General features: G+C 45.3%; 6 protein-coding genes, 1 long non-coding RNA gene and 2 pseudogenes across 14 annotated transcripts; 7 read left to right on the forward strand and 2 right to left on the reverse strand.

The window, feature by feature from the left end:
* The first annotated feature begins 9010 nt into the window (after window positions 1-9010).
* LOC136508592 (probable galacturonosyltransferase 7) lies at window positions 9011-15230 on the forward strand. 2 transcript variants are annotated; one of them, XM_066503302.1, is made up of 9 exons: window positions 9011-9499; window positions 9611-9654; window positions 9782-9856; window positions 10745-10898; window positions 10970-11022; window positions 12708-13003; window positions 13280-13637; window positions 13720-14271; window positions 14425-15230. In XM_066503302.1, the coding sequence occupies exons 1-9, from the start codon at window positions 9346-9348 to the stop codon at window positions 14701-14703; spliced, it is 1965 nt and encodes a 654-aa protein (XP_066359399.1). In that variant the 5' UTR covers window positions 9011-9345; the 3' UTR covers window positions 14704-15230. The 2 variants fall into 2 exon arrangements, with proteins under 2 accessions (XP_066359399.1, XP_066359400.1); XM_066503303.1 differs by having other exon boundaries at window positions 9614-9654.
* Window positions 15231-15479: 249 nt separating this feature from the next.
* Window positions 15480-17626, reverse strand: LOC136509168 (calcium uniporter protein 6, mitochondrial-like). The gene is made up of 2 exons (XM_066503999.1): window positions 17191-17626; window positions 15480-16243 (listed from the first exon to the last, which is right to left on the reverse strand). Exons 1-2 carry the CDS (start codon window positions 17566-17568, stop codon window positions 15788-15790), a joined length of 834 nt encoding a protein of 277 aa, XP_066360096.1. The 5' UTR covers window positions 17569-17626; the 3' UTR covers window positions 15480-15787.
* Window positions 17627-18984: 1358 nt separating this feature from the next.
* Window positions 18985-25218, forward strand: LOC136508437 (bifunctional dihydrofolate reductase-thymidylate synthase-like). 4 transcript variants are annotated; one of them, XM_066503109.1, is made up of 12 exons: window positions 18985-19096; window positions 20202-20728; window positions 20837-21236; window positions 21309-21353; window positions 22090-22155; window positions 22866-22927; window positions 23004-23078; window positions 23175-23340; window positions 23594-23717; window positions 24146-24252; window positions 24387-24499; window positions 24843-25218. In XM_066503109.1, the coding sequence occupies exons 2-11, from the start codon at window positions 20313-20315 to the stop codon at window positions 24495-24497; spliced, it is 1572 nt and encodes a 523-aa protein (XP_066359206.1). In that variant the 5' UTR covers window positions 18985-19096; window positions 20202-20312; the 3' UTR covers window positions 24498-24499; window positions 24843-25218. The 4 variants fall into 4 exon arrangements, with proteins under 4 accessions (XP_066359206.1, XP_066359208.1, XP_066359205.1 ...); XM_066503108.1 differs by lacking the exon at window positions 18985-19096 and adding an exon at window positions 19716-19793; XM_066503110.1 differs by lacking the exon at window positions 18985-19096 and adding an exon at window positions 19742-19771.
* Window positions 25219-39276: 14058 nt separating this feature from the next.
* LOC136506435 (putative pentatricopeptide repeat-containing protein At2g02150) lies at window positions 39277-41383 on the forward strand (annotated as a pseudogene).
* A 2291-nt stretch (window positions 41384-43674) lies between these two features.
* LOC136508579 (probable galacturonosyltransferase 7) lies at window positions 43675-45614 on the forward strand (annotated as a pseudogene).
* A 5290-nt stretch (window positions 45615-50904) lies between these two features.
* On the forward strand, window positions 50905-52759 carry LOC136506958 (probable pectate lyase 22). Its single transcript, XM_066501833.1, has 4 exons — window positions 50905-51026; window positions 51202-51963; window positions 52019-52123; window positions 52519-52759. Exons 1-4 carry the CDS (start codon window positions 50905-50907, stop codon window positions 52757-52759), a joined length of 1230 nt encoding a protein of 409 aa, XP_066357930.1.
* Window positions 52760-57620: 4861 nt separating this feature from the next.
* On the reverse strand, window positions 57621-59465 carry LOC136508866 (uncharacterized). 3 transcript variants are annotated; one of them, XR_010772135.1, is made up of 4 exons: window positions 58881-59465; window positions 58555-58781; window positions 57978-58087; window positions 57621-57876 (listed from the first exon to the last, which is right to left on the reverse strand). It is a non-coding gene; the product is annotated as an uncharacterized lncRNA (long non-coding RNA). The 3 variants fall into 3 exon arrangements; XR_010772133.1 differs by lacking the exon at window positions 58881-59465 and having other exon boundaries at window positions 58555-58874; XR_010772134.1 differs by lacking the exon at window positions 58881-59465 and having other exon boundaries at window positions 57978-58104; window positions 58555-58874.
* A 59727-nt stretch (window positions 59466-119192) lies between these two features.
* Window positions 119193-119927, forward strand: LOC136506828 (disease resistance protein PIK6-NP-like). The gene is given in 3 exon segments (XM_066501738.1): window positions 119193-119337; window positions 119340-119360; window positions 119363-119927. Coding segments are annotated over 3 exon segments (582 nt in total). The 3' UTR covers window positions 119779-119927.
* A 769-nt stretch (window positions 119928-120696) lies between these two features.
* On the forward strand, window positions 120697-132394 carry LOC136506822 (putative disease resistance protein At1g50180). 2 transcript variants are annotated; one of them, XM_066501733.1, is made up of 5 exons: window positions 120697-121872; window positions 122270-124289; window positions 124384-124650; window positions 124756-124835; window positions 131998-132394. In XM_066501733.1, exons 1-4 carry the CDS (start codon window positions 121019-121021, stop codon window positions 124798-124800), a joined length of 3186 nt encoding a protein of 1061 aa, XP_066357830.1. In that variant the 5' UTR covers window positions 120697-121018; the 3' UTR covers window positions 124801-124835; window positions 131998-132394. The 2 variants fall into 2 exon arrangements, with proteins under 2 accessions (XP_066357830.1, XP_066357829.1); XM_066501732.1 differs by lacking the exon at window positions 124756-124835.
* Window positions 132395-143068: the final 10674 nt, after the last annotated feature.

A 143068-nucleotide genomic window follows, 5' to 3' on the forward strand; every position in this document is an offset into this window, starting at 1 on the left:
GTCGATTCCAGCATATTCGTGAGAATAAATCGGTTAAAGCTCATTGGGTTGTATAAGAAGAATCGGTTATCATTCAGGATAAATATCGTTATTTGAACAAATATTAATCAATGGCAATAAGATGTCAACAATGATTGGTTTATGCTAAGCCAATGATTACAAGTAACCAAACCCCTTTCTATATAAAGAAATAATTTAACACCATTTAACCGTTTAATAAAGATAAATCTAATGAACATGTTGGATCTCATCTATCGCTATGACTAGTAAGGCATGAGGCAGAATCATGTAGGACATAGAAATAACAATAGACTCGATGACCCTAACTCATTACTAATATCAGTGGGGCATGAGGCAGAATTATGCAGGCCATAATACAATAATAAGATCATGGGGCTAACACATCTTTCAACCTATCTTTACTTCAACGGTCTTGTGATGCGAAATGTTTGTGGAAGTACTCGATATTAGCTAAAACAGTCGATTCAGGCATAGCGCATGGTTAAAGTCATGCCTTATCAGGAATAGATCTACCAAATAATGATCCCCACTCCACAGTGCTAACAGTGGGGTATGAGGCAGAATCACACAGGCTGTGATAACGGGCCATGGAACGGTTTTCACTAGCCAATAAATCTACTCAAGACGCAATATGCTTTAACCGCACGCTATGCACGATCAAGATTGATGTAAAATAGCCGATAAAACATAACTCATCGTTTAATATATAGATTAGATCAATTTTAGATTAACAAACGATGTGCTAAATAAGATATAAGGCCGATCTAGATCAATCCTAATCGGGTAGAGTGATATTGCTGTAATTAGATAAATAATGAAAGTAATAAGCAACATCAGTAACTTAATGAATTTACTAAAAGACTGCCATTCTAAGGTAGAGCCGATAACTTGACCTTGATCTAGTTCATGCAGTGGGGGTCGATCGGATCGATGTAGTCATACTTGAACTAGGTAAGAATTGATAACTAACTTATACTAGAGTCATAGTGGAGGTCGACCGGATCGATGCAGCCGTACTTGTTGAAGAACTTGCCGAGATCTACTCTACTCCTACTCCTAAGGGATGGCCGGAGCCAAAAAAAGTAAATGACTTGTATATTGGATTGATTATGTGTTTTTACAATAGTCGGGCTCTGATATTTATAACCAGGACCTACGTCTGTCTCCTATCTAGGCACGACTCATCACAATCTTTGGCCCTAAGAGAAAACATTCCTAATTTAAGATAACTTAGACTATAATCTTTCCCCTTTTGTAGAGTTCATCATATCTCGTCCTGGCACCGATCGTAGCATTTATCATTATTTGCCGACGCTGCCTAAAGAAAGCTGATTCTAGTGTTGCATTCGAATCAACTGATTCCAATCTACACGCAATTGATTCCTTGGTGACATGATCTTAGGAGCTTTCGAGTCTCTGTGACTCTCCTTCCAAATTATGGTGTAAACAATCAGCAAGCTTAAGGACCTTAGTGGAGCCCTATGGGATGAGGAAGTGAGGGCAATCATGCTAGATCCTAAGCATTACATTGGCCAGATCAAGGTACTTGGTACTTAGTAAACTTTGTCTCTTCTCCTTTGTCTTCATCTCTACCTCAACTAACTGCCTAGGTGAAAGGTCCTAATATGGCTAGAGGGGGGTGAATAGCCTATTTAAAAATCTACAAATCAACTAGAGCAATTTGATTAGTATAACAAATAGTGAAATGCAAACTTGCTCTAGCTCTACAAGGGTTGCAAGCCACCTATCCAATAATTCTAGTTGCTATGATCTCTGGACACACAATTTGCTATGTCACTACTCACTAAGAGCTCTCACACTTGCTACACTAAAGAGCTCCACTAGATGAACTTAAAACAATAAAGCAAGCTCTTAATTCTAATTACACTAAAGAGCTTGCTACAACTAGTTTGCAAGAATATAAATGAGTGAGTAGGGTGATTAGCCATGTAGAGGAGTGAACCAATCACAAGATGAATACTAAATCAATCACTGGGAGAATACCAAAGGTCAAGAGACAACCAATTTTCTCCCAAGGTTCACATGCTTGTCGGCACGCTAGTCCCCGTTGTGTCGACCAACACTTGATGGTTCAGCGGCTAAGAGGTGTTGCACAAACCTCGTCCACACAATAGGACACTGCAAGAACCTACCCACAAGTGAGGTAACTCAATGACACAAGCAATCCACTAGAGTTACCTTTCAGCGCTCCGCCGGAGAAGGCATAAGACCCCTCACAATCACCACTATCGGAGCCACTATCACCAACCTCCGCTCAACGATCCTCACTGCTCCAAGCCATCTAGGTGGTAGCAACCACCAAGAGAAACAAGTGAATCCCGCAGCGAAATACGAATACCAAGTGCCTCTAGATGCAATCACTCAAGCAATGCACTTGGATTCTCTCCCAATCTCACAATGATGATGGATCAATGATGGAGATGAGTGGGAGGGCTTTGGCTAAGCTCACAAGGTTGCTATGTCAATGCAAATGGCAAGAGAGTGAGCTTGAGCCGGCCATGGGGCTTAAATAGAAGACCCCACGAAATAGAGCTGTTGGCTCCTTAGTCCACTAAAAAAAACGGGACGACCGGACGCGCAGGTCAAATCGATTAGACGCTGGACCTCAGCGTCCGGTCCCGCGATGTGTGTCACGTGTCCCCTACTTCAAACGCTGATCGCCCGATCTCAACGGTCATTAGTAAATTTAAGTTGTGACCGGACGCGCTGCTCCGAAGTGACTAGACATAGGACCTCAGCGTCCGGTTATTTCCAGTAAGCATCCAGAAGCGAAAATTCATGATCGGACGCTTTCGGTCATGCCCGACCGGACTCACCTAGCATCTAGTCACTCAATGTCTCCTCTGTGCGCCGCCACATCAGCAGGACCAGACGCACCCCTCTAGCATCCAGTCACTAAGTGACCCAGCATCCAGTCGAAGACTAACGCCAGCGTCTTTCACGCTTCCACTGACCGGATGTGCCGGTCCTACCGAGACCAGTGTCCGGTCACTTACAGTGACCTCCGTCTTTTCTATATAGAGCGCCGGTGGCACCATCGGACTGTCCACACTCTACGGGTGGACACTCCACCGGTGAAGTTTCTAACCCTTGCTCAAATGTGCCAACCACCAAGTGTATCATCTTGTGCACATGTGTTAGCATATTTTTACAAACATTTTCAAGGGTGTTAGCACTCCACTAGATCGTAAATGCATATGCAATGAATTGGAGCATCTAGTGGCACTTTGATAACCGCATTTCAATACGAATTTTACCCCTTTTAATAGTACGCCTATCGATCCTAAATGTGATCACACTCACTAAGTGTCTCGATCACTAAAACAAAATAGCTTCTACTATTTATACCTTTGCCTTGAGCCTTTTGTTTTTCTCTTTCTTCTTTTCTAAGTTCAAGCATTTGATCATCACCATGCCATCACCATCATTATGATCTTCACCATTGCTTCATTACTTGGAGTAGTGCTACCAATCTCATAATCACTTTGATAAACTAGGTTAGCACTTGGAGTTTCATCAATTAACCAAAACCAAACTAGAGCTTTCACTAGGAAATACTAAATGCAGGACCATCCCAAAGATGCTGAGCTTCTAAACACCCCTCTGAGGTTCTATGATGAGATGCAAGCCATCTTTGGTAGTGGCATGGCCACTGGTAGGTATGCTATTGGGTCAAATGAGGCCTTAGGTGTGAACTCTTACCAAGCTGACAATGGTCTAGGAAAGGTGGAAGGCCCACTAGGTAACCACAAGGGTGTGGAGAAGAATGAGCAGGGGGAAGGCAGCAAGGCAGCCAAGCTGCTTACCTCTAATGGTGGTAGGAAGAGGAAGAGGGCCTGCTTTAGTGAGGAGGAGGTCCTCATCATGACCAACATGACAGATATAGTGAACAATGTAGCCAAAGACCTTAGAGAGACTAGCCCTACTCATGTGAATGTTGACTTGTATCATGCTGTGATGGACATGCCTGGTTTTAGTGAGGAAGCCCTCATTGTTGCCTTCTCCCACCTGCTGGATAACAAGGCCCAGGCCACTGCCTATGTCAACATGGTTGACAGTCATAGGGTTCTATGGCTAAGGACCTTCTTGGCCAAGCACTACCACATATAGAAGCTCTAGGGCCTGCCCTGGACTTGGAGGGAAGCAGTTGATGATTATATATGCACTCCTACACCCTCCACCACTCTCCTTGACTAACTTTTTGAGACTTTTGCTCCTGTGTTCTAGCTGTGCAGCACTCACGGCCTAACATACTACTTTTGGGTTTGTGGTTCATTTATGATTAAGGAGGTGGGTAACTATAGCTGGCATGTAATGGGAACTTATTTGGGGATGCTCCATGGACCCCTGGCATTTGAACATTTGAACAATTCGATGGCTATATGCCATGTAATTTGTAATATAAGTAGTTGAACCTAATATTGTTGCTGTTTTTCTTGCTGGTATCTTCATGCATGTCATCAAACCGTGTGACATGTCCATTTCGAAGCAACTGCTCTGTCAAAGATGCACTGAAGGCTTGGGATGGACGTATCTCACGCTTCCATGGTTGTCATGAGCTTGGTTCTTTTTGACTTTGATGGGTTTCTTGCTGCTGTCTTGATTCTGTTCTTTAAGGCCGATGATGACACAATCTTGTATATAGGTGGCACTGCTTATGCTCAGTTGTATGTGTTTCTCATAACTGTCATTAAACCATGAGATACGTCCATACCCAAGCAACAGCCCCTACTATTCTTTGCTGATGGCTCGGGTTGGACGTGTCTCATGATTCCATGGCTGTTATGAACTTGGTGCTGGCTTCTTGGTTCTCATGTCTGTCATCAAAACATGTGAGACGTCCATACCCAGGCAACTGCTCTCATTGATGCTCTGATGGCTCGGGTTGCACGTCTCTCATGCTTCCATGGTTGTCATGGACTTGGTTTTCTACTGTATACATTTGGCTTCTCTAGGCAAACAAACACGTCCTCCTCTGTTTTGTTCGATTTGATATTTTTGCAGTGCCACCAGTGACCGTTATCAGAATGTATTGAATTATGATCAAGTCTGAGGCTACATACTTTTTTATGCCTATGATGCAATAGATGAATAGCTGAGGCATTTCAACAACTGCCTGTGATGTCTATTGCACCTTTACCATGTGTATTCCAACGGTTTGTTTCTTGAGTTTATCTACAACTACCTTCACTGCACCTAGACAGCCTCATTAAACAAACTGATGACTTGCACCTGAACCAATTTTGACTGAGGCCTTGCTACTTGTTAACTGCAGAACAATGTGTGCTTGGTATGTTGTTTTCAAGGGAGAACAACCTGGTGTCTACACCAGTTGGGCTAAGTGCAGTAAGCATGTATTGGGATATCGTGGAGCTGTGCATAAGAAATACAGCTCTTATGAGGAAGCAATGGCTGCTTTCAACTCAACAATCAACTCAATCTCTACTTCTAACCCTACATCAACACCCACTGCTATCAGTTACAAAACTGTGGTGATTCTTTTCCTTTGTGCTCTGCTGTGTGCCATGTGGATCAAGCTGAAAAAGTGCAATGGCTGCAACTTTTAGTTAGTGATTGTAATCTCTAATTTATGGTGTTGTAATGATACTGCTAATTGTGCTCCGATCTAGTAAACTATGTTCTATTTAGCTTCATTGTCCATTCATAATTGTGCTCTTGTACCTGCTCTTCTCATGTGTGCTTGCGGTTGTTGTCTGGTGCTGACGGTTGCTGTCCAGGCAAACAAACACCGTCCTAACTAGGCAGTTGGGAGATAGTTGGGATTCCTGACACCCAGTCTAGGCAAACAAACATAATCTCCCAGTAGCAAAGTCTAGTTGGGGAGAGACATCAAACAAGCTGCATTGCAGCAGTTGGAACTGCATCCCTGGAACCTAGCTCCCCACGTCCAGGCAAACAAACACGTCCTGGGACCAACCTCCAACCATGCCGATCTCGATAGTACGAACACTAGAGGCCGGGCGGGGCGAACACGAGTTGCTGCATTGCGTGCCCACATGAAACATGGTCCCAGGCCCAGCTTTCCACTGGAGCATGCAATACTTGCTAGTGCGATCTTTGGACACTGTATTTGCGGCCAATACAGTGCTAAGTGGGCGACACTAGCTACCTACCTCACCCTCACTCTGACGATGCAAACTAGTATCAGGTTGCATCGCCGCAAGGCTACTTACTCACTGCAGCGTACATTAATTAATTTGCTTCCAGAATCTAATATTCCAAGTACAGCAAACAAATGGCGCCTCCAAATGAATATGAATGAATGACTACATAAATTTTCAGTCAGAACAGTATTTTTCTCTCGTACTAAATCAGTTAGCAATAATAATCAACGATCGTATATGATCGTTTCAGGCTCAGCCGAACAGGCTGTAGTATAAATACGCAAGTGCTTGAAGCGCAAATGCAGGCCGGATGTTGGTTCCATTGGCATCGCATGCCACGTATCGAATAGCGCCCGTATCACCGACCATTATACAATGCAATACAACTACCTACTAACTGACACTGTCATGCAATGCATTCAGCAGCAGAAAATTACTACTACTAAATTAGATTGCTGATGATGGTTCCAGACATGGTACTAATTAACTAGTAGTATAGTATTAGTGTATTTAGACACGACAGACTGACAGATCGATCGATCGACACGACAGACTGACAGACACTGGCCTTGAACGAATCAAGCGTGTCGGCAAGCTGATGAATCTTCGTTCACGATGATATGCGTGCAGAGCTTCTACTGGCGGTACTGGTTTCTGCATATTATATAAACTGGATTTTTAACCATATTTATTTCAAAGGCAAAGTGCATTTTTCAATAATTGGTCTGATTCTCTGTTTTAAACTACAAAACCGGGTAATGGACGCCCCAACTATCAAAGCTAGACAAAATCGGTTCCCTTGCTGCTTTCAAAGGTGATTTTTCTATTCTCTTAAAATAAAAAAATCCTGTTTGCTATCTAAAAATTCACTGATAAATTATTTTAAATCAGAAAAAACTGAAACTAGCACTAGTTTTTTTTCTTCTAAAATTGTTATCTACGTGTTTATGATCACACAGAGTTATTCAAGACTATATATTACTTTCTTTGCTATGCTTTATTGCTTGTAGACATGCTCATTATTTATCTAAAACAAATAAGATCTAAATAACTTTAAATGGAGCACCAATGCATAGACAATGTTTTTAGAAGATCAGTAATAGTTTCGTATTTTCCTGATTTAAAATAAATGAATCGTGATTTTTTAGAGATCAAGCTATTTTTTAATTATGTCTAGGGAATAGAAAACGATATTTGAAACTAGTCAGGTGACTAAATTTGTTTGGTTTGGATAGTTAGGGTATGTCTGTTACACAGTATTTTCGGTAGTTTAGAGGTGAAAATCAGGTTGGCGTACAATTTTAACGCGGAAAAATGAACTTTGCCCTCACTTAAAGATACGTCCAATACAACGTCTGTACTTGTTGGGTGAGATATAGAGATGCGTGTAAGGACCACGTGCTGTTGGGGACGCCCGTGCACGTGCTGTGAGTAGGTGCAGTAGAGAAAGGAGCCCACGGACCACGGTCGTCGACGGTTGGTAGACGGGGAAATGCGTATGCGTGCATGGGTGTGATGTGATGGCTAAAACCGTGAAACTGGCAAATGCATGGGAGAGAGTTTGAGAGAGACGGCTACACCTACACTGGCATGTGCACGTGAACAAGGACCATCCAATGGCAAATCAGGTCAAGTAGATCCACAAATGCTGCCAAAAAAAAAAGATCGCAGTATCGAACAGACGCAGTAAAACCATACGTAGGAGGGTAGCTAGTTGGACGGAGATGTTTAAAGGTGTCCTCTTATGGATTTTTTTAGACTTTTGGGCACATTGGCTCTCTTCGTTTGTCTTGTAATTCATATTTTTCAGTTTGTCTTTTCAGCCCGAACGATGTTTTTCTCTCACAACAAATCAACCGGAAACGTATTTTAGCTTATTTTTTTCAGTGAAGCGAACGGGATCATTGAAATGTATGGATTTTCGACAAAGAATATATAAAAAAAATTCCACAAGAATCAATCTATATATGTATATAGAACAAACATATAAGAAATAATAAGTAGGAAACTAAATGCCACGTTTCTTAGGGGGTGTTTGGATCCGGCTACTAAAATTTAGGAGGTGTGTCGGGAGGATGTTGCATAGCGTGTTCGGATACTAATAAAAAACAAATTACATAAGCCGTTAGTACTCCACGAGACGAATTTTTTAAGCCTAATTAATCCGGCATTAGCATATGTTTACTGTAGCAAACATTGTCAAGTCATAGACTAATTGGGCTTAAAAGATTCGTCTTACAAATTAGTCGCAAACTATGTAATTGATTTCATAATTAATCTATATTTAATACTCCATGCATATGTCCAATATTCGATAGGACATCGACTAAAATTATTTAGAAGTGGCAAGCAAACACCCCTCTGGTCGTCGAACCGAAAGAAAACCAATGTTGGAGAGACGAAGCACATTCCCGCCCAAAAGAAGAGCAAGCAACCCTTAAACTCGGGCTGCTCACGAGTCACGACTCAATACAACTAGTCGCTTCTCCCTTTTCTTTTATAGCACCAAATGAAAATATATATTGTATAGTATATCTAATCTAATGGTGCTAATTTGATGCTATAGATTTTAATGTTTTTCTATAAATTTAATTAACTTTAAAAATGTTTAATTTCTGATAACTCCAAAAATTGATTATACAGAGAAGAGGGAGCAATAAATAAACAAAACAAAAGGAGAAGAGAGTTTAAACGAGGAGTTTGACGAGCTGTCCCTGTAATTTTTTTTCCCGTCGGTACGAAACAAAGGATGGAAAAGGACGGCAGAGATTGGGGGTAACGCGTCCAAAGCAAAACTGCAAAGGCAGAGGCGGGCCCGGGACGGTCGGCCGGCGGGCTCCACTCAGGCCGCTCCTCTCCGGCTCTCCCTCCCTCACCCTCGTCTCCCTTCCCAGTTCCCACCAGTCTCCCACTCTACAGTCCAGTCTCCACTCCACTGATGCCTGGTGTGTAGCGGCGCGTGGCGGCTGGCTGGCTGGTTCCAGAAACGCGCGAGGCCCGAGGAAGCTTTAGCTTGTTTCTTGCAGCTTTTAATGCGGGAAGCAACTGCATTGCCACCTCACCAGACCCACCACTGACCTCCCGGCTCCGGCTGGCGGCAGCGCTCCGTTGAGGAGCACTGGAGCGGAGCAGAGCAGAGCAGGTGCCACTGCCCAGTGCCCACTACCACTACCACGGCATGAAGGGGCACCAGCACCAGCAGTCCTCTCCGCTGCTGCCGCCGCCGCCCAGCAAGCGCCGCTGCAGCGGGCTGGCGGCCGCCGTGCCGGCGCTCGTCGTCTGCTCCACGCTGCTCCCGCTCGTCTACCTCCTCGTCCTCCACCGCCCTGCCGGTGCGTGCGTCCGTCCGAGACTCGGATCTGTCGTCTCCCCCTCCCTTTTTCTTGCTGATCCTCTAACCAACCGTGCGCGCCGCGTCGCGTGCTCCGTGTTGTTGCTTGCAGCAGGATATGGATCGGACGACCGCGCCGCCGTGGTCATCAGCACCGTAAGCTTCGCCACTCTCCCCGTGCAGAAATTTCTTTCGAGTAATTACATCCTCCTCTCAGAGGATTAGTAGAGTCTTCCCAGCTTCTGAAATACTGACGCCTTGGTTGTGCTTGGGGTTGCTCTAGGAGCTGGCCGGCGTCGGGGCGCGTGGCAAGCGGCATCTGGAGAATGGGGGCGCCATGGAGCACAAGCTGCTCAAGGTTACAATCCCTGCCTGCTACACTGCTCACTGCTCAAGAGGCAGTGCAGTGGTGGAGCATTTTGTTTGTGTGTTTTATATGTCAGAGACAGTGATCAAGTTGAATTCTTTTTTTTGCCGGCCCGCATTCGGGGAGAAATTAATTAAGCTACTCGCCACCTCTGCTGATTTTAGTGCGTTCATGCGCCTCGCGTGTGCGCGCGCGCGTGTCGTGGGGACATCCGCCGCTGCGGCCGTGCTGTGACGCTTAACAACCTACCACCTCTGTCTCCATTCTCAAGTTGCTTTCTTAGAATAGGTGGAGGTGGCAACCCGAAATTGTTTCTCTCGTCACGCCTTGACATGCCCATCCCTCAGTTTGCTATTCTTGGAGTAGGTGGGTGGCAACCCAGAATTGTTTCTTTCATCATGCCTTGACATGTCATGCCTCTGATAAACTATGTACACAAAACTGCTGTTGCTGGCAAGATGCCCTCTTGCTGTACCTTCTTATCATCTTCTTCTTTGAAACAATTTGGTTTGCCTTGTTATCTATTTTCTGTACCACCTTTGTGTCAATCCATAACTGAATTTGAAGAGTGGACACCAAATATTATTCTCACATATCCTCTGAGTTAACAGTATTGCACTGACTATATTGTTTCAGTAGTTACTACTCATATCAAAATAGATCAATTGGTTGTGTGCAGTGTAGCCCAATGCTGGTGATGAAACTCTGCTCAAATCTGCAAACTAGTGCACAACTATCTAGCTAGATGGATCGCTTTGCCACATTGTTGTTTCCTGGCTCACCTAAAACCATCATCAGGAGCCTGCTGTACTGAAATGTCTGATGTTTTCTTTTCAGTCTTGACTGATGACCTCCTCTCTTTTCTGACTGTGTATCCAGGATGTTTCCAAAAAGGTGTCTGGATCTAATGGGATTCCGGCTGAGAGATCTACTAGATCGAAGTCTAACAAGGATCATGCTATCAAATCAAAAGCAAAGCTCAAGGGCGCTTTCTCTTTAATTGGACTAAATAATGACACCTTCAAAAGTAAAGGTAAGCGTTCGGAGAGTACAAACAGCAAGACATTGATAGTATCCATCTTACTGTATTCAGTCATGTTTCAGGACCTCGTGCGTCCAAAAGGTATCAATTGAAGGACTTGTCCTGGAGATCAAAGGTAAATGCAACCTCTTATTTCCCTAGATTTTACGATTCAGTAGTCTGCATCTCTTCATTTTTCATATTTGAATATTAGTCGAGTAGCCTCAAGGGCTTACTGTGCCCAAAATGGTGAGCTCAGTTTGTTGCGCTTCTGTTGACATGACCATTTAATCACTGGAGCTTCAGTCAACAATTTTCATGAATATATACAGTAAACACAAATGCGATGATAGGAACATTTTGGCATCAGTAATAATCTTGTACATTGTTTCTCTGGGTTGAACTTTCAGTAAGATTTTACAAATAAAGTTGATAGGCCACATTTTGCACATTCACATCTGCTAGTAAGAATGTAAGATGGTTTTCTTTCTAAGCAGTAAGTACTTTATTTTTTTTGAAAGAGCATCAAAATCATTGCCGCATTTATTATTAGAAGAAAAAAGAATAGACCCAGTTTTTAAGGCGAAACCGGGCCCGAAAACCAAACAACCACTCGGCTAAAAATGCCGAAAAAGACCCACTACTAGTGGAGCACTCCATACTACTAAGAAAAACAACTAACCGCTTTGGAAACAGTGGAAGAAAACTGACCAAAAGAGAGAAGCAACCACGATAAACCACTAACAAAAGAGGACAGCCACACCTACGATGAACTGCTGAGAACTACGGACAGCTGATCACATGCACCAAAGACAACTTAGAACAAATACCACCTCTGGAAGGACGCAACCCAGGCTGAACTACCAAGAAACCAAAGACCGAGAGCACCTATTAGCAACAAAGAAGTAGGCTGAAAAGCAACCAGTTGTACAAGAAAGACAAGTTAAAAGGACCTATCCGTAGCCTTCTCTTCCCTACCCCACTCTCAAGCGTGCTGCTGTTGCTGCATTCTTCTTCTATTTGGGGCATCCGTACTCAATCAGGGCCATCAAGGCCTCGATCGTCTGTTTGGTTTGCGGACGATCAAAATGCTGCGCAAATGGTCAAACTCATTAAATTTTGATATCTTGTTGTGCGAGTTGAACTGAGTTTTTGCCTGGATTTTTCCTTGCCTTTTCTGCTAGCTTACTATTCTTGTGTTGGCTATTTTGGTTTTTCTGTGATGAAAACATAGTTCCTGCGGCTTCTAGTGTCTCCACTTCTTTGGTGAGAACAGGCTTGGTCCCAAGCACCGAGGTTGCCAAGGGAATTTATTTTTTAATTTTTTTTAATTTTTAGGAAACAGGAGGGACCGGAGGCCGATCCCTAAATTATAACTCTAAGGGAGTAGTAATATAGCTCAGAAACTGATCTAAGCCAAATAGCTTTGTGCTATGGGGTGAAGTGTTGTTGATCAGTTTGGCATCAGTAATCTTGTATGTTGTTTCTGTGGGTTGAACTTTCAGTGAAATTTCACAAATAAAGTTGATAGGCCACATTTTGCACATTCACATCTGCTAGTAAGAATGTAAGACGTTTTTTTTTCTAAGCAGTAAGTACATTAGGTCAGGTAATAATATATATTGTGGTGCAATGCAATGCACAATTGTGTTCCCTTAAACATACGGTACGGTTTTCGAGCTGTTGGTACAGGATATGGCTCATGTGCTCTTGTGAGGATCTGTGCTTTAAGAACAGGGTCGTTAATTTTCTTTTTACTAGTGAATCCTTCAGAATCTTTTTACTTTTCTACCGTAGGAAACTTAATTTGTTCTGTGACAGGATACGACTGTTAATGGGAAAGAGAACTATGGTCAAGAGACAGTGCATGAGGAGAATACCAAGTCCTGTGAACATGAATATGGGAGTTACTGCCTCTGGTCTACTGAACATAGGGAAGTAATGAAGGATGCCATTGTCAAGAGGCTTAAAGATCAACTTTTTTTAGTAAGAGCTCATTATCCTAGCATTGCAAAATTGAAGCAACAGGAAGGATTTACACGTGAACTGAAGCAAAACATCCAAGAGCATGAACGCATGCTGAGTGACACCATCACAGATGCCGATCTTCCACCATTGTTAGTCTCGCCTTAGCTTTAAAGTCATATGTGTTTGTTTATTTTTCATATAAACTTTTGCACTATATAAATGAATTATATGTGACTAGTGCAATCCATTAACATGGCTTTGCTTCTTGTCTTAGTTATGTGTCTGCATTTCTTCAAGAAATAAAGGATGAGCATACACAATTATGATGCTTGTGACCTAATTTTGATAAAATAATGCACTGCAATGTCTTTTTTTATTCTATTCTTAAAATATTTCTGGTGGCAATGACTGGTTACTCTTTTCAGTTTTGCAAAGAAGCTGGAGAAGATGGAGCACACAATTGAGAGAGCCAAGTCTTGTGAAGTAGGATGCTCAAATGTTGAACGGAAACTTAGGCAGCTACTTGATATAACTGAAGATGAAGCTTATTTCCATACAAGGCAGAGTGCATTTCTATATCATCTTGGGGTCCAGACTATGCCGAAAACTCACCATTGCTTGAACATGAGATTGACAGTAGAATATTTCAAATCCAGATCAAGTCATATGGATCAGTTAAATGAGCAGGAGCTTGAAAGTCCTACCTTCCATCACTATGTAATATTTTCCAGGAACGTACTTGCAGCTTCCACCACTATCAATTCAGCAGTTATGAACTCCCAGGTATACCATTATTTTCAAATAATCTAAACTATTGTGTGGAATTCATCTTGCTCACTAACTTATGCCCAATAACACATTTCAGAACTCGGACCACATTGTTTTCCATTTGTTCACTGATGCGCAGAACTTTTATGCGATGAAGCATTGGTTTGATAGAAATTCATACTTGGAGGCAACTGTTCATGTAACTAACATTGAGGACAACCAGAAGCTCTCTAAGGATATACATTCCCTTGAGATGCAACAGTTATGGCCCGCAGAGGAATTTCGTGTCACAATTCGTAATCATTCTGAACCTTCCCAGAGGCAGATGAAAACCGAGTACATATCTATTTTTGGCCATTCACATTTCCTCTTGCCCGACCTTCTTCCTAGCTTGAATAGAGTAGTTGTTCTGGATGATGATTTGATTGTCCAGAAAGACTTATCATCTCTGTGGAACCTCAATATGGGTGGTAAAGTGATCGGTGCTGTCCAGTTCTGTGAAGTGAGATTAGGCCAGTTGAAACCTTATATGGCAGACCATAATGTCAATGCTAATTCATGTGTGTGGTTGTCTGGCTTGAATGTCATTGAATTGGATAAATGGAGGGACATGGGCATTACCAGTTTGCATGATCAATCGTTCCAAAAGGTCAGTAGAACTCAGCATTCACATTAAATTATCAATTGTTATCTCATGAAAATTTGTGGTTTACATGTGGTATCTCTAGTCCTATCCTTTTGCCATTCTCTTATATCTAGAAGGCAGCTGCCATATCATATATTAACTTTGCTTTTTTTGCAGTTGCGAAAGGACAGCCTGAAATCACAGCGACTGCAAGCACTCCCTGCAAGTTTACTTGCCTTTCAAGATCTGGTATATCCTTTGGAAGATTCATGGGTTCAATCAGGCCTTGGACATGATTATGGAATTAGCCACGTCGATATAGAAAAGGCTGCTACTCTGCACTATAATGGTGTGATGAAACCTTGGCTTGACTTGGGGATACATGATTATAAGAGCTACTGGAGGAAGTACATGACTAATGGAGAGAAGTTCATGACTGAATGCAATATTCACTGATTAATATATAGGACATGAAATGCACCAACACTCATTTTTGAGCATTTGAACCACAGACTTCAAGGGCTTTGCTTAAATGATGAGGTTATCATGAAAATAAACAGAATCGCTCCTGGCCTGCAGTGTCTATGATGACTCAAATACACCCCTGACGAGGCGGTGCTCAATCAAATACCAAAAGGAGAATAGGATGAAATGCTTTCTGCATAAAACTGCCAATGTTGCCGTAACAGCATCTACAATGTCTGAAGGACTGCAGCATGAAGCCCGAGTTATATTGCAGAATACCAAGATATAATGTAGATTATTTCACACTGTTCGTTACGGTTTGATGAGTTTTTTTCATAGGCAGCTGGGCATTGCAAAAGTGCAGTTCCATGCTGCTCATTTTTAGTATAAAATCTTTGGTGTTATTCTTTTTTCTCACTATGCAAGAGCAATACTGAGGGAGTCCAATGTTAACTGCAGCACAGCATGTACAGGGAACAACAAATGATGCCTGAATTAGCAAGTATTTTTTCTTGTGATTCTTTGCAGCAAGGCTTGCATTTGTTATTGTTAGATGTTGGTATCCCATTGACGACATAACAAATGATTGTTCTGCTCAATGGCATTCTTTAGCTTTATAGGATCTTTTCGTAGTGCAAATCTCAGAAGGAATGAGAATTCAGATAATTGTCTAATTTGGATGTCGGTCCAGCGACCAAGCACAGCAAATGAAAAAAAGAGAGAGAAGGAACTGTATTTTTTTATAGTTTGGCACATGTCATCTCGTATTTGAGGCTATGCATAATGCATGGAACATATTCCGGCATGGTTCAGCATGTCAGGGTCCTCAAAACAATCTGTCAAAACACACATAGGTTATATTAGCAAGGTTCGAACATTCAGTTCGCCTTTTGATATGCAGCCAAAAGGTAACTCCTATATGATCCGTGTCTGTCAGGACCACATTTCTGTCTCGAACGTCTCAGTCTCAGATGAAGGGCGTGTAAATAAGTAGTGGCTATCCTAGTATCCTGCAACCTAGAGTGTGCACTGTAATGCAGCAGGTAACGGAGGAGAAAGTTTAGCTCCTGCGGTGTTACAAGTCATGAAGCTTAGGACCATGAGGGCGATGGCCTTCCAGGGGACACCTACAGTGCTTCTGCAACTCCAGGTACCTCTCCATATCAAAATTCTGCGCTGCACAAAGCTTTTTCTGCCTTGACAAGAACAGCCTCTCCATGAAGTCCTGATACGTCGGATCTCTTGAGGTGATGAGGAAATAGGCGTAGCCGACGAGCAGGCCAGATGCGGTGGTGAAGAAGGCGATCGGCTCCATCACGTCCCACGAGAACTCCCAGAATGTGAGGCGGAAGAAGAGCCCGACTTGGCACATGAAGAACCCTAAGCCAGACCACAGGATGCGCCGCACTTGCTTGTGCGCCAGCTTGTCAATCTCTTCCTTCTTTTCCTGGAGCTGCTCGAACTCTTGTTTCCTCGGGTCATTCTCTGGTGCTAGCGCAAGTGGCACAGCCCTTCTAACCAGGTCCACCACCTGAAAATGGTCAATAATGAATCAATGTAAGATTCAGTCAGAGAGATTACATCATGACTCCTTTTGCTCATCTAGCACGTAACTGAGAAAAAAAAAAGTTTGACTGCAAGCAAATTGGCTAGATATTCATTATCTTCTCTGTCAATAACAGTGAAATTGAGACCTTCCTACAGGCAACAGCTGAAAGCAATGGGAAAGAAAAAATATCACCCTGATGAGGCAATCCTTTTCAGATAAATATTTTAGCCTTTGTCAATGTGCTGTCCACACTTCAAAGAATAAAGTAGTACCTTAATTCCAGGTGGATGCTTAGATGCTTAGGTGGAAAGAAAAAATTAACAAGATTCCACATTTTGCACGGCGCATACTATGGTCTTTGTTCCGATCAGGGTAGGTGAAGAACAGACAGTAGTTGTGGAGGACCGGAAGGTACCAAATCAAAGAACATGTGATCTAGCAGTAATGTGAATCTGTACATTGCTCCAATTCCATGTACATCTTGATGCTCTTCAGCTAACTGCATCCTCACGTTACTTAGGATTGCATCCTCACGTTACTAAGGATTCCATTTCCATGTGTGCATCTTGACTATTTTCCCAATGTTACTGTTTTCCTCAGCCATCTGGTAACTGAACTTAAAAAATGAGGATTTTTGTCAGTCTCCAATAATATAGGAAGACTGAAACAGGGCATTACTCTGGGAATTTGATGGGGTTTTGTTTTTTTACGAAAGAGCAATTTCTATTAAATGAGTTCCGATTTTAACTGATTAGCAAGGATGTAGACCCAATTTGAAACAAGATAGCAAAAGGGGTTCACCCGAATCGGAATCCGGAATAAACCGTTACGAGAGCAGCAAGCAGTTTCGAATTCGATACGAGGTAACTGGAGACGAAGAACCTATGACGATGCAGTGACAAAGTGATGTAACGCTCAAGAAATGCGACCTTCTCGGGGTGGAGGTAGGCCTTGTCGCGGAAGAGCAGGACGACGCCGGCGTGGTCCAGGGCCCGCGCGAGCGCCTCGGCCTCGGCGTGCGTGCGCGCGGCGCCGGCCTCGACGCAGGCGTCGAGGAGCTGGCCGTACCCGACCACCTCGTCCCGGCCGTCCCGCAGGCGCCGCTTCAGAGCCTCGACGCCGACGAGGCGCACCAGGCGCCGCGCCTCGGCCGGCGTGACCTCAGGCTCCGGCTCCGCCTGCGCTGGGCGCGGCGGCGGCGAGAAGGGGCGCGCGTGGAGGAGGAGAGCTGCAGTGGTGGCGGACGGAGGGGACGGCGAGCGGGGGGTGAGGAGGAGGCGGGAGGCGGCCGCGCGCCACATGGACATGGTGGCGGTGGAGGAGGACCGGCAGTGGGGATGGCGGTGAGGCCTTGCTTTGCTTAGCAGTTTCTCCCGGGTTTTGCTCAAGATCTACTCGGCTGTCAAGTCTCAACTTTTCATCCTTATAAGGCCAATCTTAAAAAAATTGTTATTTCCTCCGTCACAAAAATATATTACACTAGATTTCAATTTTTTTGCATATTGGAGAAAAAAGATATTACACTAGATTTGTTTTAAATTTGATTCAAACTTATAGAGAATAGCTACATCATGAAACAACCCTCTAGTGAATAGTTTCATTTTGATGTTTATATAGTGGCCATAGCATTTAATTGTGATGCATGAATTAGGGCCATTTTGATGAAATGAGCCTCATATTTCAAAGTCTTTAGAAGAACAATGTATACCCATATTTTATTTGGTTGAAACCCCTTATCTATTGATAATAAAGCTAGCATTGGGGGTACGTCTAAATGACATTTATGCGAAGTGGTTTTGACATATCAGCTAGCGACCTCAGCTGAGTAGGATATAAGAGTTGTAAAATTATCTTCTATACCTATTGAAATCACATGTCAATCAATAAAAGTATAAGACTTGCTAAAATTCAGGTGCCTGAATTTTAGCTTTCTTTAAGCGATGGTTATTGTATATATTTTATATGAAAATTACAGTTTTAGTTCGGCGCAATTTATGTACCCATAATCAGCAATTTTCAATTCTGAGAATGAAAACCCATTAGACAAAACCATAAATCCGACAGAATCTAATTCAGACAAGGACAAAAATTTGATATGTTATGATATAAAGACAAATAACAAATCACAAAAGTAACAATTTACTTATACCAGTTGTTATAGAGGAGTGTTGCATGAGATCCTTAAAGTTTAGACACCTGAAGTATTGGTTGCTTCTAAGAAAGACCTGTATGTATATTCGGTGAGGAAGTTGTGATTGACCAAAAGATCAAGCTTAAATTGGTTTTTACTTTTCTCGTTTCACTATTGAACTTCTTCCCTTGTGGAGACGGAGTCCAGGCTTTCATAATTTTTCAAGTGCTTCACCGTAAGCATGGGTTTTTACCGCACAACGCATAGACATTTAGTTTGGAACGGATGAGTAATAAAGAGCCGTCATACTCATGTTGCTTTTTTTTAAAGCGTGTTATGCAGTTGCAAGCATGTTTCCATCGGTGACTCCACCAGTAATAACAGACCGTTTGAGAATCTAGGCGATTTTTGCAGTTGCCCAAGAAAAAAGTTACACGAGACGAACTTTCCACCGGATTTTCACAGCTTGGCAAGGACTTTTCCGCAGCAGCGGCCAGTACACGGCCCACGGGCTCGCATTCCAAGTGGGCTGGGTTATCAATGTAGGAATCAGGCCTGCTACAGGCCCAGGCAAACAGCCCAAACTGGGCTCTCTCTCTCTCTCACGTTCGCTCTCCCATTCTCGCTGCGACGACTGGGCGCCCCGCCGCCGCCGCCCTACGCCAGCGTCTCCCAAGTATTCGCCGGCGACGAGCACCCACCAGGTACCCCATCCACCCCTTCTGTTCCCTTCCTGTTGTGCGAAACCGAGCGCCCAATCGCTAACTTAAGCTATTTTTGGTACTTGTATTCGCATCTGATTCTAGTCACAAGTGTAGGTCGTTCCCTCGCACAGCAGTAGATACTCCTGCATTTTAGAAATCCACAAGTTTCTATGGGTCCTTTTTTTTCTTCCTGCCCTTCTGATTGTTCAAGCAGCTGCACCAACAGTTCTAACCGTTTTTGTTGTTATTAGTCCACACCAACCAATGTAGTTTCTGCTTCTGCGATTGATACTTCACTGTCCATTTGTAAAGGTGTTGGGTGAAGCGTCATGCATATGGTGCTTTTATGATAACCAGAGTTGTGTACTGCAATGCGATATATTGTATACATTTGGTTGTAACTTGGCCTTTTTGAAATCCGACTCCTTCCCCCAATGCTTGCAATCTTGTGCACTAATTTGAACTCATTTTACCACATGTTAATAATAGTCTCAGCATTTGCGTTGGAAACCATAAATCGTGCTGTGCTTCTGTCTCCTGTTTCTGTAAACAGTTCTTTTTTATATGCTTCTGTTTGCTTTGATACCGCAATGAACCATGGTAATTTTTTTATTTGTAGTTCATGGTCCAGATGTTAGTCGCAGAGGTGCTCAGAGTTGGAGCTTACATCTCTAGGTTTTCTCGACATGCATGCAAAGTATATAATCCTAGCGTTTTACATGTGACATGCTTTTGTGTTGTATAGCAGAATACATATTCTTGCCTTAACTGTGGTTGTGGACTGTACTTTGTAGTTTGTTGAACAAGCTGTGGCCTGTGGTACAAACTTACTGCATACTTGTTCTGTTGATACTTCTGTACCTTTGTTTTTCTAAAAATAGTTAGTAGAGCTTTAGAAAACGCTTATGCATACAGTTGCCTCTATTAAATCTGGGAAAATACTGGGGCCTTTGTAGGTTAATTTATCTGCATAGAGTTGCTTGTACTATTGAACAATGAGAAATCTTGGGTCCTTCGCCGTTTCGATTCTGATTACATTTCTGTGCAATTTGTTTTTTGATGTTTAATCAAATTGCTAGCTTATATAATGCTCCCTCAAATTCAGGCTGTAAGATTTTCCAGCATTGGTTATTCACGCACTTCTCGATTTAGAAAACCTCAAGTTCTGGACCTGATCAGCAAAACAAGTTCTTACCGCTTTAGTCAGTCCAGATTCATGGCAATGGCTGCAGGTCCAGCCAATGGTGATTCAGAGAGTGGTCCTCAGAGGAACTATCAGGTTGTTGTGGCTGCCACTCAGGACATGGGCATCGGGAAGGATGGGGTTTTGCCATGGAAACTTGCTGGCGATCTTAAATTCTTCAAACAGCTTACACTAACTACATCTGACCCTGCCAAGAAGAATGCAGTTATAATGGGAAGGAAAACATGGGAGAGCATTCCAGTTAAGTCAAGGCCGTTGCCCGGTCGTTTGAACGTCATACTTACTCGGTCTGGTAGTTTTGATTTTGCAACAGCAGAGAATGTTGTTATCTGTGGAAGTATGAAGTCTGCCTTAGAACTGCTAGCATCAACTCCATATTGCTTATCGATTGAGAAAGTTTTTGTCATAGGAGGTGGGCAGGTACTGAGGTGAGTTCTTATCTTTTGAAACAAAAGACTGTACTTGCACTCTGTTGTCGTGGTAATTGTGTTGCAATTCCATTCACCCTTCTGCAATGTATTTATCATTTTATGTAGGGAAAATCTTAATGGACCTGCATGTGAGGCCATCCATCTAACTGAAATTCAGTCGAGCATCGAGTGTGACACTTTCATCCCTCCAGTTGACTTCTCGGTGTTTCAGCCATGGTATTCATCTTTCCCTGTGGTAGAGAACGACATCAGGCATTCTTTTGTGACTTTTGTTCGTGTTAGAAAATCGGTGGTAGAAACCCATGACTCAAATGGCAAGGAATCAACTGAGGTTAATACCAAGAATGACAAGTTTGAAACAGAGAATTTCTTTTTTCTCCCCAAGATGATATTTGACTGCCATGAGGAGTATCATTATCTCAATCTTGTTGAAGACATTATAAGGTATGGTGCTCAGAAAAATGACAGGACAGGAACTGGAACATTGTCAAAATTTGGGTGTCAGGTATTTCTCCTTAACTTTGAATATTCATTTTTATCAACCAGTAAATAATTTTTTTTTTCATTTTCTTATTAGATGCGGTTCAACTTAAGGAAAAATTTCCCATTGCTGACAACAAAGGTATGCAAATATATTCTTGTATTTTCAGATCTAGTCCTGAGTCAGCATTTGCAAATAGAAAAATGTGCAAAAACTTCTTTAGTTTTTTATGATTTGTGAGAAGAAACACAGGCAAATCAGTGTGTAACTGTGTATAAAATTGTGTTTCTTTAATGCTTTGTGCTTGTTACTTTTGGAATGTATGTTTATCATGTTGGACTGTGCCTTTTTTATATTGTTTATATTTATAATTATTGGCGATCAAGTTGATGCTGGTTTAGTTTTCTTCTTTTATGATCCCCACATACGTTTCAAGATTTTAATTGAGGTTCTGAATTGTCATTTTTATTGAATCATCTGCTATAGTTTTATTAATATTTATATGAGATATGAGAGTGCTATAGCCCTTACTTATCTTATTAAGATGGGTGACTATGAGTTTCTAAATTCAATCCTGCAGTGTGTAGTGTTAATGGAGCTCTTGTGCACGTTATTTATTGTTATCTACAAGTCACATATGACAATATAAGTGGATTCAGTGCAACATTCTGTTCAATCATTCTATCATTTTATAACTCCTTTTTATCATACCTGACTACCTGTAAACATTCCCCTCAACATGTGATAGAGAGCCTTAAGGCCAGCACCAGTTGTTAAACATCAAGAGTCTAAGGTCCCAAAGAAAGAGTTTGAGTAACTATGTTACCATATTTAGGTACTATTGATGACTAATGCAATAACATGTGCTCTTTAACAGAGGGTATTTTGGCGTGGTGTTGTCGAAGAACTCCTGTGGTTCATCAGTGGCTCAACGAATTCAAAGGTGCACATGATTAAATCATTTTAGCGGATCTAGTGCTATCTTTAGCCAAATTTATCCAATATTTTGATTTAATGTAGGTATTTATGCCTTAATGTATACCTGCAGCCTACATGCCATGATGCTTATGACACTTTGTTGGATTTTACGAAATGTACTTATCCTTTTGTGCAACTTATGTCTAGGTACAACCGTACAAACAAATACAATGCTATATTGATACCTGCACCTTTATTTATAGAGTTTTGTTTCATTTGTTTTTACTTTCAATTACAAACACAAAGATTGTTTAGTTTTTCTAACTTTGCAGGAAATAATTCTGGGTACTTTCATCTCTTCTTCCTTTTGCACCCTTCATGAATACTAATTTGATCACCATTTATCTTTTTTTACATCATATTACTGCAGCCTAACCCATTAATAGTGTAAGACAAGCTGTTCATGTTTTGTGTACTATGCTTCTTATTGTATTAATTTGATATGATAAGAGTAGACGTGGAAGAGAGCCCATTCATTGATTAAACTACCATTTATGCAATGTTGCAGTAGGAAGAAATTTTGTCTCAAAATTGGACGACTTCATGCAACAAAATTGAAGAGGCTGAAATGACCTACATTTGTGGGGTATTCAGCCTAACCTCTTCAATTTTGTTGCAGCAGGACACTTGTTTCTTGAAAGTTCTTGTTTTCTGACCTTGCCTTTCAATTCATAGGTTTTGCAGGAGAAAGGTATTCATATCTGGGATGGCAATGCTTCAAGAGAGTATCTTGACAGGTACATCTTGGATATAGGCTGCAAATAATTTATATTTCGGTTTTTGCTGCCTAATCCACCTGGCCATCTTTTCTAGTGTTGGCTTGGCACACAGGGAGGAAGGCGATCTAGGTCCAGTTTATGGATTTCAATGGCGACACTTTGGTGCCGAGTAATCTTACATTCCACTCCCTCCCTCCTCTCCTTCTCTTGCTCTCTGCTCTTTCATTCTCTGTCATCTTTCTGATAAAAAATAGTTATTTGACAGATACACGGACATGCATGCTAACTATACTGGAAAAGGTTTTGATCAGCTAATGGATGTGATTGACAAGATCAAGAACAATCCTGATGATCGCCGAATAATTTTGTCGGCGTGGAATCCTTCAGATCTTAAGAAAATGGCTCTTCCTCCTTGCCACATGTTTGCACAAGTTAGTGTAATTTGTCTGCTTGATTTAAGTTTTTTTTTATTGGCTCTGTTTTGACTTGTCCATGATGTGCACACTTGTAATAGTCCATTGTAAGTTGAAAATTAGTTCTACTTTTAAATTATAGTAGATTGGCGAACATAAACTGTGTCTTGATATACATTTGTAAGAGTCAGAGCATATTACTTGCATATTTATTTGTGATAGCTTTGCCAACTAACAACATTTGCATTTAACCTCTTACTACATCATCCAGTTTTATGTGGACAATGGGGAGCTATCCTGCCAGATGTATCAACGCTCTGCAGACATGGGGCTTGGTGTTCCATTCAACATTGCATCATATTCTCTTCTCACATGCATGATTGCTCAAGTTTGTGGTACGTTCTTGTATGCCTTAGTCGTAATATTTCAACTAAGCTTGTTGTCCGCCTTAATACATTGCTTCTTGGTTGTCTTCTGTACTGTATAACAATATTCTAGTTTAGATTAGTTTAATTTGGATGCATTTATTATGCACTTTGATTTTCCCTTTTACTTGTAGCAACAACACTCTTGTCAGGTCTATATTCTAGATGTTTTTGTAACAAGTTCTGAATAATTTATATGATGCAAGGATTTGTGATGCCATCTTGTATGTTTTCCTGTTCTTTCTTTTGGTGTTTGTATCTAACTGATAGAAGCTAGAGTAGGCTGTGATGCCGCCTTGTATGTTGTCCCTTTGTTTCTTTTTTATGTCTTTTGTATCACTGACAGAAGCTAGAGTAGGCTGTTTTGCAACTCTAACCAGTCATCTTAATGTTGCAAGATCTTTCTCCTGGAGATTTTGTCCATGTCATAGGGGATGCTCATGTCTATAGAACTCATGTTCGAGCTCTAGAGGAGCAAATTCAGAAGATGCCTAAACCATTTCCAGTGAGCCATCCCTAACAGAACTGTTTTATTGAAAAGATGAAATCTGCTTGATCAAACTAGATGGTTTGATGTTTCTTTTTGTGTATATTCTGTGCATATGTATCTGCTAAGCTTTATATGGGTGTTATGTGCAGATTTTAAAGATGAATCCTTCAAAGAAGGATATAGATTCTTTCATGGCATCAGACGTCAAGCTAGTTGGCTATGATCCTCACCAGAAGATAGAGATGAAAATGGCAGTATAATGGTAATATTCTATCATTTCTACTGATGGATTATCGTTTTCTTTTGTTATTACAAGTTTGCTTGGTCGCTGGCACAACACAAAATTCTAGTGTTTCTCGCTGCTAGTATTGCATTTTGCCAGGATGATCCTTTTTTGTTTCCTTGACATTGTTTTACTGCTCCTTTTGTCCCTGATGACCCTGAATATTATGGACTTTGGCCTGGAACCATGCACTGGTCTTTTCACCCATTCGCCACTGCAGAGTTCTGGAACTAAATGCATACAGATACAGGCTCTAGTAAAAGTTTTGTTATAGCTGCATCGCTTTACCATGATTCATGTTTTGCTCTTTCAACTTTTGCAGGTGGCTCAGCTCAGCTGGAGCCCCAGCCTACGACGTTGGCGAAATCATTCAGACTGGTACTCTATATATACTCCTACAAATTAACCGGGCATGGCACTTTTCGGTGATGGTGCTGAATGTCCATTGGGATTTGGGAGACGTTTCTGCCCTTGTTTTCAGTTGTGTACTCTGGTCGGTTAAATGAACTCTACCAAATCGGTTCTCCCCTGCCCTTTTATCTGGAGCCATTTGGTGAGTCAATTGCGAGTGAGAGATGCTTTGGGGTTTGGGCACACCCTGTTGCAAGGGCTCACTGGTGTGTGCACCCGTGAGGCTGAGGCTGCACACTTTGTAACTGAAAATGTTGTGTACTTGATAAAACTTCGTACGGTTTCTATCTGGTTGCCTTCATGCGTAGGTCTGATTTTCGAGTTGCACATCAGCCAGATGACGACTTGTGAGTTGGGACGGTAGGTTTTTAAGAATGCATTCTGCTCCATTTTTCCTGTGCTGTGTTGGTTGGGTGAAGGTGAGTGCCTGACATATAGCATCGGCCTTGCTAACAGTTTTTATTTTACATAAGCTTTATTAGTTACCGTATTCATAAATATAACACGTAGTGGTAAAATTTGCATATAGGAGATCGTTTTTCATGTCCAAAACGTTGTACTTGTACATTTACAAATGAACCCCTACAAAATTTGCTTTGACAAATGAAAGCCTCCAACGTCCAAGCCTAGATTGCGACAATATGTAAAGAAATGGAGCCTTCCCTAGTTTCGAATATAAGCCCATTATATTAGTCTTACTAATCCTATTGTCTTCGCACTAGTTTTAACCAGGCACGCTATAAAATTATAGAAATCCTAGAAATGTCCATAGAAAAGGTAAACATCTTGCTTCTAAATTACTCACTTATATATACCATAATAATAATAAAAATAATAGAGTAGACCCTTAAATATACATATAAATTACCCATTTGCTAATCTGTCAACCGTGGTGATGCATCGCTACCAATTTTTTAAGAGACATAAGTATTAGAAAAGTTCATGGATAAATTCTCCCCCCCCCCCCCCCCCCAACTAATCAAAATTTTAAGAGGGGAAACCAATGCAAGCAATTTAATTAGTTATGTGGGTCTCAAATTTATCCATAGACTTTGAATATATTGTGTCCTTGTAATTTCTTGCTTGATGACAAGTAACATGTATATACTATCTTCAAAAAGAACAAGTTATACTTCATGATGAAAGTATTTTATTGTTGAATAAAATAAATAACCAAAAGTAACCCCTAATCTTCATCCAAACTACTCACATATGTCATTATGAAAAATAAAATAAAATATCGCCCTGACTATAAATCTAAATTACACACCTCCACTACCTCCATTATTATTACAAGTATAAGATTCATGAACCTAAATCATATTACCTAACATATATCATTATAAAAAGAATCCAAAAATAGTTCTATATACACTTTTGCGGTAGAAAAACTAACTTAGGTATAATAAATGTTATAAAAAAAACTTACGTATAATAAATAATCCCTAAATTTGAATCTAAATTATGCGTCTTTATTCAGGCAGCGGAGCCATGCGGTATTGTTTGCTCCATTGAATGCAGGATCAGGATTACAGTCACTTTCTTTTAGGCCCCGTTCGTCTGGCAGAATTCTGGATGAAACTGGCTGAAAAACACTGTTCTAGCTGAATTGTTGTGAGAGAAAACACTGTTCCGACTGAAAAAAGAAGCCGAACAAGCCGAATATGGGGTAAGCCGAACGGGGCCATATAAACTCTAAATCGTGTATGGATATTGTAGTTGGAGCTATGACAAACAATCCATAAGATGATATGCTATACTCCCTCCGTACCAGAAAGAAGGTCGTTATGGAATGTGTGTAGGTCAAACATTCTCAACTTTAACTATGTTTGTAGAAAATACGTGCAACATTTAAATCCCCTAATAAGTTTATTATGGAAGTATATTCAACGATCTATCTAATCACACTAATTATGTATTATAAATATTAATATTCTTTTTTATATATAATTGGTCAAAGTTAAAAAAAATTGACTTCTCAGAAAGCGAGTGAAAGCTTTAGTTTAGTTTTGGTTAATTGATGAAACCCTAAGTGCTAACCTAGTTTATCAAGATGATCATGAGATAGGTAGCACTACTCCAAGTGATGAAGCAATGACGAAGATCATGACATGGTGATGATCAAATGCTTGAACTTAGAAAAGAAGAAAGAGAAAAACAAAAGGCTCAAGGCAAAGGCATAAAATGTAGGAGCCATTTTGTTTTAGTGATCAAAACACTTAGTGAGTGTGATCACATTTAGGATAGATAGCTATACTATTAAGAGGAGTGAAACTCGTATCAAAATGCAGTTATCAAAGTACCACTAGATGCTCTAACTCATTGCATATGCATTTAGGATCTAGTGGAGTGCTAACACCCTTGAAAATATTTGTGAAAATATGCTAACACATGTGCACAAGGTGATACACTTGGTGGTTGGCATATTTGAGCAAGGGTAAGATACTTTACTGGCGGAGTGTCCGCCCGTAGAGTGCGGATAGTCCAACGATGCCACCGGCGCCCTAGATAGAAAAGTTGGAGGTCACTGTAGGTGACCGGACGCTAGATCTAAATTGACCGGACGCTGGAAGTCTGGGTCCAGTCGAACTGACGGGTCAGCACAGTATCCAGGGTTTTGCACCGGACGCTGAGGTGTGTCCGGTCGAGATAGACCGGACGCGTCCGATCGAAGAAAATCTAGTTTGGAACCTTACTGTAAACGACCGGACGCTGGGGGTCTAGCATCCGGTCATTTGTGCCGGAGCGTCCGGTCGCTACTTAGCCGTTGCGATCGGGTGGTTCCTGATGAATGGACAATGACACGTGGCTTACTTCGGTTGACCGGACGCTGGGTCTAGAGTCCGGTCAGTCTGACCGGAGCGTCTGGTCAGCCCGCATTGTGCCCAGTGAAGGGGTACAATGGCTCTATTTGACGGGGGCTTCTATTTAAAGCCCCATGGCCAGCTCAAGCTCTAATGCTTGCACATTTTCATTGACATAGCAACCTTGTGAGCTTAGCCAAAGCACTCCCACTTATCTCCATCATTGATCCATCATCTTTGTGAGATTGGAAGAGAATCCAAGTGCATTGCTTGAGTGATTGCATCTAGAGGCACTTGGTATTCGTGTTGCGCTGTGGATTTCGCTTGTTACTCTTGGTGGTTGCCACCACCTAGACAGCTCGATGCAGCGGTGGAGGATCGGCACGAGTTGGTGATTGTTCATGGCCGCCTTCGGTGATTGTGAGGGGAGTTGTACGTTCCCCGGTGGAGTGCTGAAAGGTAACTCTAGTAAATTGCTCGTGTCATTGAGTTACCTCACTTGTGGGTAGGTTCTTGCGGTGTCCAATCATGTGGACGAGGCTTGTGAAACACCTCTTAGCCGTCGAACCACCAAGTGTTGGTCGACACAACGAGGACTAGCGTGTTGGCAAGCACGTGAACCTCGGGAGAAAAATCGGTTGTCTCTTGTCATTTGCATTCTCCTGGTGATTGGCTTAATCTTCATCTTATGATTGGTTCATCCCCTACACAGCGGTATAATCACCCTACTCACTTATTTATATTCTTACAAACTAGTTGATACAAGCTCTTTAGTGTAATTAGAATTGAGAGCTTGCTTTATTATTTACATTCATCTAGTTGAGCTCTTTAGAGTAGCAAGATTGAGAGCTCTTAGTGAGTAGTTATATAGCAAGTTTGGATGCCTAAGTAATCATTGTAACTAGAATTGTTGGATAGGTGGCTTGCAACCCTTGTAGAGCTAGAGCAAGTTTGCATTACGCTATTTGTCATACTAATCAAATTGCTCTAGTTGATTTGTAGATTTTTAAATAGGCTATTCATCCCCCTCTAGCCATATTAGGACCTTTCAAGTGGTATCGGAGCCGTGGTCACCGTTTGATTGAAGGCTTAACAACCTCGGTGTCAAATTATGGCTCAAATTATGTTCAACCATATGGGGGGCAAACCACCGTTCTTTGATGGCACATGCTATGGTTATTAGAAGAGAAAGATGATGATATATCTTGGTTCAATCAATGATCAAGTATGGGAAGTGACCGAGAATGACTATGCTATCATTGATCCCGATGATCCAACCAATCAAGATAAGATCAACAAGCAATGCAATACAATGGCTCTCAACACCATATACAATGCCATTGATTCCAAGGTGTTTGAGCAAATCAAGGATTATGAAAGAGCAAATGAGGTGTGGAAGAGATTGGAGGAAATATATGAGGGCACACCGGTGGTGAAGAGTGCCAAGTTGTATATCCTCAAGGATAAATTGACAAGCTTCAAGATGAAGGAAGATGAGAGCATTCCGGAGATGTTCCATCGATTGCAAGTCATTATCAATGACTTGAAGGTATTGGGAGAGAAGATTAAGGATAATGATGTCTCCCATCGATTCTTGATGTGCTTACCTCCAAGATTTGAGATGTTAAGATTGCTCATCATAAGAGGAGGATTGAAGGACATTACCCCTAACTAAGTACTAGGTGATGTCATGACACAAGAGACATACCGTGTGGAAAGGGAGGGGGATGACAAGAAGGAAGAAGAGGACAAGAAGAAGAAGAAGAGTATAGCATTCAAGGCTAGCTCATCATCATCCAAGAACAAGGGCAAGTCCAAGAAAGAATCAAGTGACGATGATGATCTTAGTGACATTGATGATGAAGCCATGGCTTTATTTGTGCGCAAGATGGGAAAATTCATGAAGAAGAAGGGCTATGGTACAAGAAAAAGAAGAGATCACACCAAGAGCAAAGAATATGCGAGAAGATGCTACAATTGTAAGAGCCCTGATCATGTTGTAGCAAATTATCCCTACAATAGTGATAATGATGAAGATGAGAAGAAGAAGCACAAAAAAGATAAGAATGAAAAGAAGGAAAAGAAGGAGAAGAGAATGACCTTCCAAAAGAAGAAGAAAGGATGGAGGTTATGTGGTCATATGGGATAGTGATGGCTCTTCAGATAATGATAGCTCTAGTGATGATGACAAGAAATCTATCAAGAGAGCACTAGTAAGCATCGCCATCAACAAGAAGCTCTCCATCTTCGACACTCCATCGACATGTCTCATGGCAAAGCCTACCAAGGTAAAATATGATGAGAGTGATGATAATGAATGTGAAAGTGACTCTTGTAGGAATGATAATGATGGTGATGATGATGATGAGGAGTACTCCAAGGAGGAGCTCTTAGACATGTGTGAGCAAGTGCACGCTTGCAATGAGATGAAGAGAAAGGAGTGCAAAGAATTGCGCAAGAAAGTAAAATTTTTTGAGCAATCCTTTGATGAGCTCAATGCCACTCATGAGGGGCTAATGGATGCCCATGAGAAGCTTGGCAAAGCTCACTCTAAGCTTGAGAAGGCTCACTCCTCTCTTATTGAGCAAGTCAAGAAGGAGGAAGCCAAGAAGGAGCTAGCGATAGTATCATGTGATGTGGGACTAACATGTGATCTTATTGATGAATCTATTTTTGTTGCTCCCACTAACACTTCTTGTAGCAATATCACTTCTACTTCACCTTTGAGTGATGGTCTCACTTGTGAAACCTCACTAATGATGGAAAATAAGACCCTCAAGAAGGAGGTGAATGAGCTCACTCGTGCCTTAGGCAATGCCTATGGTGGAGACGCCCGCTTGCTAAAGTGCTTGGGTAGCCAAAGATTTTCTCTCAACAAAGAGGGATTAGGCTATACCCCCAAGAAATGCAAGGTGGCCTTTGTTACTCCCAAAGCTAGCTTTGTGAAAGGCAATGATCGGTTTTACAATAGATGCAAGCAAGTTGGGCATATAGAGCAAAATTGCAAGACTAACAAGAACAAGCTACATAATGTATCCTCAATCAAATTTGATTCTTGTTACATGCTTTATAAGGGTGCCAATGGTGTGAAGGCTAAGTTCATTGGTACACTAATTGTGGGCCTAAAGAAGAAGGCCATTTGGGTACCAAAGTCCTTGGTAACTAACCTACAAGGACCCAAGCAAGTTTGGGTACCTGAGAAGAATTTATCTTCTTTTGTAGGTAAATTATAAAGCTGGAGGAAGGTATTGAGTGCTTGATAGTGGATGCACACAACACATGACCGGTGATTCAAGAATGTTCAATTCAATCAATGAAAGCAAGAGCAATGAGATTGATAGTATCATATTTGGTGACAATGGCAAAGGCAAGGTTAAAGGGCTTGGTAAGATTGCAATATCCAATGACTTGAGCATTTCCAATGTGCTACTTGTAGAGAGCTTGAACTTCAACTTATTGTCGGTGGCTCAATTGTGTGATCTTGGTTTCAAATGCATATTTGGTGTAGATGATGTAGAGATCATAAGTGTAGATGGCTCTAACTTGATATTCAAAGGATTTAGATATGAGAATCTATACTTGGTTAATTTCAATGTTAGAGAAGCTCAATTGTCAACATGTTTGATCACTAAGTCTAGCATGGGTTGGTTATGTCATAGAAGGCTTGGTCATGTTGGAATGAAACAATTGAACAAATTGATTAAGCATGACTTAGTTAGAGGCTTGAAAGATGTCACATTTGAGAAGGATAAGTTATGTAGTGCATGTCAAGCCAGAAAGCAAGTTGGTAATACACATCCTAAGAAGAGCATGATGAGCACATCTAAGACATTTGAGTTGATGCACATAGACTTGTTTGGACTACACTAATATTGGTGTAAACAAATATAGATTTGTGATTATGGATGATTTCACTAGATACACATGGGCATTCTTTCTTGGTGACAAGAGTGATGTGTTTGCAATATTCAAATCATTTGTCAAAGGTATTCACAATGAGTTTGAAATAACTATCAAGAAAGTTAGAAGCGACAATGGTAGTAAATTCAAGAACACTAGAATTGATGAGTTATGTGATGAATTTAGAATTAGACATCAATTCTCGGCCAAGTATACTCCTCAATCAAATGGGCTAGTTGAAAGAAAGAATAGAACCTTGATTGATATGGCAAGATTAATGTTGAGTAAGTACAATATGAGTCATTTATTTTGGGCCAAAGCAATCAACACGGCTTGCTACTATAGCAACCGACTCTATTGTCACCCCATGATGGAAAAGACACCTTATGAGCTATTGAATGAAAGAAAGCCCAACATAACATATTTCTGGGTTTTTGGTTGTAAATGCTATATATTGAAGAAAGGCACTAGATTGAGCAAGTTTGAAAATAAATGTGATGAAGGTTTCTTACTTGGTTACTCCACTATTAGCAAGGCTTATAGAGTTTGGAATTTAGCTAGTGGTACTCTTGAGGAGGTTCATGATGTAGAGTTTGATGAAACAAATGGTTCCCAAGAGGAAGATGAGAATCTAGATGATGTAAGAGGCACTTAATTGGTCAATGCAATGAAGAACATGGATATTGGTGAGTTAAGGCCTAGAGAGGTGATTAATGTTGAAGATGACAAGAACCAAGTGCTCTCTAACTCAAATGTGAAAGCTAGTGGTTCTCATGATCAAATCCAAGCAAGCACTAGTAATGGCAATGTACAAGATCAACAAATGGCTAGTTCATCATCTCAACCAAGTGATCAATCAAATGCTAGCAATAAAGTGCAAGTGCTTCAACCAACCAATGTTATAAGAGATCATCTATTGGATACTATCATTGGTGATATTTCAAGAGGTGTGCAAACAAGATCAAGATTGGCTTTATTTTGTGAGCATTTCTCATTTGTGTCATCCATTGAACCTAAGAAGATAGATGAAGCTTTGAGGGATGTTGATTGGATCAATGCTATGCATAAAGAGCTAAACAACTTCATAAGAAATCAAGTATGGGATTTAATTGAGAGGTCTAAGGATCATAATGTGATTGGAACTAAGTGAGTCTTTCGGAACAAGCAAGATCAAGATGGGATAGTAATAAGGAACAAAGTAAGATTAGTGGCTTAAGGTTACACTCAAGTTAAAGGTCTTGACTTTGGAGAAACATATGCCCCGGTTGCAAGATTGGAAGCAATTAGGATCTTGCTAGCTTATGCTTGTGCCAACAACATCAAGTTGTACCAAATGGATGTAAAAAGTGCATTTCTCAATGGGTACATTAATGAGCTTGTGTATGTTGAGCAACCTCCCAGTTTTGAAGATGAAAAGAAACTCAACCATGTTTACAAGTTGAGAAAGGCTTTGTATGAATTGAAACAAGCGCCTAGAGCATGGTATGAGAGATTGAGGGATTTCCTACTCTCTAAGGGATTCAAGATGGGAAATGTTGATACCACTCTCTTTACCAAAAAGCTTGGAAATGACTTGTTTGTAATGCAAATCTATGTTGATGATATCATCTTTGGATCAACAAATTAAGAATTTTGTGAGGAGTTTGGCAAGATAATGGCAAGTGAGTTTGAGATGTCTATGATTGGAGAGCTTAGTTACTTCCTTGTCTTCAAATCAAGTAAATGAAGAATGTCATATTTGTGAGTCAAGACAATTATATCAAGGACACGCTCAAGAAGTTTGAAATGGATGAGAGTAAAGCTATTAGTACACCAATGGGGACAAGTGGAAGCTTAGATAGTGATGCTAGTGGCAACATGGTGGATCAAAAGATGTATCGGTCTATGATTGGAAGCCTACTCTATGTGACCGCATCAAGACCGGATGTGATGTTTAGTGTATGCATGTGTGCTAGATTTCAAACCTCACCAAAAGAAAGTCATTTGAAGGCAACTAAGAGAATATTGAGGTACTTGAAGCATACATAACATGTTGGATTATGGTATCCCAAAGGAGCAAGATTTGAGTTGATTAGATATTCGGATTCCGATTATGCGGGATGCAAAGTTGAGAGAAAAAGTACATCGAGCATATGTCAACTATTGGAAAGATCACTTGTATCTTGGTCATCAAAGAAGCAAAATAGTGTAGCACTTTCAACCGCCGAAGCGGAGTACATTTCGCCCGGTAGTTATTGTGCTCAATTACTTTGGATGAAGGCTACCTTGAGTGACTTTGGAATCAAGTTCAAGCAAGTGCCATTGTTATGTGACAATGAAAGTGTCGTAAAGCTCACCAACAACCTGGTTCAACACTCAAGAACAAAGCATATTGATGTCCACCATCATTTCATAAGAGATCACCAACAAAAATGAGACATTTGCATAGAGAGTGTGGGCACCGAAGATCAACTTGCCGACATATTCACCAAGCCACTTGATGAGAAGAGGTTTTGCAAGCTATAGAATGAATTGAACATACTTGACTTCTCCAATATGTGTTGATGCACCTCCACTATATGACATGCCTCTACTTCGAGCCAAGCAAGGTAAAGTTGATTGACATGTCATCCATCCATTGCTAAGGACATGATTAGTGCATCTAGACATATTTCACATTTGAATAGGCTCATTCATGAAAATCAAATAAATTTGATGCTTGTATGGTACCATTATTGCTTGTATGTTTGAAATGATCTAGTGGTAGCATATGACATGTTTGTGGGCTTGCAAACCTAGTGTTTGATTTAGAAAATGAGCTATAAGTGTTTAACTCAACATGGTACAAGATAACCCTTAATTGGAGGTGTGAAGAAGCTTGTCCTTGGATCAAACCGAGTTAAATATCTTTTATAAGTAATTTAGATTGAACCAAATTGCGAAAATGATCTCATTTCACATGGTTTCACCCTAACCTATCTATAATTTGAGCACACCTTTTGTGCTAATTGTTGACAAAGGGGGAGAGAAACAAAGATATGAGTGATAGGGGAGTATTTGACATAAGGAGAGAGATATGATAAAGGAAAGGGATCAATTAAAATTTTGATCACACAAGTAGGGGGAGCAAGCTCATAAACTTGTATGATGCATTTGAATGAACATTTTATATATTTGCTTGCATGTTACAAGTTCTTAATTTCAATATTCATGCTTGTGTGGTGTATGCTAGTTATAGGTTTGAATGATGAAATGAAAAACTAGCATGCATAGGCTAAAGTAACTAGACTTATGTTCATTCTATGGAAACTAGACCCTTGCATGTAATGTTGATCTCATGGGGTACTCTAGTTTTTATTTATGTCTAGTTACTAATGGTGCTAAGGATGGTATATTGGTGCACTCCGGTTGGTATCACGCTTCAAAGGTCCATCTCTTATACCTTAGTATCATTTGGTAGAAATTGTTTCCTATATTTCCTATCTAATCGTATGTGCAAAGCTTCAATCCAAACTCTTAGCATATATGTAGGGGGAGCAATTGCTATCATATGGAGTTCATGAAACTTGTCCATATCCTTTACACATGGTAAATATGCTTGGGCAAGCAACATGGATTCAAATGAACTTTAATTCATATCTTTGTATAAGGGTTGTCATCAATTATCAAAAAGGGAGAGATTGAAAGCTCTAGTTTGGTTTTGGTTAATTGATGAAACCCTAAGTGCTAACCTAGTTTATCAAGATGATCATGAGATAGATAGCACTACTCCAAGTGATGAAGCAATGACGAAGATCATGGCATAGTGATGATCAAATGCTTGAACTTGGAAAAGAAGAAAGAGAAAAATAAAAGGCTCAAGGCAAAGGTATAAAATGTAGGAGCTATTTTGTTTTAGTGATCAAGACACTTAGTGAGTGTGATCACATTTATGATAGATAGCCGTACTATTAAGAGGAGTGAAACTCGTATCGAAATGCGGTTATCAAAGTGCCACTAGATGCTTTAACTCATTGCATATGCATTTAGGATCTAGTGGAGTGCTAACACCCTTGAAAATATTTATGAAAATATACTAACACATGTGCACAAGGTGATACACTTGGTGGTTAGCACATTTGAGCAAGGGTAAGATACTTCACCGATGCCCTAGATAGAAAAGTTGGAGGTCACTGTAGGTGATTGGACGCTAGAAGTCTAGGTCCGATCGAACTGACGGGTCAACACAGTATCCAGGGTTTTGCACCGGACGCTGAGGTGTGTCCGGTCGAGATAGACCGAACGTGTCCGGTCGAAGAAACACCTGGTTTGGAACCTTACTGTAAACAACCGGACGCTGAGGGTCCAGCGTCCGGTCATTTGTGCCGGAGCGTCCGGTCGCTACTTAGCCGTTGCGATCGGGTGGTTCCTGTTGAATGGACAATGACACGTGGCTTACTTCGGTTGACCGGACGCTGGGTCTAGAGTCCGGTCAGTCTGACCGGAGCGTCCGATCAGCCCGCGTTGTGCCCAATGAAGGGGTACAACAGCTCTATTTGATGGGGGCTTCTATTTAAAGGCCCATGGCTGGCTCAAGCTCTAACTCTTGCACATTTTCATTGACATAGCAACCTTGTGAGCTTAGCCAAAGCACTCCCACTCATCTCTATCATTGATCCATCATCTTTGTGAGATTAGGAGAGAATCCAAGTGCATTGCTTGAGCGATTGCATCTAGAGGCACTTGGTATTCGTGTTGCGCTACGAATTTCGCTTGTTACTCTTGGTGGTTACCACCACCTAGACGGCTCGGTGCAGTGGTGGAGGATCGGCACGAGTTGGTGATTGTTCGTGGCCGCCTTCGGTGATTGTGAGGGGAGTTGTACCTTCCCCGATACAGTGCCAAAAGGTAACTCTAGTAAATTGCTCGTGTTATTGAGTTACCTCACTTGTGGGTAGGTTCTTGCGGTGTCCAATCGTGTGGACGAGGCTTGTGAAACACCTCTTAGCCGTCGAACCACCAAGTGTTGGTCGACATAATGGGGACTAGCGTGTTGGCAAGCACGTGAACCTCGGGAGAAAAATTAGTTGTCTCTTGTCATTTGCATTCTCTCGGTGATTGGCTTAATTTTTATCTTGTGATTGGTTCATCCCCTACACGGCGGTATAATCACCCTACTCACTTATTTACATTCTTGCAAACTAGTTGATACATGCTCTTTAGTGTAATTAGAATTGAGAGCTTGCTTTATTATTTACATTCATCTAGTTGAGCTCTTTAGAGTAGCAAGATTGAGAGCTCTTAGTGAGTAGTTACATAGCAAGTTTGGGTGCCTAAGTAATCATTACAACTAGAATTGTTGGATAGGTGACTTGCAACCCTTGTAGAGCTAGAGCAAATTTGTATTACGCTATTTGTCATACTAATCAAATTGCTCTAGTTAATTTATAGATTTTTAAATAGGCTATTCACCATCCTCTAGCCATATTAGGACCTTTCAGCGAGAACAACTTTTATTTTAGGACAGAGGGAGTATCATATAAACTCTAAAGTATAATAGCATAAATAAAAGACTCTACGTTTCAAAATAGATAAGTTAACACAATTAATACTTTAATTGTAAAAAACACAATTAAAATGCTTTCTACCGAGTATCCATCTTGTCTGATGGGACGAACATGCCTGCCCTGCGCCTCGCGCCTCGTACGCCCCACCCGTGCCTCATGCCTCGTGTCCCACCCGCGCCTCGTGCCTCACGCTGTATGCTGCTCTCGCCTCGCACCGCCCATGCCTCGTGTCTTGCGCTATGCTCCGCCACACCTCGCGCCTCCCGTCTAGACTCTCGCTATGCACAGTCGAGGTCCGGCCTCCGCGCCATGGCATCGAGCTTCGTGCCAGCGTCAAGCTCCGCATCAACGAGCATCCATTGGGGGCAGTAAGTAGATGAGCGCATGTTGCAACTGTATGTTTTATGCGTTTCAGATGTATGTTGCATATGTTTTATCTGGATGTTGCATATGTTGCAATGACTATATACGTATGTTGCAAGTGTATGTTTTAAATGTTTCAGCTGTTTTAAACAAGTGTTTTATCTGGACATTGCATATGTTGCACTGGCTATATACGTATGTTACACGTGTATGTTTTCAAATGTACCAGCTGTTTCAAACCTATGTTGTAAGAGTTTTATCTGGATATTGTAGTGCCCATACACATATGTTGCAAGCATATGTTGCAAATGTTTTATCTGCTTTGAACGTATGTTGCAACAAATGCTTTTATGTTGCAAGTGTTTCATGAGCAGGCGCAGCAAGGGAGAACAGGCAAAGGTGGTCCCCTCGGGCGCAGCGGTCCCTGCGTTCGCGCGGGAAGCAAAGCAGGCGCTGCAGCAGGTGCAGAGCACAAAGCGGAGAATGAAGATGCATCCTTGGGCGGGCAACAAGCGCGGAGCATGAGACGAAGTGAAGCATGAAACTGCATCCATGGACAGGCAGTAGGCGTGGAGCATGAGGCGAAGCGGAGCAGGAAGTTGCACCTATATGCGGCTAAATGTATCATTATTGAAAACAGAAATGCTATACAACACACATGTGTTTTAAAAAAAACACATAGATTTTCTCTCTCTTTTCACCGGTGCTCCTAGTGCTCGGCGACCGGCGTCGGGCCCGCCCACACTCGGATCGCACCCGGTAAGCCTCCTCCACGGCGTCGTTCGCCTTCACCGTTCCCAGCACGGTCACGCATGCACCCAGGCCAGGGCAGTCCAGAGACCGTAGAGGAGCAGCATCGGGCTTGCCACCAAACTCCAAAGGCCATCAATGGCTGGAACGCATGCATGTCGTCCTGCACTGCATGGTCATGGTGGTGTGGTCCAGAGGTCAGATGTCTTGGTTGGCCCCCCAGGGATCCGGCTCAGGGTACCTTCCTCCTCCTCTACGATTTATGATTTGTCCTTCTATAGAAAAAAATTATTTCTTGTGATCTATGGATATGTGGATATGTGATCTTATGATTTGTGATTATCTGGAGGTAGAAGAAGGTTGTAAGTAGAAAAAGGCTGAAGGTAGAAGAAGTATGGAAGTTGTTGGATCTTAATTCTATGGTGCAAAAAAATTCATATGTTGAAACTATATAAAACACATGGTTGTTGGGTAGACAGACTTGGGCGGGTAGAAGTAACATTCTGTTTCTTGGATCAGACAACACCAAATGTAAGGGTGTGTTTAGTTCGCGAAATGAAAATTTTTAGATGTCGCATCGGATGTTTAGGGATGTCAAAAGAGGTTTTTGGATATTAATAAAAAAACTAATTACATAGCTCACCTGGAAACTGCGAGACAAATTTATTAAGCCTAATTAATCCATCATCAGCGCATGATAATACTGTAGCACTTATGGCTAATCATGGACTAATTAGTCTTAAAACATTAGTCTCGCGATTTTCAACTAAACTGTGCAATTAGTTTTTTTTCATCTATATTTAATACTTCATGCATGTACCATAAGATTCGATGTGATAGTTTGAGGTGAAAATTTTTGGGAAGGCTTAATTTCCTTTAAAAAAAAACACGCACCAAATGATTTTTTCTTTAAAAAAATTGGGAAACAAAACCCCTCAACTCAAAACCCTACACTCTCCATGGCCTGATTCCCTCGCCGCCGCCGGAGGGAGGCGGTCAAACGATGCTATCCCTCCCCCTACGCCGCCGCCGCACCTCCTCCGCCTCTGCACTCGCCGGAACCCTACCCTCCTGCGCCTCTACCATCGCCGCCGCCCTCTCCACCGCCCCTACCGCCGCTGCCGCCGCCGCCGCCGCCACTCCCATTTCCGACCGCCTACGCGTCCTCCGCTCCCTCCACGCCGTCGCCCCTGACCACCTCCTCTCCCACCCGCTCCCCTCCTCCGCGCCACGTCTGCCTCGCCGCCCACCTCGCATGCCCGCGCCCGCCTCTTCGCGCACTCCCGCCGTCCTCCTCTCCCGCCTGCTTGGTGCTGGCCACCGGCCCCACCTCGCCGCCTCCCTCGTCGACCTTCTCCACCGCGCGGCCCTCGCGCTGGGGCCCCGCTGCAGCGCGCTACCGTCCGTCGTCGACACCCTCCTCTCCCTGCTCGCCGACCACGGCCTCCTCGACGACGCCGTCCGCGCCCTTGTCCGCGTGCGGCAGCTGCGGGTGCCCCCGAACACCCGTACCTGCAACCACATTCTCCTGCGCCTAGCCCGCAAGCCGCCAAGGCGGGCTCGTCAGGCGGCTCTTCGACCAGCTGCCCGCGCCCAACGTGTTCACGTTCAATATCGTGATTGATTTTCTGTGCAAGGAGGGAGAGCTTGTGGAAGCGAGGGCACTGTTCGTGAGGATGAAGGCGATGGGCTGCTCGCCGGATGTTGTCACTTACAATTCTTTGATTGACGGGCACTGGCAAGTGTGGGGAGCTGGAGGAGGTGGAGCGGTTGGTGTCAGAGATGAGGAAGTCTGGATGTGCAGCTGATGTTGTGACGTACAATGCATTGATCAATTGCTTTTCCAAATTCGGGAATATGGAGAAGGCGTACAGCTACTTTGGGGAGATGAAGAGGCAGGGAGTGATGGCAAATGTGGTTACATTTAGCACTTTTGTTGATGCATTCTGCAAAGAAGGGTTGGTCCGGGAGGCAATGAAGCTGTTTGCACAGATGAGGGTGAGGGGGATGATGCCAAATGAGTTCACTTATACTTCATTGGTCGATGGCACTTGCAAGGCAGGGAGGCTAGGTGACGCCATTGTATTGCTTGATGAAATGGTGCATCAGGGGTTGGTGCCAAATGAGGTGACATACACTGTTATGGTCGATGGCCTTTGCAAAGAGGGTAAGGTTGCTGAAGCAGATAATGTTTTGAGTCTGATGGAGAGAGCTGGTGTTAAAGCCAACGAGTTGCTCTACACTACGCTGATCCATGGGCACTTCATGAATAAGAACAGTGAGAGGGGTCTCTGGATTTGTTGAATGAGATGAAGAATAAAGGAATGGAACTGGATGTCTCTCTCTATGGCACTCTCATTTGGGGTCTCTGTAAAGTTCAAAAGGTGGATGAAGCTAAGAGCCTCTTACATAAAATGGATGGCTGTGGTTTGAGACCTAATAATGTCATTTATACGACAATAATGGATGCCTTCTTTAAAGCTGGAAAAGAGTCAGAGGCCGTTGCCTTATTCCACAAAATTCTGGATTCTGGGTTCCAACCTAATGTTGTTACTTATTGTGCATTAATTGATGGATTGTGCAAAGCAGGATCAATCTCTGAGGCCATCTCCCATTTTAATAAAATGAGAGAGTCAGGCCTGGATCCAAATGTACAAGCTTACACCGCCTTAATTGATGGTTTTTGCAAGATTGGTTCCTTGAATAAGGCTGTGCACTTGATGAATGAAATGGTTGACAAGGGTATGTCTCTTGACAAAGTTGTGTACACATCTCTTATTGATGGGTACATGAAGCAGGGAAATCTCCAGGATGCCTTTGCACTCAAGGCCAAGATGATTGAAAGTGGTTTGCAACTTGATCTCTATTGCTACACTTGTTTTATCTCGGGCTTCTGTAATATGAATATGATGCAAGAAGCTAGAGGAGTTCTTTCAGAAATGATTGGGGCTGGCATTACTCCTGATAAGACGGTTTACAACTGTCTGATAAGAAAATACCAGAAATTGGGAAACATGGAGGAAGCCTCAAGTCTTCAGAATGAAATGGAAAGTGGTTTAAGCTCTTGCACAGAAGATGATACTGCTTCTGGTTCTGGTTGTGAAACCTGATCTTGCGGTTGTACATGGTATAAAGGGTCAGTTTTTCTTTTCTTTTGATATAGTATCAACAGTTTCGGCACTCTCCCCGTGCAGAAATTTATTGCAAGTAATTAATTACATATTCCTCTCGGATTACAATCCTGAATCCTGCCTTGTGCTTGGGGTTGCTTTACTTACTAGGAGCTGGCCGGCCTTGGGGCGCGTGGCAAGCAACATCTGGAGAATGGAGGCTGCCATGAAGCACAAGCTGCTCAAGGTTACAATCCCTGCCTGCTACACTGCTTATGCGTTCACATTCCACGCTCTAGCTAGTCCTGGCAGAAACCGTAATTGTGCTGGCAGTATGGAGCATTTTTGTTTGTGTTTTATACAGTATGTCAGAGAAAGACAGCAATCAAGTTGAATCCTTTCTTGCTGGCTGCTTTCGGAGAGAAATTAAGCTACTCGCCTCTGCTGATTTAGTGCGTTCATGCGCCTCGCGCGAGCGTGTGTTGTGCGGACGTCTGCTGCTGTGTGTGTGCTGTGACGCTTAACAACCTACCGCCTCCGTCTCCATTCTCAAGTCGCTATTCTTGGAGTGGGCGGAGGTGGCAACCCAAAATTGTTTCTCTCATCATGCCTTGACATGCCATGCCTCAGTTTGCTATTCTTGGAGTAGGTGGCAACCCAAAATTGTTTCTTTCATCATGCCTTGACAAGTTGACATGCCATGCCTCTGATGAAATGTACACAAAATTGCTGTTGCTGGCAAGGTGCCCTCTTGCTGTACCTTCTCTTTTTTTGGAGACAATTTGGTTTGCCTTGTTATCTATTTTCTGTAGCCACCTTTGTGTCAATCCATAGCTGAATTTAAAGAGTGGACACCACATATTAACAGTGTTTCACACAATATATTGTTTCAGTATTAAGTAGTGATACCAAAATAGATCAATTGGTTGTGGTGCAGTGTGGCCAATGCTGGTGATGAAACTTTGCTCAAGTCTGCAAACTGTGCACAACTATCATGCTAGATGGATCAATTTGTCACACTGACGTTACCTGGCTCACCTAAAAGGCTAAAACCATCATCAGGAGCCTGCTGTACTGAAATTTCTAATGGTTTCTTTTCAATCTTGACTAACCTCCTCTCTTTTCTGACTGTGTATCCAGGATGTTTCCAACAAGGTGTCTGGATCTAATGGGATTTCGGCTGAGAGGTCTATAGATCAAAGTGTAATAAGGATCTATCAAATCAAAAGCAAAGCTTAAGGTTGCTTTCTCTTTAATTGGACTAAACAATGACACCTTCAAAAGTAAAGGTAAGCATTAGGGGAGTACAAACAGCAAGACATTGCTATCATCCATCGAACTGTAGTCAGTCGTGCTTCAGGACCTCATACTCCCAAAAGGTATCAATTGAAGGACTTGTCCTGGAGATCAAAGGTAACTGCAACCTCTTATTTTTCCTACATTTTAGGATTTCGGCAGTCTGCAGCTCTTCATTTTTCATATTTGAAAAATTAGTCGAGTGGCCTCAAGGGCTTGTGGTGCCCAAAATGGTGAGCTTCAGTTTGTTGCGCTTCTATTGACGTGACCATTTAATCACTGGGGCTTCACAGTCAATTATGAATATATACAGTAACACAAATGTGATGATAGGAACATTGGTGTCCCTCAGTTTGGCATCAGTAATAATCTTGTGCGTTGCTTCTATGGGTTGAACTTCCAGTGAGATTTTACAAATAAAGTTGATAGGCTACATTTTGCACATTCACATCTGCTAGTAAGATGGTTTTCTTTCTAAGTAGTAAATACTTTAAATCAGGTAACAATGCATGTTGTGGTGCAATGCAATGTGCAATTGTGTTCCCTTAAACATACTGTATGTTTTTTTTTCACCTTCTATAAGATTTACCCATGATTCCATGGTAAAGAAGTTAGTGAAGAATTTTGTATTGACTCTGAGCTTTTTAGGTACTGGGAGATGTACAAGGAGGTCATAGTACCACTCAGACATCTAAGGACGTATTGATAAAGTATTCCTTCCTTAGTGGTGAGATTAGTGTTGCATATAATGTTTATTACAATATTTATCAGTTAGACATAACGATATATGTATATGTATTCGTTGTTAGTTATTTAGAAAACCTCTTGTTGTGAAGGCCAATCTTAATTAGTTCAAGTATTGCCACACAGTTTTCAAAGTTGGTGCAGGATATGACTCCTGTGCTCTTGTAGAGGATCTGTGCTTTCAGAACAGGGTCGTCTTCAGTTTTTTTTGTTTTCTATCATAGGAAACTTAATTTGTTTTGTGACAGGATCCTACTGTTAACGGGAAAGAGAACCATGGTCAAGAGGCAGTGCATGAGGAGAATACCAAGTCCTGTGAACATGAATATGGAAGTTATTGCCTCTGGTCTACTGAACATAGGGAATTAATGAAGGATGCCATTGTCAAGAGGCTTAATGATCAACTTTTTATGGCAAGAGCTCATTATCCTAGTGTTGCAAAATTGAAGCAACAGGAAAGATTTACATGTGAACTGAAGCAAAACATCCAAGGGCTTGAACGCATGCTGAGTGACACCATCACAGATGCTGATCTTCCACCATTGTTAGTCTCGTCTTAGCTTTAAAATCATATGTGTTTCTTCTTTGTTTTAACCTTTTGCACTAAATAAATGAATTATATGTGGCTAGTGCAATCCATTAACATGGCTTTGTTTCTTGTCTTAGTTCTGTGTCTGCATTTCTTTAAGCAATAAAGGATGAACATACACAATTATGATGCTTGTGACTTAATTGTGATAAAATAATGCACTGCACTGTCTTTTTTTAATTCTATTCTCAAAATATTTTTGGTGGCAATGACTGGTTACTCTTTTCAGTTTTGCAGAGAAGCTGGAGCACACAATTGAGCGAGCCGAGTCTTGGGAAGTAGGATGCTCGAATGTTGAACGGAAACTTAGGCAGCTACTTGATATAACCGAAGATGAAGCTTGAGTGCATTTCTATATCATTTGGGTCCAGACTACGCCGAATACGCACCATTGCTTGGACATGAGATTGACAGTAGAATATTCATACTTGGAGGCGACTGTTCGTCTAACTTACATTGAGGACAACCAGAAGCTCTCTAAGGATGTAGATTCCCTTGAGATGCAACAATTATGGCCTGCAGAGGAATTTCGTGTCACAATTCTTAATCATTCTGAACCTTCCCAGAGGCAGATGAAAACTGAGTACATATCTATTTTCGGCCATTCAAGTTTCCTCTTGCCTGACCTTCCTACCTTGAACAGAGTAGTTCTGGACGATGATTTGATTGTGCAGAAAGATTTGTTATCTTTGTGGAACCTTGATATGGGTAGTAAAGTGATCAGCACTGTCCAGTTCTGGTGAAGTGAGATTAGGGCAGTTGAAACCGTAGCAGACCATAATGTCAATGCTAATTCATGTGTGGTTGTCTGGCCTGAATGTCATTGAATTGGATAAATGGAGGGACACTGGCATTACCAGTTTATATGATTAATCGCTCCAAAAGGTCAGTAGAACTCACCATACATTGAATTATCAATTGCTGTCTCATGAAAATCTGTGGTTTCCATGTAGTATCCTCTAGTCCTATCCTTTTGCTATAGTTTCCTTATCTTATGTCTAAACGGCGGCTGCCATGTGATCTATTAACTTCGCTTTTTTGCAGTTGCGAAAGAACAGCCTGAAATCACAGCGATCGCAAGCACTCGCTGCAAGTTTACTTGTCTTTCAAGTTCTAGTATATCCTTTGGAAGATTCATGGGTTCAATCAGGCCTTGGACATGATTGTGGAATCAGTTATGTCAATATAGAAAAGGCTGCTACTCTGCAGTATAATGGTGTGATTAAACCTTGGCTTGACTTGGGGCTGCATGATTATAACTTATAAGAGCTACTGGTGGATATACATGACTAATGGAGAGAAGTTCATGACCGAATGCAATATTCACTAATTAATAGGACATGAAATGCACCAAACACTCATTTTTGGGCATTTGAACCACAGATTTCATGGGTTTTGCTTAAATGATGAGGTTTTCATGAAAATAAACAGAATTGCTCCTGGCCTGCAGTTTCTATGATGACTCAAACACACCCCTGTTGAGGCAGTGCTCAAATACCAAAAGGAGAATAGGATGAAATGCTTTCTGCACAAACTGACAATGTAGCCATAACAGCGTCTACTATGTCCGAAGGACAGCAGTGTGAAACCTATGAGTTATGATTTTTTTACCAAGACGTAATATAGATTATTTCACACTGTTCATTACGGTTTTGATGATTTTTTCCATATGCACCTTGGCACTGCAAAAGTGCAGTTCCTTGCTGCTCATTTTTGGTATAAAATATTTAGTGCTATTCTTTTTGCTCACTGCAAGAGCAATACTGAGGGAGTCCAATGTTGACTGCGGCACAGCATGTACAGTACAGGAAACAGCAAATGATTGCTTGTAATTCTTAGCAGCAAGGCTTGCATTTGTTACTGTGAGATGTTGATAGCCCATTGGCGACATAACAAATGGTTGTCTGTTCTGCTCAATGGCATTCTTTTTTCTTTTGTGGATTTATTAGGTTCCTTTTGTTGTGCAAATCTCAGAAAGGTGAGTGCCGGGCTTGCTTGACATAGCTACTGACTTTTTGGAGCGGTGCATCACATCGGCCTTGCTAACAGTTTTATTTTATACGCTTTATTAGTTATCGTCTTAATAAATACATTAGGTAGTAGTAAAATTTGCATATAGGAGATCGTTTTTGTTGTCCAAAACGTTGCACATTTGCAAATGAACGGAGTAGGAAGTAATTAGCCCTACTCCAAAATTTGCTTTGACCGATGAAGGCCTCCGACGTCCAAGCAAGATTGCGTTTGATGTTAGTCACTGAACCTGCTTCGATTGCCTCAGCGTGTCGATCTATATATATGAGGCCCAGATTGTGACAGTATGTAACAGAAATGGTGGGCCCCACCAAGAGAGGGGTACCAGCAGTGATGTTATAGAGAGTGCCTTCTCTAATCCCGAATGTCTGCGTATTGGCCCGTTCGGTTGGCAGAATTTTGGCTGAAACTGGCTAAAAAACACTGTTACGACTGAATTTTTGTGAGAGAAAAATACTGTTCCGGCTGAAAAAAGAAGCCGAACAAGCTGAATACAGGGTAAGCCGAACGGGATTAGCTTCAACTAATCCTATCGTCTTTGCACAAATTTCAACAAGGCACGCTAAAGAACTTGAGAAAACCTAGAAATGTCCATAGAAAAGGCAAAGATCTTCTTGCTTCTAAATTACCCACTTATATATACCATAATATAGCCCTGTAAAATATATACATTGGGCCTGTTTGGCCTTCTCCAGCAACTAGTATTACCCATTTACTAATCCGTCAACCGTGGTGATGCATGGGCTACCAATTTTATAAGAGACATAAGTACTAGAATATTTCTTAAACTAATCAAAGGTTTAAGAGGGGAAGCCAAGATAAGTAATTTAATCAATTATGTGGGTCTCAAATTTATCCATAGACTTTGAATACTTGTATCCTTGTAATTTCTTGCTCATGTAGGATCATGAGTTGATGACAAGTACTATGTAAAAGTATATATTATTTTCAGAATAATAAGTTATACTTTATGAAAGTATTTTATTTCCAAATAAAATAAATAACCAAAAGTAACCTCTAAACTACTCACATATGTCATTATGGAAAATAATATAAAGTATCTCCCTAACTATGTATCTAAATTATGCACCTCCACTACCTCCACTATTATTACAAATAAGATTCCTGAACCTAAATTATATTACCTAACATATATCATTATAAAAGAATCCAAAACATACTTCTATATACACTTTTGTCGTAGAAAAAACTAACTTACCTATAATAAATAACCCTGAGTATTTAAATCTAAATTGCCCGTCTCTACTATTATTAAAGTTACCTAAACAATTCATGAATATTAGTAGTAACTTAGCCTGTTAAGCATAGAACGAAATTTTCTATTCGGGCAGTGGAGCCGCATGATAAATAGGCCATAAGATGATATTATGCTATTATTATTGAAAGAGCATGGCTCTGTTCGACACTATTACCGGTCCGGCACGGTGTGCTGTCCCTGTGTAGGTGCATCGGCTTGAGCCCCAACATGGTCGGCCTCCTACGACAATAAACCACCTAGTTTGCTAGTATCAAATCTTTTGTTTGTTGCCTATTTAGTGACTCCTGTGATGTATATGTAATCACCTCCGATCAATGGGAAGCTTATTGTTATTGATTCTGTATCAGAATTCAATGATGTATCGAAGCCAAAGGTCTCGAATTCAAATCTTGACCATCACAATTAAATAAAACTAATTATTTCTCGCTCCTATTTCGTTTCTAAGGCTTGAAGAAGCTTTCACATAAGTGAATTGTTCACCTCTTTCTATCAGTTTAAGCTTTTGAATTGAATGGACCGGTACGTGCAACTCAATAATTGTATCGTTCCACAGTCAAGATACCCATTTCACATCATTCTTTTTCTATTTTTTAAAATATTAACCGTTAATATTTGTACCAAATAATTCCTACGTTATCTTCAAATTTCCCATTATGGCATACCTTTTTTTGGTGGCAGGACAAACCATCTTTGGAATTATGGATCTCATGCCTAATCGTTCTCGCTTAATATCTATCTACTATGTCTGGTCAGTATTATTGAGCTTGACATTTCTTACAGCCAAATTGGCAACAGTTTAGTACAGTTCGCTGTAAGAAACACCATGTATTAATAGTAAGTATTATGAGTTGATGACAAGTACTATGTAAAAGTATATATTATTTTCAGAATAATAAGTTATACTTTATGAAAGTATTTTATTTCCAAATAAGATAAATAACCAAAAGTAACCTCTAAACTACTCACATATGTCATTATGGAAAATAATATAAAGTATCTCCCTAACTATGTATCTAAATTATGCACCTCCACTACCTTCACTGTTATTACAAATAAGATTCCTGGACCTAAATTATATTACCTAACATATATCATTATAAAAGAATCCGAAACATACTTCTATATACACTTTTGTCGTAGAAAAAACTAACTTACCTATAATAAATAACCCTGAGTATTTAAATCTAAATTACCCGTCTCTACTATTATTAAAGTTACCTAAACAATTCATGAATATTAGTAGTAACTTAGCCTGTTAAGCATAGAACAGAATTTTCTATTCGGGTAGTGGAGCCGCATGATAAATGGCCCCGTTCGCTGGTCTGAAACTTAGCTGAAACTGACTGAAAAACACTGTTCCAGCTGAATTGTTGTGAGAGAAAAACACTGTTTCGACTTAAAAAAGAAGCCGAACAAGCCGAATATGAGGTAAGCCGAACAGGGCCGTTATTATTATTGAAATAGCATGGCTCTGTTCGACACTATTACTGGTCCGGCAAGGTGTGCTGTCCCTGTGTAGGTGCATTGGCTTGAGCCCCAACATGGTTGGCCTCCTACGACAATAAACCCCGTTGTCGGTGTTTCGAGTAAGCACCGGCTAGTAAATTTGTATATTACGCGTCTGACCCGGATGGTGTGCTAAGGGGACACAAGGATTATACTGGTTCGGGCCGAATATCCCTACGTCCAGTTTTGAGCTGCTCGTGCACTGAGTTTGTAGTAGGGGGTTACAAACTGGCGAGAGAGGGAGGTAGCTCCCGAGTCTCTGGTGTGACGCGGTATGTTAGTCCGATGAATCGATCCCCTCAGTGAGACACCCTGCTTTTTCTTTTATAGGTCAAGGGGAAGCAGGGTTTTTTACCACCGAAGGGAGGAGGAAAAGGGAAAGAGAAATGAGGCTTCCGGAGGTGCGCCGTCCTCCTCTTCGCGTGGGTCCCGCTGCCCCTGTATATCGTGGTGGTAGCGGCGTTGTACCGGGGTCCTGTTGGCCGCTGCAGCTTACGTGCGGGCGTCGTGCGCCCTTGTCTTCCATCCAATCCAAGCAGACGGAATGGTCAGAGGGTCCCCTGACAGATAGCCATGCGGGGGGCTTAGTGGTACAGTGTCAGTCAACTGACGGCGGTTGACTGATGTTGGACGGTGGTCAGGCAAGGAGTTGCAGCACAGTGACTACGCGTCCGTCACTGTGGGCGATGTGAGTTCCCCAGAATGACATGTCGTGGGGACGGGTCGTGCTGGGATGTGACCGCTCCCTGCATGATGCCAGAAGTTTGACCTTGAGTGGTACTTTCTGGCCCGTAGTGGTTGGCGGCGATGTGAGCTTCTGTTAGGAACCATGTTCGAGGGATCGGCCGAGGCGGAGCCGACCCTCGGGATTTAGCTGAGGCGGAGCCTACCCTCTGGAGTCAGCCGAAGCGGAGCCAGCCCTCGGATGTCGGGCGAGGCGGAGCTGGCCCTCATACGTCGGGCGAGGCGGAGACGACCCTCGGGGGTCGGACGAGATGGAGGCAGCCCTTGGGAGTCAGCTGAGGTGGAGCCGACCCTAGGGGGTCGGGCGAGACGGAGCCCGCGACCTTAGTGTTCACTGAGGCGGAGCCAACCCTCGGGGGTTGACGAGGCGGAGCCCCTGGCCTTGGTGGTCAGACGAGGCGGAGCTCAGCAAAAGGTGTAGTCGCGCTCTTGACCGCTAGGATGAATCAATCGTTGATGGTTATTAGCTCATTCTCTTCGGATACCCTAGTATTGGTCCCGACACACCTAGTTTGCTAGTATCAAATCTTTTGTTTGTTGCCTAATTTGTGACTCCTGTGATGTATATGTAATCACCTCCGATCAATGGGAAGCTTATTGTTATTGGTTCTGCATCAGAATTCAATGATGTATCGAAGCCAGAGCTCTCAAATTCAAATCTTGACCATCACAATTAAATAAACTAATTATTTCTTGCTCCTATTTCGTTTCTAAGGCTTGAAGAAGCTTTCACATAAGTGAATTGTTCACCTCTTTCTATCATATTAAGCTTTTGGATTGAATGAACCGGTACGTGCAACTCAATAATTGCATCGTTCCACAGTCAAGATACCCATTTCACATCATTCTTTTTCTAATTTTTTAAAATATCATCCGTTAATATTTGTACCAAATAATTCTTACGTTATCTTCAAATTTCCCATTATGGCATACCTTTTTTTGGTGGCAGGACAAACCATCTTTGGAATTATGGATCTCATGCCTAATCGTTCTCGCTTAATATCTATCTACTATGTCTGGTCAGTATTATTGAGCTTGACATTTCTTACAGCCAAATTGGCAACAGTTTAGTACAGTTCGCTGTAAGAAACACCATGTATTAATAGTTCGTGGATATAGAAACCTTAATCAAAAGCGAATCAGGTAATTCGAGTAAATAGTTATACCCTTAATAAATACATTCTGTCCCAGTTAGTTATGAACAAAAAAAAAATACTGATGGTGGCCTTCTTCTTCACTATCTATCTATCTATATATATAGAGTTCACAGATGAACAACTGCTGCAATTCATGTCTTCAACTCGAGGACTTTTTATTGTGTCATCAACAACAATGGCGTTTCTCATGTTATGTTTCACATCCTTTTTGCACCTGCCCATCGCTTCTCCATTGCCAATCGACGCCGCGACGGCATCTGGGCAAGACCCTGAACAGGTCGTTCAAGATGTAGTCAGGTAACTAAATCAGATTCAGGCAATGCTGCACACATACGTTCTGACATTTTAGTTTATTGCGTACTTACTAGTTCTTTTTTATCTTTCATTCTTTTGCTTAAAGTTTAACACGATCAAAATACAGAATATAGTGGAGCCTTAATCCTTTGATCGTGTCCCCTTGACAATACAGAAGAAGCGTGAACATGCCGTCGCTGCACCGACGGCGGATGGTAGGCGAATGCGGCAGCGGCAATCCAGTGGACGACTGCTGGCGCTGCGACCCCAGCTGGGCCGACAACCGGCAGCGCCTCGCGGACTGCGTGGTCGGCTTCGGCCGCGCCGCCATCGGCGGCAAGAACGGCAAGACCTACGTGGTGACCGACCCGAGCGACGACGCTGACCCGGCGAGCCCGGCGCCGGGCACGCTCCGCTACGGCGTCATCCAGCAGGAGCCGCTGTGGATCACGTTCGCGCGCGACATGACCATCAGGCCGAAGCAGGACCTGCTCGTTGCCTCCTACAAGACCGTCGACGGCCGCGGGGCCGGCGTGGTGGTCCGCGACGGCGGCGCCTGCTTCGTGCTGCGCAACGTGAGCAACGTCATCATCCACGGGCTCACCATACGCGGCTGCAAGCCTGCGCCTGCATTGTCGCCGTCGGCGGAGTCGGAGGGTGACGGCATCACCGTGTTCCGCGCCACCAACGTGTGGGTCGATCACTGCACGCTCGAGGCCTGCGTCGACGGCCTCATCGACGTCACGGACGGCTCCACGAACGTGACCCTGTCCAACAACGTTCTCAGGAACCATAACAAGACGATGCTGCTTGGCCACAGCGACGATTTCACTGATGACAAGAACATGAAGGTCACTGTTGCGTTTAACCGTTTCGGACCAGGTCTTGTACAGAGAATGCCAAGGTGCATGCATGATCAAGAAGCCATGCATTTTATTTTGTGTTTAATAATAAAGTAACAGTATTTTATTTAGTATTCCATTAACTAAAAATAGTCTAATCATCAACAACGACTACATAAAATGGGAGATGTATGCCATTGGTGGCAGTGCTTCACCGACAATTCTGAGCCATGGCAATCGATTCCTTGCCGCTGGTTGGTTTCTAGGCTGGTTTGGGCTGGCTGGTGCTGGTTTGTTGTGAGAGGAAAACACTATTGCCTGGCTGGTTTGGGCTGGCTGAAACCAACAAGCGAACGGGCTGAAGGCCAAAGAGGTTTGTGTTTTATCATCTGTCCCCTTCAGCAACTTTTGTTCTCAGTTTTGTTTTCTTGCAAAGCTGTGTTTCTGAAGAAGGCCCCTTAGTCTGAAACTCTGTCCATGATCTTTCGTGAAGATTCTAAAGAATCTATTATTCTGGTACTCTAGTCATTACATATAAGTTCAACAAAAAATATTGCTATTTTCTATTAAAAAATGAGTATGTCGCAGCATAATTTTTAGAAAGCAAACCAGGAGAGCTGCCTGTTATTTTCAGATGATCAGAAGCAAACTAGTCTGAACTGTGAAAATTTTCTTCAGGTGACCAAGCGTGAGGTAGCACCAAAGAGTGAGTGGACCTGGATATCTGAAAGTGATACGATACTCAACGGCGCATTCTTCACATCATCTGGTACTCCTACACCTGACGTTAAGGCCCCTAGCTTACTGGCTTTTGCCAAGGCGGCCTCTTTTGTGCCGGCGATCACGGCCTCTGTAGGGGTTCTGTCATGCAAGGAGGCCTTAGTAAGCAGATGAAGCAATGGACAGCTATTGTATATGACATTTTAGTTGTTCAGTGAGGAGCAGGACATGATAGCAAGTGTTTTTTGTATGACCTTTTTCTATCATTGTTGGGTTGTTGAAAAGCAAAATCTAGCTCCTTCAGTTATTCAATAGGCTCGGCACAGGTCATACAAATCCTAGGATCCCTATCCAGGAAGCATTACCATTTCCTAGCCATTGTTTGGAAAACACTTATATACAGATCCCAGCTAATAAAAAAGATTCAAAATAATTCGTCAAAAACACAGACTCCAGATAATGTTTTGTCATAATGAAACTTGGGGCCTTACATTTACCCTAAGGAAATATGATGTTTTAAAAAGAAGTTAGAAATGATTTACTAGACATAATAGATAACATGTGACTAAGGGAAAGTATATAAACAATTATAACGACCATAATTTTTCATGCCTATAGCATATCACAAGGAACAAGACTCATTTTTCTATAATATTTTTCAAAAGAAACAAGAATAAAAACATTTTTTTCTGCCAGGTCAAGCACAACCCGACAGCCATCGAAAACTCTGGTGGAGCCCAAGAACCAAGTGAGCAATCCGTGCAACAAGGTGTGCGGCCGGGGAGGGGCCATGGCAACTGAGGCGAGGAGGGGCGTGGCTGGGGAGGGGCCACGGCCGGGGAGGTGTGCGGCCGCAAAGAGGACCTGGAGAAAGCGGCCGCGGAGGGGCCATGTCCGGAAAGGGGCCAAGCGCTCGCAACAAGAGAGGAAGAAGCGAAAGAGAAACAAACGAACCGTTTTTTTTGTGTGTAATGAGTGACAGTGGTGGGTAATTTCTTCAAACTCCACCAAACTTGGATTTGGTGCTCCACCAATTTGGTAAGTCTGGGGCAGATCCACCGTTTTGGTGGAGCAGATCCACGATGGAGCTGCCGGATCCAAAAGCGTTTAGCTACAAAAGTTGGATCAAAATTTGGATTGATGAATCTGGAGCTGATGGAGCTCTATCAAACAGGCCCTAAGTGGGTAGCAGCTTGGCGGGAATGGGCTGAATTACCCAAGCTAGTGACACCAAACAGCAAGGACATATGAAGAGAGATGTTAATTTTGTGAGTCACAAGAGGAGCTATCCAATTCCTACTGCAAGCTCCCTTCCCCTAGGCTGATGACCCTATGATAGAGGAGCAGCATCATATCATATCAAATTGTAAAAGACAGCTTTTCTTCAATTTGTATTTCTTTTTGTTTCAACGGACGGATCATGTATACATATAAGTAGATGCATATGCATAAGAAAGTATACAACATAGTGGAGTAGTACAAATTAAAGTGTTAGTCGTCGATCATCAGGTGGCAGGCTGGATAAAGCCGATGTATGGGGATTGCCGGCCTTGCGGCGGCCACATGTAGGCCATCTTCCCACGCTTGGCAAGCTCAAGACTCGACGACGACGACAAGCGCTTGAGCTCCACCACCAAGAAGCAGCAGGCATCGTAGGTGATGGGGGCCCCGTAGTTGGTCGGCTCCATGGTGCTCATCGGCCGGCAGATGCAGAACCTGCCGTCGCCCAGGTACGCCAGGGTTGGCATGTCCCGAGGCCTCGAGACTCGGCCGCTGCTGATGACGCACTCCTCCCAGGGCCAGGGGAACGTCTGCGGCCACACGTGCCGCACGGCCCCGGTGGTGACGTCGCACGCGCACAGGAAGCCTTTGTCGTCGGCGGTGAGGCCGATGACCGAAGAGCCAAGCTCCGGGACGTGGAGCCCGCGGCCCTGGAATGGCAGCTGCCACGTCCCCTCCGTCCGCCACGTCGCGCTGTGCTCGTCGGCGGCGTCCAGGGAGAATGTGCCCTTGCCGGTGACGGAGATCCACACGCGCGTGCCCACTGCACAGTACGCCGAGACGAACGCGAGCTCGTTCTCGGCCAGGCGCCCCACGGGGGGTTTCGGGAGCGGGACGGCGTGCCACTGCCAGCACCCGCCGGGGACGGGGAGCAGCCGGAGCTTCTCGAAGCCGTAGATGCCGACGAAGAGGATGGTGTCCATCCTGATGACGGTGCCGGCGGCGGCGGCGTCTCCCGGTCCCGGCACCAACAGGGGGAGCATGGCGGGCGCGTCCCTGTAGCTGCCGAACGCGCGTGGCGAGCCGAAGCCGCGGCCCTTGGGCCACCACCGGACGAGGCGGCCCTCGGCGTCGCGCATCCGCGGGCTCGCCTGCCGCTCCCAGAAACCGTAGCCGCCGACCTGCATCACCGTGTCGTGGAACACGGTGTCCCAAAAGTCGTAGGAGGCGCCCAGGACGGCGCCGCCCGAAGCGGCGAAGGCGCGGCAGCCGGTCGGCGAGGGGAAGCGCGCGACGGGCCGCGGGGAGCAGGCCGCCGCCACCATCTTGATCTCCTCCTCGACATCGGCGACCAGCAGGTCGTACACGAGGTGGCCCTCCTCCTCGTCGTGCACCACCAGAAGCGGCCGGTCGGCGGCCATCGGAGTCGGACCGCAGCAGCCGCGCGCGTAGCAATGTCTCTCGCCGCGCGCAGCCAGGGTTGCGATTTATAGTGCGTGCTGCCTGCCCACCGACCAGATCTCGGAATCCTAGCTTCTGACGTGTTCTTCGGAAAAATTTTTGGGTGCGCACGGCCGGTTGAGCCCATCGCCCACCTAATTTATTTTCCTGTTCTTCTCGGATACGGCTGCTGGAAAATCTATGGCTTCCGCCTCCTAGCCCTTTGTTTTCATGTAATTTTGGTCTAAAAAAGGCCTAAAAGTATATAATCTCACCATGATTAAAAGCAATATATCTCTAATCTCTGCACCTAAAAAGATTCTAAAGTAATCATCCATCAGTGATGCCAAATACATCCCGATTCCATTTCGGCTCCCCTTCCGCGTCGTTCTGCGTTCAAAAGCAACGGATACGAAGTCCAGATCTGACACGAACTCCTTCCTAGGAAGACTCGATCCGACAAACTCTTTCCGCGTCCGATTTAAACGTCATTGTGTCCACGTGTGCAAATCTGTTATTATTTTTACACCTTCATCCAATGGTGCATGCGCCCAAGAACTCCAATGAGTACGCGTGCACCGGAACCGAGTGTCATACCGTGTGTTCGTGCAACTCCTCCGCAGACGTCTGGATTACAGCGCACGAGCAATAGCTTGGACCCATCGTCCACAGAAATTTATCCCTGTCCGGTTAGGAGTACGTGACGTGGGAAATAAAGGAAACACCAATTCACCCTTTGTTACCCAAACCAGATTCTACATGACTCTTCTTTACTTTTGTAGACGATTTTCAAATTAAGAATCTATAATGATATAAGTATAATTTACAAAAAAAAGAATGAAATTAAAATTAGAAAAAATGAGAGGGATAAACTCCCTCCGTAAAAAATAAATCAGACTCCTAAAAAACAAATAAATTGGATTTAGTTAAATATTTTTCTTTTCAATTTTGTACTGTCGTAGCAGATTATTTAGTTGTTTTATCTCACACAGACAAATAGTATGTCAGACTAAAAGAAGTTCACCTTAGGATCTCATAGTCTTAGGCAGTTGTGATGAACACGGTTGCTACACTACACTACGAATTAGATTGATATGATGATCATGTCAAAACTTGAATTATGTTCTAATTGAACATGAATCTCAAAAGGATGGATCTAGCTACAAATGTAATGTTGCGAGTAGTTTTTTTATAATAATAGTACAACACACGGTTACATATAAATTATAATGATATTATTTTTCCGTGCAACGCACGGGCATGATTCTAGTATATACATATAATTTTCAAATAAGATGTTCAAATTAAATTTTGGTTGCACCATTAGATTTTTTTTATTGAGGTCTTCAAAATAATACCACCCTTGACCATGTTAGGAAGGAACTTTTTTGAATATTTTTTAAACGCTAGGATAGTTTTTTTGTCACCCTGGAACAATGGTTTCAATTTAATAATAAAATTGTTCCGCCTCCAGGGAAAAATATTTTGCACAGAAAATTATCCAAATATATCCAAATGCGGTCTTGTTTTGAAGATCGATCATAAGTGCAATCAAAATTTGATTTAGATACTTAGTTTAAAAACTATGAGATTTTTCTTCAACATTTTTTTGTTTACTAGTGAAAATGCACGTGTGACACGCACGTGAATATCAAAAGAAAACTCTACTTTGAAACAATAGGATAATACCCTGATTTAGAATTAACTACCAAGCTGCTATACAATAGGCTACAACTACATTACAAAGTCCTGATGCATGAAGTACATAAAATTGTTCCTGGCCCCGTTCGCTGGTCTGAAACTTGGCTGAAATTAGCTGAAAAACACTATTCTGGTTGAATTGTTGTTAGAGAAAAATACTGTTCTGACTGAAAAAGAAGCCGAACAAGCCGAATATGGGGTAAGCCGAACAGGGCCATCCCCATCTATCACATCAAACCACTTGCAGAGCTTGTGATTGAAGTATGTTGACACTTGACAGTGTAGCTTGCCTACCCTCTTACCATCATCAAAATCTGTCTTCCATGTGTTCTTGGATGCTTAGTATAATCTCACCATCTTCCCATTCCCCTCCTACTACTCCTCACATCCTCATAATATAAAATAAAGATTGTCAAAGAAACCTTACTAAATTTTTAATTTACTGAAAGAAACTTTAGATACTTTAGAAGCTTGGAAGTTACCAAAAAGGCTTGTACTCAAAGCTGTTTTTCTATCGGTGTTTGCTCACTAAAATTACTTTTATTAGCCCATAGTAAAAAAAAAAGAACTATAATATGTAGGATAGTATATAGAATAGAACAATATCACATCTAGCCTATGAAGATTAGCAGTAAAAGGAGAGTATAAAGTTGGAAATTCTTCCTATGAAAACCTCCATTGCCAATGCGTGAATTGCAATCTTTGTTGAGTATTACACCCGATTGCATTATGGATATCAATTTGCCATTCAACTGAACCTTCCTCCAATAGGGATTATTGTTGCACCATTTTAATTGGAATTTTATTCCATCATGGAGTAGTTCTCCTTCCCCTATTGCTTTGTAAAACTTATTCTTAAGTTGGTCAGCAAGCTCTTTGCTGGCTCAGTGCAATATATCAGGTGTGGACATCTCTTCCCCTCCGTTTTTCTGTCAAAAAAGTGGAAAGATAAAGTAATTTGTTTTACAGTTTTAAATCTGAGAGTCTACTCCATTGACTATATTGGAGCGTAATTAAACAAAAAATTTACCATCTTATCCCCATTGCCATCAAAAGCAATGTTGTTGGCCCAAGGAGCATCACCCTGTGCAGATCATGCCTGAAGGCATGCATCACCCGTCCACCTTGCTCTCTTGCTCCCTATCCAATTCTAGTTCCTGTCAATATCATTTGTTCATGACAATTAACCGAATGAAATAAACTCAACTAAAGATCTCGATAACCCATCTAAATCCCTCACAAGCAACATTAGACAAGGGAGGGAGCCCTCTATGGTTCACTTCCGCATTGGGGTTTCAGTTGAACTGACAAAAATCGGTAATCAGTTTTTTCTCTGCTGAAGAATAAAAAATAGGTACAGGCTCCCCTGCCGGCAGATCTTTTGCTGTGTAAAATAATATTTTACAACCTTGCTAAGACATACACTAAGACAAACATACTGAAGAATGTTACTGTTAATTTGATTAGATGAAATCATGAAATTGGTGTGTAGAGATTTTTATTATTTCTTGAAACTCCACATATAGCATTAAACAAAGTTCAACAACAATAATAATATAATAGTAGATAAATAAATTTTGGATGCAACTGAACAGATTATTAGTTACCTGGCACAAATCTTGTCGAAGTAGATAACAAAACCTGCAGGAGACAAGAAGCACCAAAATGTCGACCGTGGCAATCATCATCAACAATAATCAAATCAACTCGTGGAAACCTGCTGCGAGATGTCAATTTACAGCATGAGTTACTTGCTGCTGAGCCCCGCCTACGGCCTCCCTCTGCAGGTCAACAACAATCAGCGCCTGCGTCACTCCGTCCTATCCGCCGTCGGCTGCATCGCGCACCAACACCATCCAAATCTAGTAATAGAACACAGTACCAGTGTGTGCGCGAAAGCCAGGAGGGAGGGGTTGTGAACCGAAGAACGTACCGGTGATGGAGTAGTCATCCTCGGTGCGCCGAAGAGGAAGCAGTCGGCCTACAGACCTTGGCGAGGAAGATCTCGATGGCGGGCGGGAAGCCGATGCCGCCGCCAGTCGAGGTCGGTGTTGATAATGGGCCGGTCGACGACGCGGAGCCCTGCGATGGGGTCCTTACACACAACACACCTCCGTGGTGCTGCCGGTGACGAGCCCGCTCGGTGCTTCCTCGCCTGCCGGCCCGTCGTCCATCGCGCCGGCAACTGTGGCGTCCCCGGCGCCCCCGCGAGGGCATGCGCGTCCGGGACTATGGTGCGTCGCGAATTCTGCGAGTGGGTAGTGGGAGAGGGGGCGGAGTGGAGGAGGAGATTTGTACCGCGTGATTGAGGGGCTACAGTTATGGTGGAAACAAAGAGAGAGGCGTGGGTCGGGAAGGGAGGGTGGGTACGCGGGTGGAGCGACGCGGCGGTTTCCTTCGGCCTCTGCCTTCGCCCAATCAAGCCGCGGGCATCGCCACCAGCGAATATGGATTACGGAGGCGCCGGGACGACGCTACGGTTCACAACGGAGACAAGGAAGGGAGGAGGGTGGATACGCGGGCGGGTACGTTCGTTGTAGGTGAAAAAAATGCCGACCAAGGCGTGGTTGATACGGGAGATGAGGCGAAACACGCTGTCACACAAGCATCGTCCCTCCGCGGTCCACCCGTCACTTGTATCTTAACCGTTGGATGGAAAATCAAGACACATCCAACGGAGGAGATCTTGAGTGGGTAGGAGATTTTTGTAATTCCTTCGCTCATTTATAGTATAGATAGATACGGATTCCTAGATGTGGGTGCAGGGGTGGGCGGTGGGTGGATAACGAGTGAATACAACTTTCTTTTTCTCCGGACTTGTTTGAAACCCACCTTCAAGTCAATTTCAATGAGCCAAGCCAAAAATAAGTGCAATTCAAGCAATTTTAAAACGAGCCACAAGCATGCTCAATGAGCTTTTTGTCCAGCCCTACTGGTTAAAGACTGCCTAGGCAGTGTATAATCCCCTCCCCTGCACAAGCCCATCGCAATCCGCCCCACTGCTCATTTCTATTGCGGCGAGGGCATCACCGCCGGTTTTGGGGGTCAACAGTGGTAAGTCGGTGGTGATGGGACCCCCCCCCCCAAAAAAAAGCCCTCATCACCGACGGTTTTGAACCGGCGGTGATACTCCCCTCTCCCTCCCCCCTCCCCCCTCTCGCCCCCACCACCATCATCGTAATTGGCCCCATTCGCTGGTCTGAATCTTGGCTAAAACTGGCTGAAAAACATTGTTTCGGCTGAATTGTTGTGAGAGAAAAACATTGTTCCGGCTGAAAAAACAAGCCGAATAAGCCGAATATGGGGTAAGCCGAACGAGGCCATTGTTTCATGGGCCGGCGGTGATGGGCCACCTATTCAACAAGGTAGGAATTAAATAAGTGGGTAGAAAACAACCTTCGAGTCAGCTGATGATGTGGAACCTTCAAATTTGGGCATCTCCTTGATCAATTGGGTGAAAAGAACCTCTAAAATGAAAGAAAGAGCCTTTCCATCAAATTGATCAACCCAAAAATAAAATTTAGCCAATAAAATAAGTTGGAAATTGAATGGGTTGATAGTTACCAACCTTAGAATAAGGGAGTGATAGGCATTTTTCAAAAAAATGGGAGCCTTCATGTGCAATTGGGTGAAAAACAACGGTAGTAATGGTGAAAAAATAGTACAATTTTGGGTAGAAAATGAAAAGGGCGCAGAGAAGAAGAGGGGAGTATATATAGCCTCTACCCCCCTCACCGTCGATTCTAATCTTCAACTAGTTGTGAAAATCCCCCTTCGCCGCCAGTTTAAGCTACAAATTGTTAATGAAGGGGGGAGGGCATCACCGCCAGTGAGCCCATCTCGTAATGGGTACACGCGGGTGGCCCGGTCCTGATGTCGTACGCGCACAGGAAGCCTTTGTCATCGGCGGTGAGGCCGATGACCGAGCCGAGCTCCGGGACGTGGAGCCCGCGACCCTGGAATGGCACCTGCCACGTCCCCTCCGCTAGCCACGTCAAAGTGCCGTGCTCGTCGGCGGCGTCCAGGGGAAGCTTGTTTCATTGTTGCTGAAGCTAGCCACAGTAACTCTGTCATGTATCCTATTAGCTTCAGTGAAAACAGGGCAACGATGTGTTGCTCTGCATCCTACAGTCTTCTTGTTGACAATTGCTTACCCTCGTGTTGCTGCTGCTTTTGCCTATCCATCTCACACCGCTTTTAGCTGCGGCGTGCTCCGGCTCAACAGGCTCTCCTTCGCCATCTGGTCGGTCACTGGTCGCTGCTCTTCATCTCCGGATTGACTGCATGAGTTAAGTTTATTTTTTTCGTCAGATGTTGTGCCGCAATTGACAACATTAATCAGACCAGGAATTAGCTAAGGATCGATGAAATCACAGTTCCATGCCGTCAAACAAACATCAGCAAGGTGGCAACTTGCCGACAACACCCTGAACAACTACTTGAAGGCTGTGCTGTACAGCATGAACAGCCACATTTTCAGTTCTTGTCAGACGACAAGTTTCTTGATAAATGGCAGTGCTAAATAAATATGTTGAAAAGGCACTAGTGATGTATGGAGTAGCAATGGGCGATCGAAATCATTATTCGGATTAGAAGCTATATCAGTTCTGCTTTTCGTTGGACTAGAAATTTTTGCAATGAACAGATGAAATCCTTATTTCCTCTGAAAAAAAAGTTACAATGACACAGTGCTGCCAGTATCCTAAATCCTGCACAAGCTACTGTTCCATTTGTAGCTACAGCATGAAACACCACATTTTCAGTTTCTTGTCACCTCTACTTCCCATTTGATCCATAACAATGCGCTGAGGTTACCTTGGTTTGCTAACTTTTTCACGCCTTGGCATCCTACGGTGGTACAATATAAATATTAAAAATTACATGAAACCCTAAGTAATGACGATTCTTAGGTTGAAAAATCCGACTAATATATAATGAATCGATGCGAAAAAAAACTAGGAGTGGAGTAAGGATACCTTGCTCTCAAAGATCTACGGATCAAATCAAAGTTTCCAAGGTCCAATATGCTGATTCGTGAGGTAGGACGAAGTGGGGAGAGCAAAAACCCGAGAGGGAGGAGAAAGAAGAGAAAGAAACCTCAGCCAGGAAGGTTGGGCGGCGGGTTAAAACACCACCTCGATGCTATAGATCTTGGCGCCAAACTCGGCGCCAATAACCCCGGCGCCAATGACACCAGCGGCGAGGTGGCTGCCATGTGACTGCCACGTCTGCGTCGATGCCGACGTGGCCGAGGAAGCTCGGCGCCAATTACTATGGCACCGAGACGTGTAATCTCGGCACCAACTAATACGGCGCCGAGCTGAGGGTCCATATTTTGAAAGCATACCTCCAGTGGCATATTTGTGACAAACTTTAAAAAAAAGGAAAAAAACAAAAAATTCGGCCCGGCCGACGACCTGGCAAGGAACCCGCCTCCCTTTCCCTTGATGCTGCCCCATAGTTAGAGCTGGCACTTGGGCCGTGTCATTTGAGGGCGGGTCATGGCACGGTCTTTCGGCACGACCCGAAGCACGGCACGACACGAAATGTTTTGGACCGTGCCGGCATGACTTGAACACGAGGGCCGTGCCATGCCGTGCCGTGCCTAGGATCTCGGCACGGCGGGCTACATGGCCCGGCCCGCATTTTAGGCCGTGCTTGGGCCGGCACGTCACGAAAATGGCACGTAGACACTTCTACGACTATACAATGCAATTTTCTAGCATTTATTATACTATCTCTCGTCTAATTCTTGAATATATTATGAAAATGATTAAAACTTTCATTAAAATAGTACACACAAAATATATATACTTCATGTCACGAGTGGAAAAAAGAAAACTAGCAGATATATTTTGAGGGTCGTGCTTGGGCCAGCATGACCTAAAGGCGTGCCACGGCCATGCTTGGGTTGAAAAAAAGATTTACCGTACTATATCGGCACGGCCCGACGTGCCTCCCGTGCCTAAAGAACACGACCCAAAGCAGCATGAAGCACTAGAGGGTTGTGCCGTGCCGGCCCGACCCGGCCCAAGTCCCACCTCTACCCATACTACCCTGCTCCGCCGGCAGATCCAGGGCCTGTTCGACAGGACTGAAAAATACTGTTCCGGCTGATTGTTGTGAGAGGAAAATACTGTTCTGGCACGACGTAAACAGTGATTTCGTGAGGTGGCTGGCCAGCCAGCCAGCCGAACACTGCCCCAAAAGCTTGCGCTGGGATGATGTATCCCTCTTCGGCAGTTCCGACGACGAGCGCTCCCCCTCCCCCTACCTTGACGCTGTGAGACGTGTTGAGTTGTGATCCAAATTCAGTTATGTACAAGATAAAGGCTAATTTCTGCCGGAGCGAAGTGAAACCCGTCGCCGGAAGGCTTGGTACGGATCGTCACCTATTAGGGTTTTCCATCTATATATACTTCATGTAAGTCGTCGTCTTGGGATAAGAAAAGTTGTAAATCCCCGACGTTTGTAACCTCACCCGATATAGTGAAGATTTGCTGGTCGGTGTCCGTGGTTTTTTCCCTTTCACCTTGGAGGGTTTTCCACGTTAAAATCTCGTGTCCCCTATGTTTTATCTACTGTTCTTTATCGTTTATATTGCGTATCGTTTCTGGCAAGACGGGCGCTCTCTGTCAACGCCGCGCCGGCGACCGGCACGGAACGAGACGCTGGCAGCCCCTGTGACCCCGAAGGTGGCCCAAGCGACGGAGCGACCGCGGGCGGCTGCGTTCCCAAGCGGCGCCATCCCAGACGCCGCCGCAGGCGGGGGCGGGCTGCGTTTGCGGTGGACTGTCGTAGGCTGCGTCCGTCGAGCCCGTGCAGATCCCGGTCCACCAACGGCTTGGCCCGTGGTGCAGAGCAACCGCGCGCGGACGCCGATGGCCGGCAGGAGGTGCTCCCTCAGCGCCTTGCGGAGACGCCGCGCAACGCACAGCCTCGTCGTGGGACCATCGACAACGGCCGTGGTGGCGGTCCGAGGCGGCTGCCCGTCGAGCTCCTCAACTGCTTATCCCAGGCTAAGGCTTGACGAAAAACTCGAAGCTTGTTAGATCGCTCGGCTCGTGTCTGGCTCGACTCGGTTCGGCTCGGCTCGTTATGATAATGAGCCGAGCCGAGCCAAGATTTTAGCTCGTTAGCTATAACGAGCCAACTCGAGTCAGCTCGCGAGCTAAATGAGCCAAGCTTCTAGGAAAAAAAGTATCAAAACTTATATTAGTTTTTGTATTACTTCATGTCTTGCACTTTATAATTGACTGGTAACTGATGTAGACCCTATAAATTGACTGGTAACAAGTCTAGATGCATTTCTTTTATATTATTATTATTCTTAAATTTTAGATAAATGTAAATATTATATTTTGTGTCAAGGATGCCCTGGTGCGCCGCCAGGGGTGAGTCCAAGGATGCCCTGGTGCGCCTTCCAGCGCGGCACGGCGATCCTGGAGCCGCAAAGATCCTGGAGCCTTCTTGCTGGGTGCAAGACGAAGCAGCAGCGGCGGCCGGCGATGTCCAGGCTGCCACAAACGATCCCAAAGCGGCTGGGACCGGCGCTGCTCGCAAGGCGGCGATCCACCGGACCACCACGGCCCAGTCGTGACGTCAGCGGGATCGGCGACGTCAGTCAAAAGACAAAGCAGGGCGCAGGAACCGGGACGAAGATAGCCGTTTGGCGACCGCGCGAATCGCGTTCTCACGCTGAAGTGACGGGCCCACGGCAAGGCGACAAAGTCGACCGAGCTAGGGAGACGGACGCAACCCCGGAATTCAAGGCAGTGCCTGCGGCGGCCGCCGTGCACGGCCGGTGGACGAGGCCGAGCGCGAGGACAAAGATCGACGACCGCGGATGACCCGCCTGCTGACACTTGGGCCACCCCTTTCAGCACTCAGGTGTTAAATCTGCATCAGTTACGTCAGTTGATCATCAGTTCATCTAAGGCCTTGTTTAGTTGCACCAAGTTTGCATCTTTAAAATTTGCACAGTATAAGATTCTCCATCACATCACATCACATCAAATCTTTGGACACATGTATGGAGTATTAAATGTTGACGAAATCAAAAACTAATTACACAGTTTGGTTGTACTTTACGATACGAACGTTTTGAGCCTAATTAGTCAACGATGCAATTATTACCAAATAAAAACAAAACAACACTGTTGCTACAGTATTTCGGGCGGCGCAAAATCTGGACAACTAAACACGACCTAAAAACGGAAAGGGACACAAGATAAGGAGGGAGAGTTACGTCAGCTGATCATCTTCTGACGATACAGCCAGCGTTGATGCTTCAAATGGACTGCATTCGAAGATGTAATTGCTTTCGTGCGGTGTTCAAAAGGTGCCACCAAGGGGTTCCTGAAAGACCTCTCTGTCTCTCTAGAGTGGAGTGGTTGCGCTGGTGGAATGCAGGGGTGGATGAGAGAGTGGATTTGAAGAGGGGGAAGGGCGTGGCAGAGGAACTCTGTTCGCTTGAACTTATCAGCCGGCTACATTATTTTTCTCTCACAACAAAATAGCTTCAGCCGGCTTATCAGCCGGCTTTAATACCAGCCGAACAGAATCACGGCTTCTAGCAAGCACTACTAGTGCCGCTACTAGCATACTAGGACAGTAGCACCACAAAATAAAACGCTGACGACAAACTGAGCACGGCGGATTCTTTGCAAAGCAGGCGAAAAGGGCATTTAGGTTTTTAGTTTTATTCTTCGCTGACTGTCCATCCACCCTCACAGCGAGTTTTAATCAAAGAATACAAAACGCAAACGGCCTAAGGCCCAACATTTACATCCTTGCAGCACATAGGCTGACTTACAGGCCCTACAAGATCATAGCGCGGCGCATTCGTGACACACAGTTTGTTAGTTTCCCATCCAGATCGATCTACCCTAGCGCCTCGGGTATACGAAAAGGAACTGTATCGCAAGGCATCTCAGCTCACCTATAAGGTACATAGCTCGTAGAAGATAGTGCATGAACAGTGGCCACTCAGCATATTGCCAGGAGCGAAGCCGGAGATTTTAGTCACCGGGGTCGGCCACCGCGGTCAGCGTATAAGACTCATGCTTATATATCATATTTCTCTTCTATGAAATTCAGTGATGTAATGGAACTTGCGTGAAGTCCTGTAGATTCACCCCTGATCTGCCACCGCACGTAGCTCGGCTGCACCGGAGTGTCCCCCTGCTACGCGGCCACCCACGGCATGAAGCCTCGGGGCATCACGGCGGCTGGCAGAGGCGCCGGTGGCACCGTGCTAGGGTCGGCGAGGCCCGGTGGGACGGCATGTTCTAGCCCGTGCGCTGACGGGCTGCGGTGGTACCGCAGCAACTGGAAAGGCCTGCACTTAGAGCAAGTATTATAAGCGGCGAAGAGCTGGCGAAATCCGACGTGGGAGAGAGAGAAAGTAGGAGAGAGAAGAAAGCGGGCGCTTCGCGAGACGCCGGCAAAAAGCGGGCGAAATGTACTGTGGCTGCCGCTCCCCCAGTCCAGTTCTTCCACGTCGCAGCGAAGCATTAAAGATCGGTGGAGTCCGCCACCACTGCTCAGCAGCTCAGGTGACCTGGAGCTTCTTGCAGCCGGCGAGCGGGTTGGGTTATTAACCATGCTCTTAGGGCGTTTGGTCGGTCGGTGGAGTTGTAGAAGCTGCCACTGACCATTTACTTGCAACATGCCCAGCACCGCCCAGTAGCCGTTCAGGTTCGTACACACCACCACGTTGACTAGGTGGTCATGAAGCCTTAGAAGATCAGGTCGGTTCACAAGCGGTACTAGAGATGAGTGATATCTGATGGCGTCTGTCGATGTTTGACCACCGATAGCCTGCCACGGGGGTACCCGGGACAGTATGTTCGGGTTTCAGCGTATGCGGAACTCGACGGTTAAACACAAGAGACAGTCGATTTATCCTGGTTCGGACCCTTGACTGTAGTCGAGTAATAGCCCTACGTCCAGTCGGCGTTAGCCTTTGCGTTGGATTGATTGTCAAGTGTTGTGTTGTCCAATTGTCAAGTGTTGTGTTGTCCAATTGTTCTCCTGCCTTCCTTTATATAGTCAGGGGGCCAGAGTCCTAGTCGGTTTACAATGAGAGTTCCTAGTAGGATTATGTGTAACTAGTCCTAGTAGGATTACATGTAGGGAATCCTAGTTGGACTAGGTCTTCTTCTATCTTCTTCGTGGGAAATCCCATGGGTCCCGCATCGACAAGCCCCCGAGCATTTCATGGATGAGCTTCAGAAGCCTTCTTGTTCTTCTTGGTCTTCGTTGAGTTGTTGTAAATCCGTTCCAGGTTCTTCTGAAGAGAAACCTTGAGATTGTCTTCTTTGTCTTTTCTTCGGCTGATGTGCACTTTTGGACAAAAGTGCACTCAGTGAGTGTAGCCCCCGAGCCTCTTGCTTGTTGGGACAAGAAGCCAGAGGGTCCCTATAGTCTTCTTGGTTGCTCCGAGTTCTTTTTCGGTGGGTGCAATTTTTCGTAAAAATTGCACTCACTGAGTGTAGCTCCCGAGCCTCTTGCTTTTGCTTGCAAAAGTTGGAGGGTCCAGATTCTTATCTTCAAAAAAATTTTGGGGTTATGTATCCCGCAGCCCCTGAGCCTTCTCCGAGTACTTTTCTTTAGAATAGAAATCGGATGAAGGGTCTTGAATCTGAGTTGTTCGATAGAACTATATACCCCTCCTTTTGCAGCCCCCGAGCATATATCCAGGTTATTTTGTTCAGGAAGAACTCGGATGCAGAGTTTTGGCGTATTCTTTGGTAGTCTGCTGTTGTCAGATGTAGTTGTATGGTGGTGGTTGAGTGTAAATGCCTTTTGTTCACGGGTTGTATTGTGTCGGTATATTCTTCCGAATATGCTCGTCTTCGAGTATTGTTTCCTCTCGCCTGAGTCTTCCATTATTGAGTTCTATCTTTTCACTGTGTCCTTTGTTAGGCTTATTTCGTTGGTACTCCTAGTCCATGTGCACCGCTCCTTTGATCTATAAATACCCTCCCAGAGTGCTTGTTTTCATCCATTGAACATTCTGTTGAAACCTTCGTGGTCATTAACATGGTAGTTTGTGAAGTAGAGCAGCCCCCGGGCATGTTTTGTAGTTCCTGTGTGTCTTGTCGTAGCTGGAGGAAGTCTTGTGATAGGGATTAGAGGTAGGCTAATCCCACAGCAGCATTGTACCAGGATGTACGTGGCGGTGGTTGGAGGAAGTCTTGTGATGTGGGCTTTGTTCCTTCATCTGGCAGTTCTGGGTTGATCCTCGTCGCCTGTCTTGAGACTGTCTGGCACAGATCAACACCATATCTAGCATCACATCGGTCTTGGGTAGACAGATGCCTGCCGGCCTTCTCTGCTCCATGTTGTCCTGCCGTGCTGCTGATTTCTGCCTTGGATGCACTGTGTCCGTCCTTTGAAGAAAACAGTATAGCCGATGGCGGTTTGTCCTTCCGAGTAGCAATTTGGGACACGTAGTTGTTCTAGAGCCTAGCCGTGTCCGTGTTCCTCTTTGCTTCTTTGCTTTTTGTGGTACCGAGTACGTTGGGTCTTGTAAGATTTGTAATCTTCTATTTTTGAAGTTGCTTGTAATGAAAAGAATCTTGTCTTCTGAGTTGTCATTTGTTTTTCTGTTGTAGTTCCGGTTGTTCATGAGATTCCTGAGTTCTTTCCGTAAGAACCGAGTTCTTATGTTCCTTGTGAAGTAGCCCTTCTTTTCTTCATGGTTGACGGGTTGTTTTTGCAGTAATCTGATAACTCCGTAGTAGTGCTGGATGGATAAGTCTGAAATCCGCCCGTTGAATCATACCGTTGTGTGGATTTGTGCCCTCCGTCATTTTAGCTGTGTCAGTAAATGGACCGTTGCGTTCTCACACGGTGTTTTAATGGGCCTGGTGGGCCGTTTTTATCGCTGTAAAATCTATTTAAAGACCCTTCATCTTCTCTTTCTTTACTGCCCTTCTCTTGCCTTGAAACCCTAGCTCTTAGATATCCACCGTCGCCATTGCCACCGCCATCTTAGCGTCGCCGTCCAAGCTTTCTCTTCCCCTAGTTTCTTTTTTTGCCTCCGTTAGTACATGGGTAAGAAGAAGGCCGCAAGCAAATCCCAGTCAACCTTCATGGACGAGGAGTCCTCACTCTCCGTGATTGAGAATCAGGAATTCGTGGCCATGAGGGCGGCCCAGAAGTCTTGGCCGACTCCGACAACAACCAAAGAGTAGCTTCGCGAGCTTGTCAGCGATGGCTTGATCTAGAGCAAGGCCTTTGCTGAATGGAGAGTTCTAGGCGAGCATCGGGTCCCTGCCCCCGGTCCTGGTGAGATCATTCTTATCGTCTCTTTCATTCGCGCTGGACTTTGTCTTCCTGCCTCTGCCTTTCTTCATCAATTTCTCAACTATTTTGGGATTTGCCTGAATCATCTTGCTCCTAATGCAGTCCTTCACCTTTCTGTCTTTGTTCATCTTTGTGAAGCTTTCCTTGGAATTCCCCCTTCTCTTTCTCTGTTTCGTTACTTCTTTCGCCTGAAACCCCAACCCCACCGTGAAGACACCAGTGTCCTTGGTGGTTGTGGGATTCAATTTCGCCAGGGTCTTAAGAGTAAGTTCTTTGACTATGACCTAGTTGATTCTGTAAGGGATTGGCATGCCGACTGGTTTTATGCCACCAATCTGATCCCTTCTCTTGTTGTCCACTCTGGATCTAGTCCCTTAGTCAATGACCGATGGGATAAGAACCCTGTGACGTCTGCTGAGGTTTAGGCAATCCAGCCATTCCTTGATAGGATTAGTATGCTGAAACAGCAAGGCTTGACCGGTTTTGGCATTGTCTCAAGCTTTCTTCATTGCCGAGTTCAGCCTTTGAAGGAGCGAGAGCACCTTGACTTTGAGTACTCTGGGGCTGAGGATCCTTCACGCATGGTCCCAGCCCTTGAGTTGACCGATGAAGAGGTACTCGAGCGTCTCCAGAAGATGCTGAAAGGAGCAAGCGTTGTCCCACTTACTATCTCCGAGTTCTCTGCCAACAACCCGCCTCCAGCTGTAAGTCATTTTCTCTTCGTTCGAGTACTTTCTGTATTTCTGCTGTATCCATTTTTTGCTTAACTTTTCCTTGTCTTGTTGTTTCATTCTTTTTCGTAGGAATTTGGGCGCAACTTTGTTGACCCGATCCCTCTTGATGTTCTCCCTGCCATGGCGAACACTAGGGAGAAACTTGCTGGGGCTTCTGCAACCAGTAAGTTCCCAATCTCCATAGTGTTTCCTAGGGTTTCTTCCGGATTTATTGATGTATATGAAGAATATGTTCCTCGTCTAGTCCCTCGAGGTCCTTGTTGTGTCTCGAAGAGGGGGCGAACGGATGGGTCTTCATCTGGTCTGCCTGCTTCCAAGAAGTCTCGCAAGCCAAGTACTCATCCAGGTACTCCAGTTGTAGCTAGCATGCTCTTAGGTGAACATATTTAATACTCTCTATCCCTTTGTTTTCTTGTTTTTATCTTGAACCGAGTACTTTTGTTCTTTTTTCAGCGGGTGCCCTGGTGGCCTTGGTTGAGACCGAGGGGGAAGAGGATGATGAAGTACCCCTTATCATGTGGCGGTGAGTTGTTTTCATATTCCCCTGCCGTTGAATTTCTCCTCTTTGTCTTGACTTTTAGTCTTGATCTTTTTGTAGTAATCGGACGTCGGGTATGGGTTCTTCTAAGGCTCCTGCGCCGGCTTCTTCTGAAGCTCCAGTGTTGAGTTCTTTGGTAGCTCTGGTACCGAGTTCTTCCGTAGCTCCAATGCTGAGTTCTTCCGAGGCTCCGGTACCGACTTCTTCCGGGGCTTCGGTATCGGCTATACCGCTCCTGTCGCCAAGTGGCGGGGACATTTTTGCCGCCGTGGTCCCTCCTGCGAGGTCCTCTTTTTGTTTTGCGAAGAAGAAGGTGGCTGGGTGAGTGGATTATGGCTTCACCTTTTTGCTTCTGTTCTCCTTTTCTTTGGTTCTCATTGGCGGTTTCTTTTATCAATTTTTAGTCCTTCGTCTTCTCTTGTTTCTTCGTCGACTTCTTCTGAGCCCTCCATTGTGCCACCGAGTACTGAGCTTCAGGACTCGCAGCGTACTGTTGGTGAAGTGGCTACGGGGGCGATGAAGCTTTCTGGCGACGGTGCCGCTGCAGACTTGGTTGCCCCGGAGGTGACCGTGGCCATTGCGGCGGGTCCTTCTGAGGGATTGGCCCTGGCTTCCCGGGAGATTGCTCTGGTCGTGCCCTCTTTGCCTCGGCCGGCTTCTCCTTCTCCTTCTCTTACCTCCGGTGGTCCTCCTTTTGCTGATGATGTGGTGCAGCAGTTTGATGCCACTCATCGGCTATCAGAGTTAACTACTGCCCGGGGAAGCTTGTTGTCCCTTGCGACTTCTTTTGGAGAAAAGCTCCAGGTAAGTTTTTTCACCGTTCCTTCTTTGGATGTTCGCTTTTCTTTTGTCCTCATTCTTTGTTTTTCTTTGTCTCTTTTTGCTCAGTCCTTCTCTCATGATCATATCAGCTTATTTTTCTCGTCTGAAAACGAGAAAAAGTTGTCTTCAGAAGTGAGCGCCCTGAAAGCTGATCTTGACCTCCTCCGGGCCGAGATGGAGGCTGAGCGTCAAACGCATGAGGAGGAGGAAAAATCTCTTCGTGCCCGGGTTGTTGAGACTGAGAAACAGAGGGATGCTACTTTCCAGGAGGCTCAAAAGAATTCGGAGGCCATGAAGAAAGAGTGCAACGGTATTGCAGGTTCTTTTTGTTTCCTTCTGCATTCAAATTCTCCTTTCTGCTTACTTGTTTGTTGTCTTGTCCAGCTCTCCGGGTTGAAAAGTAGAAGCTCTCGGAGGGCATTGAAGAAATGAAGACTCTTGTTTGTACGAGTCACAACAAGGCTGAGGAGGTAATTACTCATGCTGAGGAGGAACTCGTGCTTGCTAAGTTGATTAGGCGTGGAGCTGATAAAGATCTTGTGCAGGCTCAAAAAACTATTGAAGACTTGTCTGGCAAATTGGCGATGGCTACTGAAAACGGGAAAGCCTTGTGGAAATCCTTTCGTTCAGTAGCCGACATTCTCTGAACTCTAGTGGATGATGGACAATCTTGGGCTCAGTTGATTCCTCGAATTCCGACTCATTTTCAAGAGTTTGTGAAGAGGTGCGCTCAACTATGTACTAAGAATGTCCTGGCCCAAGTCCGGGTTCTTGCTCCAATGGCTCCTTTGTCCAAGATAGTAGAGGAAGCTGACAGTCAAGAATACATTAATGCCGTTGAGAGGATGGAGCCTAAAGTTGAAGACTTAGCTAGTAGGATAGTAGATAATCTTAATATTGTTCTCTCTTCTCCTAATGATGAGGCTTGATGTATTTGACTTTTATGCCCATGCCTTGTAATATGACATTATACTTCTTTTTGAATGAAGGTTTTTTGTTGAAGTTTTCTTTGCCTGGATGTCTTGTTTATTCCTTGGATGATTTGTCCAATTGGTCAGAGTTTACTTGACTTGCCGAGTACTTTGTCTTGCTTTCGTCTTTGCCTTATAAACAATTATGCGAGCTATCTTGATAAACTTTCTTGATTTGTCGAGTACTGTGTAAACAACTCGTCATATATTGTGTTGACAACCTTTCTTGATTTGTCGAGTGCTTGTCTGATTTGTCAGGTATTTTTCTGTCCCATGTAAACAACGTCATATATATAGATCTTTGTGTTCTTGGGTATCTCCAGTGTAGCCCCCGAGCCTCTTGCTATTTGGAACAAGTAGCTAGAGGGTCTTGTCTTGAAATTGCTCTGGTCTATGCTCAGGCTTAGTTTCAGTTGTTTTGCTTTTTGTTTCGGGTGTTAGCTTGTTAGCTACCCTCATCGGCGGGCTCAAGCATCTTTTCAGCTATTTTGCTCTCGGCCGGGATGCTCAGGTGTCTTCTCAGCCATTTTGGTTTTTATTTTGGGTTTTAGCTTGTTAGCTACCCTCATCGGCAGGCTCAAGTGTCTTTTCAGCTATTTTGCTCTCGGCCAGGATGCCCAGGCGTCTTTTCAGCCATTTTGCATTTTATTTTGGGTGTTAGCTTATTAGCTACCCTCATCGGCGGGCTCAAGCGTTTTCTCAGCTATTTTGCTCTCGACCGGGATGCTCAGGCGTCTTTTCAGCCATTTGCTTTTTATTTCGGGTGTTAGCTTTTTAGCTACCCTCATCGGCAGGCTCAAGCGTCTTTTCAGCTATTTTGCTCTCGGCCGGGATGCTCAGGTGTCTTTTCAGCCATTTTGCATTTTTATTTCGGGTGTTAGCTTATTAGCTACCCTCATCGGCGGGCTCAAGCGTTTTTTTCAGCTATTTTGCTCTCGGCCGAGATGCTTAGGCGTCTTTTCAGCCATTTTGCTTTTTATTTCGGGTGTTAGCTTGTTAGCTACCCTCATCGGTGGGCTCAAGCGTCTTTTCAGCTATTTTGCTCTCGGCCGGGATGCTCAGGCGTCTTTTCAGCCATTTTGCATTTAAGAAACAACTCAGAGAGAGCCATGAGACATATGTTTGCCGAAGGATAATCATCTTTATTGATCATGAATATCGATGTGTTACAATGATACATAGCGCTATCTTTGTTGGTCGTGAACGTTGATCTCTTGTGTCTTGTATATATATTTTTCCTTGAGTTGTTTTTATGCGTAGAATCTTCGTAGCTGACTGATGTGCCATGTATTGTTGACTTCTTTTCCGTCTCCAGTTATGAGCTCATATGTGCCTGGTCCGATGACTTTTGTGACTATAAAATGACCTTCCCATGGACTGAGTAGTTTTAGTACTAGGTCTCTGACTTGTAATGATCGAGACTGGGTATTCTTGTTGTAGTGGCGCCTTAGTCCTTGGAGGTATCTTGCTGATTGCAAGGTAGCGTTTACTCTGACTTCTTCTGTACTGTCGAGTTCTAATCTTCGTGTGTGTTATGCTTCTCCTTCGTCGTATTGCTCTATCCTTGGTGACGTCCAGATCAAGTCTGCGGGTAGTACGGCTTCTGATCCATACACCAGGAAGAAAGGTGAGTATCCGGTGGCTCTGCTTATTTGAGTCCGTAGCCCCCATACAACCTTGGGTAATTCTTCAATCCATTTTGATCCATAGTCTACTAATTCTTCATACAGTCTTGGTTTTAATCCAGCTAGTATGAGTCCATTAGCCCTTTCTACCTGTCCGTTGGCTTCTGGATGTGCGAATGATGCGTAATCAATGCTGAAGCCACAATCATGTGCCCAACTTTTGAATTCTGTAGTTGTGAAGGGGAACCCAAATATGTGATGATTCGATTGGGCATGCCGAAGCGGTGCATAATGTCTTGGATGAACTCAACTGCTTTGGCTGCGCTGTATTTTGCGAGTGGTTTGTATTCGATCCACTTGGTGAACTTGTCAATTGCTACAAAGATGTACTCGAATCCGCCTTTTGCTTTCTTGAGAGGTCCTACTTAATCCAGCCCCCAGCAGGAGAAGGGCCAAGCAGGTGGTATGTAGATGAGGTTGTGGGCTGGCACATGAGCTTGTCTTGCGAACATCTGACAACTTTTGCATCTTCTAACGAGTTCTTCTGCGTCTTTCAAAGCGGTTGGCCAGTAGAAACCAGTGCGAAATGCTTTGCCGACTAGTGTTCTTGAAGCGGCGTGATTTCCACAGCAACCTGAGTGTATTTCGTCTAGGATTTGTTTGCCTTCTTCAAATGAGACGCATTTTAGAAGTACTCTTGATGATGCGGCTCTTCTGTATAGCTTGTCTCCTACTAGGACGTAATTCTTGCTTCTGCGAACAACTCGTGTAGATTCCTGTTTTTCTACTGGTAACTTATTTTCTTTGATGTAATCAATAAAGACCTGGGTCCATGAATTGGAGATTATCAAGATCTGGTTGTCTTTGGCTGAGATTTCAAGGGTTATCTCACTGGGTTTTTTGATAGAGGGAGCTAATAGCTCCTCTATGAATACACCAGGTGGGACCTTCACCCTGTCTGATCCAAGCTTGGCGAGGATGTCTGCCGCAATATTAGAATCCCATAGGACATGTAGAATTTCTAATCCTTGGAAATGTTTTTCGAGTTTTTAGATTTCAGCACAGTAAGCACCCATGTTTTCTTTGGTGCAATCCCAATCTTTATTGACTTGGTTGATGACTACTGCCGAATTGCCGTATACGAGTAATCGCTTGATTCCGAGGGTAATTGCCACTCGTAGCCCGTGGATGAGAGCTTCGTATTCTGCTTCATTGTTGGTAGCTTGCCATAATATCTGAAGGACATACTTTAGTTATTTTCCATCCAGAGAAATTAGAAGGACGCCTGCTCTGGCTCCGCCTAGCTTGAGTGATCCATCGAAGTACATCTTCCAATGATCAAGGATGGCGCTTGACATGGGTTGTTGAATTTCTGTCCATTCGGCAACAAAATCAGCAAGGGCTTGAGATTTAATTGCTTTCTGCGGGGTGAAATTAATGTTGAGAGCCCCGAGTTCAACTGCCCACTTGGATATGCATCCTGTTGCGTCTTTGTTGTGTAAGATATCTCCTAGTGGGAAATCTGTCACTACGGTAATCTTGTGGCTTTCAAAATAGTAACGAAGCTTTCGTGAAGTGATTAGTAGGGCGTAGAGTAGTTTTTGCACATGCGGGTACCGGATTTTTGATTCTGACAGTACTTCGCTGATGTAGTATACTAGGCGTTGTACTTTATACACACGCCCTTCTTCTTCTGTTTCCACTACTATCGCCGTGCTGACTACAGTAGAAGTTGCTACAATGTATAGCATCATGTCTTCATCTTTCTTTGGAGGTGTGAGGACTGGTGAGGAAGTGAGGTACGCCTTAAGTTTCTTGAAAGCTTCATTGGCTTCTTCCATCCACTCGAACTTGTCTGTCTTCTTCAGTAGTTTAAAGAAAGGCAACCCTTTTTCGCCGAGTCTTGATATGAAACGGTTGAGTGCCGCCATGCAGCCTGTTAGTTTTTGTACATCTTTGATGCTTCGAGGAAGGCCCATTTTTGTTATGGCTTGAATTTGCTTGGCGCTTGCTTCTATTCCGCGATGACTGACCAAGAATCCGAGTAGTTGTCCTGAAGGAACTCCGAATACACACTTGTTTGGGTTCAATTTCCACCTCCACCTTTTCAGATTCTCAAAGGTTTGTTTTAAGTCTTCGACCAGTGTATCCGGGTTCTTTGTTTTTACAACCACGTCATCCACATATGCTTCTATGTTTTCGCCGATCTGATCACCAAGGCATATTTGGATGGCTCTTTGGTAAGTGGCTCTAGCATTCTTAAGTCCAAACGACATGGTCCTGTAGCAGTAGGCGCCGAATGGAGTGATGAAAGATGTCTTGCTTTGGTCCTGTTCTTTTAATGCAATCTGGTGATATCCGGAATAGCAGTCAAGAAAGGATAGTAGGGCGGATCCTGCTATTGAATCAACTATCTGATCAATGCGTGGCAGCCCAAACGGATCCTTTGGGTAGTGTTTGTTGAGATCTGTGTAGTCAACACACATGCGCCACTCGTCCGTGTTCTTTTTCTGTACCAAAACTAGATTTGCTAGCCAATCTGGATGGAGGATTACCCTGATGAGTCCAGCTGCCATTAGTTTTGTAATTTCCTTTTTTATTGCTGCCTTCTTGTTGGGAGAGAATCGTCGTAGTCGTTGCTTCACAGGCTTGGAGCCTTCATTGACATCAATTCCGTGCTCAGCCAACTCTCTTGGGACCCCTGGCATGTTGGTCGGCTTCCAAGCGAAGATATCTTTGTTGTCCCGAAGAAAGTTGGTGAGCGCGAGTTCCTATTTTGCTGATAGGTGCGCACTGATGGTTGCCGTTTTTGAGGGATCACCGGTGCCCAGGTCGATTTGCTTGACATCGGCTTCTTTTGGTGGTGCTAGGATGCTTGGTTTTTTAGCCAGTATCTCTAGTTCTTCTTGACTTATTTCTGCGGTAATAGTGGCTATTTCTTTTCTTCCATCGTTTGCTTGTGCTCTTGCTGCAATTTGAATTGCCTGTATGTCACAGTCAAATGCGCGCTTTAAATCACTCAGAAGAGAAAGGACACCGTTAGGCCCTGGCATCTTAAACAACAGGTACGGATAATGCGGTATTGCCATGAATTTTGCTAGTGCCGGGCGTCCGAGGATTGCGTGATATGATGAATCGAAGTCTGCAACTTCAAACTTGATGAACTCTGTACGGTAGTTTGAGGGAGTTCCAAAGGTAACCGGTAGAGTGATCTGTCCAAGTGGCATTGCTGCCTTGCCAGGTACTATGCCATAAAAAGGTGTGCTTGTTGGTGTGATCATCCCAGCGAGTTGTAGTCCCATCTTCCTTAGAGTTTCTGAAAAAATGATGTTGAGTCCGGCTCCTCCGTCGATTAGTACTTTTGTAACGGTCATACCAGCAATGGTTGTATCTAGAACTAGTGGGTAATGGCCTGTGTTTCCTATGCTGGTCCATTGGTCTTCTCTTGAAAATTGGATTGGATACTCTGACCAGTTGAGATATCTTGGTGTAGCAGGTTCTGCTGCCATGATGGTTCATAACGCTAGTTTTTCTTGATGTTTGCTTCTGGAATCTAGAACCCCGGCAAAGATTACTGCCACTGTTCCTCTAGATTTTTGGAATCCCTTGTCTTCATTGTTGTCTCCTTCTTTTTTCTGATTGTCTTCTTTATTGTTTTCCTTGCTATCTTTTCTAGTGTATCTTTCATTGAAGGTGTAGCAATTTCCGATGGTGTGCTTTCCATTGGGGTGCAAGGGGCAACGTATGTTCTCAATGTCGTCATATCTTCTGGGCTTGGTAAATTTCTTTGATTTGTCAGCCATTGCTACTGTGTTGTCTGGACCACGCTTTCTCTCCTGATGTCTGCTGTTTCGAGGAATTTGCCTATCTGGGTTGTCTCTGTTGTTTCTATCCGGGAATCTTTCTCGTGTCTTCTCCTCTGCAGTAATCATCTTTTCCACTGTTCTTCTGAATTCTTCATTGTTTCTTGGGTTTTCTTTGCAGAAGTCTTGAAATTGTCACCTGGCCATGATTTCGTGAGAGAAGGCTTCGATTACTTCTCGTTGTGTGATGTCATGTACTTGAGCTCATAGTTCGCCAAATCGTCGATAGTAATTTCTGAGACTTTCACCTCCTTTCTGTTTGAGTCCTTTTAACTCTGCGTGGGTGATTGGATGTGTAATAATTCCCGTGAAATTTTCACAGAAAGCTCTTTGTAAGTCTTCCCAATTTCTGATTGATCCTGGATTCAATTTGTCAAACCATTGGAGTGGCATGGTTTCTAGGGCCATGGAAAAGAACAAGGTCTTGATGTCATCGTCTCCTTCGGCCAATTCAATCGATTGTGAGTAAATCCTGAGCCATTGCTTTGGTTCGGTCTTGTCATCATACTTGGAGTGGTTGGACGGTTTAAACTTGTGAGGTAGTCATATTGAAGCAAGTCTGGTTGCAAAACAGGGGAATCTATCGTGCGTTCTGGCTTCTGTATATTCCGATTCTGCGCCCCCTTCTTGCCAACTGTCGTCTTGGTGAGAGTAGTTCTGTGTGGCCGTCCGAGTAGGTGCTTTGCTTATGGCCTTTCTTGGTTGTTCGACTCGGTTGTTTTGACTATAATTTCTTCGGCTCTCTCCGTTGTGACTTCCACTTGGTCCAAGTCTTTCGAAAGCAGACTTCCTTTGATTTTGATCTTCCTGTTCATGAGATGTTGCTCTTCCGTCGCGCGTCCTAAGGACTGTTGATCGGAGGAAGTCCCAGAGCTGTTCTTGTTTTTCATTGGGATATGAAGTTGCTCTGAGTTCTTCTAATGCTTCTCGGATCTTATCGTAGGGTGTATTCGCTGCTCGTCCTTCTTCGACTTCTCGCTCTGATTTTCTTCTGTTGTACTCGGCTAGATCTGACTCATATTTGATCCAAGTGTCCTTTGGCTGCTTAGCACGGCGTTGACGTCCTTGTTTCAATTTATTGTTTCTTTCTCTTGCTTGCCTTTGACTTTCAGTCTCACCATCGTGCCCCTAGATAAATGGCGATATGTTGAATTTGGATTCATCTGAAGACCTTACGTCGGGTGCTTCTGGGGGGATCAATGGTGATCGAGGACGGCGAATCATCAATACTTCTCTAGCGTGAGTTGTTCTGTCATCGTCGTTGACTTCCGTACAGCCAGAGCTGTTGATAACTTCAGTATAGGTTTCAAGGTCATAGATCGAATCTCCTTCTTGGTAGGGTAGAATCACTGTTGTCGTATCGTCGACTAGTTGGGTGCCGTTATCCTCAGGAACAATACCTAGCCAGTGAATGATGTAGTCTTGAGATGTTATGGTTAAAACGAGACCTTCCTGAGCTCCCTTCAGCGGCATTCTAAGCATGGGATAAGTGGATCCTTCGGGCCATGTCTGATAAGGTGTTGCCATGTTGTGGAATCTGAACGGAAGAGGACCCGGCTTCTTTGAAGTACTTCCAGTGAACTCCGAGTAGTATTCTTGATAGGTTGACGTCATGTTCTGGAGCTTTGTCAGAAAAGGACTCGGTTTTCCGAAAGAACTCGGATAAGACTTCGTCTTGGAAGCAGAACTTGAGTTCGAATCGGATGCGTGAAGTTGCGGAATCCGAGTTGGATTGGAAATCGCGAGCTGCGCGTATTTTCCGACAAGCTGATCTGTCGTTGTCGTTGAACTGAAAGAGTCCTGATGATGATCTGAATCTTCGAGGAGACGGCCTTGGAGCTTGCCATCGTCGCCCGCCTCGTAGATCCATGAACCGAAGATGAAGATTGATCCCTTCGAGAAGATCACGTTGTCGAGGTCCATCGAGCTCTCGGATGCAAAATAGCCGAAAGCCCCTACCTGGCGCGCCAGCTGTCGATGTTTGACCACCAATAGCCTGCCACGGGGGTACCCGGGACAGTATGTTCGGGCTTTAGCGTATGCGGAACTCGACGGTTAAACGCAAGAGACAGTCGATTTATCCTAGTTCGGACCCTCGACTGTAGTCGAGTAATAGCCCTACGTCCAGTCGACATTAGCCTTTGCGTTGGATTGATTGTCTAAGTGTTGTGTTGTCCAATTGTTCTCCTAACCCCCCATCCCAGGGGCCCTGCCCTCCTTTATATAGTCAGGGGGCCAGAGTCCTGGTCGGTTTACAATGAGAGTTCCTAGTAGGATTATGTGTAACTAGTCCTAGTAGGATTACATGTAGGGAATCCTAGTTGGACTAGGTCTTCTTCTATCTTCTCCATGGGAAACCCCATGGGTCCCGCATCGACAGCGTCCCACATCCGGAACCTGGCCCCGTTCGCTGGTTTGAATCTTGGCTGAAACTGGCTGAAAAACACTGTTCCGGCTGAATTGTTGTGAGAGAAAAACAATGTTCCGGCTAAAAAAACAAACCAAACAAGCCGAATACGGGGGTAAGCCGAACAGGGCTAGGTGGCAGCGGGAGGTGATGGGAATCATCGAATGCACAAGAATCAGTCAATTATCACAGTGTGCACTGCATTGCCTTTACAATTAGCAAAAGGGGAAATTGAAACTGACCGGAGACTAACTTACATGTTATTGTTGACCGCGGCGTGCCAGTGACCATTTACTTGTAACATGCCCAGCACCACCCAGTAGCCGTTCAGGTTCGTACACACCACCACGTTGACTAGGTGGTCATGAAGCCTTAGAAGATCAGGTCGGTTCACGAGCGGTACTAGAGATGAGTGATCTTTGATGGCGTCCCACATCCGGAACCCCTCATTCTCCATCATATATAAGAGGCCCTGCTCCACCTCAATCACGGGCACTGGCCGATGGTTTTGGAACAGCCAGCTTCGGATGCATGATGCCATCCAGCGCAGGTTCAGGTCCATCTGGGCTGCCCACTGATGCAGATCGAAGAAGCGAGCTGTTTCCTGGCTGACCACCACCATCCCAGTCCCCTGTTCTGCCAGGAAGGTGCCTGCATTGCATTGCATTGCAAGATAATGACACTCTGCATCTGTACAAGACCGATCGATGCTACGGTGACTCACACCCATCTCATCTGATGAAGCTAAGCTCTGAACAACACAGATACAAAGAAGAGACAGAAAACAAAGAGAGAGAAGCGCTGCCTGCCTGCGTGCATAGCACCGAAGGCTGACCACGAACTGAAGACCCCGCCGGCTGCTTCCAACATGTTGTGAATGGTCCTCTGCGCAGGCAGAGACAGCACGGCCGGCGACGGAGGGGGCCCAACCTGTGCTGCTGCTGCTCCTCCTTCTCGTCCTGGGACGGTCAGGTATTCCACCACCACAGGAATCGTCCTGCAGTAGGACGGCAACTCGACCAGATTGAGATTCATCCCGGCCCTCTCAATTGTTCGATCGCAGCTTCTTGCTCCTCTGTTGCCTCCGCCGGAGCCGAGTCTCCCGCCGTTCCTTTTGCCGCCGCCGCGATCCTAGTCACCGCCCTTGTGCGCCTGACGCCGCTGCAGCCGGTTCCTTTTGCCTCCGCCGCGATCCTAGTCGCCGCCCTTGTGCGCCTTCCGCCGCCGCGATCCTAGTCGCCGCCCTTGTGCGTCTGACGCCGCCGGCGCCGATCCCACCCGATCTTTTCCTGCCCTGCACAAACCGAAAACACCAGCGAGTCGAAAAGAATCCAAGCCTCTTGCTTACCTGGCGTGCGTCACGCGGCCGCCCGCCATTGCCTCACCGGAGGGAAAGCTCAAACCCGCACCGCTTCGTGCTGCATTGCAGAAACAAGAAATAAACAAAATCAAGAACAGAGCAGGCAGCAGCAACGGTGGTTCAGAAACAGGTAGAGGATCGATCGCGTAAGACAAGGATGTCAAGGATAAAGAAATAAAGGGTATTGGAAAAGTCTCCTCGGACTCCGGCGAGACAACAAAGAACTCCGGCCAAGATTGCAAGAATTCCGGCGAGACAGGACTCCGGCGAACCAAGAAAGGACTCCGAGAAAAGAGGGAAGAAGAGGAAAAAGAAGAACCCATCGGCGAGGAGGAGACCCGAGGGCATCGGTGAGCCAAGAAAGGACAAGCCAAAGGTCGCAAAAACTCGAGCGAGACAACTCCGGCGAGCCAAGAAAGCACCCCGGCTAGCCAAGAAAACAGGGCAGAGCACGAAGAAGAAGAACCAACGACAACATACAGAATATGGGTGCTGGCGCCCGCCGATTCCCTCGGGTCTCCACCACGCCAGGCTCAGCTTCTTCTTGCCCGCCGGCCTGAGCTCCTTGCACGACGCTCGCCGCCTGCCGTCCGCCTCGCGCTTCTTGCTGCTTCGTCAGAGTTGATCGGCATCGGCTCTGTCTGTATATTTAAGCGGGATGTGGGGACTGCGAATAGCCTGGTAATGGGCCGGTACGAAAGGCCAATATGGGCGGGCTATTTATATCTGTTCTAGACCCGAGAGCCCAAGGGCAAGGAGCAACGGAATCACGGAACTCTCTGTTCTAGACCCGAGAGCCCAAGGGCAAGGAGCAACGGAATCACGGAAGAAAGTCATGGACTTAGGCCTCACGGTGACTTTTTAGGTCTGTGTGCTCACGGAGACGGGGTTAGAGGAATATATGCGTTCGGCTGACCATAAAATCCGCTTATTTTTTCATCTAGAATAGTGTTTTTTTCTCATAAATTCAGCCATGAACAATAACTTTTCAGTCGCTACAGTGGGTTTTGTGTCAGCCGAACGCCCCCCATGGTGACATGCGGCCTGTTCGCTTGGTCGTATTTGGCTTATAAGTTATGGCTTATCAGCCAACGAACAATATTTTTCTCTCACACCAAATCAGCCAACAATACTTTCAGCCATGACTTATAAGCTAAATCAGCCCAAACGAACAGGGCGAAGGACGGCTAAAGGGCCATGGGCCAAAACAAGAAATCATGTTTCCGTGCGGCCATACCAGTACATTTAAACTAGTGGGCCCCCCGCGCTTTGCCGCAGGCGCTAGGAAGGGTTAGCCCTGGGCAAATTTAACCGAAAACCGAGAACCGAACTGAAAGAACCGGAACCGAAACCGAAAGAACCGGAACCGAAAAATTCGGTTCCTGACATTGAGGAACCGAAATAACCGAAGAAAATCGGTTCCTACTCTCGGTTAACCGAATTAACCGAAAGAACCGAATTACATGAATTATACTTCACTTACTTGTATTTTATAGGATTGTGTTTGGTTTATGTGTAGTGTTTTATATTTGAACTTGTGTTACTATATTGCTATTGTTTTCTTATATATTATTATTATTATTAAAAATGAATATAGTGTTGCATAAATTTGCCTTAGAACAAGTATATTTATTATTGTCTTGAGGTCTTCTGAAAAAATTCGGTTAGAACCGGAACCGAACCGAAATGACTGAGAACCGAAATGCTCGGTTCCTAATTTTTTTTTGGAACCGATCGGTTCCTGTTTTCTCGGAACCGAATTTCATCAATAACCGAGGGAACCGACCGAAACCGAACCGAGAACCGAACGCCCATCCTGAGGAAGGATTGCAATTGGAGTTGATAGTATGTTATTTGTATATACTCCTGTATTTATCGTATTTGTTGATTAACATATAGAAATATAATAGTAACCTAAAAGTGTACATGTTATGAACATATAGACAACATTGGAACTTTAGTGAGTTTTGAGAGAGACACTGTGTTGCAACCTGATGTACTGATTGTTCTTCACGCTTCATTGATAGTGGAGGCCACAACACTTCCATTTTATACAGGAACAGTCTTGAAGCATAAACTCGGAAAGATCAGTCCACGATGGCATATACATAAAATCAAATACAATTATATAGTGAGGAATGGAAAATTTGAGATATCATCTAGGAGCTAATTGTCCCATCATGTTCCTGTAGAATTAGATTAGGATAACTAATTGCAAAGTGTTTGGACAATAGATCATAAGAATAAAGGAAATGGTGAACTAAAATATTACATGGGCTTCGCTAGAACTAAAAATAATTATAAAAAAGGAAATCACCTAGAAATCTGCAAAGAATAAATAAGGCAAACAAATTAAACGATTGTTGTAAAGAGAACATGAAGAAGCCAAAAAACAAACATCAATAAATTTTCAAGTATTCACTAATTGATCTCTAGAAATTTGAGGTTACCTACCTGCCAAAGCGATCCTTGTACAGTTGTACTCATGGGTTTTAAGCAACCAACCAATATAGAAAAAGGGAGCAAATCAAAATTATTTATATCAACTTGTGGAGACTAAAAGCGGGCCACAAAAATGAAACTGGTTTCCAGTACCATTTTTTTTGATCAACTGGAAATAAAGAGTAAAATTGATTGAAATGAAGGCCACAAACATAAGGCATGCGTCAGTGGGCAACCACTAACATATATAAGTCCAGTATCCTAAAGTAAAGACGATCACGCCTTATCAAATCGAGTCAGCAAATATATGAAAGAAGGTCCAGGAAATACCAGCAGCAAGTCAGTAACTCAATACCAAACAGGAAAAAAATGGCCTACCCAGTGTAGAGAGCTCCCACTCTGTGCGGGGTCTCGGGAGTGTTAAGAAATGTGTGAACAAAAGCAAATGGGCTGGAGGCACCTGCTCTAATCCGCATAATGGTATAATCCTACAGGATGTTTAGTGCTAGCAAACCTTTTCGTATGAAGGCCATAATTAATCGAACTATTCTGTTGAACTGCGATGCTGGAGAAAGTTGGGAAGCTCCTTGTTAATCTGGTAGGATGCTGTCCACCATGGAATCTAGGAAAAAATGATTTGTAGTCAATGTAGTTAATCTTTTTTAGAAAAAATTTGCACTAAGCTATCTATGTCCCACTGGTAAAATAAATGCATGGTACTATATGTAGTGTAACTGCAGAAAACATGGTCTGCCAGTGGTGTAAGTTCCAACCTCTTATGCTAAGTGTATAATACGGCATGTGATAAATATGTAAAATTGATAGTTTTTGTGAAGAGGTTAAAACTTTGCTATAGATTGTGCCGAAAGGAATGTCCAATATAAGCAGCTGAGTCGTAGAGAGTATTAGGCAAAGTAGCAAATTAAAAGTATGACGTGAAGATTCAGGTGTGCAGTTTAGTAAAAATGGTGGTTAGGAAGAGGTGTCATGCTTTAGTCTGTATGGCAGTAACCGTGGAAAAAAATCCATGATACATTTGTAGTTATTATGATTTTCAGTAACTCAATGTGGCCACGGTAAAATAAGTCCATCATTGGATGGTAAAAGCGATAAGTGCAAACCATTGCTGAATTATGAACTTTATTGCTTTCATTAAGGTCACATTTGTTCATCCTAGGATTACCAGGAACTGGCCTTAATCTGGTGTCCATGTATTCAGCCATAGCAGTGTTATGGAATTTTAAGTTCAATGACTGATGTGCAAAGATGACTAATAGCTGTTCTGTTTAACTGATCCTTTGGTAATTAGTTTCAACCATTGATGCACTGATATAAAACATGGATGTACAGTCTTGTTGTTGCTATTAATGCTATATATGGTAAACAACTAAACATACATGGTCTGTTTCAACCATTTGATAAACTTAGAATATATGGTACTAATGCTATTATTTGGGTACAGTTAAGTTGATATACCTGATTATATGATAGTAAATATATTAGGAAGAATATTATGCAAGAAATGTCAAGTGAGGCAAAGTGTATGTAGCATGAATACCTTGGAGTAGCATTAACATCGCCGGGTTGAGATGTCCTAAAAATATTCATGTCCAGGTGGGTTATTTTCAATGAGCATATAACTGATTTAGTACTATATATCATTAGGAAGAAGAGCCGCATGTAATGATGTGGATTCGCAGTCAATCATGAACATAAGGCCACGCCTAATTTTTCGGCGCGATGGAAGATGGAAGCCTGAAGGGAAGCTCTCCTGCTCAGAGTCACACGTGTATTTCTGATTGGGGTGGTCGCTCATTGATGGAAGCACCTTGCATAGTTAAGAAGAGTGCTATTTTAGCTTGGGGTGCATAAACAGATTGAGTAGAACAATAGAGAACTGAATGGTAGAAGAGGTTCATTGCAAAAAAAAGTACTATATGTAAGGCGGTAACACATATGAGTCGAGGTGTGATGAACCTAGAATGTTCATACATTTGACCTTCTAAGCAAACCTATAAACCGTACATATTGCATATCAATGTGGATTGTAGCACAGGTACTTATACCACTAATCCTTTATGTAAGCATATGATGAAGGAAATTGAAAAAGGATAGTGAAAATTACAATTTGTAGGAAGAAAGCAAAGAAGTGTCTTTACTGAACCATGTAGTGGAAATGGGTGTGGTGTACCTGCTACCTTGTGGTGTTCAGACATGACACTTTTACTGAATCGTTTACTGTGTAGATGGATTTTTAACTGAAGGTGTAAGAATCCTCGTAATAGATCAACCTCAAATCAGCATGAACATAATTCTGAACATTAGGAGAAATTGTATTTGTGTGTTGGCATCACAGCAGGCTGAGTCGTTTCTCCTAAAACAAATAGTAATAGCCAAATGACGTTCTGAAAATAAGTAAATAATTAGGATAGTATGATTCAATAATGTATATATGTTTGTACCTGTAGCTGATACAAATATAGCCAATTTCACTGGCATGCTACAACCAAATGAGCTGTTGACTTGCACCTGGCACCAAAAAATACAGTACACAGTCTGATGAGATCGAAAGATGGGTATGTTGAATAGACCAAGCAAATATCAGATCGGACCAAGAAGACGATGGTAGGGACTGTCGCGTTGGCGGCGTTCGTGAGGGCGGACAGCCCTAGAGCACGGCGGTCGGGGTGAGGCCGGCCATCCGTAGGGCAGGTCGAAGAGACGGCGTAGATCAGTGCCAGCATCCACGCGCATGAGGAGAGGGAAGGAGAGAGGCGAAGGTGGGAGGCAGCCACCGCGCGGGTATTGGCCGTGTGGTTGTGCCGTGCCGCGTCCGCGGCAACCTGTGGGCCTCGCCCGCACCACGGCATGGCAGGAGGTGGCCACCGCCGGCGCGTGCTTGTGCAGCTGCGCTGCAGATGTGGAGGTTGTATTTATAACACCGGCTGAAAAACAAACCGTTATGTGCCTCTGCGGGGTGACCGGATGCTCCGGTCAGTACACCCCGAACTCCAGTGTTTAAGTGTTGACCGGACGCTGGCCAGCGTCCGGTCAGCACTGACCGGATGCGTCCGGTCACGATTTTGCCTCACTGGAACCTTACTGATGTCGACCGGACGCTGGACCCCCAGCGTCTGGTCACTTGCTGAGCAGCGTCCAGTCAGTAACCGGAACCTGAGCAGCGTCCGGTCAGCACTGACCGGACGCGTCCGATCAGGATTCTCCCTCTCTGGGACCTTACTGGTGTACACCGGACGCTGGCCCTCAGCGTCCGGTCACTTCCAAACGACTTCACCTTGATCAAATGAACTGACCAGACTCTGAGCCAGCATCCGGTCACACCGAAGCCAGCGTCCGGTCAGTATTTGACCCTCCATTCACTTCCAACTCTCGATCATATGTGAATGAAGTTTGCTCTATTGGATCTAAGGGCTATTTTGGAGCTACCTAGTGCTAGGTTTAGCAAGTGTGCACCACACCTAACTCACTAGACTCACCTAGGTCAAGCTATCCATCCATACCCCCCTTAATAGTACGGCCAAAGGAAAAATAAAGTCATAAACTACTCTAAGTGTCTCTCTAACTTCAATCGACACTTAGAACTAGTCCATCCTTAACCTTGTCGTCCATCCTTTGAAAACCGAAACGATTTCCATCGTAGGGGCATCACAACCATGATTGCCCAATCGATCTCCATTACCATGACCTAACTTAATTGCCTCTGCAAAACACACGTTAATCATAGTAGTCTTGTATTGTCATTAATCACCGAAACCCAACTAGGGGCCTAGATGCTTTCACCCCTGCCGAAGTCAGAGCCAGAGTCCGACCCTGGGCCCTCCACGAGGACGCCATGGAGGGATTCTGTGACGCTTTCGATCATCCCCACGAATTCGTTGTTCGTGGGGGGCGGGATCGTGCGCTGTGCCACCAAGTGGCTAGCGGTCGCCACGGTGTTGCGGAGACCGAACGGAAACGCCATCGGGGCGCTTCGTGCGGAATGTTCCAGAGAGAGGGTGAGGCGGCGTGGGTCCTCCCTGGACGGCTGGGGTCCGAGGGAGACATCGGGCTGGCACTCAAGCGTCCCGTAGCCGGAGCCGATGGAGGGGAGAGACTGGATGGCCAGATGGGCCAACGCCAACTCTCCCCCCATCGTGACGATGAAGTCCAGGTCACCGAAACGCAAGTGTGCGCCCGGGACCCAGCTGATCGCATGGTTAGCCATCTGAGGCCTAATTTTGGAACGCGCAAAGGCCCCTACCTGACGCGCCAACTATCGGTGTTTTGAACAAACACCGGCTATTAAATTTATAATTGTTGCGCGTTAGGCTCGGATGGTGCACTAAAGGACACAAGGTTTATACTGGTTCGGGCCGAATGTCCCTACGTCCAGTTTGCCGCTGCTCGTGTTATCAGTGTCGTGAAAAGGTTCATAGTAGGGGGTACAAACGGTCGAGAGAGGGAGAGGTCCTAGGTCTCTGATGGAATGGTCAAAAGGACACCAAGAGCTCGGTCACTGCTTGGTTGTACGCGTGATGTGTTGTGTGTGTTGAACTGATCCGTCCAAAGTCGGTCCCCTTAGTGGGGGGCCCTGCCCCCCTTTTATAGACTAAGGGGGGAGCAGGGGTTACAGATGGGAGAAAGAGGAAAATACCAAAGGTATAGAAGGTCCTTAGAGGGAGCCGTGTCTTCTTTTTTCCCCGTGCCTGCCCTGCTTAACATGGCAGACCGTGTCAGAGGTGGCGTGTTTGCTGATCCTCGTTGGCCATGCCCTGGCCCCATTTAGCAAGTGTGTGCGTCCCATCCTACGCCGGTGGATGGTGCGGCGTGCTGGAGAGCCGAGCTATGACCCCTCGGGGAGTAATCAGGGAAGTGACCATACATCCGTCACTGTAGATGATGTGAGTTCTGTCTTGGACCGTAGTGGCTATCGTATGCCTGTGTTAGTATCCGCGCCCAAGGGCTGAAGGCGGTGCCTACTACACCGTGGGACAAAAGTCGGCGCCCACAACACTATTCAGGCACTGTTATGATGGAAAGGGCCTTAAAGCGTCCGTCCCATCGTATTCTGACGGTACCTTCCTGCAGGCGCACAGGGCATGGCCCTCGATATCATGGTTGACTCGAATGTCCTGTCATGCCATGTGCTCGTCTTTATGAAGGATCATGGTGCAGTCGTGGGGTGAGGCGGAGCTAGCCCTCAGTCGTCGGGCGAGGTCGAGCCCGCCCTTGGGCGTCGGGCAAGGCAGAGTCTTGCCTTTAGCCGTCGGGCAAGGCGGGGCCTAGCCCTCGGACGTCGGGCAAGGCGGGGCCCGCCCTGGGACGTTGGGCGAGGCGGAGCCCGCCCTGGGACGTAGGGCGAGGCGGAGCCTAGCCCTCGGGGGTCGGGCGAGACGGAGTCTAGCCCTCGGTGGTCGGGTGAGGCGGAACCAGTCTTCCGTCGTTCGGGCAAGAAGCGTAGTAGTGCTCTTGTCTGACCGAAAGTGTCAACATTCGATGGTTATTAGTTCCACCTCATTGGGTACCCCGGTATTAGGTCCCCGACATATCCGTAAGTCCAATTCCCCCTCCTCTTTTATTCTGCTCGATGATTTGCCACTGGGGTTGGACTAGATCTATATTGGTTCAAAAGCAGTAAAATGTAACTACATCCTTTGGATTGTTAGATCTTTCATTCGCTCTCGTGGCAGCCAAATCGTCAGTGCTGCAATTGTTAATGAAATGTGTGCAGTGTGTGGTGGGGGATACCGTCTGACAAATATAAATTGTTATTTAAAAAGATAAATCACTCTCAATTCAGCTACAAATATAATAAAGGGAATAATTGAAATGCTAGTCGTTTCTGGGTTATTGAGTTAACAGTAAGATAAAGCCTAAATGCCAGACTTACATCACTGCTGTCATCTTCCTGGAGTGACTGCACAAGTGTCTTCTTGATTTCACATGTTATTGTGATCACAAGCAGTGGATTTTTTTATTGACAACCTGATAGTACATATTTCACATGTTGGTGCCTAGTAGAATGAATGCTCCACATGCAGAAATGAAAAATATTTCCATTTTGAGAGTTCATTGATGAGAGCCTTGGAGTGCAGGAGCCAAAAACTATTTTGATTTGCACCTGCTACTTCTAGTACCAACTGTTCATATTTCCAACTAAAAGTATGTGGTCAGCTAATAGCTAATGAATTACAGATTAATTTGTTTCCCGTCCCTGGCATCAAGCTTACACATTTCATACAAAAGCATGTGTTACACGGAAGTACAGGCAAGGAGGGAGAGCTAATGCAGTTCCTCCGCTTGTGATCCATAGGGGGGCTGCAAGGATTTTTGCTCTTAGATGTAAGCTTACCTGCAATCCTTTTTGTGTTTGCTCTATTATACTTTTTCATATTGTCATCTGATTTTAATTATTGCCCCGAGGAAGATTAGTTTTTCTTTTGCCGCATCTGACAGAGACTACAATTATTTTCTATACAAGTAGTGGCAGATTCAGCTCTTTTTCCAATAATATTAGTAGTGGTGAGTTCTGTGGTGAAGATGCCTACTATAAGTAACAATCGTGGATGCATGATAGTGTACTGGACTACCTAGGCTCTCAATATGCTTCTGTCTTCTTTCAAATAAGTGTATCTACAATTGTTATGGATTTCCATCTTAACAACCTTAAAATAGATAATAATTATATTCTGAAATAAGAGGCTTTTTTATGTCCCTTGACTCCTTATAGCATATATATGGTCTATGGTCTATTTCAATACAACTTGGCGCTAATTTTTGCAGCCCTCCTAGTGGAGTATGAAAGTTTTATTCATGTATGGTATATGGTCTATGGTCTATGTTCATGCTTACGGTCAAACCTAGTGGAGTATGAAAGTTTTATTCATGTATGGTATATATTTATCTTGTCTCACACATGCAATCTCTTCTCCTTTGTGCAGAATCAATCGGCGGCATCGAACGATCCTCATGCTTCAGCGAATCCTTCACCAAATCAGTCTCATTGGCCATCTTGGTGATGATACTTGTGGTTGTTAATGGTACTTCTATTTGCAATTGTGGTTGTAGATGATGGAGCACTTGGATTACTTGTGAACTTATTTGTGATATATTATGAGACATGTGACGTTTGTGATATATATGTGGTGTTGGTGATATATATGTGCTGTTGATGATATATATGTGATGTTGGTGATGTTTATTATATATATCTTCTGTTTGTTTGGATGGGATGTAAAAAACAAATAAAAAAGGCTGTTTTCAGTCACTTTGCCGAGTGCAATGGCCATGACACTCGGCAAAGTGACTATCTAGGAACATGCTTTGCCGAGTGCAAAGGCCATTGCACTCAGCAAACATCACAGATTTGCCGAGTGTCATGGGCCAGGCACTCGGCAAAGGTCGCCTGTTTGTCGAGTGTCTTGACAGGACACTCGGCAAATAGGCTACCTTTGCCGAGTGTCTTGCTGGTGGCACTCGGTACAGTGGCCACCTTTGCTGAGTGTCTGAGTCAACGGCGCTCGACAAAGCGGCGACCTTTGCTGAGTGCTTGACCTTGACACTCGGCAAAGCCGCCGTCACGGTGGCGCTCGCTGTCACGGCGACTTTTCTTTGCCGAGTGTCAGATTAGCACTCGGCAAAGGCTTTGCCGAGTGCCCGATAAAGTGCACTCGGCAAAGAGGTCTTTGCCGATAAACTGTTTATCGAGCGCCCTTTGCCGAGTGTAACACTCGGCAAAGGCTTTGCCGAGTGTATATCGGCCTAAGAAGTTGAATCCGGTAGTGAGCCAACACATTTACAATATAGACATTGGCATGCCGGGACCTTAATTAGGCAAAAAGATTGAACTAATAAGAGCTGCAATTATTAAACAATGATTAGGCAATGGAATTCAAACCCCCCCCTGTAGTTCGAGTTACACTTTACCTGCACACCAAACTGAAATTTAATGATAAAAAACAGTATGTTGCTTCTGTACCAGCAAAGACTACACAATTCATCCAACCAAAGTGCTGCAACCTAACAGTGAGGAGCACAAGTGAGCCGAGCTGCTGCTGTTGGGATGGATCAGCAGAGAAGGGAGGGGGGGGGGGATGAGAGTAGAGCATTGCGACTGATAGGGATGTACAGGTGAAGAGGACTACCAGAAACCACCTGGATCCATTGGAGGCTGCCATAGTCGCTGTCCACCTTGATGGATCCGGCCGTGGTTGCCGACTCCCACACTCTCCTGTATGTCTCTGGCCGTGGGCACCGTAATTTGACCCACACACAAGAACTCGCTGAGGGAGAGGCTAGAGAGTGGAGGCCAGCGCGCCGTCGGTAGGAAGGCCCAGGTGAAAGGTCCTAATATGGCTAGAGGGGGGGGGTTAATAGCTTATTTAAAAATCTATAAATCGACTAGAGCAATTTGATTAGTATGACAAATAGTGAAATGCAAACTTGCTCTAGCTCTACAAGGGTTGCAAGCCACCTATCCAATAATTCTAGTTGCAATGATTGATAGACACACAACTTGCTATGATACTACTCACTAAGAGCTCTCAATCTTGCTACTCTAAAGAGCTCCACTAAATGAACTTAAATAGCAAAGCAAGCTCTCAATTCTAATTATACTAAAGAGCTTGCCACAACTAGTTTGCAAGAATATAAATGAGTGAGTAGGATGATTATACCGCAGTGTAGAGGAGTGAACCAATCACAAGATGTATATTAAACCAATCACCGGGAGAATACCAAATGGCAAGAGACAACCGATTTTCTCCCGAGGTTCACGTGCTTGCCAACACGCTATGTCCCTGTTGTGTCAACCAACACTTGGTGGTTCGGTGGCTAAGAGGTGTTACACAAACCTCATCCACACGATTGGACACCGCAAGAACCTACCCACAAGTGAGGTAACTCAATGACACAAGCAATTTACTAGAGTTACCTTTTTGCGCTCCGCTGGGGAAGGTACAACTCCCCTCACAATCATAGGAGACGGCCACGAACAATCACCAACTCATGCCGATCCTCCACCGCTGCACCAAGCCATCTAGGTGGTGGCAACCACCAAGAGCAACAAGCGAAATCTACAGCGAAACATGAATACCAAGTGCCTCTAGATGCAATCACTCAAGCAATGCACTTGGATTCTCTCCCAATCTCACAATGATGATGAATCAATGATGGAGATGAGTGGGAGGGCTTTGGCTAAGCTCACAAGGTTGCTATGTCAATGAAAATGGCCAAGGGAGTGAGCATGAAATGGCTATGGGGCTTAAATAGAAGTCCCCATGAAATAGAGCCATTGTACCCCTTCACTGGGCACTGATCGGGGTGACCGGACGCTTCGGTCATGTTGACCGGACGCTAGACCCAGCGTCCGGTCGCCCGATGATAGCCACGTGTAACATTGCGTTCAACCGAAGCCGCCCGATCTCAACGGTCAGGACACGATCGGACGCTCCGGTAGAAGTGACCGGACGCTGAACCCCCAGCGTCCGGTCATTTCCAGTAAGCTCCTAGAGATGGCAAATCTTGACCGGATGCGTTCGGTCGATCTCGGTACAGCCACGTCGGCTCTGACCGGATGCTGCCTTCCAGCGTCCGGTCAGTCTGAGACCCAGCGTCCGGTCACATGACCGACGCTAGGTCTTCACTGCCACGCCTGACCGGACGCGCCAGTCCCCTGAGACCAGCATCCGGTCACTTTGTGAATCAGCGAGACTGACCCTCTTTCATCTCTATCTCCTTCACCCTTGCTCAAATGTGCCAACCACCAAGTGTATCACCTTATGCACATGTGTTAGCATATTTTCACAAATATTTTCAAGGGTGTTAGCACTCCACTAGATCCTAAATGCATATGCAATGAGTTAGAGCATCTAGTGGCACTTTGATAACCACATTCCGATACGAGTTTCAGTCCTCTTAATAGTACAACTATCTATCCTAAATGTGATCACACTCACTAAGTGTCTTGATCACTAAAACAAAATGGCTCCTACAATTTATACCTTTGCCTTGAGCCTTTTGTTTTTCTCTTTCTTCTTTTCCAAGTTTAAGCATTTGATCATCATCATGCCATCACCATTGTTATGATCTTCATCACTTGGAGTAGTGCTACCTATCTCATTATCACCTTGATAAACTAGGTTAGCACTTAGGGTTTCATCAATTAACTAAAACCAAACTAGAGCTTTCAATCTCTCCCTTTTTGGTAATTGATGACAACCCTTATACAAAGATATGAATTAAAGTTCAATTGAATCCATGTTGCTTGCCCAAGCATATTTACCATTTGTAAAAGGATATGGACAAGTTTCATGAACTCCATATGGTAGCAATTGCTCCCCCTACATATGTGCTAAGAGTTTGGATTGTAGCTTGCACATATGATTAGATAGGAAATATAGGAGACAATCTCTACCAAATGATGCTAAGGTATAAGAGATGGACCTTTGAAGCGTGATACCAATCGGAGTGCACCAATATACCATCCTTAGCATCATGGTTAGCTAGATACCACTTGTAAATACTTTGAAATGAAATCACTAGATAACCTATTCATGCTAGATTTTCATTTCATCATTCAAATTTACAACTAGCATACATCACACAAGCATGGATATTTAAATTTAAAACTTGTGCCATGCAAGAAAACATATGTAATGCACATTCAAATGCACCATACAAGTTTATGAGCTTGCTCCCCCTATTTATGTGCATTTTTATTGATCCCCTTACAATGTCATTTCATTTGATTGCTCCTCCTATCTTAGTATCTTTGTGAATTTCTCTCCCCCTTTGTCAACAATTAGCACAAAAGGTGATCTTAAATTAGAGATAGGTTGGGTGAAACCATGTGAAATAAGGATCATTTGTCCAATTTGGTTCAATCTAGAGCACTTGCAAAAGATATTTAACTCAGTTTGATCCAAGGACAAGCTTCTTCACACCTCCAATAAGGGTTATCTTGTACCATGTTGAGTTAAACACTCATAGCTTATTTTCTAGATTAAACACTAGGTTTACAAGCCCACAAACATGTCATATGCTACCACTAGATTATTTCAAACATATAAGCAATAGTGGTACCATACAAGCATGAAATTCAAATGCTTTTCATGAATGAGCCTATTAAATGCAAAAGATGTTTAGATGCACTAATCATGTCCTTAGCAAGGATGTATGCCATACCAATCAATTTTTACCTTGAGTTGCTCGAAGGAGAGGCATGTCATATAATGGAAGGTGCATCAACACATATTGGAGAAGTCAAGTATGTTCAATTCATTCCTTAGCTTGCAAAACCTCTTCTCATCAAGTGGCTTGGTGAATATATCGGCAAGTTGATCTTCGTGCCCACACTCTCTATGCAAATGTCCCCTTTTTGTTGATGATCTCTTATGAAATGATGGCGGACATCAATATGCTTTGTTCTTGAGTGTTGAACCGGGTTGTTGGTGAGCTTCATGGCACTTTCATTATCACACAACAATGGCACTTGCTTGAATTTGATTCCAAAATCACTCAAAGTAGCCTTCATCCAAAGTAATTGAGCACAACAACTACCGGCCGAAATGTATTCCGCTTCGGCGGTTGAAAGTGCTACAATATTTTGCTTCTTTGATGACCAAGATACAAGTGATCTTCCCAATAGTTGACATGTGCCCGATGTGCTCTTTCTCTCAACTTTGCATCCCACATAATCGGAGTCCGAATATCCAATCAACTCAAATCTTGCTCCTTTGGGATACCATAATCCAACATGTCGTGTATGCTTCAAGTACCTCAATATTCTCTTAGTTGCCTTCAAATGACTTTCTCTTGGTGAGGCTTGAAATCTAGCACACATGCATACACTAAACATCACATCCAGCCTTGATGCGGTCACATAGAGTAGGCTTCCAATCATAGACCGATACATCTTTTGATTCACCATGTTGCCACTAGCATCACTATCCAAGCTTCCACTTGTCCCCATTGGTGTACTAATAGCTTTAGCATCATCCATTCCAAACTTCTTGAGCATGTCCTTGATGTACTTGCCTTGACTCACAAATGTGACATTCTTCATTTGCTTGATTTGAAGACCAAGGAAGTAGCTAAGCTCTCCAATCATGGATATTTCAAACTCACTAGCCATCATCTTGCCAAACTCCTCACAAAATTCTTGATTTGTTCACCCAAAGATGATATCATCAACATAGATTTGCATCACAAACAAGTGATCTCTCCAAGTTTCTTGGTGAAGAGAGTGGTGTCAACCTTTCCCATCTTGAATCCCTTAGAGAGTAGAAAATCCTTCAATCTCTCACACCATGCTCTAGGTGCTTGCTTTAATCCATACAAAGCCTTTCTTAACTAGTAAACATGGTTGGGTTTCTTTTCATCTTCAAAACCGGGAGGTTGCTCAACATACACAAGCTCATTGATGTACCCATTGAGAAATGCACTCTTCACATCCATTTGGTACAAACTTGATGTTGTGGGCACAAGCATAGGCTAGCAAGATCCTAATTGCTTCCAATCTTGCAACCGGGGCATATGTTTCTCCAAAGTCAAGACCTTCAACTTGAGTGTAACCTTGAGCCACTAATCTTGCTTTGTTCCTTATTACTATCCCATCTTGATCTTGCTTGTTCCGAAAGACCCACTTGGTTCCAATCACATTATGATTCTTAGGCCTCTCAACTAACTCCCATACTTGGTTTCTTGTGAAGTTGTTTAGCTCTTCATGCATGGCATTGACCCAATCAACATCATTCAAAGCTTCATCTATCTTCTTAGGTTCAATGGATGACACAAACAAGAAATGTTCACAAAATGAAGCCAATCTTGATCTAGTTTGCACTCTCCTTGTAATATCACCAATGATAGTGTCCAATGGATGATCTCTTGCAACATTGGTTGGTTGAAGCACTTGCACTTGATTGCTAGCATTTGATTGATCACTTGGTTGAGATGATGAACTAGCCACTTGTTGTTGATCTTGCACTTTGCCATCACAAGTACTTGCTTGAATTTGATCATGAGAACCACTAGCTTGCACATTTGAGTTAGAGACTACTTGATTCTTGTTATCTTCAACATCAATCACCTCTCTAGGCCTTATCTCTCCAATGTCCATGTTTCTCATTGCCTTGACCAATTGAGTGCCTTTTACATCATCTAGATTCTCATCTTCCTCTTGGGAACCATTTGTTTCATCAAACTCCACATCATGAACCTCCTCAAGAGTACCACTAGCCAAATTCCAAACTCTATATGCCTTGCTAGTAGTGGAGTAACCAAGCAAGAAGCCTTCATCACATTGCTTTTCAAACTTGCTCAATCTAGTGCCTTTCTTCAATATATAGTGTCGACGAAATATGGTCGGTAGTCTACCTAGGGGTATGCCCAAGGTAGTAGATTATCGGCAGACAGGTGCGCAAGCTATGAACGAGGTGGTGACGCAAGATAGACACGAGGTTTTATCCAGGTTCGGCCACTGTGAAGGCGTAATACCTACGTCCTGCGTCTGATTGTATTGCTGTATGTAAATGAGATGATTTTTTAGAGGGGTCCCCTGCCCGCCTTATATAGTCTGGGGGCAGGGTTACAGATCTGGAAACTAATCCCAACCAGTTACAATTGCCATAGGTGGCCGGATAAGGATTCCTATTCTAACCGACCAGGATCTTGCTTGATCTCCAAGTCTGCCTTGATTCCTTGCGCGGGACTCCGAGTAGATTGGCTGGGCCACGCGTCGTCTTCTGGTGGGTTGGACCCCCTAGTCCGGGCCGGCCCAAACCTAGCCATAAGGGTATAGGGGTTAATACCCCCACAGCTAGTCCCCGAGCACCATGTATTATGTTGCGACACGCCGTTTGATCTTCTTCGGCTAATGCGGACTGTCTTCATGTCATCTCCAACTGGTTGAAACATTGACCAAGCAAATGTGTCAGTATTTTGGTCAGCACAGAGAGCAGTAGACCACGATTATAGCCGAAGATTCCGGTTGTCCGAAGAATGCATGGTGCTCTAAAGAAAAAAGAAAAAGATTTCTTTCCTGATCAAGTGTGCCCACTTGTATTTCTGAAAAGAAATGTAAGTGACCCTTGTACAGGAGTAGTTATGGCCAACAGTCAGAGCGTAGGGGTCGATAAAATAAGCACATTCACCGCAAGGTGAAGTGTGCCCACTTAGTCCCCGAGCCTGATAGTAGGCGACGTAGGCACGTGGTGCCAGGGTCTAAAAAGAATTCCTAGTTAAGTTAAGAATCCAATCGTCGTACAAGTGATACGAGCTGCACCGGCAGGTGCATCGTACCGATGTAGTCCCCGAGCTTGCTGGAAGGTGAGGTATCAGCCTTGTAGCAAGGTCTAAGTGAGAAAAAAATAAATGCCTCTCAACTGTATGTGAGTACAAATCACATGTAGCCGAGGAGAGCGGTCCCCGAGCAATGGTCGAAGAGTGGTCGGGGCAGTCCCCGAGCGCAGCATGGGAAAAACGACGAATCCCAGAGAATAACCGTAGTCGGGATAGTCCCCGAGCACAAAGGTAGTCGGGACAGTCCCCGAGCACGAGGGCGGTCAAGACAGTCCCAAGCACGAGAGTGGTCGGAACAGTCCCCGAGCACGATGGTGGTCGGGACAGTCCCCGAGCACAAGGATAGTCACGACAGTCCCCGAGCATGAGGATGGTCGGGACAGTCCCCAAGCACAAAAAGTGTGGCAAAAAACCATATGCCACTATTACTATTATTTTATGTATTTATTTATTTATTTGTTCTGACAAGTCCGGTCTGACACGTCTGGTCAAAAAAGTAGATGGCTATAGCACGTCATACTGCCTTTTTGTCTTGTCAAGCAAACAGTTGCGTGGCACCTATTAGTAGGTGCGTCAGCGTGGGCCCTCCCACACTGGCAACGAAGAGGCGCATATATTGGCGTAGATCTCGAGGCTGAGTAATACTGCAAATGTGAAAACAACCGTCTGCGGCGCGTGCGGTTTGCAGTTATAAAAATCAATGCAAAGAAGCATCTGGAGGCCATGATGAAAGACCGTGACGGTTGGAAGGCGCAATGCCAAGAGATCACCAAGGACTATGACACTTGGAAAAGCCAGTGCCAGGAGGTGGCAAAGGGCATTTTGCCGGTCCTTAACCTCATCGATCCGGCGCTAGCAGAAGATGTGCCAAGGACGCCGCAGCTGGGATTGATCGAGAGATGCCAAAGGGCATGGGGATGGTTCCAGGAGTTCGTGAAGGAGGCGGGAGAGTACGCAGGCGCACATGTGCTAAGCATGGTACATGCTCACTACCCCCTGATCGACCTCAAGCGCCTGAAGGCTGGATACCCGAAGGAGGTAGATCCAGACAAGGCCGAGGAGCTACGGATGACCCAGCTGGGGTTGTCGGCGAAAATAATTGGCGATATTAACCTATGTGGAGGTGTGACACCACCTGTACAAGGAACGCCGTCAACAAGTCAGCTGGGAGCGCCGTCATCTTTAAGCCAACCGGCGAAGCCTGCGGTCTCGACCAGCCAGGCATCGGCGGGGCCATCTTCTTCAGCTCGATCAATGCCAGAGTTTCCGAGACCCGAGCACGATGTCAGGCCTAGCAAGCAGCAGGCGCCGCGTGCCCCGACTAACCAATAGTGTAGGCTATAGCTATAGAAGAAGATGTAGTTGGGTTATTGTAAACTTGGACCTTTTTAGGCAAGCTTGTAATAACGCAACTGTATATCAACATAAGCTTGTTTGTTTTGTAGAAAACGTGTTTAAGCTCAGATATCATGTTGGTGTAACTAAGTTAGAACGTGTTGGCGTTCTATTTAGTTGTACCGGTTTAGTCGACACGTCATCCTGAAAATTTTGTACGGCCCTGGTTTGACTTGCTTTTGGAGTGTGAGGTGCGTAGCTTGTGCACACGTAGAAACACACAAGTCAAACCAGAGAGCACCTGCCGATCACCCGTAGCGTAGAGAGCGGATCCCATGCACGTGCCGGGGGGAACCGGAGACAGGGTCTGCTCTAAAAACCCGAGAAGGAATGGTGGTCGGTTTTAACTGATAGAGTTAGAATAACAATAGACTTCGAAAGTGACACATTAGAGTGGTCGGAGAAATCATAATAGCTTTATTGAAATAAATCAAAAGTACAAGAGGGGTACATATCTTAGTAGCTAAGCATAGAAACGCCTAAGCTTGTCGATGTGCCAGGAATTGGGTACGTCTGTGCCATCTAGGCGAGCTAACCTATAAGATGTAGGGCGTGTAACCTCCTTGATCATGAAGGGTCCTTCCCATGGGGTTGCGAGTTTGTGGACACCAGCCTTGATTCGTCTTCCACTTTAGGACCAGGTCCCTCGACCACGAAAGAACCGCTCCTTGACGTTCTTGTTGTAGTACCTGCGCAAAACAGCAAGGTATTTGGCTGTACGTACGCAAGAATCGAGCCGCTTCTCTTCTGCACTATTCACTTCTAGCTCCCACACTTCATTGGCCTTGTCTTCGTCGAAGTTCTCTACCCGTGCTGATCTGAAGGCTATATCTGCTGGGAGCACTGCCTCAGCGCCATAAACCATAAAGTATGGTGATACGCTGGTATTGCGACTCGGCTGGGTTCTGAGACCCCAGACCACGGCTGGTAACTCTTTGAGCCATCTTCCAGGAGCTTGGTCATTCTCTCTGTACATCCTCTTCTTAAGTGTGTCTAGGATCATACCATTTGCCCACTCGACCTGTCCATTAGCTCTAGGGTGTGCCACCGAGACGTATTTTACTACTATGCTCCTTTCATCGCAGAAGTCCCAAAAAGCGTTCCCGGTGAACTGAGTACCCTAGATCAGTGATGATGCTGTTGGGTATGTAGAAGCGATGGATGACCTGGTCGAGGAACGCGATAGCCTTTTCTGAAGATGCCTTGACCAGGGGCATGTACTCTATCCACTTGGAGAATTTGTCGATCAGCACAAAGACGCATGTAAATTTTCCAGGGGCCGGTTTGAAAGGCCCGATCATATCCAGTCCCCAGCATGCGAAGGGCCAAGAGGCTGGTATAGTCTGAATCTCGTGTGCTGGTACTGTGGATTCTCTTGGCGAAAAACTGACAACCTTCATAATGGCGGACTAGCTTCTCTGCATCGGCTACGACTGATGGCCAATAGAACCCTGCTCGGAAAGCCTTGCCGACCAGCGTTCTTGAGGCCGCGTGGTTGCCGTAGGAGCCATAGTGGATTTTGTCTAGGAGATGTTCACCATCCTCCTAGGTTATACACTTCATTCAAGATTTCCTCCTTCGCGTTCTTGCGCCACAATTTGCCATCGACGAGCAGATACTGCTTACTGCGACGCATTAGGCATTCGTTTTCTGTCCGATCGGTGTAACCGCTACCATCTGTCAGGTACTTGATGAAAGGTACTCTCCAGTCAGGCTTCTTAGTGGTCGGAGGTGGTTTGGTGGTGTTTGACGCCGGAACCGTAGCCACCAATGGCTGGTCTGGAGGCTTGTCGACCGTGGGATCTTCTTCTTTGATGGAGGGACGTGAGCAGGTCTTGAACAAATACGCCATGTGGGACTTTGGCTCAGGATGATCCTAACTTTGACAGCGCATCTGCTGCTTGATTTTTGTCCTGGACCACATGTGTGTACTCGATGCCATAGAACTTGCCTTCCAGCTTTCTGATCGCTTTGCAGTATGCGTCCATCTTTTTCGCTGGTCGTATCCCAGTCCTTGTTGAGCTGGTTGATGACCTAGTGCCGAGTCTCCGTAGACATAGAGACGCTTGACACCGAGCTCGACCGCAATGTGCAGACCATGTAGGCATGCTTCATACTCGGCGACGTTATTAGACGCCGGGAAATAAATCCTGATGATGTATCGGAGCTGCTCCTTGGATGGTGATACGAAAAGGACTCCTACTCCTGCGCCATCGATGTTGAGAGAGCCATCGAAGTACATCTTCCAATACTCAGTGAGGCCCCTGAGAGGCAGGTGTGCTTAAGTCTGTCCACTCGACGATGAAATCGACAAGTGCCTGAGACTTGATTGTAGTACGGCTTGCAAATTCCAAGGAGAAAGGGCATAGCTCCATTGCCCATTTGATGATGCGCCCGTTTGCATCCTTGTTGTGAATGATGTCTCCCAGAGGGTACTCGGTCATGACCACCACACGATATCCGTCGAAGTAGTGTTTCAACTTTTGGGATGTAATTAGTATAGCGTAGATCAGTTTCTGAATCTGTGGGTACCTGGTCTTGGATTCGCTGAGCACCTCACTTATGAAATAAATTGGTCACTGTACCTTGTAGACGTGGTCGGGCTCGTCGCGCTCGACCACCACGGTAGTGGAGACCACTCGATTAGTTATCGCAATGTAAAGCAGGAGGGTTTCATCTTCTCTGGGAGTAGTGAGGACCGAAGGTGATGTAAGGAATTGTTTCAGCTATGTAAAGGCAACGTCTGCTTCCTTCGACCACTCGAACTTCTCGGATGCTTTGAGCAGCTGGAAAAACGGTAGTCCTTTTTCGCCTAATCTGGATATAAAACGACTGAGGGTGGCCATGCATCCGGTAAGCTTCTGAACATCCTTTACCTTTTTGGGCGGCTTCATGTCCAAGATAGCTTTTACTTTCTCTGGGCTAGGGCGTATGCCATCATGACTGACGACGTTGCTGAGCAGTATACCAGATGGAACACCAAAAATGCACTTCTTTGGGTTTAATTTCCATTGGAATGTGTTAAGGGCTGCAAAGGTACGTTCTAAGTTGTCGACAAGGATGTATGCTTCCTTGGTTTTAACAACTACATCATCAACATAAGCCTCGACGAGGTCGTCTTTTATCTCGTCTTTGAGGCAGGCCTGTATGGCGCGTTGGTAGGTAGCCCTAGCGTTCTTGAGCCCGAATGACATGGTCGTGTAGCAGTAGGCGCCGAAGGGCGTGATGAAGGATGTCTTGATCTGGTCATCCTTTTTTAGAGCGATCTGGTGATAACTAGAGTAGCAATCGAGAAAGGCAAAGCAGCTCGCAATCGGTAGTTGAATCTATGACCTCGTCTATGCGAGGTAAGCCGAAGGGGTCTTTAGGGCAGTGTTTCTTGAGATCAGTGTAATCAATGCACATTCTCCATTCCTTATTCTTTTTGCGTACAAGAACCAGGTTGGCTAACCACTCCGGATGATACACTTCTTTGATAAATCCGGCTGCTAAAAGCCATGTAACTTCTCCCCTAATAGCCTCCTTTTTACCGCGAGTGAACCATCATAGCTTCTGCTTGATGGGTTTGGCCTTGCCATCGACATTTAAGGAGTGCTCGATCAAGTTCCGAGGTACACCGGGCATGTCAGCGGGTTTCCATGCAAACACACTCACGTTGCTCCTCAAGAACCTGACGAGCGCGTCTTCCTATTTAGGATCCAGGTTGGCCCCGATAAGGGCCGTTTTGCTGGGATCACCGTCGACCAGCTGGATCTCTTTGTGCTCTTTGGACTTGATGTTCTTGCATGGGGCCTTGAGCTCTGGGATCTCCAGGTGGTCGGATAGGGTCTGCTTGGTGTTGAGCATGGTCTCGGCCATGCGAATAGAGAGGTCGTGAGCCTCTACTATTTTGAAGCTGTCATCCTCGCAGGTGTAAGCTGCGTATACGTTGCCCCTGAGAGTTAGAACCCCCTTCTTAGTAGGCATCTTGAGCACCAAATACCTATAGTGAGGTATGGCCATGAACTTGGTGAGCGCTGGTCGGCCAAGGATAGCATGGTAGGTGCCTTCGAAGTCAGCGACCACGAAGTTGACGTAGTCGGTGCGGAAGTGGTCTGGGGTACCAAATTGCACAGGTAGCGTGATCTGCCCGAGAGGTGTGGAGCTCTGTCCGGGGAGAACACCCCAGAACTGTGCCTCGTATGGCTTGAGATCAGCCTGGGTTATCTTCAAGGCTGGCAAACTATTCTTGAATAGTATATCGATGGAACTGTCGCCGTCAATCAGCACTCTATCGAACTGAACCTTGTTGATACAAGGATCGAGAACCAGAGGAAAATGCCCTGGCTCAGGTATTGCAGCCCATTGGTCCTTTCTGCTGAAGGAGATCTCGCAGTGAGACCAAGGAGGGAGCCACGGATCGGCGATGAGGTTGTCGGCATTGGCCACGTTCAAGCAAGCGCGGGCGAGCAGCTTGCGCTCTCGTTTGGTCTCGATGGACACTTTGCCCCCAATGATGGTGTGGACGCGGTTGGTTGGCTTGACGTACTTGTAACGGGGATCTACGTCTTCATCATCGTTGTCCTCGTTACGCTGCTCCCCTATGTCGTTAGGCTTATCGGATTTATTCAGAGCCTATTGGCGCGTGTAGATGGGTTTGAGAACACGGCAATTCTCCATGGTATGGTTTGACTTGGGATGGAGCTGGCAGGGTCCTTTCAATGCTTTGGCATAGTCTTCTTCATAATTGCGATGTCCGCCACCTTTTTTAACGATGTTGACTTCGCCGTCATCTTCCCGAGCACGCTTGCCCCTGTAATCGTCACGGTGATTATGCCGCTGATTACGCTGGTCGTGGTGGTCGTGAAAATCGTTGAGCTGGTTGCGGCGATCAAAATTGTCGTTCCGACCACGGTTGCCACGGTAGTCATCGCGGTGTGGGGGGTGGTCGGAGCATGGAACCCTTGCTGCTTCTTCAATGATTATCTTTTTAGCATCATCGGCGTCCGCATATTTTTTAGCAGTAGCTAGGAGCGCTATGACCGATTTAGGTCTTTTGTGGAGGAGCTTGTCCCTTAGGGCATCGTGGAAGTAGAGACCAGTGATGAAAGCTTCGATTGCCTCATTGTTGGAGATTGATGGGACCTTGATGCGCATCTCTGAGAAGCATTGGACATACTTGCATAGTGGCTCATCTTTGTGATCTCGAATCCGCTGCAGATCATATTTGTTGCTGGGTTGTTCGCAAGTAGCAATGAAGTTGTCGATGAATGCTTGCTTGAGCTCTTGCCAAGAATCAAAGTAGTTTGCCGGCAAGCTGACCAGCCATTGGTGGCCTGCATGGCTGATGATGACTGGGAAGTAATTAGACATGATGTGCTCATCAGCCATGGCTGATCTGCACGTGGTTTCATAGAGCATGACCCATAACTCGGGGTTCTCCTTGCCGTCGTACTTCTGGAGTTTTTTGAGCTTGAAGTTTTTTGGCCACATGACTTGGCGAAGGTGAGGAGTAAACTGCTTCAAACCCAGAGGGCTGTGGGTAGTATCATATTCCATACGGCGATAGCTTTCGTGGAATGCACGATCGTTGGCTCTTTGGTTAATGCGATCGCGCAGATCGCGTTCTCCGAGGGAATGGCGGAGATCGTTATTGCCATCACGGTGATCCCGATTGCCACCCTGGTTGACCCCGCAACCGCGGTTATCACGGCGATTGTTGCGGTTGTCTCGTCGATTATCGTCCCGATTGTTGCGGCGGTTGTCGTCCCGGTAGTCGCGGCAGTTGTCGTCCCGACCACCATCATGGCCACTATTTCTGCCTTGACGGATGTCTGGTGGGTTGTTGTTGCGCAAGCCACGTTGGTTGGGTGGCTGTGGGCGACTTGAGTTCTGGCGATTGCGGCTTGATTCGACTGAGATGGACAGAGCCTAGGCTTGGTTTGCAATCTCTGTGGTCTAGGCTATAGCAGCCGTCAGGTAGGCTTGTACATCATCACAAATTACCTGGATTTCTGGGGTATTGGGTAGTCATTGCATTGTCGCCATAGCAACAGCTACATTGGCGCTTGGAGTCCTGAAGACCTACTTTTCCCCTACCCTGTCAAAGGCATTGTTGAGATCGCGTGGCTGGAACCTTATGTGGCGTGCCTCCTCTTCTGCCTCGGCTTCGGCTTGTCTGTGATTAAACCGATCAATATTGCGTGCTTCGCGTGCTAGCCTTTCTTATTCTGTTTCGTCAACTGCCAGTGGTTCATCATTACTGATGACATTGATCAAGTCTCCTCGCCTTGGTGGGAAGGATGGGAATCGTGGGAACCCTGGGGAGTGGTCTGGGATATCCAGATCGTATTCAACTTCTTCATTGTCATGATGCTGAAGCTTAGTTTGGACGGAGCCAGTAGATGCGATGCTGGACGGGGAGCTTGAGCCACCCTCTTGAACTATGTGGACCGATCCGTCTTGATACTCCTCAATCCGAACCATGTTGATGAAGTAGCGTGGCTTTGGCTGAGGTCGATGTATAAAACATAGATCCGAGCAGCGTTGTATATTGTACATGTAGTTGGAAGCAGTGTTTCGCAGGCCATAGGGCTAAGCCTGGTAATTCTCCATCAAGGCTTCGCACTCAGAGATCCAGAGACCCGTTGCGGGGGCTGGTCGGTGACAAACGGAGTGCCCTTTAGGAGTAGACGTGACCACAAGATCCGTACCGAGTCGTGCAGGATGACTGGCCCGAGCTGGTCAGGTAGATCTATTGTGGGTAGTGGTTACCTGCTCGGTAGGTTGATTTTGAATCAAATCTACCAGAGCTAGGGTTTTAGCAAGCTTGGTGCCAACCTGATCGATGGAGTCGAGCAGGTCGGTGTTGTCGATCTGCCTCCCTTTGTAGCGAGGAAGCGAACGATGGGTTGTCGGCATGGCTGAAGATGATGCTGGTGTGGCCGGAGCCAGATCCAACGTGGTCGGAGCCGTAGTTGATGCTGGTGAAGCAGTGGTTGATGTAAATTAGATCTGCACCTCCTCCGTGGTCATGGCGATGAAGTTGTTGGAGCCAGTGGTCTAGGTGATCTGGCCGATGGTGAACGTGAGGCCGTTCGGCGTAGCCATGGAACCGGGGATGATGACCATCTTGTTCGTCTGGGGAGCAGTACGCACACCCCCTACCTGGCGTGCCACTATCGATGAAATATGGTCGGCAGTCTACCTAGGGGTATGCCCAAGGTAGTAGATTATCGGCAGACAGGTGCACAAGCTACGAATGAGGTGGTGACGCAAGACAGACACGAGGTTTTATCCAGGTTCGGCCGCCGTGAAGGAGTAATACCTACATCCTGCGTCTGATTGTATTGCTGTATGTAAATGAGATGATTTTTTAGAGGGGTCCCCTGCCCGCCTTATATAGTCTGGGGGGTAGGGTTATAGATCTAGAAACTAATCCCAACCATTTACAATTGCCATAGGTGGCCGGATAAGGATTCCTATTCTAACCAACCAGGATCTTGCTTGATCTCCAAGTCTGTCTTGATTCCTTGCACGGGACTCCGACCAGATCGGCTAGGCCACGCGTCATCTTTTGGTGGGCCGGACCCCCCTGGTCCGGGCTAGCCCAAACCTAGCCGTAAGGGTATAGGGGTTAATACCCCCACATATAGCATTTACAGCCAAAGACCCAAAAGTATGCTATGTTTGGCTTTCTTCCATTCAATAGCTCATAAGGATTCTTCTCCATCATGGGGTGACAATAGAGTCAGTTCCTATAGTAGCAAGCCGTGTTGATTGCTTCGGCCCAAAATGAATGACTTACATTGTACTCACTCAACATTGATCTTGCCATGTCAATCAAAGTTCTATTCTTCCTTTCAACTAAGCCATTTGATTGAGGAGTATACTTGGCCGAGAATTGATGTCTAATTCCAAATTCATCACATAACTCATCAATTCTTGTGTTCTTGAACTCACTTCCATTGTCACTTCTCACTTTCTTGATCGTTGTTTCAAACTCATTGTGAATGCTCTTGACAAATGATTTAAATGTTGCAAACACATCACTCTTGTCAACAAGAAAGAATACCCATATGTATCTTGTGAAATCATCCACAATCACAAATCCATACTTGTTTCCACCAATGCTAGTGTATGTGGTTGGTCCAAACAAGTCCACGTGCATCAACTCAAATGCCTTACATGTGCTCATCATGCTCTTCTTAGGATGTGTGTTACCAATTTGCTTTCTGGCTTGACATGCACTACATAGCTTATCTTTCTCAAAAGTGACATCTTTCAAGCCTCTAACTAAATCATGCTTGATCAACTTGTTCAATTGTTTCATTCTAACATGACTAATCCTTCTATGCCATAACCAACCCAAGCTAGACTTAGTGATCAAGCATGTTGACAATTGAGCTTCTCTAGCATTAAAATCAACTAAGTATAGATTCTCATATCTAAATCCTTTGAATATCAAATTAGAGCCATCTACACTTATGATTTCTACATTCTCCACACCAAATATGCACTTGAAACCAAGATCACATAATTGAGCTACCGACAATAGGTTGAAGTTCAAGCTCTCTACTAGTAGCACATTGGAAATGCTCAAGTCATTGGATATTGCAATCTTACCAAGCCCTTTGACCTTGCCTTTTCCATTGTCACCAAATGTGATACTATCAATCCCATTGCTCTTGTTTTCATTGATTGAATTGAACATTCTTGCATCACCGGTCATGTGTTGTGTGCACCCACTATCAAGCACCTAATGCCATCCTCTGGCTTTATAATTTACCTACAAAAGAAGATCAATTCCTTTTAGATACCCAAACTTGCTTGGCTCCTTGTAGGTTAGTTACCAAGGACTTTGGTACCCAAATGGCCTTCTTCTTTGGGCCCACAATTGGTGTACCAATGAACTTAGTCTTCACACCATTGGCACCCTTATAAAGCATGTAACAAGAATCAAATTTAATTTAGGATACATTAGGTAGCTTGTTCTTGTTAATCTTGCAATATTTCTCTACATGCCCAACTTGCTTGCATCTATTGCAAAACCGACCATTGCCCTTCACAAAGCTAGCTTTGGGAGTGACAAAGGTCGCCTTGCCTTTCTTGGGGGTATAGCCTAATCCCTCTTTGTTGAGAGAAAATCTTTGGCTACCCAAGCACTTTAGCAAGCGGGCATCTCCACCATAGGCATTGCCTAAGGCACGAGTGAGCTCATTCACCTCCTTCTTGAGGGTCTCATTTTCCACCATTAGTGAGGCATCACAAGTGAGACCATCACTCAAAGGTGAAGTAGAAGTAGTAGTGCTACAAGAAGTGTTAGTGGGAGCAACTAAAATGGGCTCATAAAAAGATTCATCAATAAGATCACATGTTAGTCCCATATCACATGATGCAATCACTTGCTCCTTCTTGGCTTCCTCCACTTTGACTTGCTCAGTGAGAGAGGAGTGAGCCTTTTCAAGCTTAGAGTGAGCTTTGCCAAGCTTCTCATGGGCTTCCATTAGTCTCTCATGAGTGGCATTGAGCTCATCAAAGAATTGCTCAAGAAATTTTACTTTCTTGCATAATTCTTTGCACTCCTTTCTCTTCATCTCATTGCAAGCATGCACTTGCTCACACATGTCCAAGAGTTCCTCCTTAGTGTACTCCTCCTCCTCATCATCATCATCATTATCATCATTCCTACAAGAATCACTTTCACATTCATTATCATCACTCTCATCATATTTTACCTTGGTAGGCTTTGCCATGAAGCATGTCGATGGAGTGTCGAAGATGGAGGGCTTGTTGTTGATGGCGATGCTTGCTAGTGCTTTCTTGATAGATTTCTTGCCATCATCACTAGAGTCATCACTATCCGAAGAGCCATCACTATCCCAAGTGACCACATAACCTCCACCCTTCTTCTTTTGGAAGGTCATTCTCTTTTCCTTCTTCTCCTTCTTTTATTTCTTATCCTTCTTGTGCATCTTCTTTTTATCCTCATCATTGTCACTATTGTAGGGACAATTTGCTACAACATGATCGGGGCTCTTGCAATTGTAGCATCTTCTCACATACTCTTTGCTCTTGGTGTGATCTATTCTCTTTCTTGCACCATAGCCCTTCTTCTTCATGAATTTTCCCATCTTGCGCACAAAGAGGGCCATAGCTTCATCATCAATATCACTAAGATCATCATCATCACTTGATTCTTTCTTGGACTTGCCCTTGTTCTTGGATGATGATGAGCTAGCCTTGAATGCTATACTCTTCTTCTTCTTGTCTTCTTCTTCCTTCTTGTCATCCTTGTCATCCCCCTCCCTTTCCACCCGGTATATCACTTGGGTCATAACATCACCTAGTACTTGGTTGGGGGTAATCTCCTTCAATCCTCCTCTTATGATGAGCAATCTCAACATCTCAAATCTTGGAGGTAGGCACATCAAGAACCAATGAGAGACATCATCATCCTTGATCTTCTCTCCCAATGCCTTCAAATCATTGACAATTACTTGCAATCGATGGAACATCTCTGGAATGCTCTCATCATCCTTCATCTTGAAGCTTGTCAATTTATCCTTGAGAATGTACAACTTAGCACTCTTCACCGCCGGTGTGCCCTCATATGTTTCCTCCAATCTCTTCCACACCTCATTTGCTCTTTCACAATCTTTGATTTGCTCAAACACCTTGGAATCAATGGCATTGTATATGGTGTTGAGAGTCATTGTATTGCATTGCTTGTTGATCTTATCTTGGTTGGTGGGATCATCGGGATCAATGATAGCATAGTCATTCTCGGTCACTTCCCATACTTGATCATTGATTGAACCAAGATACATCCTCATCTTTCTCTTCCAATAATCATAGCATGTGCCATCAAAGAACGGTGGTTTGCTCCCCACATGGTTGAACACAACTTGAGCCATAATTTGACACCGAGGTTGTTAAGCCTTTAATCAAATGGTCACCACGGCTCTGAAACCACTTGAAAGGTCCTAATATGGCTAGAGGGGGGGTGAAAAGCCTATTTAAAAATCTACAAATCGACTAGAGTAATTTGATTAGTATGACAAATAGCGAAATGCAAACTTGCTCTAGCTCTACAAGGGTTGCAAGCCACCTATCCAATAATTCTAGTTGCAATGATTGATAGACACACAACTTGCTATGATACTACTCACTAAGAGCTCTCAATCTTGCTACTCTAAAGAGCTCCACTAAATAAACTTAAATAGCAAAGCAAGCTCTCAATTCTAATTACACTAAAGAGCTTGCCACAACTAGTTTGCAAGAATATAAATGAGTGAGTAGGATGATTATACCGTCGTGTAGAGGAGTAAACCAATCACAAGATGTATATTAAACCAATCACCGGGAGAATACCAAATGGCAAGAGACAACCGATTTTCTCCCGAGATTCACGTGCTTGCCAACACGCTATGTCCCCGTTGTGTCGACCAACACTTGGTGGTTCGGCGGCTAAGAGGTGTTGCACAAATCTCGTCCACATGATTGGACACCACAAGAACCTACCCACAAGTGAGGTAACTCAATGACATGAGCAATTTACTAGAGTTACCTTTCGGCGCTCCACCGGGGAAGGTACAACTCCCCTCACAATCACCGGAGACGGCCACGAACAATCACCAACTCGTGCCGATCCTCCACCGCTGCACCAAGCCGTCTAGGTGGTAGCAACCACCAAGAGCAACAAGCGAAATCCGCAGCAAAATACGAATACCAAGTGCCTCTAGATGCAATCACTCAAGCAATGCACTTGGATTCTCTCCCAATCTCACAATGATGATGAATCAATGATGGAGATGAGTGGGAGGGCTTTGGCTAAGCTCACAAGGTTGCTATGTCAATGAAAATGGCCAAGGCAGTGAGCTTGAACCGGCTATGGGGCTTAAATAGAAGCCCCCATGAAATAGAGCCGTTGTACCTCTTCACTAGGCACTGATCGGGGTGACCGGACGCTCCGGTCATGTTGACCGGACGCTAGACCCAGCGTCTGGTCGCCCGATGGCAGCCACGTGTAACACTGCGTTCAACCAAAGTTGCCCGATCTCAACGGTCATGACACGACCGGACGCTTCGGCAAAAGTGACCGGACGCTGAGCCCCCAGTGTCCGGTCGTTTCCAGTAAGCTCCCAGAGATGGCAAATCTTGACCGGACGCGTCCGGTCGACCTTGACCGAATGCTGCCAGCGTCCGATCAGTCTCCTTGATCTCGGTACAGCCACGTCAGCTATGACCGAACGCTGCCTTCCAGCGTCCGGTCAGTCCGAGACCTAGTGTCTGGTCACATGACCGACGCCAGGTCTTCAGTGCCACGCCTGATCGGACGCGCCGGTCCCCTAAGACCAGCGTCCGGTGACTTTGTGAATCAGCGAGATTGACCCTCTTTCATCTCTATCTCCTTCACCCTTGCTCAAATGTGCCAACCACCAAGTGTATCACCTTGTGCACATGTGTTAGCATATTTTCACAAATATTTTCAAGGGTGTTAGCACTCCACTAGATCCTAAATACATATACAATGAGTTAGAGCATCTAGTGGCACTTTGATAACCACATTCCGATACGAGTTTCACTCCTCTTAATAGTACGGCTATCTATCCTAAATGTGATCACACTCACAAAGTGTCTTGATCACTAAAACAAAATGGCTCCTACAATTTATACCTTTGCCTTGAGCCTTTTGTTTTTCTCTTTCTTCTTTTCCAAGTTTAAGCATTTGATCATCATCATGCCATCACCATTGTTATGATCTTTGCCATTGCTTCATCACTTGGAGTAGTGTTACCTATCTCAAGATCACCTTGATAAACTAGGTTAGCACTTAGGGTTTCATCAATTAACCAAAACCAAACTAGAGCTTTCACCAGGCCGCGTTCCACCTCTAGAGCGGCGACCGGATTGGGAAGGGGTTGGCTCACTAGATTGATGGCGCGGATGCGCCCTACCCGCCAGGCTCCTCTGCGTGCGTGATGGGTCAAAGACAAGAGGTGTCTGCTCGCGTGACTGCCCCTTGAGCCACCTAGGTAGCCCGCACTACCTCCACCACCACCCATGCCGCGGCGCCGGATCCGGAGGGAGGAGGGAGGGAGGGAGGCGGCGGGACCGGATCCGGAGGGGAGGGGCAGCACGGCGGTCGGATCCGGGGAGAGAGAGGGGCCGGTGGGGAAGGAGAGGGAGGGGCCGACCGCCGGGGAAGAGAGGGCGGCGCCGGGGAAGGAGAGGGAGGGGCTGGCGCCGAGGAAGAGAGGGAGGGGAGGGGCCGGCCGCCGGCAGGATCCAGGGAGGGAGCGAGCTGGGGCGAAGGGAGGGGAGGGTGGGGACGGGAGGCGATGTGGGAACCAGAGGGGATTTTTTACGAGGCGTTTTTTTTCATCTTTGCCGAGTGTTTCTTCTCGACACTCGACAAACCCCATCTTTGCGGAGTGTTTCTTTTTGACACTCAGCAAACTACCCTCTTTGCCGAGTGTTTTTTTTACACTCGGCAAACCCCCTATTTGCCGAGGGTTTTTGTTTTGCCGAGTGTTTTTAGAACAGCACTCGGCAAAGAATTTGTTTGCCGAGTGCCCGAGGAAATGCACTCGGCAAACATAAAAACACTCGGCAAATTTGAGGTTTCCGGTAAGTATATGTTTAGTGTGTAGTCATTCTTGCTTCTCTTTTAGGTTGGCAGAAAAAAATGTTACTTCACTTGTCCCGAAAACTAACACGGGAATGCCTAACACATACCCACCCGTCCACTACTGGAAACTCGGTTTTTTCTGTGTGTGCGAAAACACACAGGAAAATATGAATCCCGTCAGAAAAATATTTTTCTGACGGTGTACCCTCAGAAAAATACCCACAGAAATATGATGACAGAAAAATTCAATTGTTCTGTGTGTTCGCCGTCAGAAACAATTTTTCTGTGGGTGTTACACGCACAGAAAAATTGCGTTAGCCCAGATTAATTTTAAATATTGTGTGCGTTAATCCTCACAGAAAAAAGGAAAAGCCCGACAGAAAAATGATTTTTCTGTGGGTGTTACATGCACAGAAAAATTGCGTTAGGTAGATTAAATTTAAATGTTGTGTCGGTCTCGGTTAACGCACAGAAAAATAAAAGAACCACCGACAGAAAAAACCCTTAACCATGCAGCAAATATGGACGGTCCATATTATAATTTCATCACAACATAATAGATAGCATACATATAAAGATCCAAATGTTCAGCACATTCATTAATGGCATCCGGGCTACATATAGATGATGCCCAAATGGTCCGGCATCAATACATTCAAAAGCATTACCATCTCATCTCAACAGTTTAAGTCTCAGTCAAGATGAGTAAAGTACAAGCATGCATCATTGAGTCATATTATAGCTAAAACTAAAACTAAAACTAAAGCTAAAACTAAAGCTAACACAACCATCACTTTATCGATGCATGATCGCCATTGTTGTCAGAATCTTGATTGTTGTCAAGGTTTGCAGCATGAAGATCCCCATTGGTGTGGCTGCAACATTGGTCTTGGGTTCTTGCAGAGCTGATGTTGCCGGTTCAGACTGAAAGGCATTAGAAAGAAAGAAATAAAGTCCAGTTAGCCTCACCTTTTACATGCACGAAATGTGCTTCTGGAAGCACTGTTAGACTTGTAGGCATAACAAGTAGAGAAATCCCAATTGTTGCATGTATGGATACGACCTTACAATAAGGGAAAAAAGGATGGTATCTGCTATAACATAAGCATCTAAAGCTAGAGCCGCTATAAAGTGATAAAATTTCTTTGCACATTGTCGATAAAAGCTGGTTACTTGGGATAAACAGATAGAGATGTCCAAATCACATGAAAACAGTCCCAAAAGAACCATATCAAGAAGATTCTGTAGCGCTGGACAACCAGGAGCAATAAAATTCCAACAAGTCAAATGAACAAAGGAAGCATCGACTACATTTAACTGTCACCTTATCCATCCATAAATACTAAGGGAAGTCAAAGAAACACATCATTTGGCATCAGAATAACCAAAAAGAAGATAAAGAACAAAAATAGTAAACCTACACAAGTAGCAGTTACGTGATTGAACTATTTGATTTATATCAGTTGTGCACATAAAAATTTAATTCTACCATACAATCTAATTGAATTGATACCAAAAAGCACCATAGAATTTCTGTTCACAAATTGCATTCCTGATATTTTAAGGAAGTCAATATGTGTTATTAAACATATCAAAATTAAACCATCAAAATCACAACTGCTCATTTTGCCTGTTGATCATCAATACACAATCACATCTGGATGCACTGGCCCAATGCACTATACATTTTGCTTTTGAAAGGAAAGTTACCATACCTAAAATTCTCCAAGGTCAGCAGCTGTGTTATCTCCTTGAACAGGTCCTCGAAGTGCTTCATGTTGAAGTAGAAGCCCGACTCCTGCTCCAGCCTGCACAGGCAACCACAAAAAGCATCAGAAGTCCCAGCCCACCCAGCAAAGCAAGGCTCCAAAAACCCCATTCATGATCATGATCCCAGCCGGAGCCTCCAGCTCTCAAAAACCCGCCTAAACCCCGGGCCGCCACCCATGCAGACATTGAAGGTTGCTACTGCTACCTCACTTATAGTGCCACAATACTTTTCCAAAAGTACCACAAACTGATAAACTAGTGAATTCTACATTTTCACAACCATAATTGAACATAATTTTGCAATTCAGTTAGCCAAATCAACTTGGATCATGATTCCTGGCTGACCAAACCATGCTTTAAAATGTTGGCATTAACCTATTCTCAAGTGCATGCTAAGGTGCAGGACAATTCCACTGATTGGGGAGGCTGGAGCATTGAGAAGCCAACAGGCGAGGCAACTGTATCTGGACAACCAGCTGAAATGGATACTTGGGCTGATAAGGGTGCTAAAATGGATTCAGATGCAGGTGATGATAATTGGGAGAAGAAGTCCAGCACTCCTGAGGCATCAAATAAAAATGACCCATGGGGCAAATCAGAAAGATGTCTAAAAAATCTGTAGCATGCAATAACAGAAAGCTAACATGGAAAGATGTCTAAAAAAATATGTAGACCAAAATAGATGCAGCAAAAGAGCCACAGTGCACTAGAAATCCAGCTAACATGGAAAGATGTCTAAAAAAATATGTAGACCAAAATAGATGCAGCAAAAGAGCCACAGTGCACTAGAAATCCATGATACCTTATAAGTGCATTGCTAGACCACATCATCGATTCAGATTTCAGAAACTTTGGTGTTGCATACATACTTATCCCATGGACAAGGTTAACTAACAGACCCAAGTCCCCGATACCCTACTGTACAGTAGTATAGAACACCAAGCAAACACTAAAGTTGGTCATGCACACATGTATAGGTGGCGACATTCAAGAAAGAGGAGCCAAACCTGATCCAATCTGAACTGAGCTAATAGAAAAGAAACTATTGGTCATTCCAGATCCATTAGAGAGCAGTATGTCAAAAGCACAAGAACTACATATATTTCACCTGGAGCAAAATAACAAGAGCAAAAGAACTCGAGAAATGGCTCAGATTTACCCATTATCAGCATGACAACTGCAACTTAATTTCATCTGGAACTTAATTTAATTCTCTCTCTCTATTGGGAATTGAACTGGCCACAGAACTGGTTGCTTGTACCGGTACAAGCCATCCTAGTTAAGCAGCAAACAGAACAAAATATCCCAAGTACCAGCTCATAAGGTGCTAAAGTGCAGAAGTTCTCTAATGAAAACTTGATTCATCACAGCCACTCAAAAGTAGTACAAAACAAAAAAAGTCACAAGGCATAGTTAGGGAAGGGGAGAGCAGTGCGGCACAAGACTGGGGTTTCATAACATCTCAGCTCCGCAAATATCACATATCAAAATGATTGATGAGGTTGATATATGCAAGATATTCAAGATACTGTTTTCATAGCATCTCACCTGAAAAGCAACCAGGGTAACAAAACAAACAAGTTAAAATTGTATATCTAAAGCATATCTATACTGTTGTGCAAAACCAGATTAGTATGGAACTTGAAATAAGCATACTCCTGAAACTCTAAAGCATATCTATAGTGTTGTGCAAAACACTAAAATGGTCCTAAAGACATGTGTAAACAATGAATTAAGATTCATGCAAATAAATAGTTAAACAACATGCTAGCCTCCCAAATCTTATCAAACCAAATATTTTTTTCAGTGTTGTTTTAGCTAACACTTGACAACTTTTATGCATGGAACTTGCTACTGCAGCCCATATCAGGATATATAATGGAACAATCATTCATGTGCAGCTCTAAAAATTCAACCAACAATTTTAGAGCAGCTATAAAGTGGCTAACTATAGGCAGTAGAAAAAAATGCATGTAGGACGACAATCATGTGCTATTGGAGAAATAAAGAATTCATGTTGACTGCACATTACATACCACATCTAATTCTAAAATGAGATTGACAATATGATGGGATAATTGCCAATTTTGACAGTGATATTAGCCTTCAATACGAATTTGACACTAAAAAACTTCAAACTACATGGAGTCGATATCTTACCATTGGAGCACACAACAAGCCTATATCCAGAATGTGATCAACCGGATTGGAAATGAGTGTAATCAGATATGCAATGTTGTGCAAAGTATGGAATTAAAAAAAAAAGGCCGCCACCGGCCTCCACCGCCAGAGCCCAGAGCCCAGATCCGGCCGCCACCGGCCTCCAACGGCCAGATCCGGGAGAGGGAGGGCCGGATCTGGGAGAGGGAGGGGCGGCGCCGGGGAAGAAGGCCGGGGAGGGACGGCGCCAGGGAGCACCACCACCATGCCAGCACCACGAAGCCTGCCGCCACGCCGCCCACCGCCCGCCACCACCAGAGCCCAGATCCGGCCGCCACCGGCCGGATCCGGGAGAGGGAGGACCAGATCCGGGAGAGGGAGGGGCGGCGCCGGAGAAGAAGGCTGGGGAGGGGCGGCGCCGAGGAAGAAGAAGGCCGGGGAGGGGCGGCGCCGGGGACCACCACCACCACGCCAGCACCACGAAGCATGCCGCCACGCCGCCCGCCACCACCAGAGCCTAGATCCGGCCGCCACCGGCCTCTACCGGCCGGATCCGGGAGAGGGAGCGCCGGATCCGGGAGAGGGAGGGGCGGCGCCGGAGAAGAAGGCCGGGGAGGGGCGGTGCCGGGGAAGAAGAAGGTCGTGGAGGGGTGGCCCAGGGAAGAAGGGGAGGGGCGGCGGCAGGGAGGGGAGGGGCGCTGGGGGCCGGGTGCCGGGTGCCGGGGAAGAAGAAGGGAGGGGGCGCTGGGCTCCGGGTGCGGAGGAAGAAGAAGGGAGGGGGAGGGGGCGCTGGGGTTCATATGCTGAGGAAGACGCGAGTGCGGAGGAAGACGCGGGTGCGGAGGAAGAAGAAGGGAGGGGGAGGGGGCGCTGGGGTTCGGATGCTGAGGAAGACGCGAGTGCGGAGACGCGGGTGCGGAGGAAGAAGAAGGTGGGGTTCGGATGCTGAGGAAGACGCGAGAAGAGGGTAAGAAGAAGGGAGGGGTCCTGGTCGTATGAATTTTTCTGTGCCTGCGAATGTTTTTTTCTATGCGTTTTAAATTAACCGACAGAATAATAATATTTTTTCTGTGCGTGTATATATTTTTTCTGTGCGTTTTTAAAGAACCGACAGAATAAGTTGCATTTTTCTGTGAGTGATGATTTTTTACGTGTGTGTATTGTCACGCACAGAAAAATTATACAATTATTCTGTGGGTTTTCGTATTTTTCTGTCAGGATATTTTGAAACCGACAGAAAAATCATAATTTTTCTGTGCGTGCCGAAAAAAACGCACAGAAAAATTCGTCACCCATAGAACAATTCGAGTTTCCAGTAGTGGTCCCTTGAGTGGCTAGGTCTTAAGAGCTAACCCCTCCATTCCAAAATAAATAATCATCTTGCACTTTGAGGGAGTCTAACAAATCTTAAGTTGTACTAGATATATATAGAAAATAGTATTAACATTAGTATCTCTAAATATGTTTACTATAAAACATATGACATGATTGATCTAGTAACATCTATTCGGTGTCATAAACATTAATATTTTTATAAATATATTTGGTCACATTTAAATTATTCGGTGTCATAAACATTAATACTTTTATAAAATATATTTGGTCACATTTAAATTATTTGACTCCTCAAAGTGCTTAGGAAGGGAGTACTCCGCGTGCAGCCCGTGCTATTGGAGTGGTATCGGAGAGCGTGGATCAAAAGCATAAGGCGCCAGACGTTTCACACAACAGCCGAAACCAATGGTGTCCCGGTTTTGCTCCTACCGTCTTTGAAACAGCGACGCTGGTAGGGGTCACGTTAAACATCGCACGCATTATTATTTTTCTAATCCTCCTTGGCTCCTCGTACTTTGAGAAGCCGACCGACAGGAATATATAAATTTGCGAGATTTGTTTTTCTCCTTACAGCTTTCCATTATTTTAGAAAATCGAGATGTGCTTGGCAGAGGTAGCCATGTGCGTCAAGACATTTGAATTCATACACCAGATCTGGGTAACGTGGATATCTAGCTTCAGCATTTGTTGCTATGCACCCAACGAGCATGTACCAAGCAAGCAAAAGAAACAGAGAGTTACAGAGAGTGTGAGCACTCCACTGAGCGGTTGAGCTGAGCATGGAGCTCGCCTTGGGGGTCATGGCCGGCCTGGCCCCCAAGCTGGGCGACCTGCTCATGCAGGAGTACGTCGTGCAGAAGGGCCTCAAGCCCGACATCAAGTCCCTCTCCAGGGAGCTTGTGACGATGAAAGCTGGCCTGGAGGACTTGTCTAAGGTTCCACCGGACCAGCTCACTGAGGTGGAAAAGCTTTGGGCACGGCACATCCGGGAGCTGTCTTATGACATGGAGGATGCTGTCGATGACTTTGTCCTGCGTGTGGCCGGCGGAGAGTGTGCAGCTGATGCCACCGACGCCAACGTCTTCAAGAAGATCGGAAAGGCCACCGCTGCGGTGAAGAAGGTCAAGCATCGCCGTGAGATCTCTGACAAGATTAAAGACATCAAGAAACTCAGGAACTCCTAGAATACGTTGTGTACAGCAGCCTGCTCTGATTTGTCTCTGCTCTAAATAAGTCTAATGCTCTGTGCTGAATCTTGTATAAAACAATGGTTTTGCTATGAACTTTGTCTGAAAGCACATTTTGTTACTGCAAAACGCAGCCATCGGCCAAGAAAAATTACCACAAAGTAATGAAATAGTCATTAATTAGAACTTACTTATTTTCCTTTCCAGTTTCCTAACATAGCAGGTGTTTTCGTCTTTTCTGAGAGCCTGCCGTGGAGCGGAATCATCGTGGACTCTCCCTAACGTCCACCGTATATGCTTTTCGTCGCCGCAGAGGATGGGAGGTGTGGCGGCCATGCGTTCATATGGTGGTGGCAACCGTCGCGATGGCCGCGTCCATCAGAGAGGCGGCGGACTCCCCCCTCATGTATCGGAAGAGGCAGCTGGAGCTTGCGAGTCCAAACTCCCTCACGAGGAAATGGAAGGCAGGCGCGGGGGAAGCTCCGAACACAGTTAGGCTTTGAAGGGCCTGGAACATGTGGGACTTAGATGGATATTCTAATTAAAAAAATTTAGTTTATTAAATGGACTGCTTTGAGACGTGTGCTATTTTTAGAAAGAGAAGTACCGGAGCAATTCTCAATATGTATATGACATGAGTAATCTAATAACAACATCTCTTTGGTATCCTAAACATTACTACTTTTTTTATATATTTGGTCGGTTTAACCCCTCAAAGTTCTTGGGAGGCAGGGAGTACTCCGCATGCAGCTCGTGCTATTGAAGTGGTATCGGAGAGCTTGGATCAAAAGCATATGCGGTCAGACGTTTCACACAACAGCCGAAACCACCGGTGGTGTCCCGGTTTTGCTCCTACCGTGTTTGCAACAGCGACGCCGGCAGTAGAGGTAGCCATGTGCGAAGACATGAATTTGCGAAGCCATGTGCGACAGCACGTATTATATTTTTCTAATCCTCCTTGGCTCCTCGCACTTTGAGAAGCCGGCCGACAGGAACATGTAAATTTGCGAGATTTGTTTTTCTCCTTGCAGCTTTCCATTGTTTTAGAAAATCGAGATGTGCTTGGCAGAGGTAGCCATGTGCGTAAAGACATTTGAATTCATGCACCACGTCTTGGTAGCGTAGATCTCTAGCTTCAGCATTTGTTGCTATGCACCCAACGAGCATGTACCAAGCAAGCAAAAGAGACAGAGAGTGAGAGAGTGTGAGAGCACTCCACTGAGCGGTCGAGCTGAGCATGGAGCTCGCCTTGGGGGCCATGGCCGGCCTGGCCCCCAAGCTGGGCGACCTGCTCATGCAGGAGTACGTCGTGCAGAAGGGCCTCAAGCCCGACATCGAGTCCCTCTCCAAGGAGCTTGTGATGATGAAAGCCTCTCTGGAGGACTCGTCTCGGGTACCACCGGACCAGCTCAGTGAGGTGGAAAAGCTCTGGGCACGGCAAGTCCGGGAGCTGTCGTATGACATGGAGGACACCGTCGACGACTTCATCCTGCGCGTGGCTAATGGTGGCAAGTCTGCAACTGCCACTGACGCCAACGTCTTCAAGAAGATCCTTGGAAAGGCCACCGCTGCGGTGAAGAAGGTCCAGCATCGCCGTGAGATCTCTGACAAGATTAAAGACATCAAGAAACTCTCCGACGAGCTGGCTGGGCTCCGTGCCAAGTACACAGTTAGAGGCCCGGGAGCTGATCTTGCCGAGAGCACCGGCATCGACCCCCGTGTCCTCAATTTGTACAAGAAAGAGTCAGATCTCGTTGGCATTGAGGAGTCAAGGGACAAAGTCATCAAGATGCTGTCTATAGGGACCAAAGATGATGCTCATGCTCCTGCATCTGAGCAAAGCCTGAAGATAGTGTCTATAGTTGGGGTTGGAGGATTGGGTAAGACTACTCTAGCCAAAACAGTGCATGATATGCTTAAGAAACAATTCGGTTGTTCTGCTTTTATTTCTGTTGGTAGAACTCCTAATCTGACTAAGACATTTGAGAAGATGTTAGTGGAACTCGATAAGAAGTATAAGCAAGTCGACATGGCCAGATGGGATATAGAGCAATTTGGAAACGAACTGCATGAATTCTTACAGCACAAGAGGTATGTCCATGTCATTCTCCATTCAGTTGAGCTCAATTGTTTTTAATCACTAGCAGAGTTTGAGCGGTTTGTACGTTCCTATTTTACACCGAGCCCTAGGCCTAGGCATTCGGTGAAATCGATTATGAATAATTTCAATTTCGGTTAAATGTTAATCGAATTTGCTGCCAAATATCTAGAAAAATCTACGTAATTTCCAAAATTAATAGATTGGATCTTTAAGTTATAGCACAAATTAAAGTAATTAACAAATACAGCTCTCCCTTGGAGTGGGTTGCAGTTTTTCCTTGCTATAGAATCATGTTCATGTTGTCTTGCGTCTGGTTTATATGGATACTCTATACAGACTTAATTTGCCAAATTATTCATAGCTCTACACTCTTGTGTTAAATTATAGGTACTTCATTGTTGTTGATGACATATGGGATAAAAGATCATGGGAAGCGATAAGATATGCTTTGAAGGAAAATAATTGTGGAAGTAGAATAATCATGACCTGTCGGAATTTTGAGGTTGTTACAAAAGCAGAAGAGGTTTACAGACTAAAACCTCTTTCTGATGGAAACTCTAAGAAATTATTCTTCAAAAGAATACAGAGTCAGGAAGGAGGAAGTCTTGATGGTGTATCAGGTGAATTGTCTAGTAAAATCATAGATAAATGTGGCGGCATACCATTGGCTATCATTGCAATAGCTAGTTTATTGGTTGAAAGACCGTATGAGGACTGGTCAAAGGTTTATGACTCAATTGGTTTTGGGAATGGAGACAATACAACAAAGATACTATCATATAGCTACTATGATCTGCCTTCTTACCTAAAGCCATGCATATTATATCTAAGCAAATTTCAAGAAGATTCTGAAAATTATATAAAATGTGTGATTTGGATGTGGATAGCTGAAGGTTTTGTCCATCTTGATGAGAAAGAGGAGGGTAGCCTATTTGAGGTTGGAGAAAGATACTTCAATGAGCTTGTCAATAGAAGCATGATCCAACCAATAGAGGACTCATCTGACCAGTCCACACAATATTTCCGTATTCATGATATTGTGTTTGATCTCATTTGTAAGTTGTCGGGTGTTGAAAACTTTATTACTATTTTTGACAGCAGAGAGCAACATGCTTTTCCGGACAGTTTAAGAAATGAGAAGAAAAAAGGCATGCCTCGTTCGGACAACAAGGTACGACGGCTGGCTATCCAAAATCACCATGTGCAGTGCTTCTCTGATGACACCATGGACATGCTAGACGTGCTGAGGTCACTTAACATTGAAAATAGTAAGATTGAGAATATGGTCCCGCTTCATAGGTTTAGAGTTTGTCGTGTGCTCCATTTACAAAACTGCCATGTCCCGATCAGCAGCTTGAAGCATATAGGGAGGTTGTTGCATCTTAAGTACTTAGATATATCTCTCACAACTGTTGAAGAGCTTCCTAAGGAACTCGGGCATCTGAAGTCTCTACAGGCACTCGTATTAGTCAATATCGGGCTAGAGGAGCTACCACCGGCTGTGTGCTCACTTGCACAGTTGATGTGCCTGTTAGCTATAGGGTTCGAAAGGTTCCCAGTTGATACGATTGGTAACCTAACGTCCCTGGAGGACCTACGGTTAGAGAGCATAGTTGGCCGGAGTGCCGCCGAGGGCCTAGTGGCAGAGCTTGGCAAGCTGACAAAGCTGAGGGTGGTCAGCATCACCTTTTCTGAGGAACTAGAGGAGAGCTTGCAAAAAGCATTGGTGCGATCTCTGTGCAGTCTGCGGGAACTCCAGGAACTAGTGCTTTCTTCTTCAGGATTACAGGAGGGTGCCACTGTGTGGGAAGACTGGAAGCCACCTATGCAGCTTCGGCGCCTGGTTATACAAGGCATCCGCTTCACGCGGCTCCCTGGGTGGATCGACCGCTCTCGCGTGCCACACCTCATCTTCTTAGATCTGCTCCTTATCGCTGTTGGAGTACATGACCTGGATAACCTAGCGAGATTGCCAGAGCTGAGCAACCTCCAGCTAGGCGGTTTCAGCTGGCCTCCAGGGTATACTGTTGGTAAGGACGGCTTCAGGAATCTGAGGTTATGTGATGTGGGCACAACGCTCAAGTTTCCTATGGGCGCCATGCCAAGGCTCGAAGAGCTGCGGTTTAGCGTTTATGCAGGTTATCGGAGTTGGGTAATAAATGATGAGCCGTTGGAGCAGTTCCCAACAAAGGATGAAATCGAAGATCTTGACTTGGGCCTGGATAACCTCCTTTCACTTGAGAAAGTCACCGTCAGAGTCTTCTGCTCGGGTGCTACTGCCGCAGAAGTGCAGGAGGTGGTGGCCGTGGTCACGCGTGCAGTGAAAAATCATCCGAACCGTCCAACTATAAAAGTGGATCGAGTGCATGAAAGACTGATTTTATCTGACGAACACAGGGTGGCTCTGGTGAGGCTGTCTCTTCCAGTCTGTTAAACAAATACGTTCTCTTAAATCTTAATTACCTGTATGTATACTGAATTCTGCTCCTTGCAATTCTCAGCTTCAGCGACGCATTCAACTACGTTGCCGTGTGCTCCAGTCGAAGGATGAGCCTGATGCTAGGTTCATCGTCCTCCTGCGGTCGTACCGACTTCTTCGGAAAGCCATTATTTCCATCGACTGTGCGGGTGCTACCCTGTGTGAGGTGGAGAAAGTGGAAGCAGCTTTTAGGCATGCAGCCGAGGTTCACCGTAACCATCCGACTATCCTACTCATCAGAACAAACACCGACGAAATGGTCTCCTCATCTGACCATCCCGACACAGAGGTAGCAACCTGGATTGAATTTTTTTTTTCAGTAGTTATTAATGGAAACCTTAGCTTTGACTATATAACTTACCATCGGCGCTTACTTTTCCTTCCCAAACTCCAGCTGGACGACGATCATTTGCTTTGCAAACTCCAGCTCAGTAATTGATAACTCTTGTTTCTCCAGTCCTTCCAACCCAGCAGGTAAGTGTCAGTATTGTTGGCCCACAGGATCACCGGCTCAGGCGAGTGAACCACTCCGCCGATTTTGCCGAGCACCCGCTAGTGTTGTCGAGCACCCACTAGCGGTGCCGACCACGAACAGGGTGTTGTCCGTACCCACACGCTATGGCTAGAGCTAGAAGAAGAAGGGAGAACAGAGCAAGCACACACAATACAAGACACCAGCGTTGGCCAAAGCCCTGTCTGTGAGATGGCAAATCTGAACTCTCTTTACTGAGTTGCCGTGTATGTCTATTTATACAACTCTATCTTATCTAGTCCTAGTGCAGCGCACATGCTGCCACAGTAACTAGATAATCTGACAGGGCTGACTCTGCGCCGGCCACTGCCTGTTCCTACAGTGCTGCAGGTGAGAGGTGCGGCGCCTGCACCTGCAGCGCTATAGTGTCACAGCAGGGGGCCAGTTCGGCGCTGCCTTTCCTTGCTGTGTTCACACAAGGAATACAGTGGATTAGCTAACAATCTTCCCCTAATCCTACTGCTAAACCTTGTACCCCCTCCATGCCGATCATCTCCTTCAGCTTCGCGAGTCGAAGTCGTCCGAGCGGCATGGTGAGGACGTCCGCGAGCTGTCGACCAGTTTCGACGAACTCGATGACGATCTGCCCTCCATCGACACAGTCCCTGAGGAAGTGGAACTTCACGTCGATGTGTTTACTCCGGTCGTGCAGAACCGGATTCTTCGCTAGGACGATGGCGGGCTGGTTGTCCACCATCAGTGCTAGTGGGTGAGCTTCCACGCCGGTCAGCTCGCCCAGCAGCCGGCGTAGCCACACAACTTGGCACGCCGCTATGGCCACCGCTACGTACCCTGCCTCGCACGTAGATAGCGCCACCACCTTCTGTTTCAGCAACAACCACGAAATTAGGGCCGACCCGAGGAAGACGAGCACGCCAGAGGTGCTCCGTCGTCCGTCGATGTCCCCCGCCATGTCTGCATCACTGAACACCGTGAGCTGCAGCCTACTCCCGCCGGTCTTTGGGAAGATGATTCCATGATTCACCGTCCCCTTTACGTAGCGTAGTAGCTGCTTCACCGCAGTCTAGTGATCCTCTCTGTGATCTTCCATGAAGCGACTGACGTAGCCCACGGCGAACGCAATGTCCGGCCTCGTGTGGACTAGGTAGCGCAGACCACCGACGATGCTCCGGTAGAGTGTTGCATCCACCTTCGCCGCAGTACTGGCCTTCGTCAGCTTCAGTCGCTCCTCCATCGGAGTCACGCATGGCTTGCACTCCACCATGCCGCTCCTCTCCAACAGCTTGGAGGCATACGCGCTCTGACCGAGCGTGAGTTCCTCCTTCCCCTGTCTCACCTCGATGCCGAGGTAGTAGGAGAGTACGCCAAGATCGCTCATTTGAAAACGAGCCGCCATCTCGCGCTTGAAGCTGTTGATGTCCTCCGTGCGCGCGCCGGTGATGATTAAGTCATCCACATACACGCCGACCATGAGCTCCTCCTTCCCCCATCGTCGAGTGTAGAGCGCGTGCTCGGTTGCGCACCTTTGAAACCCAAGCTTGCCTAGCGTGGCGTCAAGCTTGGCGTTCCATGCTCGAGGGGCTTGCCGTAGCCCATAGAGCGCCTTGCGCAGTCGGAGCACCCTGTGCTCCTCTCCCATGATAGCGAACCCTGGAGGTTGCCTAACGAAGACCGTTTCCACCAGCTCGCCGTTGAGGAAGGCCAATTTAACGTCCAAATGATGGACGCGCCAGTCCTTTGCTGCTGCCAAAGCAAGTAGCAAACGGACCGACTCCATGCGCGCTACTAGCGTAAAGACCTCCTCGAAGTCTATGCCCTCGCGCTAAATAAAGCCCCAGGCGACGAGGCACGCCTTGTGCTTGACAATGGCGCTGAGCTCGTCCCTTTTGACCTTGTACACCCACTTTAGGCTGATCGGACGGCATCCTGGAGGTGGATCGACGAGCTGCCAAGTCTTGTTTTCCTCGATCGCCTTTATCTCCTCTAGCATCGCCCGTCGCTAGTTTCCATCGCGCTCGGCTAGCGCGAACGTGGGTGGTTCCTCTACACTGATGAGTAGCAGCTCTGCGTCGTTGAGTAGCCTGCCCGCCAGACCTGAGGGACCTGTGCCACCGACGATATCGTCCAGCCTGCGGAACCTCAACTCCTCACCTTCGTGGTAGGCGTCCACGAACTCAGTGATGTCACTTGGAGGTGAGGCGAACCCGATCGGTATCGATGGAGTTCCCTATTCCGCCGGAGTGCCCGGCATAGCACTTGACGTGCTCGGCACTGCTTTTGGATAGCTCGTCATTACTCCTACAGTGTTCGGCCACACTGTAGGAGTGTCCAGCCTCAGTCTTGGAGTGGTCGGCACCACTACAAGACGTCTTGGCTCCACCACGGGAGTGCTCGGCACCCGTCCTGAAGTGGTTGCCACCACTGCAGAACCTCCCGGCACCACTCCTAGCGTGCTTGGCATCCCTCCAGAAGTGCACGACACTCCTCTCGGAGTGCTCAGCATCCCTCCCGAAGTGCTCGGCACTGCCCCAGAAGTGCTCGACTCTACCGTCGGAGTGCTCAGCTCTCCTCCCGGAGTGCTTGGCACCTGTTCCGCGGCGTCTCCACTGCCATGGATGACCAAGTGCTCGACGATGAAGGTGCTGGTGAAGCCGCCAGCTTTCCCCGTGCTCGGACTGCTCTAGTCCCAAGCCACCTTCTCGTCGAACACAACGTCGCGCGAGACAAGCACTTTGTCTCCGCGTGGGTCATAGAGTCGGTACGCCTTGGTACCCTCCGCGTAGCCCAGGAACACCATGGGTGTGCTCCTGTCCCCCAGCTTGGTGAGGTTCGGCTTCGTCATCCTGACGTGGCCGATGCAACCGAATGTCCAGAGGAATGATACGTTCGGCTTGCACCCGTACCAAGCTTCGAACGGCGTCTTGCCCGTCAGGGCCTTGGTCGGAGGGCGTTAGAGGAAGAACACTGCCGTGGTCACCACCTCTCCCTAGAACTTTGCCGGCATCCCTTTGGCCTTCATCATGGATCTGGCAATGCCGACCGCCGTCTGGTTTCGCCTCTCCACCACGCCATTCTGTTGTGGCGAGTACGGCGCAGTGTGATGTTGCCCCACACCTTGATCCACGCAGTACGCAGCAAACTCCACTGAAGTGAATTCACCGCCACGATCAGTCCTCAGCATGGGGAGCTTCTTGCCGCTCTCGGCCTCCGCGCGCGTCTTGAACTTCTTGATCGCCGCCGCCGCTTTGTCCTTGCTCGTCAGGAGCTGCAGCCACATGTAGCGACTACAATCATCCACGAGCAGGAGGAAGTACCACCGACCACCGCATGTAGCAGGCGTGATCGACCCGCAGAGGTCGCCGTGAATGAGCTCGAGAGCTTCCTTCGCGCGATACTTGGCCGCCTTTGGGAAAGGTAGCCTCCTCTGCTTCCCGGGCAGGTAGCTATCACATAGCTCGCCTTCGTGCTTGATGTGGGGTAGCCCTCAGACTATCTTTCCTAGCCGACCAAGCGCGTCGAAGCTGAGATGTCCAAACCGGGCATGCCACATCCACGGTTCCTCGGAGTGCCTTGCCGCCAGGCACACCGGCTGCTCTACCTTCAGGTCGAGCAGGTACAACTAGTTCAGGGACCTCTTCACCTTGGCAAGAAGTCGCTGCTCCCGGTCCCTGATCCTAAGGACGTCGTCCTTGATCAGAACCTCGCTACCGCGCTCATCCAGCTGACCAATGCTGATGATGCTGGAACGCAGCTGTGGGATGTAATATACATCCGTTAGCGCGCGGTGCTCCCTGTTCTGGCATCTAAAGATGATGGTGACACGCCCTTGGATAGCCACCCTTGAGGCGTCATCAAACTTCACCGTACCGGTAACATCGCCGTTGAGCTCGGAGAAGGATTCCTTGGAGCCCGTCATGTGGTTGCTGGCACCAGAGTCCAGATACCACCGCTACTCCTTGTCGGCGCCCACATGCCCGAGCTAAACTTGGGCGCATTTTTCATCGAGGTTGACGGTTTTCAGGGCCTTCCCAGGTCCTTCCACCGTCGTCGCCTCTTCCCTCTCCTCGGCCTCGACGTCGTGCAGTGCATAGAATGTCGCCATCAGGATAGTTGCCTCATCCTCATCATCGGCTTGCGCCAGGTGAGACTGGGCCTTCTTCTCCTGCTTACGATTTGGGCACTCCCGTGCCCAATGGCCCATCTTCCCGCAACACCAGCAGGCGTTGGGGTTGACCTGCTTCTTCTCCGAAGAAGCCTTGCCGCGGTGCTTGCCCTTGCCACCGTGACTGGAGGAGGCTACCTTCCCAGAGTTCCTCCGAGCAGCCCACTCCTCTTCCGTTAGCAAGAGTTTCCCGCTGTCCTTCATTGCTGTCGCCTGCTCTAGGCGTTCGTCCACCGCCCACAGACGGCCTGTCACATCCTCAATCGTGAGGGTGGACAAGTCCAGCATCGTCTCTATGGAGAGAGCGATCTGGATGTACTTCGCTGGAACGAAGTGGAGGTACTTGGAGACCGCCTCCTTTTCGTCGATGGTGACACCGTGGCTCTTTAGCTTGCTGATGAGCGTCTGCAGGTGGAGGGAGAAGTCCTCCACCATCTCACATCCTTGAACTTGAGGAGGGCATACTCCTGCTTCAGAAGCTGGGCCGTCGCCTTCTTTGCACGGTCGGAACCGACGCGCATCGCTGTAATAGCTTCTCATGCCTCCTTAGCTGAGCTCTTTATCCCCAACGGCTCTCTGTACTCCACCGGTACAGCAGCGAGGATAGCCTCTAGTGCTGATATGTCATCTTTCTCATTGTCGGTGCCCTTGTCAACAGAATTCCAGAGCCGTCGAGCTCTGAGCTTGACCTTCATGGTCACCGACCACTCTCCATAGTTGGTACGAGTCAGCATCGGCCAACTGGTCCCGCTGACCTCCTGCACCATGCGAACAACCACCTCCTCTCATGGCTGGGCAGCCACAACAGTGCCACTGCTGTCGCCCAACTTAGAACCGCCTGTCGTCGCCACCGGTTAGACTGGCGACGGCACTTGTCTTGCGCTCTGATACCACTTGTTGGCCCACAGGATCACCGGCTCAGGCGAGTGAACCACTCCGCCAATCTTGCCGAGCACCCGCTAGTGTTGTCGAGCACCCACTAGCCGTGCCGACCACAAACAGGGTGTTGTCCGTACCCACACGCTATGGCTAGAGCTAGAAGAAGAAGGGAGAACAGAGCAAGCACACACAATACAAGACACCAGCGTTGGCCAAAGCCCTGTCTGTGAGATGGCAAATCTGAACTCTTTTTACTGAGTTGCCATGTATGTCTATTTATACAACTCTATCTTATCTAGTCCTAGTGCAGCGCACATGCTGCCACAGTAACTAGATAACCTGACAGGGCTGACTCTGCGCCGGCCACTGCCTGTTCCTACAGTGCTGCAGGTGAGAGGTGCGGTGCCTACACCTACAGCGCTACAGTGTCACAGTAGGGGGCCAGTTCGGCGCCGCCTTCCCTTGCTGTGTTCACACAAGGAATACAGTGGATTAGCTAACAAGTATGTGGATGAGTTTTATTGCTCCAAATTTTATTGCTCTATCTAGATTATCACGATTCACTGTCATGTATACGTGTCAGTATGTGGATGTGTTTTTACATGTGCATGCTCAGTTGGTTGTTTACATGTGCATGCTCACACATGTTTTTTGTGTGTTGGAACTCTGAATGTGCAAATTGAAGGTACTTGGTTCCGAATACTAGATTGAGTTATTACATAATGCTGCATAGAGAATCCCAATGCCAGATAAAAATGGGTATCCAACAATGATCTTATAAAGTGAGTGGTCGGTTTGTGTTGGGATAATGGATCCCAACAGAGTGAGTAGAGATAGAGTCTCCGCTTGGGTGAAGGCTCAATGCAAGGATGAGAACTCAGGTGGGCTCAAACACAATTAGGGTTTCATAAATAGCATTTAACAACCTCCCTTTTTACATAGGGTTCACTTCCCCTTTTATAGGCCACTGTGCATGATGAGGTTCATTTACAATCGTGCCTTTAGGCAGTACGAGCATATTCTTGGGATATTCCCGTACATAAGCAAACCTCCGAGGACATCTCGGGTCTCCTCCTTCACCAACCTCCTTGCTCTATGGGCCTTATCCCGCACGCATTAGAGGCCCATTTGCCATTTAGGATCCATGCACCATGGGAGATCCCCTTTTAGTCGGCGGAGGCCCTCATTGATTCATGCTGCCCCCTGGGTCCTCCTGTCCGCCTCCACCATGATGGCCTTTGCCTTTGCCCTACATCGAGCCTACGCCACTCGAGGCCTTCACCGTCTAGGGGGCGTGAGCGAAGGCTTCCTGTATAATCCCTGCAGATTATTTCTCATATGATTCACAACATTAGTCTTTTCTGGTAGGATGGGTACTCAGCCTCCACGGCTCATATGTTTGTGTCCCAACAGTTTGTATTTTCCTGTCCTAATACATTTATATTTTGTGAAAGCATGAGTATGTGCATCTCTTAATTATCCCCTTCTTTTATGCTCTTAGGAAAATTGATCTGTAATAATTTTAGGCACCGCCATTGTAGATGATGGCAGTCGGTTGCTCTGGCACCAATCATCCTCGATGATGCTATTAGCACATGGATGATGGCAGGGTACAAGGGCCTCTCGGCGCTTGTTTGCCGTTGATCATCCTTGTGGGTTGGGGGTGGTTCATTTTACTTGTTGTGTTCTTTTTTTGCTTGTGTTTATTGTATTCTTGATTCTCCTTAATGAAACGCACCACGTATGCTAATCAAACTGATTTCCTTATGGCAGCCCTGATAAAAAGTGTGCTAATATCTAGAGAATAAATTTTAACAGGTTAATTGGTTTGATATGTCCTAAGATGATTTTAAGTTAAATGAACTAATCAAATCATCGAGGGAAACCAATATATCATGTACCTGGATGGTAGTTCATGTTTTAATCTTGTAATAGTGCTTTTTCTAGATTGAATTGTTTTGGATTAGGTGTATTCCTCAGCAAAACCACCTTATCTCATTATGCTCTACTTGAAGAAATTCTGCGGTTACATTTTCCTTTACATGGTTGCTCCATCATTTACATTTCACATTATTAACTATATATGCAAATCAACATTTCAGGTAAATGTAACTTGTTTAAGCACTGAAGAGTGGTCCCATTCAGCAAGATGATTACAAGCATTCGCAGAGCTTGTCATATTTGTACTTCTTACTCTAAAATCACATTGAAGAGGCAGATGAACCTCAAGTGTGAACAATATTTGTCTCTATTTTTATAAGAAGGTTTATATATTTCCTCGAAAGTGATCTTGTAGATTTTATGTGAAGTGTATTTTTTATGACATGGGCCATGTATTTCCTTGAAAACAACCATGAGAGTTTGTATGCGAACTATACTTTTCCATTTTTTTCTGAGATGAGTTGTGTATTTGCTTGAAAAACAAGGATGATATATTTTCCTTGAAAATAATCATGGGAACGTTTGAACACTAATTTCTTAAATAAAGTGATCATCATGTATGTGTGATCTGAACCCTGTATTCTCAATGCCAACGTGTGGGTTTTTGGTGCAAGCTGTTGTTATAGCTTGTCTTTGTTGTCTCTATATTGTTCATATTGTAGCACAATACTCATCTAGGTATTTTCTTATCAATATCTGGTTGTGATAGATTTTAGTTACCAATTGCTTATTTGCTTTGCATATGGTTTATAGTTGTCCACTTTGCATCGCACCTCAGTATGTGTTCACATATGTTTAATTGAAAATATCTCTCATTTGTTCATATTCTACTTTTCGATCATTGTTCATGGTTTCTTATTTGCATCACACATCCATGTGTGTTTGACGTGTGTTCAATTAATAGTCTTTCATGTGTCAGCATTCTAATAGCATACTTGAATCACACTTCGAATATTTATCCGCTTATGATTGACTTTAGTTACTAATTATACTATATACTTTTTCACTCCCTTATTCATATTTTCCATCTTTGCATACAACATTCATGTGTGCTTAGCTATGTATTTAGCTCAAAAATCAACATACTCATTGCTTTATACATATACGTATATGGTTGGAGGTGGAAATTAGATGCAAATTTTGGTGAGTTACTTTTTATTAGTTTTCGTATTGGCATATATGAGTAATTTAGATTAAAACTAAGGGGTTACTAAGTTATTTTACATAATGACAGTGGTGAATTATTTAGATTAAGATTTAGAGGATTGTTACTTTAAAGTAATTTTAAAACGGCCAAGGTGAGTAGTTTTTTTAGAAAAAAAAAACAAAATAGACTTAGGCCTTGTTTGGTTGAGTTGTGGTTTTTGGAAAAGTTATTATGAGCTGTGACTTTTGGAAAAGCTGCTGTGAGATGTCGACGACTGTGAGAAAGCCAAAAGTTATTTGGTTCATCAATAGTTGTGGCTTTTGTAAAACTAGTTGTCAGTCTCTCTCACTTAGAAGCAGACACCACATGTCATCCACATGCCTCCCTACTCAACCCCCTCTCTCTTTGTAGGGTCGGGATGGCGACTAGAGGGGGGGTGAATAGTCATTTCTAAAACTTAATTGCGTCGGCTAACCGAAACAAGTGCGGAATTAAAACTATCGGTCTAGCCAAGACTATACCCCTCTATCTATGTTCTTTAGCACCTTGCAAAGATCCTGTAAGGAAAATGGACCCTAGGCCCATTCACTTTGGATTTTGGTGCTTGATGACCAATACAACCAAATTGGACTAATGAATTTGCAAGTGATTGTTTTGTAGTTCAATAGGATGCACGACGTGACTTGGACAAAGGCAACGTGATGATCCGATGATCAACACCTCAAGCAAGACCTTAGGAGCACAAGAGAAGATCCAAGATATCAAGCAAAATCCAAGCATGAAGATAGGAACCAAGCCGTACGCAAGATCGCGAAGAAACGAGCCCACAGAGGTGACCGGACGCTGGAGGAAAGCAACCGGACGCTCCGATCAAGTGGCTCGGCAACAGGCGTCAGCAATAGCGACCAGACACTGGACCGGACGCTGGAGGCAAAACGACCAGACGTAGGAGAGCAGAGTCCGGTCGAGTACAGAAAGGTTCCAGAGCGGCGAAATTGCGACCGGACGCATCCGGTGGCAAGTGACCGGACACTGGCAGCGTCCGATCAAGTGTTCGCGGATTCAATGGTCGGGATGACCGGACGCGTCCGGTCAGGATGAGTTCAGCGTCTGGTCAGTAGCAAAAAAGTGGGATTTTGTCCCCAACGACTACTTTCTCAGTGGTACTTATAAATAGACCCCCAACCGGCCATTTCACGTGGGTGGAGCTGAGGAAACATACCAAGGGTGTTAATACACCATTTTAGTGATCTCCACTTGCATAGAGCTTAGTGATTCATTAGGTGATTAGCGTAGGTGCTTTGCGAAGTGCTTAGGTTGATTAGACCATCGCTCATGCGCTTGCTCTAGGTTTAGGCCTAGTGTTTAGTGAGGTTTGCATACCTCTTACCACTCGGTGCTTGCGCGCACCATTGTTGTACATCAGAGGGGCTTGAAGTCTTGCGAGATCACACCAACCGCGTTTGTGGTGTGGCCGCCACCGTGTATCGGAGGGAACAAGGCCCGCGGCGTTTCGACCGGAAGCTTGATAGTGAAGACGGCGGGGAGCATCCGGGTGAGGCTTGCCGAGAGGCACGTCGGAGATCCACTTGTGCGTGGGGAAGGCCCGAGGCTATCCACGGAGTTACCCGACCAGGAGCTTGGCCCTTGCGAGGGATTCCTTGCGAGGGGCTCCAATGAGGACTAGGGGGAAGCTTGCGTGCTTCTTGATACCTCGATAAAAATACCGGAGTCGTCGACGGGAGTTTGCATATCTCTACCTTGCTCTTTAGCTTCCGCATTTACATTGATTGAATTACTCCTTTTGCGGTAGAGATAGCAACACACTAGCAAAACCATAGTTGCACATTTAGATAGTTTATCTTTTGCATAGGTTTTGCTAAGGTTAGAAAAAGAGGCCATAGTTTAGAGTTAGAATTTTAAGTTGCCTAATTCACCCCCCCCCCCCCCTCTTAGGCATCACGGTCCCTTCAATTGGTATCAGAGCCGGTTGGCTCAATTTGGACCTTTGGCTTAACCGCCGTTGAGCCGACACTATTTATAGTGGTTGGGATGGATACCTCTAGGCCTCTGCTCTTTGATGGCACTAACTTCCCTTATTATAAGGCTAGAATGGCTTGCCACCTTGAGGCGGTTGATTTGGGTGTATGAAGAGTCACTCGTGACGAGATGAAACCCATCAAGAATCCCAAAAAAACCCACAAAGAGTGATGAAAAAGAAATGCATTTCAATGCTAGAGCTAAGAATTGCTTGTTTGAATCATTTTGCATGGATGTGTTTAACCAAGTATTTACTTTAAATACGGTACATGAAATTTGGTTAAAACTCCAAGAGTTCCATGATGGCACAAGTAATGTCCGTGAGCAAAAACATTGTCTAGCTAAACAAAATTATGATTCCTTTACAATGAATGATAATGAGCTTGTTCGTGATATGTATTCTTGTTTGAATCTAATTATTAATGAGCTCCATTCAATAGGATTAATAAAGCTAGATGATGCGGACATCATGAGGAAGATCATCTTCGTGCTACCACAAAAGAAATATGCAAGCATCATCACCATCCTTCACAACATGGAGGACTTGAGCACCATGACCCCGAGCATAGTTATTGGCAAGTTAGTGGCATTTGAAATGTCACGTAAGATGGGTAAAGAAGAAGCTTCTTCATCAAGCAAAGGCAAAGCTCTCGCATGTAGCGAGAAAAAGAAGATGAAAGGGAAGCAAGTTGAGATAAGCTCAAGCTCAAGCTCCTCAAGTGAAGATGAAGAAGAAGATGAGGACAACGATGATGATGATGAAGATTCAAGTGATGATGATCAATCTTCCTCCTCCACCTCTGACCTTGATGAAGAATCAATCAAATTAATCAACAAGGTGGAGAAAATGATCCAAAGGCTCAATGTCAAGGGTGTGCCCATCCAAATTCAAGATCTCATTTTCACCAATCAAAGAAATGAGCAAAGAAAGAGAGGATGCTATGGATGCGGTGAGTTGGGGCACTTTGTGGAAGTTTGTCCAAATAAGCCTACACCCAAGACAAAGAAGAAGATATGCAAGAACCAAGCCCTCACATCAATAAGATCATGGGATGATTCTTCAAGTGAAGAAGAACACCATCACAAGAGGCGAGGCCGCAAGCACTCATCATCAAGCTCTTCTCGTGTGTGCCTTATGGCACGAGGTAACGAAAGCTCATCCTCTAGTAAGAGTGATAGTGATGATGATATTCCTTCTTATGATGAAATTGTGCAACAAAATCTTAATTATGCTAAAGTTTGCACTAGTCAACAAAAGAAGCTCAAAAGTTTAAAAGAAAAGCTAGATAGTTCACAAGAAGCATACAAAACTTTGCTTGAACAATATGAGAACTTTGCTAATCTCAATGTTGAACTATCTATTAAAATTGAGCAACTTAAGGCTAGTGCAACAACAAATGAATGCACAATCAATGATGAGCAACTTGTAAAGAAAAATAAAAAATTAAAAGAAAAGTTAGCTAGCTCACAAGATGCTTATAAAAGTTTGCTTGCAAAAATGGAAACCATGTGCAAACATTATGATGAGCTAACTAATAAAGTTGTTAATCTTGAAGCCGTTAGTACAACCCCCACCAAGGCATCTAAAAAGAAAAGTTATATCTTTAACATGTCTAAAAAGGATGCCTCTACTTCTTGTAATGATTTATGTTTAGACTCACCTTTATGCAACCAAGTTTGTGTTGAGAAAGTTGTTGTAGATACATGCACACAAGAGGTTGCAAAGGAGAATGAGCAACTCAAGCAAGAAGTAGCTCGCCTCACCAAGGACTTGACTCAAGTGAAAGGCAAGGCAAAGCAAACCCAACTTCATCAAGATAACACCGTCAAGGGAGTGAAGAAGCTTGATGAAGGACAAACCATGGTTTGTTACGTGTGTCACAAGGAAGGTCACAAGTCCTATGAGTGCAAGGTGAAGAATGAGGGAGGAGCAAAGAAGAAAGAGAAGAAGCAAACAAGCAAGCTCTCCAACACCTACACCAACAAGGTGGACAAGAAGGCCTCCACACCTTATCTCTCTTGAAGAAGAAAAATGACAAAGTGGTGGCCATCAAGGTGAACAAGCAAGCCAACAATGGGGTCAAACGCTTTTGGGTGCCAAAGGAGATTATTTCCAACATGAGGAGCACCAAGAAGGTTTGGATCCCGAAAGGGAAGTGAGAAGTCCAAAGGACTTTGGGAATTTAGAGACTTGGCAAAGTATGGATGCATTTCATGGGGTGCATCATGATGGACAAAATCATTGCCAAGTGGGTTAGTGAATACTATGGACCCAAATTCCCCTTCCCATGTTAGGTAACTAGATTCAATTTACTTCAATTGGTATTAGATTTAAATTTTCCTACAATTGGTATCTTTTAGCATCTAGTTACCCTTCATGCCTAGGTTTGCATTTGCATGCTTATATCTTTTGTCATGCATACACTAGGTATATCTTATGGTAGGCTTGCTCGGTTTCATTCTTAACCCTTGGAGCAAACCTACATGGTTTAAAATTATTTAGGAGCACGGCACATAGCTTGTCTTCTAATTGTTCATCTAATATGTGCCAAAGTCCAAATTGTAGATAATTTCCCTCGAATATCATCCTTGAAAAGTGATTCTCACATTCATGAGATGTCATCTTTCAAGTGGTATTCTTGATTCTAAAATCAATGTGCATGATTCCTACAAGTATTCCACACTTATGTGTGCACAAATTTAAGGGGATGTTAATCTACAAGTTGGATGCTTTGAGACTAATACCCTTTTCAAGTTTATCATGTGTGTAGTAGTCTCATTGCAAGGAAAATGGAGTCCCCGGAGTTAAGCATCACACTTCAAATATTTACCACTCATTGCAAGTGGTAGAAATCAATTTGGTTTCCACATGTGGCATTTCTAAACCAATATCATCATGTTGATTTCATTTGGATATTTATATGCTTTCTCCATGCGTTATATAGATTAAATTCCCTTGAGCTATAACTTGCTAATTAGGCATATACTTTGCTTTCTATCATATGTTTGCATATATTTAGGGGGAGCTTAATCTATATAATGTGAGAGTCAAATTTTGTGACCTATTCCACTCTACACATAAAGGCTCACAAAGTTTGACCCTTCCTTGTGCTACTAATGTCTTTCTTTTTGGTGTTTGATTCCAAAGGGGGAGAATTTAGAGGACCAAAAGCAAGCATTAATAATTTACAAGTGGTAATGGTCCGAGAAAGGGAGGCTAGTGGATTATGGATTGCCTATGTAATAGGGAGAATATGTAGGAAGCAAGGCTTAAATCCATAATACCACATGAGGACATTTGCAAGGGCATGATAAGTTTTTATATAGTCCTACAAGTAATATCTTTTAGCATCATATAATCTTGCCCCCTTGCATTGCATCCTAGCAAGTAGGTAGTTTTTAAATTTCAAAATTTTATTATTTGCTTGCTTTGGTCGTGTTATCATCAATCACCAAAAAGGGGGAGCTTGTAAGGAAAATGGACCCTAGGCCCATTTACTTTAGATTTTGGTGCTTGATGACCAACACAACCAAATTGGACTAATGAATTTGCAAGTGATTGTTTTATAGTTCAATAGGATGCAAGACGTGACTTGAACAAAGGCAACGTGATGATCTGATGATCAACACCTCAAGCAAGACCTTAGGAGCACAAGAGAAGATCCAAGATATCAAGCAAAATCCAAGCATGAAGATAGGAACCAAGCCGTACACAAGATCATGAAGAAACGAGCTCACAGAGGTGACCGGACGCTAGAGGAAAGCAATCGGACGCTCCAATCAAGTGGCTCGGCAACATGCGTCAGTAGCAGCGACCGGACACTGGACCAGACGCTGGCGGCAAAACGACCAGACGCGGGATAGTAGAAAGGTTCCAGAGCGGCGAAATTGCGACCGGACGCATCCGGTGGCAAGTGACCGGACGCTGGCAGCGTCCGATCAAGTGTTCGCGGCTCCAACGGTCGGGACGACCGGACGCGTCCGATCAGGACGAGTTCAGCATCCGGTTAGTAGCAGAAAAGTGGGATTTCGTCCCCAACGGCTACTTTCTCAGTTGGGCTTATAAATAAACCCCCCAACCGGCCATTTGATGTGGGTGGAGCTGAAAAAACATACCAAAGGTGTTAATACACCATTTTAGTGATCTCCACTTGCATAGAGCTTAGTGATTCATTAGGTGATTAGCGTAGGTGCTTTGCAAAGTGCTTAGGTTGATTAGACCATCGCTCATGCGCTTGCTCTAGGTTTAGGCCTAGTGTTTAGTGAGGTTTGCGTATCTCTTACCACTCGGTGCTTGCGCGCACTATTGTTGTACATCGGAGGGGCTTGAAGTCTTGTAGGATCACACCAACCGCGTTTGTGGTGTGGCCGCCACCGTGTACCGGAGGGAACAAGGCCCGCGGCGTTTCGGCCGGAAGCTTGATAGTAAAGACAGCGGGGAGCATCCGGGAGAGGCTTGCCGAGAGGCACGTCGGAGACCCACTTGCGCGTGGGGAAGGCCCGAGGCTATCCACGGAGTTACCCGACCGGAAGCTTGGCCCTTGCGAGGGATTCCTTGCGAGGGGCTCCAACGAGGACTAGGGAGAAGCTTGCGTGCTTCTCGATACCTCGGTAAAAATATCGGAGTCATCGACGAGAGTTTACATATCTCTACCTTGCTCTTTAGCTTCCGCATTTACATTGATTGAATTACTCCTTTTGCTGTAGAGATAGCAACACACTAGCAAAATCATAGTTGCACATTTAGATAGTTTATCTTTTGCATAGGTTTTGCTAAGGTTAGAAAAAAGAAACCATAGTTTAGAGTTAGAATTTTAAGTTGCCTAATTCAACCCCCCTCTTAGACGTCACGGTCCCTTCAGATCCTAATTAAGCAACAAAAGTGCCGGGCTAACTAGAGCTCACCTAATCAATTCTAGTAGCAAGGTCACACAAACCTATGCCACTAGTATTTCAAGCAATGAGGGAGCTTCTACACATGTTAGTAAGCAAAAGCATAAAGCCAACTAAACTCACTAGCAATGCTCAATAACAAGGTAACCAATGCCAAATTAGAGAGCGCAAATAATTAGCTACACAAACTAAGCAAAGTGACTAACAAGATTACACAAACTAAATTAGCCACGCAAGGGAGCTACTTCTATGCTACACAAGTAAGAAGGTAACTAGTGAGCTACACAAGCTTACTAATTACAAGAGCAACTACACGAGCACAATGTATATAAAAGTAATCACAATGTACACACGCAAGGGAGCTGCATGATTAGCACCTCACCTCACTTGGAAGCAGGTACTCGAGAGGAAATACTATGCTTTTCTCCTTACAGCTTTCCACTATTTTATAAAATCGAGATGTCCGTGAAGACAGCGGGATTCAAGAACAATATCTTAGTTTCGCCATTTGTTGCCATGCACTCCTTACAGCTGAATTCAAGAGAAACAGATTGTGAGAGAGTGCGAGCACTGAACGGTCGAGCTGAGCATGGAGCTCGTTTTGGGTTCCATGGCCAGCCTCGCCCCCAAGCTGAGTGACCTGCTCATGCTGGCGTTTGTCGTACAGAAGGGGCTGAAGCCTGACATCGAGTCTCTCTCCAGGGAACTTGTGATGATGCACGCCACTCTGGAGGACTCGACTTTGGGTTTCACCGGAAGCTTAGACTTAGAGATATACGAAGCTCTCCAACGAGTTAGCTGAACTTCGTGTAACAACTCAAAAATCCACACACTAAAAATACCAACTACAAAAATTTTCTTATAACCTCCATGTGATGATGAGTGTCATGTATAGTAACCCAACCTAAGAGATGCATTAGGTCTAACCCCAACCCAAGTTAACACATAAGCATAGCATGTCATTAGTTAATTGTGTTTATTTAAATTCTAACAAATAAGTGTTGCATATATTGAATGTGATTTGGATTTCTCTTTGAGTTATGATATGCTTAACAACTCCAATAAATTAGGTGCACCAAATTGGAATTCAAGTTTTAGAACCAAATTTGAAATTCAAATCAAGGAAGAAGAAAAAGAAAACAGAAAGAGGAATAGCGCTCGGCTTCCTCACCTACGCCTCAACCGCCTACGCGACCGGCGCCCGACAGCTGTGGCAGGGGCGGGCCAGGGGGTCACGCCCAGGGCATGACCCTGTCCCCTTGCGCCGCGCCCACGCAACCCCGCACCACCGTCTGATGCGATGCACACGCCTCTACCGCACGATGCCATCCGCCATGGGAGGCATAGCGCTCGGCTATAAAGCCAGCCCACACGCAGCTCATGCTCAGCGCCTTAGCCTCTCCCTCAGCCTCCGCCGCCGCTTGGTGGCCCAGCAGCCGCACCACACCGAGAGTAGAGGGCCGAGAAGGAGATCGTGAGAGGAGGGTCGGAGCCCCGCGCGCTGCCGAAGTCGCCGGAGCCGAGGGCGACGCCGTCATCGTCATCACGGTCGCGGATCGGCACTGCACGGCACTGCTTCCGGAGCTACACGGCCGCAACTCGTCACTGCACCGCTATCCTTTCTTCCACAACACCTACGGTGAGCCCCGGTTCATTCCCTGCTCACCACTGGACCTTGCTAGTCCGGCCATGGCGCTCCATACCATGAGCGCGTAGGCCAAGGCCATCCCCGGCCTCTAGGCACACCAGCACAGCACACTCATGTTGACCGTGACCACCCCGAGCCCTTGGACGTTGTAGGCCACTCCAAGTCCCACGGGCGCCGTAGCCGAGCACGCATGCCGCGCTCGCAACGCCGCCGCCATGACGCAACCACCAGTCCGAGCACCCGGCCACTAGTCCGAGCACCAGGCCACCAGTCCGAGCACTTGGCCACCAGTCCGAGCACCAGACCACAAGTCCGAGCACCAGACCACCAGTCCGAGCACCCGGCCACTAGTCCGAGCACCAGACCACTGGCCCGAGCACCAGACCACCGGTCCGAGCACCGACCACCGTGCCCAATACCGATCGAAGCGCCTAGCGCCTCCTTGACTCGCCCGTCCCGATCGCTGAAGCCACGGGTAACTCACGCGCACGCCGTGACCACCCCGCTGGAGCCCCGTAGTGACCGCGCGCCTCGCTGTCATCACCATGTCGCCGTGGCCGCCGGGAAAACCCTACCGGCCACCTGGAAACTAGAAGCCCTGCCCTGAGCTCTAGACGCCCTCACCGCGTCCACACGGATCCGTAGGAGCCTACACTCCCCACTATGACGCCCCTCCGAGGCCATAGCACCCACACCGACGCCGCCGACATGATCAGAAGGCCGTCCGCCGTGGCCAAAGCCATCGGAGACCCTGGAGGACCCCTCGACCTGCCCAACATGCCCGCTGGAGCATTGTGACGCCCACGCGCACCACAGAATCGGCCAAAGCCGCTGCACCCGCGCCATTCCCGCACGCCGGTTGTGCTTGAGCCGCCGTTCATCGTGACCAGTGACATAGGATGCACCATCCGTCGCCCTGACTCCACCATTGCAGTCGCCATGGCACGGGGAGGCTTTTCCCCACCTCAATTGGACGTCTGAGCCGTTGCGGGAGCTCGCCGGTGAGCACGTCGCCGGCAGAAGCGCGCCGTGGAAGAAACAGAGGAGAAGGGGGTGAGTTGAACAACGCAGCCCTGCACCCAGTGCACATGAGCCAAGTCGAGGAGAAATGATGATGGACTCGGTCCACCATGGATCCTACCTTAGGTCCATGGACCGTGAACTTGGGTTCACCGTGAGCCGCGCTCACGCCCACAGCTAGGGAACGAAGCCCAGTAGAAGCCCACGGCTACGATGTGGCAGCATCACATCTTGCCACGTGGCGGGCCAAGCCCGACCCAGATCCAGCCCTGTCTAGGCCCGTTTGAGACCCGGCCCATGTTGACCGTTGACTGGTCAACGTTGGTCGTTGATCTGGCCCCACATGTCAGTGGCACAGACACGCTGGACCCACACATCAGATGCTGACGACATGATGACATCACGAGGGACCCACATGTCTGCGACCCAAGAGCCCCTGGACCCACCTGTCAGAACTGGGGACATTGCTGACGTCATGCTGACG

Source organism: Miscanthus floridulus, chromosome 15 (genome assembly GCF_019320115.1).
Source record: "Miscanthus floridulus cultivar M001 chromosome 15, ASM1932011v1, whole genome shotgun sequence".
Lineage (NCBI taxonomy): Eukaryota > Viridiplantae > Streptophyta > Magnoliopsida > Poales > Poaceae > Miscanthus > Miscanthus floridulus.

Excerpts from the sequence above, each read along its gene's own strand:
- LOC136506822 (XM_066501732.1), top strand. The coding sequence starts at position 121,019 with ATGGAGCTCGCCTTGGGGGCCATGGCCGGCCTGGCCCCCAAGCTGGGC. Across the intron at positions 121,873-122,269 it reads GAATTCTTACAGCACAAGAG|GTACTTCATTGTTGTTGATG; the intron begins GTATGTCCATGT and ends GTTAAATTATAG. Across the intron at positions 124,651-131,997 it reads CTGACCATCCCGACACAGAG|GTAAATGTAACTTGTTTAAG; the intron begins GTAGCAACCTGG and ends TCAACATTTCAG.
- LOC136509168 (XM_066503999.1), bottom strand. The coding sequence starts at position 17,568 with ATGTCCATGTGGCGCGCGGCCGCCTCCCGCCTCCTCCTCACCCCCCGC. Across the intron at positions 16,244-17,190 it reads CCTACCTCCACCCCGAGAAG|GTGGTGGACCTGGTTAGAAG; the intron begins GTCGCATTTCTT and ends GACCATTTTCAG.
- LOC136508592 (XM_066503302.1), top strand. The coding sequence starts at position 9,346 with ATGAAGGGGCACCAGCACCAGCAGTCCTCTCCGCTGCTGCCGCCGCCG. Across the intron at positions 9,655-9,781 it reads CCGCCGTGGTCATCAGCACC|GAGCTGGCCGGCGTCGGGGC; the intron begins GTAAGCTTCGCC and ends GGGTTGCTCTAG. Across the intron at positions 13,004-13,279 it reads GATGCCGATCTTCCACCATT|TTTTGCAAAGAAGCTGGAGA; the intron begins GTTAGTCTCGCC and ends TACTCTTTTCAG.
- LOC136508437 (XM_066503108.1), top strand. The coding sequence starts at position 19,719 with ATGGTCCAGATGTTAGTCGCAGAGGTGCTCAGAGTTGGAGCTTACATC. Across the intron at positions 21,237-21,308 it reads TGTCAAAATTTGGGTGTCAG|ATGCGGTTCAACTTAAGGAA; the intron begins GTATTTCTCCTT and ends TTTTCTTATTAG. Across the intron at positions 24,253-24,386 it reads AGATGCCTAAACCATTTCCA|ATTTTAAAGATGAATCCTTC; the intron begins GTGAGCCATCCC and ends TGTTATGTGCAG.
- LOC136506958 (XM_066501833.1), top strand. The coding sequence starts at position 50,905 with ATGGCGTTTCTCATGTTATGTTTCACATCCTTTTTGCACCTGCCCATC. Across the intron at positions 51,027-51,201 it reads GTCGTTCAAGATGTAGTCAG|AAGCGTGAACATGCCGTCGC; the intron begins GTAACTAAATCA and ends ACAATACAGAAG. Across the intron at positions 51,964-52,018 it reads GAAGCCATGCATTTTATTTT|TCTAATCATCAACAACGACT; the intron begins GTGTTTAATAAT and ends AACTAAAAATAG.